General features: G+C 41.6%; 2 protein-coding genes across 17 annotated transcripts; both read left to right on the top strand.

Moving 5' to 3' along the window:
- Nucleotides 1-19,731: 19,731 nt before the first annotated feature.
- Nucleotides 19,732-33,656, top strand: c9orf72 (C9orf72-SMCR8 complex subunit). The gene is made up of 10 exons (XM_004559332.2): nucleotides 19,732-19,931; nucleotides 20,685-21,165; nucleotides 21,703-21,798; nucleotides 22,327-22,391; nucleotides 22,955-23,027; nucleotides 24,421-24,537; nucleotides 25,663-25,898; nucleotides 26,180-26,237; nucleotides 27,357-27,466; nucleotides 32,537-33,656. The coding sequence occupies exons 2-10, from the start codon at nucleotides 20,719-20,721 to the stop codon at nucleotides 32,721-32,723; spliced, it is 1,389 nt and encodes a 462-aa protein (XP_004559389.1). The 5' UTR covers nucleotides 19,732-19,931; nucleotides 20,685-20,718; the 3' UTR covers nucleotides 32,724-33,656.
- A 4,453-nt stretch (nucleotides 33,657-38,109) lies between these two features.
- On the top strand, nucleotides 38,110-118,499 carry kiaa1109 (KIAA1109 ortholog). 16 transcript variants are annotated; one of them, XM_076877288.1, is made up of 92 exons: nucleotides 38,110-38,251; nucleotides 42,168-42,303; nucleotides 42,966-43,082; nucleotides 44,479-44,557; nucleotides 44,653-44,717; nucleotides 44,916-45,090; nucleotides 45,629-45,710; nucleotides 45,796-45,989; nucleotides 46,518-46,597; nucleotides 46,810-46,960; nucleotides 47,853-48,009; nucleotides 48,435-48,513; nucleotides 51,088-51,179; nucleotides 51,363-51,480; nucleotides 51,603-51,758; nucleotides 52,395-52,492; nucleotides 52,700-52,884; nucleotides 54,962-55,068; nucleotides 55,169-55,377; nucleotides 55,545-55,763; nucleotides 56,092-56,229; nucleotides 59,314-59,490; nucleotides 59,697-59,825; nucleotides 60,429-60,548; nucleotides 60,665-60,993; nucleotides 61,621-61,871; nucleotides 62,107-62,350; nucleotides 62,517-63,008; nucleotides 64,097-64,370; nucleotides 64,456-64,593; nucleotides 64,756-64,826; nucleotides 65,108-65,281; nucleotides 65,766-65,886; nucleotides 66,043-66,192; nucleotides 66,657-66,784; nucleotides 67,166-67,368; nucleotides 67,554-67,760; nucleotides 67,885-68,096; nucleotides 69,189-69,340; nucleotides 69,705-69,855; nucleotides 70,022-70,174; nucleotides 70,341-70,581; nucleotides 70,816-70,958; nucleotides 71,600-71,831; nucleotides 72,306-72,455; nucleotides 72,613-72,684; nucleotides 74,514-74,698; nucleotides 75,129-75,304; nucleotides 75,440-76,025; nucleotides 76,790-76,988; nucleotides 77,401-77,664; nucleotides 77,852-77,945; nucleotides 79,011-79,061; nucleotides 79,786-79,992; nucleotides 81,063-81,298; nucleotides 81,431-81,681; nucleotides 81,814-81,919; nucleotides 82,460-82,557; nucleotides 82,689-82,877; nucleotides 83,131-83,299; nucleotides 84,358-84,569; nucleotides 85,533-85,616; nucleotides 86,864-87,062; nucleotides 87,245-87,304; nucleotides 87,470-87,696; nucleotides 88,651-88,818; nucleotides 89,294-89,424; nucleotides 89,510-89,633; nucleotides 89,779-89,891; nucleotides 90,370-90,463; nucleotides 90,761-90,814; nucleotides 92,812-93,074; nucleotides 93,220-93,435; nucleotides 93,642-93,822; nucleotides 93,907-94,096; nucleotides 94,454-94,615; nucleotides 94,711-94,850; nucleotides 95,060-95,255; nucleotides 95,689-95,889; nucleotides 96,039-96,215; nucleotides 98,567-98,704; nucleotides 99,176-99,421; nucleotides 99,544-99,697; nucleotides 107,053-107,210; nucleotides 109,171-109,360; nucleotides 109,883-110,100; nucleotides 110,474-110,725; nucleotides 110,862-111,065; nucleotides 113,431-113,625; nucleotides 114,669-114,803; nucleotides 115,432-115,597; nucleotides 117,583-118,499. In XM_076877288.1, exons 2-92 carry the CDS (start codon nucleotides 42,198-42,200, stop codon nucleotides 117,797-117,799), a joined length of 15,597 nt encoding a protein of 5,198 aa, XP_076733403.1. In that variant the 5' UTR covers nucleotides 38,110-38,251; nucleotides 42,168-42,197; the 3' UTR covers nucleotides 117,800-118,499. The 16 variants fall into 16 exon arrangements, with proteins under 16 accessions (XP_076733403.1, XP_076733408.1, XP_076733402.1 ...); XM_076877293.1 differs by having other exon boundaries at nucleotides 70,810-70,958; nucleotides 93,907-94,003; XM_076877287.1 differs by having other exon boundaries at nucleotides 70,810-70,958.
- Nucleotides 118,500-120,072: the final 1,573 nt, after the last annotated feature.

Raw genomic sequence — 120,072 nt, 5'->3', positions numbered from 1 at the left:
ATCTAGCAAAACCAAGACGTGATGAAAATGTTAACTATGAAAATCTGTATGCTAACAGTCACATGATGATGCTAATATTTATTTGAGGTGATAAGTATGTCCCAATTCATAGGCCGCATCCTTCGGAGGACGATTATGTCACAGCCAAGCGTCCCAATTCGAAGGCTGCTCCAAATTGATTACCGTGGATTTGAAGGATAGATCAGGTGTATCCTTCGTGGCCCAACCTATCCCAGAATTCATAGCTTTTAGCTGAGGCTCTGTACCATACCTGACCATACCGTACCCTCAGTAAACATTACAGCATGATGTCAAACTAAGAAATATAAATACAGCCCATTTACATTAAGTGCATTACTTATCTAATTAATCTCTTTAACCTGGAGATCCCTGTCAAAGGGTGAGGATGTATCTTCAAATCACACTTTAAGAAGTTCTCACACTTTAATTCACAGCTTGAGTTTTTTGGGCTGCTGCCATTGGGGATATCATTTGTGCTCCTTTTAAAAAAAATAAAATAAAATAAACTGTTAACACTTACATGTAAATAATATATATTTATGCCCATATCTATGAATGTTCACAGGTTGTTAAACTCAAATTTCTGACTTTTAGATCAGTTCAGATAGAAAATATTTAGTGTCCTGTTACAAGTAGAACATGCTCTGATAGGTATTTGGTGTTTTATATCCCATGCAGTTTTTGTTGCATCTGTCCCTGCTGTTTTCTGCATGGTGAGATCCAGCTAGCCTTTCTGCTTTACCAGCTGGAAGCCTTGTATTTACCTTCAACACTAGTTGATGCTGGCTTGTTTGTTATAAATTTCTCTACTAAAAATGTCGTCTCAGTGATTTTAAAAGAGAGATTTTACTGAATTAAGAGGAGGTCTGAAGTCCTGCTTTAGGGCAATTTACTGTAGCAATCTTTCTCAGATTGCTGGTTATTGACTAAATGCAAATCACTAGTCCTTATCATCAATCACCAGCTAGCTACAGTGCTAACAAAGTAATATTTCTGTGACCCCAAAATATTTTAAACAAATATACTAAATAAAAGGCTTCCAAAAAAAGAAAAGAAAATTCAACTCTGCTATTAAATTTCTTTCTCACATAGTTCACCTTGGACGTGTTCTGCTGCAGAGTGAATCTGAAGAAACCCCTACACATGACCATGTTTTCATATTCAAGCTGATCTGGTTGTGCAGCACACCTCTGTGTGGTCCAGACTGGAGCTGGAAAACTGCGACTCCATGCAGTTATTTTGCTGCTTACACTGATCAGAAAACATTAAAACTGGGCCACATGAAAGAAAAACATCAGAACTGGGACACTTTGAGCTGTAGCGTGTATGTATCCTAAAAAAGCCTGTAAATTCTGGGAACACGCCACATTACATGACCTGACTCTAAGGTAAGGCGATAACATACATAAGGTCATATCGCTGCTTTGTTGATAACAACAGCTGACATGTACACATCCTCACACTGACAAATGGGCAAAATGTACAAAGTAATGCCAGTTATGCTGCTCCAATAGAAAGCTCTGTGTGTGAAAGCTCACACAGAATATTCAGGCTGCGCTGAGTCCTTATGAAGGCAGGATCAAAGTCGCTCCAACAGGCTTTCATTGTTTCCATTGGAGTTTTCCTTTCACTGAACGATTGCTGTAAACAATGCCACGAAAATGCAATAAATCTGTTACTCCTTCCCTCTTTTCTTCTGCTCAGTAGAGGATTTCCAAATCAGTTCTTTAATGATCTGAGCTCATTACGAGCTGTTAACGGTGTAATTTATATTGTAAAAGATTCTCTTGCTTAGTGATCAGTCAAAGAAACACAGTGTTATTAGCTCAGTTTTACACCTCTGATTAAAACCAGGGCAATCATTTTCTGCAGTAAATGTACGATGCCAGCATTTTAAGTGGATTAAAACACTTACAGAGTGTTTGGTGCCACTCAAGTAGAGGTTTTCACACGCAGAGCCATGCACTCTTAAATGAATTACTTCGCACATCATAATGGCTCTTTATAAAGAGTGTGTCACCACCTGCAGCTGTACCAAAATAATGAATGAAATAGAGGTTTTCAAGAGTGGATGATCCAAATTATTGTACAATCTCTGACCTGTTAGCCAGTACTTGAAATAAAACTATTTGTCCCTCACTCATAGCTTTTTTTTGTTTTGTATTTTAGTTGAGAAGCAGATATGGAAGCAGATTGTCAGGCACTTGAAAAATGTTTAATTTAAACTTTCCAAACTTTATCTTTGTTGCTTATGTAGCTGTGAAGGGCTTGGGCTGACTTAATGAGCCATAACTCTGGGGAGAATTGCTTCCACACTCTGAAAAAGTATATTTTGCTTTCATTCAGTTTTAACTTGTAACCAAACTTGACAGGATACAGATTTTCTTTTTCTTTTTTTACTTATTTATTTTTTAAATTGTCCCTGCCTCGGTTGTGTAACCAATCATTATCCCTGCTACCTTTCACTGTCTGGTTCCTCCAGTCAGTTCCTCCTGTGCCGTTTTGATGCATGCTTCACAGTAACACAGATCAATAAGAAATCTGGAGTTTGGTGCACCAGCTCTCCCCAGTGCCTCGAAGCTCGCTGATGATGTACAGACGATAATGAAAGGTCAGTCGCTAATCGAGTCGGTCCGCAGAGATGGCAAGTTCGTGCCACGTCGGACCCCAGAAGACCCTCTGAGACAAAATGTAAAAGTATAACGTTATAGTTTTGATGGGACTAGCGTTGAACTCGTGTAATAGAAGCTGAGCCCTGTAGCTGAAAGAATCCAACTAACACAGCAAAGAAAAAAGAGTTGGAAACAGTTGGAAAACTGATACTTTTCAGGATGTTCAGACCAGAAGAAATTGTTCACTTAACTGAGTAAAACTTAGCTACGTAAAAGATGGAGCCCTAGATTTATAATTGTGTTTACAAGCTCCTAAAGCTGTAGCTTGGCATCTTTGAATGAGTTTAATTTGAGGTGTCCATGTATCTCTGAGGAGGAGGATAGCAGAAGGAAGTGAATATTATCTGATAAGAGGATGAAAACATTCACATGCTGTTTCTGTGACCTTTTAAAGAACAAATAACACATTCATATTCTAACAAACTAATCTTAATTTCATAAGATTTGCTTACCTTAATACGCTTCAGAGTTTACTACTGCAGCTGCTTGATTGTGTATGACCTGTAATTCACCATAATTTTAGTTTATCTTAATGAATTTCTGTTTTGCAGATACTATTTTGTCAAAGGTTGTAGTCCTAGACCACATTACACACAAAGACTGTATATAAAAATGGATGTGGCTGCCATGGCAACACGCACTGGTACATGAAGTCATGTTTTAAAGCTCTGTCTTGATGATTTTGACAAATACCATGCTGGTATTTTGAAATCTGACTTTACAAGTGAGTGGTGGATCTGATTAAGAAATCTGGTTTACTGCACACTCTCACGGTTGCAACTTGTTGGTTACAAAATAGCTAAAACCTAAAGACTACTTCAAGCTTGCAATGGGCGTATATAACATCATCCTTACCCTAGTGAGACTAGGCATTCGAGAGGGGTTCAGAGTAGAGTCACTGCTCCTCACAATCAAAAGCAGGCTTTTGAGGTGGTTCAGGCATCTGAGTATGATACCTCCTGGATCCTCCGGTGTGAGGCAGGAATTTTCTACCAGGAGGAGGCAGGTAGAACTCGGAAAGACCCAGGATCTGCTGGAGCACATATATCTCTCCGCTGAGGTCTCAGTGTGGTGTTGTTCCTATATCATTGTAATTGGATCATGTTGGGCCTGGATCAACATCGCAACTGGCCAGTTGCTAGCTATTAAAAACTATCCCAGTAAATCCCCATAATACAGATGTTTTTACACGTCTATTGCTTGGAGTTTCTCAGTTGCTAACATGATGTCAGAGCACAAACTAATTTGCCGTTTTACACTGCTTATCAAAAAAAGTCATGAAAAGTAAATGTCATTTAAATTATTTCTGTTCATGGAGATAAACATGTTAAAATATTCTAGAGGAAATGACGTCAAGTTAAATCGTGAAGAACAGAATACGCGATGGACGTGGTTTTTACGTTGTTTCCTGTCATTTGTGACGAGAACATGCACATTGTGATTTATTTAACGAGTCTGTTTCCAGCGCACTTTCTCACATTTCCTTAAAATGATCAATCTTTTTAACCTCAGCCACAATAATTATTGCATTCTTTTTTTATTCCATGATTAGATTTTTTTCAAAACTCAAATTAAAAACAAGAATGTGATACAAGTGCCACCGTTTTTTGTGAAAATGTAATTATGCTTCATGCTTGAGATAAGGGCATTTTCGCTCAAACTGCAGTGATGGTGAAATCACGCTTAGCACCGGCCTACTCTCGTTTAACCCCGCTCTGGTCAGAGTCGAGCACCACTCATTTCATCTCGGTGGAATTGCCCCATTAAAACACAGCTTGTGGCAAGTGTCAGCGAGAGGTGCACTGTGAAAGATGAGAGCAATAACAGAAGAGAAGCACATCACATTGCGTCAGTAGTCAACCCTCCAGGGAGTGGACTAAATTGATACGTCGCCCAAAGCTCTGGGGGGTAGGAAATGTTCAGTGTGACGTCATTTAAAAGACGTTCTCACCTGAGTTGTTTAAAAGTAGGCAGGGGCGCTTATGAATGGGACACCTGCCCTGCAGGATATTACATGTGTATATAAAAATCACCACTGGGTGCCTGTAGGCATACAGTGAGATTTGCGCTGAGGCCATGGAGGATTACAGTCACATTAGAGATATCCTCTGGGCTTCACTTGTAACCTGTGTGAACACTACAGGTTACAGCTACTGTGAGTGCTCGAGCTGGCTTATACTGCAGTATTGCAGTAAAGCCTAAGCCATAACTTTATTTTAAAAGATAAAGGATGGTCCAAAAACATGACATTTACAAATCTTGTCAGCGCATGTTCACTATTTTTTTTTAACTGCAGTTTGCCAGAAAGTGAAACGAATGATTATAAATGATTAATTTGTGAGTTATGACTCTGTGCCCTGCTTCTTCCCGCTGACACTAAATCACAGAGGAAGAAAAGCAAAGCTAGGTGCTGATTAATTCAAACATTAATTCTCCTTTACAACAAGCCTTCCAGTCAGCTTTAAATAGGCCCATTGTTCAACTGAAATCACTAGACACAATTGTCTTTCCATAGCAGCGTGCTTGTCAATGAGTCACCAATTAATTGGGTGCATTCTGGAGGGCTGGCCAGTGGCAGCTAGTTTTACATCACTCACTTGTATTGCAGATCTGTTTAAGCACAAATATCTGGACTACATGCAGGTTACTGGACTTTTCCTGGTATACTAACAATAGATCTGATAAGTCATTAATTTTCCTGAGATATATCTCTTTAAACTGCAACAAACATCGGGGGCACGTATTTGCCCAGGAAGGATCCACACTGGTCGGCGCTGGTTGTCAGCCAGCAGTCAAAATGATGAGGCAGAAGTCAGCCTCTTCAGGATGAAGAGGTCACAGCCATGCTTAGAGGTTCAGGAGAGCTAATTAGACTGAATGAATGACAGGGGACCTGAGGGGGTAAATGCAATTATCAGTAGATTGGACGACAGAGATTTCTGCTTATAAATGCTAACATGTTATAAACCCTCACCCACCTGAAGTTAAACTCAAATATATGTACTTCTTTGTCCGCAGAGTTGAGAAAGCAGGAAGCTTGCAGCACAAACAGCTCTTGGCTCATTACCACACTGCACACGCTCCAATGATAGTTAGTCCAATATGCTTCCTTTCTGTCAGGGAATTTATGGTCAATATGACAGCTGCAGTAACTATTTGAAAATTGCCCGCTTGCTAAATGAAATGATAAGCCAAAAAGCTGCAGTGCATCGGGGTAACAAGGATCACCTGCTCCTAAATATATACAACTCTGCCTCAGCAGGTGCTGCAAGATGAGTCGGACTGTCACTTCAAGCATGTCTGCAGAAACAGTCTGAATAATCATTATAGTGTGTTCAGCTTTTTCCCAGAAAGGGAGCAATAACCAGAAGAGATACCGCTCCCGCATGTTTCATGTCTGATTGTTTGATCCGGGATAAAAGACGCACAGGAAACCCAGACGGCTGTCTCCGCTTGGCTTGCTTCCAAAAAAACGCAGTTGTTTGGAATCTACTGGGAGTCCCTTAATGTCTGAGCAGTGTATAGGAAGGATGTCTGGAGGAATTTAAATCTGAAGAAGAGCAGAGCTGACACTAGTGTCTGCAGGCACAATGGTGATAGAAGCAACAGGGGATGAACAAAACCCTAAAAAATTACAAAATAAAAATTAAAAACACATAACGCACGAATCGGTTTGAGAGCTAAAACACTTGTATAAACACAAGTAGGATTAAAGAGGTTGTGATTTAAATTAGTCTGAGATTTATTGCGGAATGAAATAAACTGAATAAATCTGTATAGATAGAGACAGAGATATTCTGCCGGAGGATTCTTCCTTTTAGAAGGGATTTTTTCTTCCCACTGTAGCCAAGTGCTTGCTCATATGAGGTCATGTGACCATTGGCGTTTTGGCTTTATTACTGTAGGGTTTACTTTACCTGGCAGTTTAAACTGAATTGAATTGGTTTGAGGAAAAATCTGTATTTCCTAACCAGTTGGTAGTTGTTCGGCTGCTCAGAGTCTCTTTCTTTCCTCCCCTCTGTATTGGTTTGTGTATGTGTGTGTCTTGGTGGGTGGGTGTGTTTTTATTTTTGAGAGGCGGAGCATGTTTGAGGTCTCCACCCTGCTTTTCACGCACCTGTGTGACACAGCAAGCTTGGCACAGGGTGCTGCACTAAAACCATTTCTGCGATTCCTTTCTTGCTAGTAGATTGCTGTGATTGCATGCAAACCACAGGTGCCTCTGGCTATCTGCTATCATGACCAAAACAACTGCAAGGTTTTTGGTGTTGCACACTTTTTGTGACCCATTTTTACCAAGGCTACTATTTTTCCCCCAGTTCTTGGTAGTTATTAACCACTCTCCTAGCCTTTTGTGACCAGAATCTGATGTAGGTTCTATCCTCATTCACCCCAACTTGACAGCAGAAATGCCTCAATAGCTGATTTGCTATTGCTAAGCTTCACCTTTGCTAATCCAGGCCACAGAAGAGAAGCTCTCAACTGCGTTTGTGGTGGTAAAGTATGTTTAATGCAATGATCTAACAAATAATGCGGCTTGTCATGCACTCAGATGTTCAAACAATCTGCCTTGTGTGCTACTTTACCAAGTGTCAGTGTGACCCAAGCAGTCGGGGAAGGGACTTTACTAATCATGGGGGCTGGCTTCATACTCCACCCTCATCCAAATATGGGTGGCTCCTGGCTCTAAAAAAGAAGTTGATGAATGCCTTAGATTACAGATTTAATAACAAATAAATGATGAAGTGGTGAAGGGCATTTTTGTTGCCACAGCACATTTATGATCACACACTGGTGACACATCAAGGGCACTTCTTATCTTGCACAGGGAGACTTCGTCTGGAGCACCTGGGGATCGAACCAAAAACTTTGTCTGTTCTACCTGAAAGCTAAACTTTAAAGAAAATGGCAAACAAACATATAAAAAGGAAGCAACTCTTTTTGTGTTGGGATTGGACACAAATTGAAAGTGAAGTAGGGGATGTATAATTATCCAAAAGATACGCAATTCTGTGTCTACCTAGTGCATTATACACAACAGTCGAATGCTGCTATTGTTGTCAGTTCTGTTTATGCTCTACTGCTGAGGTATTCTTTCTGAGAAAAGCAACTCCAAGTGCCACTGCCACTTAGAGGGAATTGGGAACAAGTTCAAAGCCATTGGGGAAACTTTGGTCTTGACCCCAGAAAATCTGCATGGGACAAACACCCTTGAAAACCAGCGGGGTGCAAGGAGAAGCAGTATATTCAGGAAGGGTGCAGCTAAAATAGATTTTCAAGTATAGACGTGTTGAACTGGGAAACAGTGCTTTGTTACTGAGCTCTGGGTGTCACAGGAAGCTATATTAAAAGCAACATGAAAGAGAGAAAGTTGGTTAAAGTACTGAAGAACACAAAATATTTCCCATTAAATTTTTGGTACTATAAATTTGCAATCATTCATGGCCAGTTTTAATAAGATTAGAAAGGAATATTTCAGATGGACAGCTCAGGTTTATCCGTTTGGAGACAGAGTGCTCAATGGCTGCCAACTGAAGGAAAAGAGGAAGACCACAGAGGAGGTTCATGGATGTAATCAAGGAGGACATGCAGAAGAACAGGATGAGATGGAGGCAGATGATCCACTGTGGCAAACCCTAAAGGAACTAGCCACAAGAAGAAGGTTCATTTCCAGTTTCCTATTGGCTGCTGCTGGGTTGGAGATTAACGGTCAGAGAAGAGAGCTTCAAAATCTGCTTAAAGAGGCACATACAGTGGGGCAAAAAAGTATTTAGTCAGCCACCGATTGTGCAAGTTCCCCCACCTAAAATGATGACAGAGGTCAGTAATTTGCACCAGAGGTACACTTCAACTGTGAGAGACAGAATGTGAAAAAAAAAAATCCATGAATCCACATGGTAGGATTTGTAAAGAATTTATTCGTAAATCAGGGTGGAAAATAAGTATTTGGTCAATAACAAAAATACAACTCAATACTTTGTAACATAACCTTTGTTGGCAATAACAGAGGTCAAACGTTTACTATAGGTCTTTACCAGGTTTGCACACACAGTAGCTGGTATTTTGGCCCATTCCTCCATGCAGATCTTCTCGAGAGCAGTGATGTTTTGGGGCTGTCGCCGAGCAACACAGACTTTCAACTCCCGCCACAGATTTTCTATGGGGTTGAGGTCTGGAGACTGGCTAGGCCACTCCAGGACTTTCAAATGCTTCTTACGGAGCCACTCCTTTGTTGCCCGGGCGGTGTGTTTTGGATCATTGTCATGTTGGAAGACCCAGCCTCGTTTCATCTTCAAAGTTCTCACTGATGGAAGGAGGTTTTGGCTCAAAATCTCACGATACATGGCCCCATTCATTCTGTCCTTAACACGGATCAGTCGTCCTGTCCCCTTGGCAGAAAAACAGCCCCATAGCATGATGTTTCCACCCCCATGCTTCACAGTAGGTATGGTGTTCTTGGGATGCAACTCAGTATTCTTCTTCCTCCAAACACGACGAGTTGAGTTTATACCAAAAAGTTCTACTTTGGTTTCATCTGACCACATGACATTCTCCCAATCCTCTGCTGTATCATCCATGTGCTCTCTGGCAAACTTCAGACGGGCCTGGACATGCACTGGCTTCAGCAGCGGAACACGTCTGGCACTGCGGGATTTGATTCCCTGCCGTTGTAGTGTGTTACTGATGGTGACCTTTGTTACTTTGGTCCCAGCTCTCTGCAGGTCATTCACCAGGTCCCCCCGTGTGGTTCTGGGATCTTTGCTCACCGTTCTCATGATCATTTTGACCCCACGGGATGAGATCTTGCGTGGAGCCCCAGATCGAGGGAGATTATCAGTGGTCTTGTATGTCTTCCATTTTCTGATGATTGCTCCCACAGTTGATTTTTTCACACCAAGCTGCTTGCCTATTGTAGATTCACTCTTCCCAGTCTGGTGCAGGTCTACAATACTTTTCCTGGTGTCCTTCAAAAGCTCTTTGGTCTTGGCCATGGCGGAGTTTGGAGTCTGACTGTTTGAGGCTGTGGACAGGTGTCTTTTATACAGATGATGAGTTCAAACAGGTGCCATTCATACAGGTAACGAGTGGGGGACAGAAAAGCTTCTTACAGAAGACGTTACAGGTCTGTGAGAGCCAGAGATTTTCCTTGTTTGAGGTGACCAAATACTTATTTTCCACCCTGATTTACGAATAAATTCTTTACAAATCCTACCATGTGAATTCATGGATTTTTTTTCACATTCTGTCTCTCACAGTTGAAGTGTACCTCTGGTGCAAATTACTGACCTCTGTCATCATTTTAGGTGGGGGAACTTGCACAATCAGTGGCTGACTAAACACTTTTTTGCCCCACTGTACATGCCCTTCACATCATGCATCATCCCACCACCCAGTGAGACAGAATAAGCATGTAAGCAGCAGTCGGTCAACTCCTACGCAAATGCATGTTTGTAACTGAGCCTGTCCAATCACAAATTGTGTGATCACAGCAAAATGGTAGAGCAAGGGGCAGGTGTTTAAAGGGCTCACAGCTCGCGGCATGACAAATAAAGCTTAATGAGCACATGCGAGGCATGAAATCCCAGCACAAACATGGAGAAGAGGGAGGTGCCTTTATGCCAGACAAAAGTGCAGCAAAGATAAGATTCATAAAAATCTTTCCCCCCGCAGTAAATATCTGTGAATACATTTTGAAGCAAATCAATCAAACCTGAAGTGATGCATTTAAAATCAAAGAGGTACACAAGCTGTTCAAGGCTTTTAATTTTAACCCCCTGAACTTGCCCGTGTAATTCATCTCAGAAGTTGCCATTTAGAGAAACACTTATTGATTTGGTTCTTCTAAATACTTTTCTGGTGCTGGCCTTTGTATTGATCTCATTCAATGTTTTGGAAGTTCTGGCAGAATATCACGAGTGAAATCAAGCTTATCATAGCAAGATGATGTCAGAAATGAATGCCTGTCAAACCTCTCCATAACTTTTTATATAAATTGCACTTCCAACAACTTTCAACGTTTACACTTCAGCAAACCTTTGGTGAAATTCACTTTTATTCACCTGAAGTGGAACAAATTTTCTTTAAAGGCTTTCACATTAACAGAAGCCTTGAGCTCAGATTTATTATCCAGACTTTGTCGACATTTTATCGTCTTTCATCATTTGAATTTTAGGTAAATATGCTAGTGCTTTTCATTTTTGTTTGAATTTAGCATAACATGATCACTTCAGCGTTTTTTCCGTTTTTCCAGTAATACCAATACTTGATTCATACTAACATTTACTTTATTATTAGTAGAAGCAGTGTTCTTGTTTTTTACACTTAATTTTTAACTGACAGTTCAGCTGCTTTCAATATTTGTCTGTTTAAAGATTTCAGCTGTCTCTCTATTCTCTATTTTCATACTATAATACATGAGCTTTCTGTGTTCATTGTCTGGACCATCTTAATTTGTCATTTGGTGACTTCCTGTTTTACTCTGAAAGTTAGTTTTCCAATGAGCCTTATTGAGATTTTACTTCCTGCTTTTGTTTCTTGCCTTCCCTTGTAGTGGGTGCAATACTGTAAATGTTGGTAGTGAGCCAATACCAAGTAAATACAGAGACAGTACTGCTGATGCTTTTAACCTATAAAAGTTAAAAGTAGGGGAGAGCTACTACAGATAAGGGGACGGTCTGCTTGCCTTCACCCCGGAGAGAAGGGTTACATCGGTTTGCCCCTCTGGGGACGAGGGTACTTGGACCTGGGATATAGAGTATGTTTGGGGAGCTAGTTTATTGTGATGGTGTTGTATTTATTGTTGCTCTTTTTTGTTTGTTTTCTCTTCTGTTTTGTTTTCTTATCTCCATACAGGTGATCCGGGGTTTTGTTTTGGGGTTTTTTTTTCCTCTTCCCCCCTTTCTCACCATCTCTTCTCCCCTCTATTTTTCTTTCTCTCCCTCTCTTTCTTTCATTCTTTCTTTCTCCCTGTCCTATTCCCCAGTCATGTCTGTCCCGTCTGTAACAACAGAAAAGAAAAGAAAAGAAATACATAATTATAATAAAGGTCGATAAATGGGCCAATATGGCAACTCCATGATGATCCACTTGGTAAAGTAAATCCACTAGGCATCTTTCTTAGCCTTCAGACAACAGTTCTGATGGCTAAAGATCCAAACTGGACAGGCAGAAAAAGTAGGAAAAAAAGTAGGGGAGAGCTGTGTGTCATGATGGGGGAGGCAAGAGATTAATTTAGGGTGGCATGTGCAACCCCATACCACCAGTAGATCTGCCTCTGTTTATGACTGCATTAAAAAAAAAAAAAAAGTTATGTTTGTTATTTAATCCAAATAGTAAATTTTTTAAAATGTATGTGCATTGCACATTAGTCAAATAACTCAAGCTTTTTTGTTTAATTTTGATTCTAATAACTTATAATTGATGAAAGTACAAATTAAGAGTCTCAAATTATTACCTAAGCTCGACCAAAAAAGGGATTACACAGAAATCTGTAACCTCTGAAAAGTATGTTTATTTATACAGTCGGTGCTTGGTTGAGGTTCCCTCATCATGAGTTACTGCATCAGCCATGGAGGCATCTTGCAGCAGTGCTGGGGGGTTATTGATTTGATAGTGGCCTTCATCTCATCTGTATTTTGGGGTTGGGAGGTTCTGATCTTCCTCTTGAGAATACCTAATTCCCTGCGGGGTCCAGATCAAGCGGGTTGGCTGGCCAATCAAGCCTAGTAACATTATTAGTTGTTCAAACTATTTGGTAGTAGTGTTGGCAAGCTTTCAGCAGATGGGAGCATAAAGTGCTCTAAAATCTCCTGGTAGACGCTGTGATGTACGTGATAAAACACTGATGCACCAGTAACACCAGCAGATGACACGGCATCCCGAATTACTGCAGACTGCAGAAACTTCACCCTGGACTTCAAACACCTTGGACTCTGTGCCTCTCCACACTCCAGGACCTTGAGTTCCTAATAAAATGCAAAATTTACTTTTAATCTGGAGAAGAACTTTGGACTTGCGATGTTCTCTCTGGCTCAGCAGTGCCTCAATATTAGGAATGTAACAGCTGTAGCATCTTTTGTGTAGACGTCTTTGCATGGTGGCTCTTGATGCACTGACTCTAGCCTTAGTCCACTCCCGTGAAGCTTCCCAGACTCTTGAAATGATTTTCCTTGATAATATTCCACATTTATTGCTACACCCTTTCCTCTCCAGCTACAACACATCATCGTCATTTTGTTTCTCATAAACGGCTGCGAATCTTCCCAAAGAGACACCAATGGAGCTTTTTCATATCTTCACACTATGTTAATTTCTCATAAATCAAACATCTTGTTATACCAAGAAAGAACAGAAAAGGTTTTACTTGCAAACATTGTCTAAACAAGCTCATTTTCTTTAGCTGTTAAAAATTTGATGTTCACGTGACATTTAGCAGCCTATTATTAATGCGGTTATTACTGGCAGTATTTAAAGCCCCTGTGTTTTGTTCATCATAGCATCTGATGATCAGTTTGAGACACTGTACAGTAGCTTGCAGTGCGAGTCTGCCTAGCTGTCTATTCCAGAATGCTTCTTTTTTTTCAGACTCATTATAACGATTGGCCTGTGGCAGCGAGCCACAGTGCAGCTGGGCAAGAGAAAATGAGTCTCTTTGAAGTTCCCTCTTTTGAATCGCAACACAGATTGTTGTTGTTGTCTTGTTTCAAACCTGGAGCCTGCATTGAAACCATACAAAGAGATTGCGCTTATTATAGCCCAGCAGCCTGTCCATACTTTGCTCTTTTTTAAAAAATTGAAAAGTAATATGAATTGACAGGGTCACCCTTTAATAAATATAACAGATCCTCATGGTCAAACCCGTGTGATTCATCCCTGTTATTTTTCTTCTTCTGCCCATAGTTGCAATGTCTGTTCGTGTCAGTGTTTCATGTTATCTGATCAGATATATGTCACTGTGCACAACACTGCATTCACTAAATATGTACATATTTTTTTTCCGTCTTTTTTTTAACCCAGTACATCTCAGGGAAAGATAGAAGAGCTGGGTTTCAGAATTAGGAAAGCTGGGATTCATGGAGGCCCCAGAGGCTGCTCTGAGGGCAGTTTTGGCCCATTTCTCATGGCCATATAGGTTAGCGAGGAAAGGGCTGATGTTAAACCGATCCTGATGGATGCTGGCGGTCGGCATCAGGCTGCCAGCCCGGACAGCAACAGGAGCCCATCTGTCTGTCTAATGTCAAATGAAAAGAGATGCTGTGCTGTCACTACTCTCAATCACGTCTCCCTGAGAAAAAACAGTGACACTAATGAAGTGAACCACAGATACACAGACACAACCACAGACTCCCCTAACCTCAGAGCTTTAGAACTGATCATTCCTCAGTTATGGTAAGTCCTCAATTAATGAGGTATTTATTGTGCCTAACAGTGACTTACTGAGACGCCATTAAGAGACTAGATTACCTCCATCAAGGCTAGAAAATGAACACTTTTACCTTAAGGCTCACTTGACAGTAAGTAGATGTCATTTGTTTACATTTAAAATGAGAGTGAAAATATAATGCTCTATTTAGTGTTTTCACAAGACCTTTTTAAAGGAGGCTGCAGTTAAAAAGACATCTCAGTGGTGTTCTGTTTGAGATCTGGTGATTGTGGACACCATCTGAACTTTCTGTCATGCTCAAGAAACTGGTCTGGTTTTTAATGGTTTTTTAAATATGATTCATTATCCTGCTGAAAGCGACCGTGAGAACATGGGCACACTGTGTTCATAAAGGGATGGGCGGGGATAGCCTCAACTATTGACACAAAGCAGGATGGATCAGAGCTTTTATTTTGTTTGCACAATTTCTGACCATATCATCTGAATGATGCACCAGAAATCATGACTCATAACAGCTGGCAACATTTTTACAATCTTTTGCTGTCAAATTTTAGTAAGCGTGTGTGAACTGTAGCATCGGTTTCCTGTTCTTAGCTGACAGCAGTGGCTCCCGCTGTGGTCTTCTGCTGCAGTAGCTCATCTGCTTCAAGGCTTGATGTGCTGTGTGTTCCAAGATGCTCTTTGGGAAACCTTGGTTGTAAGGTGGTTATTTGAGTGACTGTTGCACTTCTATCAGTTCAAAAAACACTGGCCATTCTCCTCAGACCTCTGCCATCAACAAGGCTTTACCCTCGAGACAACGGCTGCTCAATGGATATTTCATTCTCAGTAAACCCCAGAGGTTGCTTTGTGGGCAAATCCCAGTAGATCAACAGTTTCTCAGATACTCAGACCAGCCATAGCCTATTTTGCACCAATAAACATGCCACATTTAAAGTCACTTAAATCACCTTTTTTCACCATTTCGAACTTCAACAGGATACTTTGACCATATCTACATGCATTAAATTGCTGACACATAAATTGACTGATGTGATATTTGAACACATGTACCTTAAAAAAGTGTCTGTTTTATATTGATGCAAATGCAAAATAAAATGTAACTCCTTTAAAACGTACTAGGAGGCATTTCAAGAGGGCTACTAAGATGAGACTTGGTTCTAGAGTACTCTGGCAACTGAAGAGGTCTCTATCACACATATACTGTCTGTCTACTGTCCCTCATTTTAAATTCATACATAGTCATGTCTACAGTTGTACACAGTTACTGGGTCACCTCACAAAAGGGATCCAACCACTGCAAAAACTTGGGGGAAAAAATCTAAAACGCTAGTCTTGCTGTCAGAATGAAGTGATTTTCATCCATTACACTCTTTATGATATCAAATGACCGACTGTTGTGCATGACATCCATTTTTGGTCCCAATCCAAAGCCAGTGCCCTATGTCTTTGAGATCAGGACAATGTGCAGTCTGAACCTGGCGGGAAGCATCAGTGCAAATCACATTATCACATTTATCAGATTTCTTTCCTGATGGGAGTGATCTCGTCCAGGATGACAATGCCCCCATTCACAGCGTGCGAGGTGCCAGTGAGTAGTTCTATAGTACAAAAACAATGTGATTCACATCCTACAGCCTTTACAGTGATCACATTTTAACTGAGTTGAATTGTAGATTTTGGGCCAGCATTTTAGAGAGACTTTGCTTTCCACCACCATCGCTGAAACACAAACGGAGGGAATATGATTTGAAAAATGGTGTGTAGCTCTCAACTGGTTTTCAGTGACCTTACTTGTTTGTTTTGCCTTCATTTTTTTCACCTGCCTTTATGTTCATAATGATTAATGTAGTGGCGCTTTATCTTTAAATAAATGCCCGGTCAAATGTGGGATGCTCACACTATCATCAGCACAAGGGTCAGAGCATTTTGAACGGTTGGATAAACAACTTTGCTGCTAATAATGTGTGAAACTGTGAAATAGAGTGGTCCATGTTGTGAGTTTATTACGACACATTTAGATAATTGACTGGTGATTTTTTTTTTTTCACACTCGTTAAACTGAGGTGTGATGGAGGGGAAAGGCATCACAGACGCATTTGCCTCTTACTCATTAGGGCACATACGGATCAAATGACAGCTGAAGACGACAGCGCTACTGCCTAAAAAGTCTGCTCGCCAAGTTGAGTGATGAGCTAAGATGAAAGAGGAGGCGTGTAAAACTTCAAATAAAGCCTTTCTACTGTCAAAAGACAACACAGTCTACACTGACAAAGCGCTAGTTCTTGCAAGAGCAGAAAAACTGAGGAAGATGGTAAAATGCTGTTTTCATAGACATATAAGATTGGTTAAGCCCTTGCATGAGACCTAACAAAGTGGCTGTTCAGTAGGTATACAACTGGAAACAATAGAATGCTGTGGATACAGTATTAACTGCAGGATAATATTTATATGTCTACTGGATATGTGGAAAAGAATGAATGTAAGGCAGCACGGTATACAGCCTGCGATTTCCCAACCATTACCATGTGATTCTTCTGAATTTATACTCAAAATATTGATACAAAGTATCCTAACCTTATTTAATTGTATAGTAATAATACACTATTAGAAGTGCAGGCTATATGCTTTTTATTTTATGGATATATAAAAAAAATTTGCCAAACATCAGCTTTAGTCTCATTTTTGTTAGCATTAGCCTTCACATAAATAACTGAATGTTTTAATTTCTCTGGAAAACATCAGTCATCTGATCAGATAATAATTAAATGTGTAATTTTTACATCTCTTTCTCTTTTTACAAAGTTAACACCAAAAGTAACATGTTTTTTTAAACTATTGGGCAGGTTCGGCATATTTCAGCGATCCAATGCTATGCTAATGTCTGTTACAAGTGTAATAGATTGGTATTAAATCTTCTCAGCTAATTCTGCTCAGGAAACCAATTAATTTTCTAACTCTATTGAAGGTTTTCCTTTAAAACTCAGCTGACATATAACCAGATCAATGCTTAGACAGAAGGACAAATTTTAACATTAATGGTAATCTAGTTTCTTTACAAAATATCGTAGGCAGAGAGTTATTGTCTTACATCTGCACACTTAGTGTAATGAGGATCAAATGTGAAATCAATGCTGAATCTGAAGCAGCTGGGATGTAACACCTCCTAGAGGAGCAATGTGGGCGACAAACACGATTTTCCAAACCTTGATCCTGGTGTAAGAAAACCTGCAAGTAGCAAAGTAATATTTTTGGGTAGTTAGAGTGCCTGTTTGCATCACTGCAAGGGCTACAATCAGAAAACACATAAAAAGCTCAATCTAATATGTACCATCATCACAGAAGGTGGCTGGCAAGTGGTAATAAGAAAGGCTTTTGTGGGAGACATAAAAAGCCAAACATTTCCCCAAGAACCTTCACATAGTTTGAAGATTAAAAGAATTATAACATGAAGGTAGAAGATCCTGAGGCTCTTCTATGTAAAGCACGGTGCTGAAGTACAGTGCATTAGCATCCTTTTAATTAGGCATAATTAGGGTCAAAAATGAAGGCGGCTCTTAACCTCACAGGTTCATCATCACAACAGAAGATGTTCTGATAACACTAGTTTCATTTATGGACAAAAAAAGATTTTGTATCAATATTAAAATGAAAACTACACATGTACAGCTAATAATCATTGAGAATTTTGTCTGTGAAAAATGAAAAGAGGGGACTGTTGCTCAGACTTAGACAGGAGCTGTTGCTGCAATGCTTTTCACAGACTGAAATCTCATCAGTATAGCAGCCAGGGGGGACACAATTTGGAAAGGCTGTTGATGGTCAGTGACCTTGAAAACTTCAGCTGGAGCCAACTTTTTTCTTTTTTTTTTTAAGCTGACTGCTTGGCTGACTGTCCACACATTGTCCAAGTCCGCTGTTGCTGAGCTCCATAGAAAAAGGGACTCTCAGCGATAGGCTTACTGCACACAGAGAGAAATGCTGTGACGGGCCACAACAGAAAGAAACTGACTTCACTGAAATAATATTCAATATTATTAGGGCCAGTTTGCATATATGCTATGCAAATTTATTCAAGCTAGAGGGTAATACAGTCACGACGGTGGGTCTTAACTCTGGCAAAATCAGATAAATTGTAACAGAAACATGGCTGCAAACAATTCTGTTGACTTTCATCAGCAATAAAATAAAGTGTGTTTTTAGTTTTACCTAATGTTTAGTAAAATTCTATGTAGTGGAAAATAATAGGACACCAAAATGGCCAAAAACTGTAGCTGCTTTCTCCAAATGCTGCTGTAATAGCCTTGTTTTGTGACCACAAGGTATTCGTTTTATTCAGAAAGAACAAGGAAAATGACAGCTTGAAGACAATTGATCTGTGTAGTTCCACTGACTTCTAAGACATTTAAAAAATGAACAGTGTTAATTGAGCTTAACACTGTTCAGATGTTTAGAGAGGGGTGTTTGGACTGCAGCAAGGATTTTCATGTTTGATGTTACAACCTAAACTCTTCTTCTTTTCACTGTAACCTCACAATTATTGGACTGTAATGACTAAACTATTCCCTGTCAAGCTATTCCCTTCAGGACAGGGAACAGCTTGACTTTGAAAGGTGCAAGCCAGTGCAGAAAAGCTCGATAGACAAACTAGAGCAATTAGAGAGGCCAATGGTTATGAGGTAAAACACTTGAGATCCACTCCTCTATCGATCTGTTGTGACTTAAAATTTATCAGACTGTTTACTTTCGGGTTTTCACTGTGCATTGGGACACTACAGTATAATGTAAGGGAGGTTTATTATAGGATTAGGCTTGGATGAAGACAGCTGCTTACTATTTGTAGTTTGCCTATTACTAGTGTACCCTCTGAGATTTGCACTCCTGAATTGCAACAGAAAACAAGAGGCCACACAAGCAACTGAAAATAGTCTGACTGAGGTGGACACAGAGTATGAAAACTATTACTAGCCCAAGTAAGATAGAGGAATGCATATGGTTAGATGGTGATACGGCCATAGCATTTTAATCCTTAATTGGAATTGTAATTAGTGCTGACTGTTTTCAGGAGCAATTCAGTATCCTAGAGCCATTTAGAGCCAGCATCAGTTGTCCCATTAGAGTCGTGCAAAGACCATTTGGAATAATATTGTAAATTTGTGTGCTTACAGACAAGGATTAAGTGTGAAGGTATCTTGGTTGTACAGCATTCAAACAGATTCCTGTGATAGGGAGGGGTTAACTGGAAAACTGGTCTCTGGTTGTTTGAAGAAGAGAACCTCAGATTTTTAGCCTGCTCTGAAAGCAAACAAAGAATGAGGATGTTTAAAATAAATAATACAGCAATGTTAACATCGCCAGTTCAGCTTGTGGGGTTCTGCAGCTAGAAGATATTGTGCAGTTCACACATGTATAATGAATGGGGAAAAAGAAGGAGTCAGTAACCATTATTTATAGTCAGCATTAGCCTTGGAGGATGAAATTAAAAGGCAAACACAATGTGTGGGGCCCGCAGCTACATCCATTTGTATGACCAGGCTCCATGTAAATGAATTAAAATAACTCATTTTCTGAAGGTAGCAGCCTGGAATAAAAATGACATCATTGACTCGCTGTAAACTGCCATGTACCGGTCGCTAGAGGTCGTCGTTTACCCCTACCAATGACGTAAGCCTGACGTAGTAGGAAGTGTGCTAACGATCATAACAAAATTGCAGCCAAGCTGCAACTGGCTAATCGTAGTTAATGTAAGCTATGGCACCAACAGGCAAAAATGCAATGACTTTTCATTAACACTGAACGTCTATCTTCTGGAACCGCTGTGGTGTGGCGTTTTCAACATCCAAAACACCGAAAAAGTAAGTTGTATTGATGTCGTTGGCTCACGCTAGTTAGCGGGTTAGCTTTAGTTAGCCTATAATCGAATAAACACTACCTGCATTTCGTTTCTTACGCTCTTATTCTTAAAGTTACACATATTAACTTCCAGTCAAAATTTACGTGGAGATTACAATCTGTGCGTCTGAAGTATAAGGTTGTTTACGTTCTTTTTAAATTGCTGTAACTATTAGACGCCAAACTCTGTTTTAAAAGCTTTTAATTTAAATGTAAATTTGATTGCTGTTGAAATGTACAACTATCTGGCAAAGTAATAACCTCAAGCCTCGAATAAGCTGACATTTCTTGTAAATTCGGCGTGCCTGTAATCAATATAATTCTTTATTTGGTGGGATAAGTTGGCTATATTTCACCTGACCTGTAATCAGTGGGGGATGGAAATGATGAGAACGAATGTTTTCTCTGAAATTAAATCCAAGTGCAAGCTGTACAATCCGAACTTCACAGAAGACCAGGAAGTCTCAGAGGCTTTTTTTGAGTGAGCTTGTAACGTGTGTGTAGTCTGCCAGAAATCTGAATATGAAATGACCCCTTCTTTTTACTGTTTTCATGAATGCCTGTAGAAAACATCTTTTTACTTTCGACATTGGTCAGAGAAGCAGAAGTTGCTTTGGGGCTGGTCTGTGAAGTGCAAACAAATTAGTTTCATTTCCACTCACACTTTTTTTTTGTCCTGTACTTGTAACATAAACAAAGGGGTTTCTATGTTTCAGGTTAATTATAAGTGATCCTTGAAGACCTGTCCCAATGTCTTCCGGCTGTCCACCTCAATCACCTGCTGTGGCAAAGTCTGAAGTAGCGGTAGAGGGAGAATGCCCGCTCCTGGCTGCCACCTTTGCCTACTGGGACAATATTCTGGGACCACGGGTGCGCCACATCTGGGTACCAAAGGGTGACCAGTTGATGTTCCTCAGCGATGGAGAAGTAACATTTTTGGCTAATCACACACTCAATGGGGAGATTCTGCGTAGCGCAGAGTGCGGTGCCGTGGACGTGAAGTTCTTTGTGCTGGCAGAAAAGGGCGTCATCATCGTGTCTCTCATCTTTGATGGCGAGCTCAAGGGGGACAAGAACACATGTGCCTTGTCCATTATTCTGCCTCAAACAGAGCTGTCCTTCTACCTCCCCCTGCACACCATCTGTGTGGAGAGGCTGAAGCACGTTATCCGCAAGGGACGCATTTGGATGCAGAAGGTAGCCTTGACTTACAGGCATTTGGCCTTAGTGTGCACTGAAGAATAGGCAAATTATTATTCTTTATACTCATAAAACCTGCCTTTCAGCTTTAATTATTACATTTAAAGGAGTATTAACTTATCTGTCCCATTTGTTGTACCCATTTGGGATTTCAGTAACATTGCCAGAATAATAAAATTGTATCCTCCAAACACAGAGGGGTTGCTTAGTTAATTAGGTCTGAGGGATCCTACAGGGGAAGCTAGTGAACAAGTAATAATAGCGTTGGATAGAATGATTTAACACACCAGTAACTGGGAGAGAAAAAAAAACTGCTTTAAAATGCATCACTGGAGTAAACATTCAGTTGGTTGGACCTTTCTTTTGGCTGATGCACTTGCTGTTTTTAGAGCTTTGAGGTTTCCTGGAATACTGAATGCACTGATAAAGTGCTAAAAGCAGTCAAAATCTGGTCAGATTTTTAACCTTGTGTGTCTTTCTATGTAGGTTGGAAACTTCTTGTTCTTTTCTCTCCTTTTTTTCTGTTAATTTTAGGGTTACAATATCATCTCAGTGCTGAGCTTAGAAATTGTCCCAATCATGGAGCTGCTGACCTCTATGAAGACACATAGTGTACAAGAAGATATAGATGTAAGTAACAATTTTTCAGTCTATTAATACCAACTGCACAGTAACTAAGAGACAGTGAAAGATGTCATTCATTTTGCATTAGAAAAACTGGTTGGCATTGTTGGCATCATTAAATTACATTTAAATAACAAAATCAAGACAGAGCCAGTAGTATTTTATCCTATATCATGTTGCCAGTAACTGAAAGGAGCTTGAATTCCAGCAAGTGAAATTTATTGACAAAACATGAGGAAATTGTTTGTCTTTTTGTGGTTTTTCTTGTTCAAATGACTTCTTTTTCCAAGAGGTTTAACTAAACAAGGTTCTCTCCCTGCCTAGATTACCACCCAGTGTGATTCAACACATTTGCTCCCTTTTAATATGCAAATGTAAAAGTACAAAGAAGCTCCCCAGAATCTTTCACTGTCTTTTTTTTTTTTTAACCCTCCACTTTCATTACAATGGCTTGCAGATATGCCCGTCAGCACTTTTGTCTTTGTTGTAGGCCAATTTTTAAAATGACTCATTTGTTTCGCTCCTGCTGAGCAGATAAAAGACACGGTGCTAAATGATGATGACATCGGAGACAGCTGCCACGAGGATTTCCTACACAAGTAAGCAATCCGGTACAGGCAAATGGAGACAGATGATGAACAATGCCCATTTAACACCCATCAACCTTCAAATGATGAGTAATGGCTCTTCACTTAGCTGAAGTTATCTCCTGAGAAAGGACGAAAAGCTTAATCGCTCTTTAGTGTCGAGAGTCTACAAAGTCCATTCTAGCAATGAAGCGCCAAATTGCTCAGAGTTGAACAGGATTAGCTCAGTATCCTGTGACGACGACACGAGCATCTGGAAAGTGGAACTTATTTGCTGGGATCTGATATTTATAGCTCAGGCTTTAAGAAAGAACACACTCACTGTGTATTACTTGAAATAATCTCAGGTTTAGAAGTAATCCTTTTTTATGAGCAATCAAACAAGTCAATTCAAAAAGGCTGGAATGTGAGCCGAAGTCGATGAGTCAAAAGGTTTAAGGCCTCATATTTTTAGCAGGGAGGGATGCCGTTCCTTAGTCTCAGTTGTTATTCCTAAAAACTTTTCGTTTCTAATCAGAAGAATTCTAATGAAGCTAATTGGTGCTAATCTGCATGATGTTGTCTCTGTGTTTCAGGGCCATCAGCTCTCATCTGCAGACGTGTGGCTGTTCAATCGTGGTTGGAAGCAACCCGGAGAAAATAAACAAGGTAAATGTGCTGGATTAGTGGCTCCACACAGATGCAGCATCTACATAATTTTAAATGTTTTGAAGCTTGTTGTTATGTTTGTTTGTTAATGAGCCCCTCTTGCACTTCTTTTAGTTTCGCATCAGTATTTTGATTTTCAGTCAGGTTACTGCTTCAAGTCTGCTCTTTTCAGACTCTTTCAAGTTTTCCTCATCTTCCTGTGTTTCATACTCATCTGAAAATGAGCCTGCGTTTTATTTTTTCCCCTCGTCAGTCTCTGCAAAACACTTCAAAAACTGTTATTGCGGTGTGACGCCTAAAATCTATCAGTCGTCCTTGAGATGCTTTTACAGCTCAATTGGAGTCAAGTAGGGAGGCTCGCAGTTATCTAGAGAGGTCAAGATGATGTGTGAGAAAGCATTGTATCAACTTAGAGATTTCAGGGGGTACAAGGCTGTTTCTGCAACATTAAAAGGAACCGAGTGCGCTTTCGCTTCTATCATTCTTTTGTTATCATTGGTAGAGGTTTGTGACCATGACAGTCTTCTCAAATCTGGCCACTGAGCCAAACTCGACTATAAAGAACAGAAGGTAACCGAGAAACTAATTATCTCTGTAACTGAGATCTGGCTGTGCTTTGTTGAGAAGAGAGAGCTTTACTAAATGAAAACCATTATGAAGGTAGCGCTCAGCTACTACTTGATTCTGAGACCATAAGAAACAAAATCATCTAGTTTAATGAAATGAAGACTAAACTGTGCAGATGCTGAGCGTCACCTCATTATTATTGTCAAATGTGGTAGGAGCGTCTTATTGTGTGGATGGTTTCTCTATAAATATGGACGTTGAGAATAGTTGGGATAGAGGAAAGACACAGGCAGACAAATTCAGAGAAACCTGATCCAGAGTTCCCCTCAGGCTGTAGCAGAGGTTTACATTTCAAAACTGACCTGCAGCATAAAAGCATCTCTTGGGAGTACTGAAAATGGCTGTGCACTCATCATCCAACCTAGGTGAGCTTGAACAATTCTGGCAAGAAGAAGAGTCTTTTCTTTTTTTTTTTTTTTTAAGTGAATTGATTCAAAAGTGAAACAAAGTGTGAAAAACTTAAAGTATGAAAACTTTCTCCATACAGTGTGTTTGAAAAACCACTTTAAATCTCCAGGTATCTGATTTAAAGAAAGATTAGTGGTGCACAAATATAGCAGCTCCAGTTTTTCCCAGTGAATATCAAAAGCACGCAATGCATTAATTTGTAGGTTTCTTGTCTCGAGGCCCAAACTGAACACCAATTAATTAAAGATAAAGCTTTTGTTGCATAAATTCTTCAGTAAATAATCAGACCCGGTTATCTTCAGGCCTCATTAGTTAGAAAGTCAGACTGTGGGTTGATAAATCTGACCGTCTTTTACAGATTGTGCGGACTCTCTGCCTCTTTCTCACTCCGGCTGAGAGGAAGTGCTCTCGCCTCTGCAGGGCCGACGACTCCTTCAAGTATGACACTGGCCTGTTTGTTCAGGGTCTGCTCAAGGTAGCCACCAGCTCTTTCTCATTATACAGTACACTGTGGTTAGAATTAGGATCTGGCTATTGTTTTGTTTTGTCTGCTGATTTGATGTCGCCCTTGTTTGTTGCTCTGACCTAATTTCTTTTTCATATCAGGGACGTAATTCAATAAGACTTTCCCTTTACACTGCATGAGATTCATCTGCTTTGAAACATACAACCAGTGTGACCATGCAAAGGAAAACATGGAGAAGCTACATATTTGGTCATAATTGTGACAGACACAATTTTAGGTTATGAAAGAACATATTCAAAAAGAAGCCTTTACTTAAATATTTCATTTATAATTGAAATGGTTCAGCTTCTCTGTAAGCTATAAAATTAAAGTTTTAGACTCTAAACATTCTTTTTTTTTTTTTACTTTTTCTCTGCTCTTGGATCTATACGTCAGTGACAATTCCAAATATGGTAATCTCAGGTATATCAGGTGTACCACCTACCTGCTGTTTCAATTTGTTGTTTTGTGTCAATCAGAAAAAGCTGGCTTTAAAAGAAGGAAGACGATTAAAGAAGCGCTACGATGGTTTGTTTCTGACAGAGGATGAACTGAGGGACTGCAGAAAGTCTTGGCATAAGATTAATGAGGATTATTTTGAAATGTGAATTGTGCAGAGCTATTCAAGTCCAAAAATAAAAATAAGGACTTGGAAATGAGTATAATAGATCTGCTTTTATGATAGTCCATGGAAAAGATTAAAGTTAAAGGCGCCAGACACATTTTAAAGCCGTTTTGTGCTCATTTTTTAATGTACAGAAAGTTTAAAAAAATACAAAAACCATCATAGTCATAAAGTCATGGAGGGTTGCTAATGTATATTGTAGAGCAAATGCAAAATCTGCATCTTATACATTACTGAAACTGACCGAGAGAAAAACGACTAAAGCTTCTGTGTTTCTAAAAGTTAAATTATGTATTAAAGCTGATCTGCATGTTGTATCTATGGATATGATTGTTCTTTACCAATGTTTTGCATTTTACTTTTATGTGCATCAGAATTTCTAATATAAAATTTTTTGCAAGCACCGAGTTTAGCTTTTGTGCTCACAGGTGCAAACAGGAGCAACTCTTTCACCTTTTTTCCGCTCTTAGGACTCGACCGGCAGCTTTGTTCTGCCCTTCCGCCAGGTACTCTACTCGCCCTACCCGACCACACACATCGACGTGGACATCAACACAGTGAAACAGATGCCGCCGTGCCATGAACACACATACAACCAGCGGCGCTACATGCGTTCTGAGCTAAGCGCGCTCTGGAAGACGGATAGCGAGGATGACATTCCTCCAGATACAGTCATTCATACTGACGAAACCTTTACACCTGACCTGTAAGTGATACTCATATATGTTGTGTTTTTACAGACGTACTCAGTTAGGCATCATATAAGCCTGAACCTGCCAGCTCTGTAATATAAAGACAGTTTAATTCCCACTACCATTGCGTCACAGATTTGCATTCTTACATGCTCCTTTTGGTGACAACTATAAATGTTCAGGGCTTGTGTGAAAACAAGCATGTAACATTTAAGTTGAAGCTTCCTTACACTATACTTAAAAACCTCTAAAATGAAAAGCACTAATGCGATAACCTCTGTGCTCTTTTTCTTAGGAATATATTTCAAGACGTCATGCATAAAGACGCTTTGGTCAAGTCATTTATAATTGAGGTAAGAATCTAACAAAAAAAATCATCTCTCATTATATATAAACTGCTTTAAGATGAAGATATTAAAGATGTCTGTCTTCGTGACATATTGATATAGTAGCCCCATTAGTAATGTCATAATTAAATGCAGAAAAGCAGTCCTCTCTTTGCTGTCATTTAAAATAAAATAGAAATAATGATCAAATAAGAAAAGGCTCCTGTGGTATGAAATGATTTTCGGTGACCGTATACATTGCTCCGTGCTTTATCTTTCCTAAGATGAACTCATTTGTGACTGATTGTTATATGAGCCAGTCTGCAAAATCTTTCCTGTAATTGCTTAAATAAATCACATGTTTTTGCAGGTATGTGTCATCTGATTTTGACTCACAGTCAGCTCTGACTCACAGAGATGAAAATTCAGCTTTCACTCTCCAGCTGTTATGTAGGAGATTTGTACATGGCATCTACTTAAAATATCGGTGAATTTAACATTACACACAGTTTTTTTTTTTGTTTTTTTGTTTTTAAATAAACAATTAACACAGAAAAAATTTGGTTCAGTTTTAATTAGATTTGAGTCATAGAAATGTTCAAGCATTTCAGTTCATGAGCATGAAAACAGAGCAGTCATTGACTCAAACTTATAATTAGCAAAAGCGATGCTGAAGCAGATTTACGGTGTATGCTATTAATTAATACTTGTTTTCTAATCACTGAGTTGCTGGTTTTTAGAGGGTTGTTGTGTAATCACCAATTAGAAGATATTTTTGCAATTATGCCACAGCTTCACTCACAGATGGCTGCATGCAACCACCAGAGCATAGTTGTAATTTTACTGCTGTGTGTATTATTGTGAAGTTAAAAGTGGTCGAGTCACTGTCATAGCTGGTGAGAAACTCCAGATCAGATGTGTGCCCGGCTTTACGGCAAATATTTGAAAGCCGAGTGGTCACACCCCATCATTTGTTCACCTGAGAGCCATCTTAGAGCTGCTGTTAGGAATCTCCCCCCAAGACGGTAGCAACAGCATGATTGTTTCTCAAGGTTAGCACAAAGGAAGGGAGGAGTGTATTATTCTGCTCTTCTTCCAGCAGAGCCGCGGATCCGACTACTAATTGACATCCTGTCTCGTACCCAGGTGTTCATGCTGAAGCCAGGCCTGTCCCTGCGGAGCACCTATCTGGCCCAGTTTCTGCTGCTGCTCCACAGGAAGGCCCTCACTCTGCTCAAGTACATCGAGGACGAAACGTAAGAGCTGTCACTAATAAGTCTTTAATCCAAATAAGAAAAGAGATTACCGTGTGGCACTCAGAGACACTGCACCACAGGAAGATTCAAGAAAATCCCCAAAAGGAGAGCTGATGATTTCCTTGTTTTTAGCCATTGTTTTTGATTCGACTTTGCATTCTAGCTGCTCACCTTGCTTTGACCCACCATCACCGCTGGGCATCCATAAAGCACACAGCAAGAGGTACCCTAAAGCCCTGTTATCAAAATAGTAGTTTCAGTTATTGTTGTCTCCAGGGTTTGGCTGTGCAGTAGTGAGGGTGCAGCAAGCTTGGAGGGACAAATTACCAGAAAGTGGATAATTAGGATCTACGACACATTTGATGAGTTTTAGTGAGGACCCAAATGAAACCAGTCTCAGGGCATGATCGGGTAGATGGACAGTTGGAGAGGAGAGACGGTACCACGATGAGCCCACACCCTCAGAGTACTAAACCAAAACTATACAGAAGGAGAAGTGTCCCTTTATCGGTGATGTTAGATTGAAAAACACAGGAATATAGGCAGCTCAGATTCAGCTGACTGCAGGTGTAAGCCTACACTTAAATCAAGATGAAGAGGAGTGTGTCAAGAAACGCGCAGAGTGGAACATAAGGTCAGGGGAACATGGGGGTTGGCTCTTTGCAGGAGAAGTAGTGCAAAGAATACAGACACTGTTCTGCTGAGCAGGAGGCAAAAAAACTCCTGTGATCAGATGAGTCATCCTTCACACTGGTCTCAACAAGCAGGCTATGATGCATTTCCCAAGGAATCTATAGGTCTGAGTGCTTGTTTTCCCCAAAGTGCTGCTTTTGGAGGGATTTTTTTTCTACTATACATTACGTTCACCCTTTTGCCCATGAGCAGAAAGCGCAAACATTGCTGCTGTTGGCTTAAGCGATTACATCTAGAACTCATCTGCATATTGTTATTCTACAACAGGCAGCAATATATATCCCCAGCTTTCAGGGGATACCAGATGCTAGTCAAAATAATGTATTTTGCAACCTTCTACCTAAGAGTGCTTATCTTCCTAATGTGTATTCGCAACATCTAACACATAAAACTGTACTAGTGACATCAGAAAACCTTCCTTAACAGCTGCTATCCTTTCCCCAGGACTGATAGAACATGGAGATTATGTTTTAATAACATAGTCACTAGTAATCTGTTTTCATAATCTGCCATTCTGTTTTGTTCATAGAGTCTGTATAAAGGATGGCTGTAGCAGCAGTGACATATCATCCAATAGTTTGTGAATTGCATGTAATGAAGATGAAGCTTGTCTGCGGACTGGAAACTTATGAGTTGTGTCATATCGTCAACCAAGGCACAAGCTTTACTTTGCAGGCAAATGTTTTCCGTTTCCAGTTTGCGTGGCACTTTCTCCAAGTTTAACTGCGGCTAAGTGATGCAAGTATATGATTAGTGTTTGCAGACAAGTCAGCGTCTTGCCTGTAAACTACTGGCGACTATGGCGACCTGCTAGCAACCGAAGCCAGGGGATCACTGACTGGTCTCTATGCCTAGCAATTCGTTTTGTTGCAACCACTCGCCAACCACTCAAGGAGTAATGATTGTTGCCTCTCGACCAGTAGTTGCTAGATGGTTGCTGACCGGTCTGTTGGCCCATGCGTCTTGGGCGTGAGCATCCATAAACCGTATGTGTGCACAGCAATGGCACAGACACCTGTTAATTGAAATTTTGCTCAACAAACACAGAGCACAGACGTTTTGGACTAGAAAATAGGCAACATTATCTGTCTGATAGTTGGTTAAAAATGCTCCAAAAGATGCCACGAATACAACTGTGGGCAGCCTCCCTGCTCCGCAAAGCTTTCAGGCCTCCTAGTACTGTAATCTTTAAGCCTTTTAATTTCAAGCTAACCCCTGTATAGTTTACTGTTGTCATATAAAGGCCGTTATTGTTACTTTTATTTATGTATTTTTGTACCATGCTATAAACCCACCTATTTCTGCCTCATAAAGTTTGGCATTTAAATATTGAAAGATGGCCGTATCCACTGCGATGTGACTCTTCAAGCTGAGCATTTTCACTGTCGCCATCTTGTTTGTGAGACGAGTTTTTAAAACTAAGGATGCATCTGCATGTGAAAATGCGCTCTTATTGGCTAATGACTTGTGACAAGTTGCTACTCTGGATAACCCTACATTGCTAATAAGAAGAAATGTGATAAGAACTTTACTCATCCTGAGGACAATTTTTGTGCCTTTTTAAATAAAAGCTGTAAAATATAAATAGAAAGGACGATTAAAAACAAGAGGCAGATTAAAGAAAAAGTGGAAATGTAAAAATGTGCTGTATCATAAATGCTTGGCTAGTGGTGTAAATGGGCAGAAAGTGACAGACTTTTCATAATATTGATGCTGTTAGCAGCAGATGGAGGTAAGAGATGGCAAAAAGCAGAAAAATGAGATAATTGTGTAATCCACCTATCCAGTAAAGAACAGATGAAACTGTCTAAACAGTGTAAAGTACTGTTGAGCACATGATGAGTTTCAAACTGTTTATAAATGTCCCCCCTACAGGATGGGGAGGAGTTAAGTAGTCTTAATAGCCACAGGCTGAAGAGATCTCCTGTAGCACTCGGGGCAATGAGCCTTTTACTGCTTCTGCTTCTGACACTTCTAATGACTGTAATTTACTAAATGAACTTCATGTTTTATTCAGTCTGACCTGAAATAACTGAGTGCATAAAGTCATCAGGAAAATATTTAAAGAGGAAAAGAGCTCAAGAATGTTTTCTGATTTTTATACAATTTGAAGTTTTATTTTCGGGGCTGTTTTTGGAAACCAGAGGAGTCACCCTCTATTGGCCTGAAAAAATGCAGGTTTAAGGCAGTTTTCAAACCCAGAACTTGGTACTACATCGTTTGTACTGTCTATGGTAGAAGTGTGTGAGGACTGGGCGCCAGTTTAGCTCACAGCATGAGCCGGCGACCATAGGCCACAAAGACCAAATGCAGTGGCTTGACCTTGATTTCAACCCTCGACCCTTTGCTACATGTCTTCCCCCGCTCTCTTTCCCCACCTTTCCAGTCAGCTCTCCACTGTGTTATCTGTTGGAGGCACTTTTGGGCCCATCTTTAAAACAACAGCCACTTATTGCTTTACATAAAACATTATTATCAGTGTTGAATTAGACATTTCTCATCTTTTCCAGTTATTTTCCAGAAAAGTTGGAAAGTTGTTCTGTATAACTGGTACCTTCACATTTACTTCACTCCATTTATATTTAAACAGTGGCCCAACTTTTTGAAAATTAGGTTATTTGGAAGCTGCTGAACACTGATGAGTTTGAATAACTTCCCATCTTCCATTTTTACCCCATATCTTCAAATAGTGTGCCTGTATGCGGTGGAGAGCACAACATGTTTGTCCTGTAGTTAAGCAGCAGTAAAATGTGTTTACATTGTGATAGCTCAGCTGAAGGAAAAAAAAAAGATTGATTCACTTTTGAGGCAATTTGTGCCCTTCCTTGAATATAGTGCATCAGAGCTTTAATGCAGATCCAACAAACTGTGACAAAGAGGGCTGAAACATGAATAGAATACATCTTATGCATTTAGAAACCAAAGATTCCTGCGGTGTACTACTCTTTACACCCTTGAAGACACAAATTTTAAGTGCTGCCACACAAGAGTGCGAAAAATGGTGAATGAAGAAATTTTATGACATCTGCACATATGTATCTGCTGGGGGCGGTTAGTAGAGATATGATCTTTTTTCTTCTGCTGAAGAAGTAATTTATCAGAAAGAATACTGAATGCTTGCTTGTGCCAGCCTTTCCAATATTAGCATTGGCTTTTCTCTGCAGAATGTGTTTTAAAAGAACATGATTTATTAATAAAGAGAGGAAAATAATTTCAGCTATAATATGTGTAAGGAGGAAACTGGGGAGAGGCCGACTTTGTAGCCACACAGCGTGATAAATCTTCAGCATCCTCCCAGAAGGACAGCTTCCCCATCTATGTAGTGCATGAATAATGTTTTTGAGAGGAAATGGTGCACAGACATTGCGTTACCTTCACAGGTTACCACAGCTAAACCTCTGAAAGGGCTCTGGAAATTGCATTTTCCTCCCATCATCATAATCAAAACACTAAATGATGTTTTTATGATCGCCATTTGATCCCTGAAAATAATTTCTCGTATCTCTTTTACCTCCCGGCCACAGAAATGTGACACTAGTCCAGGTTGCAAGGTGACCTGGTGGCTTATGGTGGCCTCGTTCCATACTAAAGCTTTAATTAAGGCAGCGCGTGTTTGAAACCAGTACTGAAGCTTTATGCTCACTATATGCTTTAATTACCTCCCCCTTTTGCTTGGTCAAGAAAATAAATAAATAAAAGGGGACATAATTGTATGTCCAGTCACACTCTGATCCCATCAGGCTTATTTCACCCATCTCTGGTTCGTGTCCAGAAGCGCCTTCTTAAGCCCTTCAATTCATCTGAGACTCTAAAGTCCACCATATTCCTCAGGCTCGCTGAATTGTTTCATGCCTCCCACCCGGTGGTGACCTGGTCATCGCTCCATCTGGGCTTGACTCATCTCCTTCTGTGCTCCACAACAGTTGACTGACCTTCCCCAACTCCCGTTGCTTCTACAAATAGTTACTTTGATTTTTGCTCCCCTCCTGTCCAAAATGCTTAAACTGAGTCCAAATGAATTATTTTGAAGCCTACTCCTTCCAATGCATAAAAACCGCCCAAATATATCTCACTCCAGAGACGACACTAACTACACAAGCAAAACCATAATTTGTGGGCTCGTGTGAAAGCATAAAACCAGTCTTGTTTATGGTGCCGTCGACAGCCTGAGGTCTAAGGGCATACTATTTTACAGGTGCCTTGACAAGGCTGTTTATGCTCAGGTAGCGTGCTTTAGCAGCATACATAATTCATCATGGCATGGCATTCCTGTGCACAGCTGCAGCCCGACTAAAGGCTAATGCAAGTCCCCCAACCCTGAGTTTTATAGGTTAACAGTTGCATTATACTTCAACGTGTCCACGTCTCTCTCCGCAGGCAAAAAGGGAAGAAGCCATTTCGGTCTTTGCGCAACTTAAAGACAGACCTGGATCTGATGGTGGAGGGAGACCTGAACATCGTGATGGCCTTCGCTGAGAAGCTGAGGGCCGGACTTCACTCGTTTGTGTTCGGGAAACCGTTCTACACGAGCATGCAGGAGCGAGATGTACTCACGAGCTTTTAACTTTCACTCGCACTTTGTATCGTTTTAGGTTGGTGACTTTGTTACATGAAAGCATGCGCGTTGATGCAAGGCTACCATATGTGCTGTGTCTGTTTCTGCTTTACTGAAAGAAGTAGTCTTCGCCTTCCTTTTACGCCTTTATCAGACTGATTGTTGCTGCTGTTATGAGCCATCACTATTAAACTTGTGTTATATTATCTTGATCAAGAATACTGTCAGTATGTTTTCAGTAGGCTGTTTCTCTGTAGGATGGAGTATTAGTGTTTTCTCATCCTTCTGTTAATAGAAGATCTCCATTAAGTTATTGTTAGAATTGGCTTAGGTGTCCACCGGGATGTTTACAATTTAATTTAAAATGATATTTATTCAAACATGAGTTATTCGTTTCTTCCCTGCCTGCATCGTGCAACAGCCTCCGCTGACCTTTGAACCTCTGACACTTGCCTTTTTTCTTTTTTTAATTATCTTTGTTCAATTAATGTGAGCGGTGTCGATTGCCTGACTTTACAGAAAGGTTATGTAATCAAGGCGCCCATATTTCAGTATGGACAAAGACAAAATGAAATCTCCTCGTAATCCCTCCTGACAGACTCAATGTGTGTGTTTAGTTGCCATTACTGAATGCATTTCCCAGTTGTATGTAAAATAGATTTTTTTTTTTTTATTTCCTTCCACAGTAACTGCCTAGTTATTGGATTGTTGGAAATGCCCAGCTTTACTGCAACCCTAAATTTGCTTTTGTCTTAAAATCTTGTTTGCGTGGCTCTGTAATAAGCTTACTCGATGTTGCGCCATATTACATTTTTATTATATTTTTAATCTTAAACTTTCTTTGTACTTGCATATTGGAATTCTTTTTTTATTTGTCTAATTGTACATTAACTTGTGTACATTAGTTCATGAATAATAAAAACAGTAATAACAAACAAAGAAGTATCTGGTTGTAAATCTTTGCCCTTCCAAGTTCCTCAAAAATTAAGGTCTGAAAGCTGAAGGTCCCTGATAGGTTTAAAAGCTGAGATGTTTCGTTTTTCATGCTCCTTAACAAAAACAGCGTTAATAAGTTTCAGCAGTTTTTATTTCAATACTTTTGGTTAATTTTGCAAATGTGTATTTATGTCCAAATGTATTTTACAATGATTAGCTTATCGATATATTTTCATTTTCTATTTCATATTAACCTTTAAAGAGACAAAGAAATTAAACTCTTCTGCAACTGACTGGGTAAAAATCTGAAGCTGAAGCTTTTTAAGGTGTCTGTTCTTGCAGAGGACTTTATCAGCTTCTCATCATAAACTCGATGCTTCTCTTAGCTATGCTGTGCCGTGCCGGGCAACTACTAATATCTGCCAGACATATATATCCCATAAGCTTTAGTGTGGAATTTCACAAAATAGTGTGCAAACACCTGGTGTTCCCAGGAGATGAAGCTGGTGCATGTGCAGAGCCGGTTCTGTTTTGGCAGGATAGTGTGCAGCAGCAGACGTGATAATAAAAAAATAACAATCTGCAGGGTCCAATTATTACCTTTCTTAACCATGTATCAATTTCAGGGACATAAGGTGTGGGGGCCTTCAGTCTATCACAGCTTTGGGCACGAGGCAGGGTACACGCTGAAGAATTTGCTGAAGTCCATCACAGGGCCAATGCAGAACGACCAAAAGCATTAATGATCATGTTCACACCTACAGCCAATTTAGATTCACCAGTTAACGAGACATGTATTTGGACTGTGGGAGGAAGCTCGAATACGCAGAAAGAAGCCACACAGACATAAAACGAACATGCAAACTCAACATAGAAAGCCCCCAGCTGACCTGCAGATTCAAACTCAGGACAGTGCACTGCAGGAGGTATCATTCCTGCAGGAGCCTCTTACACTTTGGGCCCTTTTTGTCATACTTTTCATTTATTGACTTTGCCTCAGTTTCTGCTGGAAAGTAGAACATTTGCAGTTCTTGGCATTATTGGATGGATAGTAATGAAATGTCTTGCAAAGTATTACGGCCCCCGATATGCTGGCACCATTAAAATATTGGATTATGACCAATGAGCTTGCAGCTGTACTTGTTTTTAGATCGTTTCCAAATGTGTGCATCATTGTTTTGTTTAAAGCAAAGCTGAATATAGCTGAGAGTGCAATCCCATCTATTGGGAATGTATATGCACCATTGATAGCTGGGGCCTCTCTCATCAGCAAGTTTTACAACTGTGCTTTTGGAAGTGCTCCCAAACATCACTATGATTTTTACTGGCAAGCTCAGTTTGACTGATTGATGAACACGAGAGTCCTCGATGTAACTGAGTGTGCCAAGTGTACTTTAGCCAGTCAGTAATTGATTTCCTGAGATGAAGTGGTTAATAAATCCAAGTTATAATATCAGGCAAAGTGTTCACAATGAAATCTGATACTCTGATGAGACCGAGTGGAGGTCTTCAGTATGCAAAGAGAGCCGCACCTTACCTAAGACCCTGAGAATACACATGGCTGATCAATCAAGCGGATACAGTAAACACCAGTGGGTCTGTGTGTTTCAAGATGTTCTTGCTGAATAACATTAATGACATTTGAATAATGCAAAACTGCTCAATGGTGTCAGAGAATGAGGCCTGAAGTGGAGGCCTTCGTAAGCTAAGTGCAGCTTCTTTTAGATTGGACCATCTTTAAAAATAAAAAAATCTGCTTTTTGTAAACCATTAGAGGAAAAAAAAGACAATTTTGAAGTTCATAGCCTTTCTGTAATTGCCTCATGCAAGAAAAGTCTAATTACGTGTCCTCTAGAGAGCCTTGAACTGCTGCATGTTTAAAAACAAGAGGGTAATGAAGCAAAAGTGAAGGAGCTGTTAATTACTAATATAGTATTTGTAGCTGCGATACCACGGACATCCTTCAGGAATTCAGGTGAAATAACACTCACAAGACAGGAAAAAGGATTTGTGTGAGATGCGGGTTTCCGTTAAAGCTACGGCAAAAAATAGGCTGGTCTTGTGGGAAGGGCTTGATTGGCAGGGAAGAGCTTTGAACCTGATGTTTGCAAGCTTTGCGGTAAAGCGACTCCCACGTGTTCTTTGGGGAGGCTTTGTTGTTGTGACTGGAGGAAGGCTTGACAACATCCTCTTACATTAAACAATACCCAAGAGTTCAGGCAATTCCTGGAGATAACAAAGAGTTGTGGCCTGTACTGTTTTCTGGTGTTTTTGAATTTTTATTTTATTTTTTAATATAACAGGAATCAAATTGCTTCTTGTTTTTCTCTTTTAGTATTATTATTTTTATTATTGTTGTTGTTATGGCTCCCAGGCTAGAAGCATTTTCATCAACTTAAGGTTCAAATATTATTAACAATTTCATAATATTGGTTAAAATGGAGGAAGCAATTCTCCAAGAAGAAGTGAAGACCAGCACGGTTTAGTTATGGGAACGGAATCTGTCATTATTTCAAAACACTTTGCTACAAAATGATTTAATTTTGCCATGAAATTTTGAATAATATTCATGATCCCTACAGAAGCAAATGTATTTGAATAAAGTGATTACATTTTTGAATTGTTCTAATTTATTATATTTATTGTAACTACTTTATAAACAATCTGCTAAACACATAGATTGACTGACACATAATGAACATCGGTATAAAAGTCTAACATGGGAACATGGCAGATTTCTTCGGACCTTCTAATTCACATTCAGAGTCCCTGGACAGGGTACATAAAGCTATACAATACAAGAAAGGTTAAATACATAAAAACATAAAAACAAAAATTCATCACACTAAATTGAATTCTCCCTTTTCAAAATTCAGAGATACAGAGATCAGAATACTCTTCTAGTGCCTACAATTTAGCTTTCAATCTCTGGACTGCAGATACAAAGAAGGGGAAACAGTATAATCATTTAAACTAGCTCTTCATCATGTGAACTACCTGCTGCTTGCTTTTGCAATATTTTTCTTACAACATCCCCAAACTGCTCAAATGTCAGTCATTTTCTACTGTGCAGATATTGCCATAGTCTATAAGAGCAAAAATATCCAAAGTTAATATAACAACTTGGCAGAAAATTACATATATTCCTAGAGAATGTCTTACTTTAAACATTCTTTGTAAGTTTGTAACAGAAAAATGTTATAAAACCATTTTGGGACCATTTACAAATCTAACGAAGAGAATTGTTGAAAGGTCTGGAAGAATAAATATGAAGTTGTTATAATTCTTTTGACTAAAATATTTCACCATCCCCAAGACACAGAATTAGCATAGAGGAGCTGTGCTGCTCAACACACTGTAATATAATTTAGAAAGAATTTCTTCAACCAAAAAATCTAATTAAGATTGTGGGACAGGCTGAATGTATAGTGTTGAAGTCTTGGCGTGATCAGCCTACACATTACACGTTCTGTTTTGATGAGATGCCAGGAAATAAAGTATTAGTATACTTCTCCGGAATAGCCTGCACTCAGCTGGCAGTGCAATATACCTGTTTATAACCATCTAACAATGTTCAAATGTTGACTAAAAACACAAGCAATGCTGTTAAAGGTAAATTCAAGTTGATTGTAGTCATATCAGCAACACAGCTGATAGGAAATTGTCTGCCAATTGTTGCCAACAACACACAACAAAGGGTGTAACACATCACTCCCTAGAAGCAGTGCAGTGTATCAGTGTACCTAACTTTAAAGTGCTTTTAGTGCAAGAAGGTAGAGCCCAGATTACAGAAGGAAACAACATAGTGCAAGAAGTGTAGTTAATATTGCAAATACATGATACCTGAGTATATGTTTCATGGCATTCTGAAGCAATCTGTGCAGCTAAACTGAATTAGCAGGAGGTTCAGTGCATATTTAAATGCACTGAACAGCTTGAAGGTAGGTACCATCCGTGAAGAGTGATGTTCAAGTTATAGTTCACAAAAACAGAGGACTAGGCAACTGGAAAAATAAAAATACATTAAATTCAATATTGTATTATTATTATTATTATTATTATTATTTTTTTTTTTTTGTTGTTGTTGTTGTAGTGATTAAAAAATGAAGAACAAATTCAAGATAATGAAAACTAATCAGAAACCGACAAAAATAAAGTCATCATTTATGAAAAATATAAGCATCTCTGATCAGTATGTGCTCTTTGTTTAATACTCTAGCAACTCACAGAGTAATGTGTGTATTATTTTAATGCATGAAGTAATTTTTATGTTACGGTATATCGATTTTATGTAACCAATACGACGTCAAACACCATTGTCACAAATACAATCACGCTGGGAGGCAGGAAGAATGTCTGTCAGCTGTGTGTCACGCTCTCATCTAATTGGTCAGAAGCTGCCTTGGCTCTTTTTTCCTATTGGTAGTTTTTGTGGCCGGTCTCGTCACAACAGGAAGAGATGCTAACTGGTCGTCTGCCTGGCAGGTAAATAGTACACACCGGGGATGCTAGCTGTGGTCATTTCCGACACTACTAAAGGACAGAAACTCCGGGCTAACTGGAGCAAAGATGAAAGCCCATTCTTTACTGAGGATATTAAGGTATGTAAGGAACACCAGCTGTTTTGTTTTGACAGTTCAGAAAAGGAGAAGTTGGAGGGCGCGGCCTGCTGTCATTAGCATGCTAGCTAACCTCAGTGCTAACGTTATGATATTGAGCGGCTCTTAAATTAATGGCTTAATACGTCATTAGCAAAGAAGGAGGCTGACTGCAGAGGACAAATCAGTAACTCAGACTTTTGCTACGAATGTTTAAAAAGAAGATAGGAAGATAAGCTAAATTCAACAACAGTTTTTGTTTGTTGTAGGTAATGCTCAGGAAATTGCTCAAGACTTGGGATTAGCTAGGTGTGTGGTTAGTTTCAGGTGTCTCTGGATTCCAGATTACACTGAGCTGGAGTGAGTAATCGTTTCACACCTGGCCTTCTATAAAATGATGCAGCGATGTCCTTTTATGTATGTCATTACCTCTGTCAACAAAGGCAAACTGACAGACAACTTCCCCATTATTTTTTATTTTTTTTGCCACGTTCGGTTCATCTTGCAGTCCGACATTTATTTGGGTTAAACGTCTTAATTGCTCTTTGGTTACCTGTGTGCGCTAATATAATGCTGATAATCAAATTAATGCACATATTTTGGGGCTTTTAATCTGCCAGTCATCTTAGCTATGGATTCTCTGTATAGCCTTTTTCAACTACGGCAATGGGACAGTGCGCCTCGATTGTTTGTGTACCTTTGTTTTTTTTGTTGTCAGAATCCCAACCACAAGCTAGCATTTATAATCCCTCCTAAATAAAAATAATGATGTTAGGAACAGGTGCATCTGTGGCTGATAATTCATGCCCGCATGCTTATGAGTTACTTTTATATCAGTAAGTGAGTATTTTTTTCAGTCTATTTAGAAGGTTTGAATTGGACATAAAAAAGTACTGTGTAGTTATAACAGGGTTTTGTACTTTTATTTATCCACTAGGATATGAAATTGTAATGAACGCTCAGTCACAGTAGACTCACTAAGTATAGAAAGAGACTTAAATTGCACTTTTTTCTTAAGACATCCCAGTGTGTTGTACATTTGCTCATTGTGTAAAAATGTGTATATGTTTATAATGCACCTCTTTAATGAAGAATAGAAGGGTGTCGTCGTCGTCCCCCCCCCACCCCCACCCATGTACTGAATTATGCAGTAGTTCTGCTCAGTGTGCCCATTGAATGGTCGTTGGCATGAAAAAGTTAGTTAACATAATTGTTGTTTACAAACTAAAGACTGATGGGTGTTGTTTACTTCAGATGATGACTTCTTGCTGTAATCTAGTCACCATTATGAACCTAAAGTGAAAACACTGAGCTTGCAGAAAACAATTATGAGTCAGTGATTGCCAACGCTGATCTTTCCTGAAAGCCAGCATCTCATATCATGTGCTAGATTGTAAAACCTGAACTTGCCTTACAGGAATGGATACGTAGTCTGGGTATTTCCAGATTACAGTTTTGTTTTTGTTTTTTTGTTTTTTTTAAAAACATATGATTTAAACATCATGATGGCTGATGATCATTCAGACTTCTGTGTTAAATTAATGCTTCAGACAACCATGCAAAATGTGATTTACTCTTAACAGTGTAGAGTCTATGTTTTAGCTTTGCAAGTGGTTATATGTTCTGTGGTTTATCAAGTCAAGTTGATCCCTTTTTTTTTCATTTGATTTTAAAAATAGCAGCGAAAGTCGTAGTTGTACTAGCTGGAAATGCATGTCAGAATATGGTGTGAATTAAAGTATTTTAGAGAGGTTTGGCGTTTTAATGTATTAACACTTTGCTTTAACATGAGAGTGTAAATCTCACACCAGGAGTGATATGAAAAGATGAGAGGGGAGAAGAAGTGCTCAGTGCATCATCATAATGTAATGCTATGATGACTTTAATGTGATGGGAACACGATCATTGAGGAAATTGTATGTTAGAAGGAAATTTTTTTTTAATATCACTTCTCGATTTAAAAGGGAGCCACTGAAGAGAAGCTAATATGAGAGAAATATAATCTCTCTTTCTGTTCGCTGTTAGTACTCTTTCTGTGTGTTTTGGATATACAGAAGAGTGAGGTAAGCTTTATGATAAGGAATCATGGTAGGCTAGCCAGGAAGTAAGATTCTGGAATGTGGGCAGGTTTGAACACAATGACCTAAAGGATCTTTTGCCCATTTCCTTATAATTTGCTTCAGAAGAGAAACCGACAGCCACAGCAGGATTAGCATCTAGCAGGTCCATGTGAGATCAGAAACGTCCGTTAATTTAAAGTCTGTCAAATGTGACAAGCAAACACATGTAGTTACATGTAGTATCTGTCAGAAAGAAACTTTTAGAAACTGTGTTTTCTGTTGGAAATTGTGCTGGGATTGTTTTCATCTCACTGGTTTTACAGCCAACAATGTTTGGGGTGGATTAGATGAGGATTTGTGTTTGTGTGTACAGTATTGAAGCCTTTAAGCATGGGGTGACTGAGATCACAGCATACACGGGCACACATGAGCCTTTCACCAGCCTCCTGTCACTAATAATCATTGAAGCAAATACAAATAACTGAACGAGCCACAACATGCAAAGTAGTTACGCATTTTCCTAATTATGATTGTGCGTCATGTTATGCATACTGTACTGTACTGTAATGTACTGGAAATATGCATTATGTGACTGGTTTGAAATCTTAAAAAAAAAAACTTCACAGTAAGTTAACTATATACTAATAACTAATGCTAATTTTATTATTTTCATGCTTTGGGCTTGCCTGTCTGTACATGAGTCCCAATGGACTCAGACAGTTATGTTCTAATGTGTGAAAATGTCTGCTGCATCTTTGCTTCATGTCTACAGGGATGTGAACTATAACTTGGAGGGATATGACCACAGGATATAAGATGAAACAAGCAATGATCCTTTTGCCCGCCAATCTTGTTTATTATTTCTCTTTTACAGAATCATATTTGCAAATTAATCTGCCAGATTTTGTGATGCAAATTTTATGCCAAATATGATGCAGCCCTGCCAGTGTAGACATAGTGTAGTTCTAACATGTAACTTGCTGTGTCGATGCAGCAGTTTTGATAACGCACATTTATCATTATGTACGACACAGTTTGCAAAATAGTTAAGACACTATAAAATGGAAATAAAAGCAGAAAAGCAAAAAATTTTGACTTATTTAAACTCTATATTAAAGAATTTTAAAGGAAAACATATTAGAGCCAGAAACTTAATTATTATTGTTATTATTATCATCGGGTTTTTTTTTTGTTTTTTTTTTAATAATCATTTTGAGTGTGGTGCAGTTGTGACAGACATATTTAGTGTTTTGCATTATTGCTGATTTTAGCAAGACTGTAAACAGGATCTTAGTTGCTCTTCAGGACTTCCTTTGTTGTTTTTTCACAATGAGTCTAAACTTTTCAGCTCTTAATAAGTCTAGGCATGCAGTTCAGACTCATAACATCTAGAATATAGTTTGAACAAGTTTCAAGCCATTGCCTACAAAAGACATCTGGATGCCAGTATTTCTTTAAAACTTCCAAAGCTTGTTCAGAATTTATTCTTCACGGATGTGCAAAATGTTCATGTAGTGACCACTAATACCATCCCGTGCTTCCACAGATGCTGGCTTTCAAATTGTGCACTGAGAAAGTGGAAGGCCCCTCTGGAAATCTGGAACTCTATGTACCAAAACAGTTCCTGTGATTTCCAAGAATAATTTTAAGTTGTTGACTCACCCCCCGAGGAGGCAGCTGTGCGGATGCAGAGACGTTTCTAAAGGGGAAAAAAAAAGTTTAATCTTGTATTAATCTGCATGATGGTTATAACAAGTCACTATTGATAGTATTTGTCTTTCTCTGCAGTGATGTAGTTCATTGCATACTTAAACATGTTCATGTGCCAGTGAAACTAATTTGACATTTGATCATTTCAGTTTTAGACACCTGACTGCGAGCCTGTAGCCATGGATGGACATGCTGCCAAAACCAATGAAAGCACCTTCCCCAGCTTTGTGGATCTGGATAATTTCCTTACCAAGCATGATTCCAACTTCATCTGGCTTCTTGTTGGTCAGTAGTTAAAATTTTTATGGAGACACTTAATTTGTATGTGTTCCAAATATTGGCTTTGCAGCAGTAAAATTATTTCAGTCAATGCATCTTTATGAGAGTGCAATTTAATTCACTTCACTGCACACGAAGGGCATTTTTTTGGCCTTTATACTCGGTGTTGAATGCATAGCAATGATTCAGCTCAGTTTACAGTACGTTTATGTGTTCTCTTGACATGTTGGACATTTTGCTGTACTGAGCTCTAGGACTGAGTATAGTCCTAGATAAATGTTTTAAAAGCAGGTGTCCTTTGAATTTAAGCTTAATCCATATCTGGATTCAGTCATTAAGGAATATATACCCCATCTTTTTATAGAGAAGAGCAGGTTCACCTGAATTTGCACTAAAGCAGGTGAAATGGAGTGTATATGAATTCCATCTGCATTACCAATTATAGTGCCTAAGGAAACAGAGTACTTTCAGGTGGGGTTCCTAATGTGTTACTAGTACTCATGCTGTGCTGTTGCAGAATTTGACCCAACAGAGATTAATCAAGCATTGTGATTATATTTGAAAGTGTTGGCCTACTAAATTGTTATGTTTACAAGCAGACAGAAGCTTCTGTAACTCTTAAAATTAATTTTACTGACTGAAATCATGTTCTTTCTTTCCCCTTTCAGCCACCATTCTGTCCTGTGGATGGATTATCTATTTAACTTATTACAACTCACGCAACATTGGCCTCATTCTCACCCTCATCATCAACAGACTCTACAAGGATGGCTACATTCACATCGGTGTGTTCATCAGGAGCTCTGTCGCACAGTGATGAATAGGGAGGAGGAAGCGTTCAGTTGAAGGCGTTAACTCAATCTGCTGAATATTTCATGATGAGCCAGGTTCTCTCAGTGATTATATCCACAGCATCTGAGCAAACAATACCAGACTTTCTAAACATGGGTGACACAATCCACAATCCAATGAAACCTTACTTAGTTTTTAGGATGTGAGCTTCTCTTTCAAAAACGCATATCAATTAAACACAAACTTGAACCTGACTGACAGCATGAATGAGAAATGCAAAATGACAACAAAGGCAGCATGAAAGTTTAATGAGAAGAGCAAGGCGTAGTTGACATCTCTTTGCCAACATATGCTGGTACAAACTGAGCAGTCACCCTTTTGTTTGCGATTGACTTTTCTATCCAGATAAAGAGAATGTATACTTTTTACTGACATATTTGTGTCAGGTGTTAAGCAGGTTCAAACATGCCTCAGGTGTGTTTCGCTATCATTTAGCTTCAACTCAATCCTGCATGAATTTACAGGAAGGCATTAGCCTTTGTGGTTCTGTGTGGATTTTTGGAGCGAGTTAGACATTGTCTCGTCAGTCAGTGGAAAGGAATTTCACCAGTGTGAGGAAGCTTTACATTGGATGATAATGCATGAAGCACTCAGGTGCTGTCGCTCTGTTTGCATGAAGTAATTGAAACTGAGAAAGACATGCTATGAGCCAAAAGAGATTATTAACAGGAAATCAAATTCATCCTTCTCACTCAGTGACAGACTCAGACCCACTTGCTGATTTAGATCGTAATTAAGATTGTTTTTGGGGTGTTTTTTCTCTCTCTCTTTGATAAGAGTGAAAGTGCGATTAAATATCCCAGCAACACCCATGCTGCTGTTATTGTACCAGAGCTTTTATAATTCTGTAATTGCAGTTTTGTAAGGCAAGGCAAGGCAAATTTATTTGTATAGCACAATTCAACAACAAGGTGATTCAAAGTGCTTTACAGAGACATTAGAAACAAAAACAAATAAAAAGCATGATTTAAAATTGATTAAAACAAACTAACTAACTAAACACACACATTTCACACCTGTTCGCGCGATCTGAACCCTTATCGTAAGGGGAGCTACCAGTCCTTCTGTGGACGAGCTACTTTCTATTTTAAATTCCCTGAATTTAAAATACTCTCTAGACCCAGTCTAGACCCAGTTGGGGAGCTACCCAGAGCTCTAATCCCACACCTGTAATGATTCATTTAACTGGTTAAGCTTGAATTGAAGACATTGCAATCAAATCCAAAGAAATTTGCAGGATGTTACTAGTACGGTTTAATAGTAAAACCAACACTTTATGTTGCCATTTTAAAACATGCTTACACTGTTCAACTTTGCCTTTGTGCACAGGCTCCTTCTCCTTCTCTGTTCTGTCAGGGAAGGTCATGTTCAGAGATGTCTACTACATCAACCAAGACATGTCTATCAGGTAATCTGACCGATGTTTCTGTTGTTGCTTCTCCTCCATCCGTCCCACTCTTATCTTATAATTTGCATGCTGATTGTTGTTTGTGTGTGTTACAGGATACAGGATGGCTTTCTCATATTTCGTTGGTGGAAAATGTATAATCCAAAACAGAAACAACATGGTGAGTAGAGAAGTATTTGATGACTGCTTAGATTAAACTTTTAAATGCATATGTTAGTCCACCACAGAAAAAATATATGTATATATTGGAAATCTTGGGTTATCTATGTTTGACTATCAAGATGCAACTTTTCTAACTGAGTTAGTTTCATGTGGCAACATCACCTTGAGTTCTGAGTTGTCTCTGTTTTTGCATCAGATCCCAAGGCAGAGACGAGGCTTTACGTGACTGTCAACGGCTTTGAGTTCCATGTCTATAACCGGACTGACCTCTACGCACGACTGCAGGAGACCTTTGGACTGGAACCCACGCTTCAAAGGCCCAAAAAAGATGAAGAGAGGGGGCGAGAGGACAGAAACAAGACACTGGAAAGGTATAACTACGGCATCATCGGGCAACTTTGCTTTTTATCCAGTGTTAAAATTCTTTGTAAGACATGAGTCTTATTTGAAGTTTCTAAGTTGTTAATTGCTCTAGTTGTGTTACCTTAAAATCAAATAAAAATGTCTTTGGATGATTTGTCAGTTTTTAGCTATATCTGAAACAAAAAGAACACATGCAACAGTCTAAATGCTTGTTTACCTTTTTAAAAAAAAGTGTATATTTTGTTTTTTAATTGTGATAACATTTTTGGGAGTACAGCTTTTTATATTTTCTCAGCATGTCTGTATGGTTTCAGTTCAGCAGAACAGAAATGAGTGAAAGAGCACATTCAGTGGTTGTGAATGATAAACAGCTGCTGAAAAAGTTGCATAATGTCACACCCTTTTCTATCTGTTGTTACCAAGTGGATTAGAAGTGCAGACAGAACAGAGCTACTGTCGTTTCCTGCTGACAGTCAAATTAGTTGAACTGACTAGAATCACACCTCTACTTAAAGATTGTGAAACTGTCTTCTGTTTCTTGTGTAGTGTCAACATTAAAGCTGAAAGTCAGGATCCCTCATCATCTTGGCGGTCCCTCATTCCCGTCATCAAAGTTAACATCAGCACTGTAAGTACCTAAGAACATCTCAAAACCTTTTAGAGGCATGTAATACAATTTAATAAAAAAATAATGTGTGTTTGCTGTCTTGTAGGGCCGCTTAGCATTTGGGAACCACTACCTTCCACAGACTCTGTGCATGAACTTTGAGGATGCCTGCCTGACGTATGCCACCAAACCTCCCTCCAGCCACTTGGACCAGTACATGCACATTGTCAAAGGCTCACTGGAGAATGTGCGGGTCATGCTGGTTCCCAGTCCTCGCTACCTGGGCATGCAGAATGACGAGTGAGTTCAAGTCATCTAACAAAGATAAGCACATAAACAGTATTTCTCTGTTTACAGTGTTGTTGATAATAAAACTTTTTACCTCAAAGCATTTTTAGAGGAGTTGTAGCCCAAAAAATAACTCGGCTTGAAGAATATCCTATTTCTTTATTTCCACGTATTTCTTTAAGCATATTATAATGACTAGTGCTAGTTCTCCGTAGTGCTTCTCATCTATCCTGCCGCATGCATATCTATGGTGTGAATCTTAAGAACAGACAGGATGAGACTGGGTTTGTATTTTTCATCTAGTTTGTACAAAACACAAGTAGAAGATTTTTGTTACCTTGGAATAATTTTATTTTAATGACTGCTGTTTTTTACTCAATTACGCTGCCAAGTGAATGTCGCTCCTTCAAGTACACTGAGACTGAATTGCATTGCATTAAAGATCATGGGTTTACAGTATAGAAGAATAGGCCACAGAGTTCCAAGTCTCTGTTTAACATATTTGCCCCCGAATTGTCATTTTGTGAATTTCTCATCTAGACCCCCCAGACTGATGGGAGAGGGCTTTGTTGTGATGCAGTCCAATGATGTTGACATCTACTATTACCAAGATGAACCAGGTAAGCTCATGCATGCACACATCCGCTGAGATTTCTGTGCTAAGACATTAACATGAATAACTGATAGCTGCTGACACTAAATGTAAAATTTGCCAGCCAGTATGCTGTCTCTATTAAAGTATATTCTTGATTGTTTTTAGTGCAGTTGTGTATTTTTGTTCAGCCTTCTGCTGATACCCAGGTTTTGACGTTTTCACTGTGTATGTGTCCAGGTCTGGTTCCTGTCGAGCAGGAGAGTGGCGAGGAAGCAGAGACGAGCAGTGAGGATGATAAGCTGCAGGACCTGCCTCCTTGCTGGGGTCTGGACATCGTCTGTGGGAAAGGAACTGACTTCAACTATGGGCCCTGGGCAGACCGGCAGAGGTGAGCACAGATGGACAAAACAAAATCAGCATGAAACCTGAACTAATAGGTTTTTAGAGTACAAGCTGACAGTTGGAGGTATTAGTTTTAAAGACATCTCTGTTTTTAATTGTAGTTCATACAGGTCCTGCTCAGGATTTTGTCACTGTAATACCACAAACTTATTATTGCACACACAGAATTTCCTTGGGTGAGCTGCCCAGACATATTAATCCTGGCTCAGTTATACTTTCAAGCATATTTACAGTGATGTGGTATGAACTGGAGAACTGGAGCGTAACTCCTTTTCATGTGTTGTTGAGCTCACCAAGGCTACCGAGTAAAAGCGTCATCAGCTGCACACCAAGAAGTTGGAGATTGTCTGTGGAGGCCATCACAAAGTACTAGGCATTAAAAATGTCTGCAAGCAGTAGGCTGCGCACTGATGTTGTGTCCATCTCTTTATTGCCTTAAATCTCTGAACATTATGTGAAATCCTTACTGTTCCTGTGTACACATAAAAAGCTCTTTGTTGCTTGGTTGCTGAAGTTGTTTTCAGGGTCGTTATGCACTTCCATATTTTAGATTTCATTCCAACTAAAACATGAATGAATGTGTTTGAGATGATGACCTATTGCTCACGAACCAGGAAAGAAATTAAATCCAGCTTCAGTATTTGTAGAGGGCTGGCTTCTGGAAGGCAGCCAATCAAAACTGATTGGGTTTGGTTTTGATTGATGACAGAAAGAAAACTCCTGATTTACTGGACAGTTTAGTTTAGAGATGTGCCAGTAGAAACTGGCTGAAGGGGGGGGTGTCATCAAGTCTTTTATTCTAACACCCCGATGGTATGATTAGTTCACACTTGTAAGTATTTAGACTTGGCTCTATAATATGATTTTACCTTCTTCAGGGACTGTCTGTGGAAGTTCTTCCTGCCTGCAGACTACCAGGCCATGAAGGCAACTGAGGTGGCACAGCCGGGAAAACCCAGGCAGATCCAGGCCTTCGAGCTTCGCATGAACATCATTGCTGACGCCACCATCGATCTGCTTTTCACCAAAAACAGGGTGACTCTTGCTCTCTCTCCTGTCTGCTTTTTTTCCCCCTGCCAAACTCTTTGATCTGTCTTCGTCTCCCTGCTGTTCTCCTGGTCTTTGTCTTTATATCTCACCATGTTTGAGCTATTGATATTGGTTCATGTTTTATGCTTTTTCATATTTTCTTCCTGGAGCAGTGCAGGGATCTTCACAAAGCATGTGAAGTGCATACTAAATAACACCATTAATACACGTTGAATAAAAGCCTAAAATTGCTTGAGTCAGGAAAGATTGTCATTTTATTACATCTTTTGAACACATTTCTCTTCAGATTAGGTGATGTTTTTCTTTCTTGTATTTTTATTCTCTGAAGCGCCCACTCATAATTTGACAGCATGTATGATATTGCTGCTTGCTTTCTCTCTCTTCTGATACGTCTTCATCCCTGTTACTAGGAAACCAATGCCATTCATGTGAATGTAGGTGCAGGCTCTTACCTGGAAGTCAACATCCCCATGACTGTGGGAGAGAATGGTAAGTGTGTGTTTCACTGAAATAACAGCAGTAGACCAAAGTATGAGTGTTCACATCAGCAAATATCCCCCTGGCTCAAGGTCAGCCCTGGTTAATGTAGACGCACGCAGCAGTTTTCTCATCATGTAGTAATCATCTTTTACACTTAATAATGGCTGAACTGCTACTGTGATAAGCAGCTTTATCAGATCTCACTAGAAGTTCATTTAAGTGTACAGCGATGGATTCTTCAAGCTGCTTATAGTATGGCTAATGATGAAGATGAGGGTATCTCTGTTTTTATTATTATTTCAGATATTTATTACCATTGATATTCATCAAATTCATTTCTCAATAGGGCTGCCAGAAACGATTATTTTGATAGTCGACTGCGATTAGTTGACTAATCAGATCATGCATCTATTGGACATAAAACGTACAGCTTATTGCACCAGCATGCATCTGCTCTTATATAACTATCATTAGCTTACAGCTTTAAGTGTTTAAGGAATGTGCTAACTAAAAATAAAGACAAAATGATAGTTTATTAAATGTTAATTACATTTGCAGATTGTTTCGGTGGAGTTTAATAAACTGAGCCGTCTGCTCCTTGCGATCTAAAATATAACAGCACAGTATATTCTCGAGCATCTCACACTTCTGATAATCAGCTGTCTGCTTGACGTTTATTCAGCTGTGTAAAAACTATAACTTTAATCTCAGCCAAACCGATTTACTCAGGAACAAATAAAATACTGAAAAAAGCCAAACAATAACATTTGTAAGTTATCTAAGTGACATATATGTTTCACCTGAGTAGCGAAAGACGGCAGTGGGTTTGAAAACGATTTGCCGGGAGTCCGGTGTTTTCACTGGCTCTAGTGAGCCTTGAACCCCGGCTAGCTATCGAGCTGGTGGGTAACAGACATCTCCGAAAACGTCGGAGCGCTTTTGCAAATACGTGGTGTCTTGATAAACTGAGCAGATATTTGAGGTTTACACAGCTACATTCTCGCCTGAAAATATGTTAAACTTTACTTTGTGACCCAAAAAGAATAATAAGAGTAATATTAAAACTAACTAGCTGTCGCCATTGTTGACAACTGTTCTGGGCCGCGCTATGAATTATGGGACACAGCTTCTTCTTCGGGGTTTAACGGCAGCTGGCATCCTTGTACACGCAGTGCTGCCATCTTCTGTTTCAGTCAGTTATTACACTCTTAAATCCTACTACTCATTCCTGCATCTTTTGTGATCTTACAAAGCTTCAAACAACGCGTCGACTATTAAATTAGTCGTAGACGATTTTAATAGTCGACGTAATCGTGACTAGTCGACTAATCGTGGCAGCCCTATTTCTCAATAATGTTTAAGTGTGCTAAATTTAATTTAGCAGTTTCTGCTGGCAGTTATTTAATAAATCATAATTTACTTTTTTCCTAAACATGATTTTTTTCTTAAAGTGAACCAATGTAGTAAATTGTGCAACATCCTCCATATAATTTAAATTCAATTTAGGGGCTGTAATGATTTAAACTATTAAAATCTTTGGTACGTTAGTGTGTAGAGTGTAGGTTTACTATTATGGAAATCATTCTTATAAATTGCACTGTAAAAATTCTAAAATTACATTACGTGCACTTTTGTTTTGTGATATTACTCAGCTTACTAAGACCTAGAGATTGTTTTCTTTTCCTTTTTTCTGTAACTAAACTTTTAAATACAAAGTTTAGTTACATAATGCATCTTATTACAACACTAATCTTATGAATGATTTCACAAATATAAAAATAGTTTGAAAAACAAAATGAAGACATTTAAACGAGAGTAAATAACAGTTGTTTTAACTCAACTCCTGCTTCCTTATTTAGTAAATGACTAATCGCTTATTAAAGATTGCTGAATGATTGCCTAAAGTGATCACTTATTGGTGTATGTGAGGTTAACCATGCAATGCTAAGCTGCAACTACTCAGCTCCTCTCTTCTGTGCGTTGCACACAGACTGAGGCTTGCCAACATTTGTTAAGTCATGGCCTGTAAGGAACATTGTTAACAACTATTTGCTTTAGGACTTGTGTAACTGTAAAGTTAAGGTTTTATCATTCAGAATCATTGTTTTGTACTGAGTAAAAAGGACAATCAGACCTGGCCACGTTGAAATCATAGAGTTGACCATGAACTCCTCTGTATACCAAAGTATTCTAGAGTCAAATGTGAGGCCATCAAACAGCTGGGTCATGCAACAGGACAGTCATTCCCACCACAGTTGTAAAACTACAAGTTAAAAAAGAAAAGAATCAAGGTTGCAACGGCCCAGTCAAAGTTCAGACCTCAGCACGACTGAAAAACTGCATAAACGAATGACAATGAACTAAAGCAACATTATAAAACTCCTCCACAGCCAAACCTTTGTCTCACCTTGAAAGCACCCATAGTTTTTGAGATGTAACGATTTGTCACACAGAGCAGATGAAATTATGTCAGTGCTCACCTCTGTTCCCGGAAGTTAACATAAGCAGCTTTGGTAAATAACAGTGTTTCCAAGAACTTAACCGTAGGTCTAGCTTTTGAAAGATGATTGCTTTTGCCTTCAGGATACTCTCCCACCATCAAAGGTCAGCTGCTTCATGTGGACACCACCAGCAGCATGCAGTACAGGACCCTTCTGGAGGCTGAGATGTTGGCTGTAAGTAGCAGGCAATCAGCAACGAAGCTTTTCATTTGACGTTTTGGAGAGATTCTCGAAAGTTATTACATTTCCTTCAGCATTCAAGGAGAGCGGAGCCAAAGCAGACACCAGTGTTGCATACACACAAGGCGCCTCAAAGGTTAAAATTTGTTTTGTCTTTCCCATTTTTTTATTTTTTAGTTCCACGTGATAGCCAGCTACCCCCGGGTATGGAACATGCCCCAGTCGTGGCAGTGTGAGATTGAGGTGTACAAGGCCACGTACCATTTCATCTACGCCCAGAAAAGCTTCTTCACTGGTGAGCAAGATTTCAGATTCTTTTATTTGGCCATGTGCGTATTGACACATCAGGAAATCCCAAACAATCTTGAAAGAAATGTGTCTACGAGAATCACTTTTTCTTTTCCCTTTCTTTTTTAGATTTGATCCAGGATTGGGCGAGTGACAGCGCCCCCGATATCTACTCTTTTGTGCCGTATTCCTGGAAGTTCAAGATCCTTTTCCACCAGTTTGAGATGATCTGGGCAGCAAACCAACACAACTGGATTGACTGTTCCACCAAACAACAGGAGAATGGTAAGACAGATCCACCGAACAGCTGATGTTCATTTTAAATGAAATGTTTTCAAGAAATCACTTTTAATTTGTTTAAAAAACATCTTGAGCAGTTGTGCTTTCTGGAGGTGCTGCAGCCATTGAGTAACTGTCACTTTACGGGTCGAGCATTCATTCTCGGCAAGTTAAAGTAGTTAAAATGAAATGAAGGGTACTGTACGGTTATAAAAAGATAAGATTGATAGGGCGTTTTAGATGCTTAATTAGATAAGCCTAGAAGTTTAAAAACCTCATACTGAATATTTAGTGCAAATGTGTTTAACGATGTCCTGTACCTTTCTGCGTGTGTCATTTTAAAGGAAGTTATGTGTATTTGAAATAACACAGAGCCTTTGTAATAACAGTGATACAGTTCTACAGTGTGTCAAATAAACCTGCTGTTTATGCTTGTCGTGTCTACGCTGTGAGATAAGTATAAGAAAAACATCCAGGTAGAGCACGAAGGCAATCGACGCTTTAGTACCTCTTTAACGTTGGCAGCTAATGTCCAAGGCATTTTAACTCTATTAAGTCATGATACATCTTACAGTATATGTATACTCTACTTAATCCTAGGAGGACAGCAAACTAATCAATTGCATTATTGATCTTCTATAGTGTACCTAGCAGCCTGCGGCGAGACGCTCAATATAGACTTCACTTTGCCTTTCAATGAGTTTGTTCCAACCACCTGCCATACCCGCTTCAGCTTAAAGGTGAGTGAATCGGTTTATAGTTTATTCCAAAAATAAATATCCAATAGAGAACTATTTTTTTTTTTATGTAGTTGTAAAGGATTTTCTTGTTTAAAAAACATTTCAAAGCAGTATTTTATAGATACAGATTTATTTGCTCTTTACTCACAAATGTGACTCCAGAAGATGTGTAGGTGCATTAATGTTCGCGTACTTTGTCCTCCTCAGGCGGAAGATACAGACATGCGACTTTCCCTGCCAGAGTGCCATCCGAGCCGCTGCCCCCTGCTCACCCTGGCCAAAGACTACCAGAACATGAAGCTGCCCCCAGACATGTTCATGCCGGGGGAGAATCAAGGAGCTCCTCCTCCCAAAGCCGCCAAGTCGAGGTGGAGGAACATCACCCGCGCAGAGTGAGTTAAGGCCAGGAATCATTTCTCTCTAGTTGTGGGGGAACAAAGTGAGTGCGTTAGCAAAGAGTATGATGACTCACCACCGTAACATCTCTTACTTCTGAGGTAAAAAGATAGTAGGTGGTAATTTCAAGTAAGAGTAGCACTAACCTGCACTTTTCATGCTGTGGTCTGATCAGTTGTTGCTGCCATGTTGGTTTGAAGTGACATGAAGTAGACTTTGTTTTAATGGAGCTCGTTTCTACTCAGAAAAGGGACCTTTTGAGAAGCATGAATACATCTTATGCAAGATGAAGCTGCAGTTGTGTGCCATTTAAGTCAAAAGTAGTAAATACAGACATTAAAAATTAAAAATAAGCCTTGCACTGTTGCAGTCATATCTTGTTATTTCATGAACAGTAATTGTAAAAGCGTGGATAGTTTACAGATATCACATCTCGCAAACCCTCCGTTTTTTTTTTTGTTTTTTTTTTGTTTTTTTTTTGTTTTAACCCCCGAGGGTGTTTCTATTCTCGATTTAGGAAATATCACCACTCTTACTTGCATATCTCGTGTTCTGAGATATTTTAGGGTGTCTTGCATGCACATGTTTAAGGGCTGCCCATCAAATTTTTAGTGATGTTCAAAGCAGAGTAATGCGCGGGCTGTTCCAAAAGCTTCAGTTTGTATTTCTTGAAGTAGGTGATGGGGGATTCTGAGGTCTCCTTTTTTTTCTTTACGCCATTTCTTTTTATTTATTTATTTTAGTTTATTCACTGCATGAATTAAGATTTGAATCCAGAAATGGCGTGATACATGTTTTCCTTTTTGTTTTGTTTGCTGTGGAACAACCTCAAAGATTTTATACCCACATTTTTAAAAAGGCAGCAAACTGTTCTTGTCATCAACTGTTATCCTTTTCTCTCCCCACGGAGCTTTGTTTTAATACAGTGCCTCAATTCTTACCTGCATCTGGTCACAGCACTTGTTTCCAAAATGATTCTACCTTCTGTGCAGATGTTGTTTTCTTCTGATGACATAAAGAAGTGGGGTGCTGCTGCTGTACTATCTAAATGTTCTTATATGTGTAAGCCTTACCCAAGCATTGTACTGGTCTGAGGTGGAGAGGAGAGAGCGGAGCGGGAAAAGAGAAACTGCGATTAATGGTCAATCTATTGTTCCATGTACGGCCACAAGCTGTGGGTAGTGACCGAAAGAAAGAAATTGCTGAAATGAGCTTTCACCAAAGGGTATCTGTGGCTCTCGGTTAGCAGTAAGGTGAAGAACTCGGTCATTCGAGAGGAGCTCAGAGTAGAGCAGCTGCTCCTCCACATCAAAAGGAGGCAGCTGAGGTGCTTCAGGTGTCTGAGTACTATGCCCCCCAGATGAGGTATTTCAGTCGTGGCAAACCTGCCCAGGATACACTGGAGATATTGTCTCTTGGCTGTCATGGGAAAGTCTCTGTCCAGTTAGAGGGGTTGGTGCAGGTGACTGAGGAGACGAAGGTCTGGTTAGACTCCTAGCCCCACAAAGATGTATGTATGGATGTGTAGCAAGGTTTAAAAGCTAACTTACCTATTTATCAAGCTTCAAATTTATCTTGTATTGTGATATTTTGTACAGTAAATGCTTTACTTGTCAAAACTCATCAGGTTATGTGTTTTGCTCACATTAGAGCTGTGTGAGATTAGTGTTGACAAACTAGGAATTGAGCCTGGGCTTGTTATGCAAATGTGTAAACCACTCGGTCAGTGGGAGTTTAAAGAGATTGTAAAGATCCTTTGCTATTTAGGCAGCACATGCACATGCCTTGTGCACTGGGTACATGATAACCAACATCCAGATCATTTATTATACATGACCCACAGGCGCAGCACTGTCAGACACCCAATAATCCCCTGGGAGGTTACGATCGAATACTTTCTGAGCCGGCACGCTGTGTGCTACCGAGAAATCAGGCGTGACCTATTTGCTGCGTCTGCTGTGTCCTCGGATGAACGGGTCATGAAGCAAACGATAAAGTGTAAAATCCATCTGAAATGGTGATAAAGCATTATGACTGTGCTCTGAGTGTCCGTGTTTCTCGTCCTTACATCAGATCTGGTTGGGTAGATTGCTGGAGTGTGCCCAACTTTTTGCTTATCATTGACTACACCTGGCACCCCATTTATCCCCAGAAGGCTGATGAGCAACTCAAACAGTCATGTAAGCTAACTGCTCAGTATGAGTTCTTTAAAATCTGTCATCATTGTTTACATTCGTGTGTAGATACTGTTGTTTTACCTCGCTCTGATTATTTTCCCAGTTTCTGAGATGGAGGAATCCATGCTATCGGCTTTGCGGCCCCCAGAACACACCTCAGTGGCTCACACATCTGCTTCAGCGCCCCACAGTCGGGCAACCACTGACCCCTCAGAGCTGCCCCCTGACAGACTTCATGTGGAAATGGAAATGTCACCAGATTCTCAAATAATTCTCTATGGGCCTTTGCTCCGAGCTCTGATTTCCATCAAGGTACCGAAATTCTTACTATGACTTACTATGCAGTCACTGAACCAATTTATTAATAGACACTTCATAACATAAGCACCAAGTAAGCATAAGAGGAATGAAATCATGAAAAAGTTGCCCTTTTTTTTTTTAAACAATTTTCTAATCCCCCTCATATTTTGTTCTCACAGGAAAATTATTTTGGCGAGGATGACATGTACACAGACTTCGAGGAAGCCGTGTCGAGCCCTGTGTTGTCCACTTCTACTTCCTCGGGCCTTGGCTGGTCTCCACTGGGAATGGAAGACAGCGAACATAAAGAAACCTCAGACATCCATCCCCTTGACCTGCGGCCCTGGGACATCACCGTGCTCATTAACCTCTACAAAGTTCACGGCCGGCTGCCAGTGGTAAGACTGATGACACAAGTAGTTGAGAACGAGGGGTGGGGAGCAGAGTTAGTGCACAGAATATGGTTATGAAGCATTTGCTCACTGCAGTGGGAAACAGTCAAGTGTAAGACGAACAAAATAAGCCATTTTTAAAGTATAGTAATCAGTTACTAAATATTGTGTTTTAATTGGTAAAAGAAAAATGGAAGAATGTAAATTTGCATCAGGTAGACAGATTGTATACCTTCGATAATATACATTAATTATCTTTGATCAGTAGGTTTCCATCAGTGTGTGTCTGTGCTGATGACTCAGTATGTTTGCTTACTGTATCTGGGCTCTACAGCACTGCAGCAGCGAGGGTCCCGAAGCTCCATCCGGCTTCTTGGAGCGGCTGTGTTTTGAGATGAAAAAGGGCTACAAGGAGACAAAGCTTCAGCTGCTCCTGTCCCCTGTTCACATCTTTGTCAGTGACAACTACCAGGTATTAGACTCACCTACCTGCTGACGCTGGGCTCCTGTGATTTATGGAGTTTCCTAAATATATAAGTATTAGACTAGATCTGATTGGTCTTAGACACTTCTAGTCCCATCTTTGTGTATTTCCAGCAAACAATTCTTCTATTTCACTCCCTCTACGCCTTTCAGTGACGCAAGGCACCTGCATCTTAGTGCTACACTATTTTTGGACTCCCAGACCACATTCCTATTTAGAGGGCTGTCCTGCAGGAGAGCACAGAGTTACACTTTATCATGTTAATGCAGCTATAGTGAGTAAACATAAATGAATAACTGAAGTTAAAACAGCATTAGAGCACATCTGCTCAACTTCTCAGTATTTCAGCTGAACCTTCAGATTGTTTTTATACAAGCTAAGATTAAGTATCGTCACAACAGGCTAATTCGATACATTAAGTAGATCTTAATCACTGGTTGGTGAATACTATGCAACTCATGTCTACCTTTGTGGTTTTTAAAATATTTTAAAATATTTACAGAAAATTTATATCGTTATCGGGATGATAGATGTCTTATATTGGGATATGAGATTTTGGTCATATCGCACAGCCCTAGTGTCCACACACATATATGTTTGTTTGTTTGTTTGTTTGTTTTTTCTTCTTCTTCTTCTTCTACTTCTACTTCTACTTCTTCTTCTACTTCTTCTACTTCTACTTCTACTTCTTCAATATAGATATACAGCTTTAGTTTAAGAATCTCTGTCCTCATGAAAATCCAAACACCTTTGTCAAGTTCTGTCAAGGAAACAACAGGTGATGATATAACCCCTAAGAAATGTTGGCCTGTTGGCAGCCTGATGGAGCAGTAACACAGTGCAAAGTCTGATGTCAGATAAGGAGAGGTGTAAGTCTTTGTTTGTCATGTCCACATGTAAATGCAGAAACTGAGTTTGTGAAAATCTCCACACTGGAAGGTGTTTTTCAAAAGCTGTTTACCCAAATGTGGACAATAAACTGAGACGTCCAGGGTGCTGGTGTAATCACATTTGGCCAAAGTTCTTTAACTTAAGCAAATTCTGCCATTTCTTCACTCTTTCCTTTAAACTGACAGCAGTTGTGTTTTGTAGTATTTTCAGTGCAATTTTGCTATTAACTTGAATTTATTCAGATATTACTTGAAACCACTTAAGTCAAGCAACTATATGGCTTTGCATTTTAATTGAGTCAGCAATAAAAAAAACAAACTGACTTTTTTTAAAAATTTAGGCTGAAAGGGCAATTCAGTCCTTCAAAAACCATAAAAGCTGCTGTAGATGTTGCATAATGTGAATCGCGCTTGCTATTAGGGCTGAACGATTATGGAAAATAATCTAATTGCGATTTTTTTGCCCCAATATTGCGATTGCGATGCGATTATTTTTTTAAGGTCTTTGTCTTCTGTATTATTAAACAAAGACAAGCAATACATCATATAGTATGGCCAATACTATATTACATTAATTTTAAACTGTTCTTTCCTGGAAGACAGACCTCTGTTATGATGACATGAGGTGATGCATGAATTGATGACTGACATTTTTATTTAACTTCTTCAATCACAACAGTATATTTGAACATACACAATAGTTTATTTTTAGCTTACAAACATCTGAGCATAAAGTGCTGACAAGGAACCCTGGTGTAAACATTAAAATGAAAGTCAGTACAATGTGCAGATTGCAGAAATATACATAAAAAAAATCAGTGGCTTTACCACACTCAGTTTTTCGACATCTGTGAACTACTAGACAGTCATTCAATTAAAAAATAATATTAAATAAATAAAACTAATAAATAAAAAATACACACATCTTACTGATCTTTGCAGTCAGTAACATTACACATAAAGTGCAAACATAATAGCAATTGTATAAACACACACACAAACACGCCTTTAAAATTTAAAGGCGTGAAATTGGACGGTCTAGTTCTGATTAGCGTCACCGCTGTCTCGGTGGAGTTTAATAAACTCGGCCGTCTGCTTCTTGCTATCTAAAATATAACCAGACACTGGTGTAAATTCTCGACTGTCTCATACTTCTGTTTAATAAGTTTTCTGTTTGACGTTTAGTCAGCTGTGTGAAAACCAAGGAGGAACCCACCCGGGGGATTAATAAAGTTTTATTTTATCTAATCTAATAACTTTAATCTCAGCCAAACCGATTTACTCACGAACAAACAAAACACTGAAAAAAGCCCAACAATAACATTTTTAGGTTGTCTAAGTGACTTATATATTACGTTTAACCCGAGCAGCGAAACTCCGCGGTGATCTGAAAATGATGTGCCGGGAGTTGTGCCGTTCTCGGCCGCATCAGTAACCCTCGAGCTCCCGGCTAGCTGTCGAGCTGGTGGGTAGCAGACGCCTCTGAAAACGTCGAAGCACTTTTGCAAATATGGGATATCTTGATAAACCGAGCAGATATTTGATGTTTACACAACTACTTTCTCGCCTGAAAATATGTTAAAAGTTTATTTTGTGACCCAGAAAGATTAGTATGAGTAATTTTAAAACTTAGTAGCGGCCGCCATTGCTGGAAACTGGAGTTTGGCTGGGCCGCGCTATGAATTCTGGGATATGGTAGTAATTTGGACAGCCTTCGGCACGTCGCTGTGACGTAATCGGTCTACAAATGCGGCCTCAGGAGGATGCAGCCCATGAATTTGGACATGTCCAGAGTATAATCGCAGCCTTTGCGGTTAGAAAATTGCACTTGATCATGTCGCGATATTATCGCAAATGCGATATATCGTTCAGCCCTACTTGCTATAGCCGCATATTTACATAAGCAGCTGCATATTGTGCAACTGCACAGAATTTGTAATCTTTAGCTGTGTTAGATCCTATTTGCTGCTGAGTTAATAACTTTCACTAATCCTCAACAGAGAATGTGTTTTCATCTCCCTCCCTTGGCTAGATAATATGCACTCTTTAAATCTGGAATACGGAAAATCTGGAGGCTTATTAAAGAACGTTGTCACAGGTTACACGTTAGGGGGGAAAAAAAGCATCGTGTCATATCAATTTATGATGGTTTTGTAAGTGCAAATCCTTTCTTTTGTGACAGCGTCCCACAGCTGATGGGGTGTTGAGAGACGGCCACCTGAGTCTGTCTGGCCTACAGATGAGGGCCCATGCCATGTTCTCCGCTCAGGGCCTTCCTCTGGGCAGTGACACACTGGAGTATGCATGGCTTATTGATATGCAGGCTGGGGGGCTCACTGGGAGGGTCACTGTTCCACAGGTGTGTGAGTCTGTTTTATTAACTGGAATTAAACACCAGTACAGTAGAAATCAAACCCGCGTTTGCAAATTTTAAAGAAATGTGCAAATTTTTACTTAAAAGCTTGTCAGAGTGTGCTGTGCTGTAATGTTTTTCATGCTTCAAACCCCCGTAATCACTGTATCTATTTTATTTTCTTGTTACTGTTTTTCGTGGTGATTATTTAGGTGGCCAGCATGATTGAGTGGGCTAAGACTTTCCTTTTCCACGTGTTCTCCCGGGAGTTCCAGCTAGAACAACCCAAGCCCTCTGTCATCTGCCAGCACGGTGTTGATCGTCGCATCTGCGATGCCAAGGTGCAGCCAGACAGCATACAATGAAATACTGCGTGATATTTGAGACTCATTTCTAAACACATTTTCACTTTCTCTGCTGTCAGGCTCCGGTTTGAACTAGTTAGCAGTCGTGTGTCTGAATTGCTTACTGGAAGCTGCTAAATTAGATCATTATGGATGATGGCTGCTTTTTGTGAGATTTGAATGCTGGTCCGAGCTGTCCTTTGTGAAATGAAATGTTCAAATGAGACCAGAAAATAAACTGAGACCACTTTGAGCCTTTCTTTAATGATGCATGACTCAGAAAGTGCACTTTTTCTCACAGAAAAACAAAGTCTGAGAAAAAAGTCTAACCCGTATCTATTTATCTGCTTGGAACAGCTGTACATACACAGCACCATGATGTATAAAATGATGGAACATGTCTCACAAAGTGTCTTGTCTGTATACGAATACTAACAAGGATATTTTTGAAAATGCTGCCTAAAAGCCCTCATTAGTGTCTAAGCCACTGTGTCTACAGGCTGTGCAGCAGTATTTAAAGCATAGTCTAACACTAAACAGCAGCTTGGCTTTTAGTAAAGGTTCAAAAGTTTCTGCTACTAAATGATGGTTGTCTTTCAGTTGAGCTGCCTCCCCGGTCACTGTCGCACATCCGAGGAGCTGAAGTACACCATGACCCGCCTGGCCATGGATGGAGTTGACCTCTTCATTGTCGAGCATGGCTGTGCTGCCAGTATCAAGGTAATGAGCGTAAAAAAACCAAAACTCTGAAGCTATAACTGTTTAACTTCAGAATGTTTCTTTTTCTATACTTTTTGAGGATCTTCTCTGTTTTCTCTCTTCTTCCCCACCTCCAGACGGGCATTATTCGTGTAGCCAACTGTAACCTGCACAACCAGGCAGTGGGCGAGGGCATCAGCGCTGTGGTGCAGGATGTAAACATCCGGCAGTACATTGAACAACAACACGCTGAAGTGACCAGGCTGCAGCCGGCTGGACAGGGTCAAGGTCCGGGTCAGCCGTTGGGTCTCGGTCAGCCGCCTTTGCTGCGACGTTCTGTCTGGCTGGAGGCGGGTGCAGTCAACCTGAACCTCATCACGGCAGATATTGCCCTGGCTGCTGACCACCCAGCCAAATGTGAAGTGCAGAGGCAATTTCTGGAACTGCACGATGCTCAAACCAAAAGGTAGAAGAAAACAAATCTAAGCATTTTGTTTTCCAAGCCACTATTTAAAAAAAGAAAAAAGTTAAATTTGTTTTTTTTTTATCTCAGCTTTCCAGCAGTGCGGTCACTAGCACCCATGAGATAAATGGGAGACCAGTAATAATTGCAGGTTTTGGAGAATGTAAAAGCTGACATTTCTTTTCAGAGGGGGACTGACTCACACTTTGAATCACACTCCTCTAGAATGTGTCACTGAGACAGTTGTGAAGCTATTCAACTCATTTACATGTTGTTCATTGTATTTCGTCATTTACAGTATCCTGACTCATTAAACATGATATCAGACTAGAGTTTTGGTCACTTGCTGTGATTCTGAATGGAATAATTAAGAATCTGTTAAGGAACCAGTGCTAGTGAAGTGCTTTGTTTTCAGTCTTATATTCCAGCATGTGTATTATTACTGTAGGTAAATGTTACAGGTACATTTTATTGTCAAGGTCCCAGTATGAATGACTGGATAAAATCAGGCGTACAGCAGGGAAAGAAACCCCCCCTTTTTTTTTTTTCTTCAGCTAAGAAAGAGAGCCCCAAAACTATTTTTCTTATTTACTCAATTTCTCTTATTTTATTCACTCCTCTTTTCCTCAGACTCTGGTTCCTGTGGCCAGAGGATGCCAGCATTCGGAACAAGCGAAACAGGAACCGCTGTGGCTGCCTCGGTGGCTGCAGGTTCTTTGGAGGTACCAACATGGGGCTGGACTTCTTCAAGCTAGAAGATCTGATGCCCTCCTCCTCATCTGCATTCTCTTCATCCAGCACCGAGTCAGACATGTGTTACGGCCAATCTTTGCTACAGCCTGGGGAGTGTATCATTACAAAGGAAACGCCCAAAGTGGATGGTAAGATTTATTCTTTATTTTCTACTATCAACAAGAGTGACTCTCCTTTTAAGGAAAAAAACAAAGAATAATTGCAATCTTTTTAATTCCTAAGCAAACGAAATGGAACCTCTCTGACTAAACAAGACCCTGCAGGAAGAATGCGTTTCCTTTTCTGTCCAAGGTTCGATGACTGAGGGTGTTTTAGATAAGCAATATGTTGATGTACATACATTTTTTAATCCCTCTCATTTAGGAGGGAAGGCGGTTGGACTGAAAACAGACACACACTCTCCTTGTCTGCCTCCTGAGCTGCCTGAGAGACATGGTCAGCAACACCTGAGTCTCCAGGTGCCCCAACGATCCCACAGCTCGGCCTCTTCCTCTGAAGAAAACAGCTCCTCCAGTGCTGCCTTACCCTTACTGGCAGGAGAGAGAGATTCCCCCTCGCCAAGCACAGAGGAACGCGTGTTCCCCATGAATGGCAAAAGCCCTGCTGAGTGAGTAGCACATTCATGCAATTTACTGTGGTCCAAAAATTCTGAACCCCAAATATTGAACTCTTCTAGTTATGTTCATGTATTAGATATAAAGTGTTGAAGTTTTCCCTCTATATATTTCCTGTCATGCCTCCTGAATGCTGCATTTTCCCTGGTTTCTTTGCAGCACCCTAGGGGAAGTCCCAGAAGTATCACCGGTCTCACCCAACAGCTCCCAGGACCGCTCCTCAGTGCGCTCACCCCTCTGCTCTCCTCTCAAGCGTCAGTCCTCTGTGCACTCTGGTCGGCTGGGCAGCACCAAGAGCCTGTCGGCGGCCGTTTTCACAGATAAGCCGCCACCGGTGTTGTCTGGAGGCGTGCAGTTCAGCAGCGAGGTTTCCCGCAGCGATGAGAACGTCTTGGATTCCCCCCATCAGCGTAGAAGCTACGGCTCCTTTCCCTTCACGCCATCAGCGGACTCGAACACCTTCCATCAGTACCGCTCTGCCGACTCCAGCATGTCAGTGGCCGACAGCGAGGCCTACTTCTCCGCTGCTGAGGACTTTGAGCCAATCAGCAGCGCTGACGAGGGACCGGGGACTTACCCAGGACGCAAAAAGAAGAGGAGGCAGCAGATGCAGCAGCCTCAGCAGCCACCGTATCACATGGAGAACTACAGGTCAGATGAGATGATGACATACTTTAGAAAATGGAGCATGCAATATTCTCCAAATGTCGCTAAGCCCCAGGGAAGCTTGCAAAAGTTCTCAAAGTTAAAGAGTTTGAAAATTTGAGAGCAAGAGCATGGTCAGATCATGTACAAGGTTAAGCATGGGGATTAAGGAGATGGTAGACTGAAGACAGCTCACAGTAACATCAAAGAGTCTCTCATTTCTCCTCTCTAAGAGCAGATGAATTAATGACCTGTTTAGAAAAGTTCTGACCTTGCTGCATTTCTTTCAAAGTGCTGCCCCTTTTAAATAATAATAATGAGCAGTTGTAAAGAATTTTTTTAATATATATTGTACATGTTAAGATTCAAACTCTGTTGAAATACACCAAGAGAATGAGTGGTTTCACTTGAAGTTTGAAGGTAGCTGGAGTTGGAAGCAAATTCAGAGACCTTTTAAAAACAAGTAACTAGAAGACCTTCAATCTTTACAATGATTGTAAAATGGCTCGATTCAACTATGAGTTAGAATACTTGAACCGTGTTATGCAATTTTTATCTTTAATACCAAACTAGTTGCAAATATCAATGTGTAAAGCAACTTGGCCTGAAGCTGAATACGGTGCAGCTTTATTTTATTACTGCGATTCAATCATGCATGCACGGCTGAACGTCATGGAGGGGATTTGAACAAATGAGATGTTTGATCCACGGCAGCCACTCACTGCAGGTATGTTTCGCAAATTGGATTTCGCTCTCGTTCTGAAACTACCTCCTCATTTCTCTGCTGCCTTAAATTGCCCTCGCATTGATTTCAGCACGCTTTTTTTGATTGATACAGCGTCCACGAAAACATAAATAATCAATTCGCTCTCGTGAAAAGTTTCACTCGTGGAAACTATGAAAGCATAAAGCTGAATTCAAGAGCATAAAACTGCACACGGACGTTCTCAACATTTTGGTTCACAACTAAGCTTTCAAAGGATTTTTGCTTTTAGATGAAATGAAAGACCGTTTTGCACCAAAACACTGACATCTTTTTAATCACTTGACAAATTAATTTAAGTCCTTTTTATTCATATTTTGTCCTGCCACAGCCGAAGCTCCATCTACCACAGTGTTGAGGGTCCCCTCACGTACGTTCTCAATGGGGAGCTGATCACTGAACCACGTCCTCTGCCGATGCCTCCTACACTCCCTCCACTGCCGCCTCAGCCCCTGCCCAGCCACACATCTCAGGCCTCCTTTGTCTCAGCCCTGGCAATGGAGGAGGAAAGCTCAGTGGAGGCAGAAAAGATGGCGGAACCGGGCCCGGTAACTCGACAGCCTCACGTCATGGCGTGTTACCAGAACTACCTAGCCCACTACCAGGTAAATTCTGATGGAAAATTCGTTCATCTATAGCCTGACATTATGATTTGATTATTATCCCTATATTTAACTTTACCTCTGCTAGGTCTCAAATTGGTCTGTCAAACAACCCACCAATAAAAGAACCTCAAAGTCTTCGCTGCATCGCCCCCTTGATCTGGACACGCCTACCAGCGAGGAGAGCTCTGGCTCTTTTGACCAGCTCTCCATCCCAAGCTTTAAGGTCTTTATCTTAATAGTATTAGTCTTCATGTAGTGAGATTACTGACTCAGTCCACATGTGTTATTTCCTCTGTAATGCTGTTAATGCTGGCATTGTGCCTCTATGTCCATTATTCACTCAGACCATCAGTTTAAGAATGGGCCTGTTTCTTATACATTACAGGTAATAAAGCACGGCCTCTCAGCCAGCTTGCTGTTAGACAGAGGTGTTCAGCTGATGGGTGAGAACAACAGGTATTTGACCTTCATCATTATCAGTTGAAAAATTCTCATAGGAACGTGTGGGCTGTTTTTTTTTTTTTTGTTTTTTTTGCTTTAAAATCATAGATTTTTCCAATAACTTTTAATTATGAAGTTACTGTATTGCCGCTCAGCTTCATGGCATTGTTTTCTTTTTATCAGCCAGTAATGTGTCAGCCACCATTACTAATTATACTCTACAACACACAAGTTGCAGTCCTTTGAGGTTGCAGCTTCTTCTATGTTTGCTTTAAGCTTTCTTCATATCTCTACAGTACCCCGTATACACCCCTGGATAAGAGGGCCATGGAGAACACAGATGAGGACACAACCACAGATGACTGGTCTCTGGAGCAGCCCCTAGCTCAGACCAGAACCACTGCCATTGTGGAGGTGAAAGGAGCCATCAACGTGGTGCTCACACCTCTTGTGGCTGAATCCCTGGACAGGTAGTTACGACGCTTATCAGACAGAGTTAGCTGGCCTGGAACATTTCTGTTGTCAGGCTGCCTCATTAGCCACATCTCCTTTAGAAATGGGTTTTTAATACTGGTCTGAAAAACCAGATTATAAAGATAATCTCATGACTGCCAAAAAACTCTTTCTCACACTGCACTTTCTTAGTTTCCGGTTATTTTTAGCCTGAGGCTAAGATTTGACCTTAAGCCAGTTTAATCCCTCTGCACAATGAAACTTGGATCTAAAATTCTGCTGACAGAGCTTCAGAGTCTGGTTCTTTTCTTGATTGTTTAGCAGTGGGAATCTTTAGTTTGCCAGAGGCCAGCAGCACTGGGTTGGAAATGTTCTAAAAGACATTAATCACTTGTTCAGTTTGGAGCCTTTACAGTTTTTTGCAGATAGATAAAACTTGTATCAACTCTTTCTATAAAACTAGAAGTTTTCTAATAGCTCTGTGTACTTGGTTTGTTTCAGGTACATCGAGTCCATGGCCCACTTTGCAAGCATCCGACACCCAGCAGCTATTCTGGATGACCTGCACGGGAAAGTCCTCAATGAAGCCTATCAGATCAGCAAATCTACCGTCACTGAGTCTGTAAGTACAGCAAGTCACAGCGCAGAGCAACAACAGCTTAACATTTAAAATGTTGAGAGATTTAATAAAATCTCTGCCTTAGCTTAAAAGTGAGTAGAAGCGGGGTTTATTGCCTGTTGACTCTTGTCCCTCTATTTTGGGTCTGGATCCGCACAGAGCCAAACAGGCAAGCAGGAGCATAAGCTGTCCAAGACGGAGGGCACGACCCCTGGTTCCCTAAACATCTCCCATGGCCAGACAGACCTGTCCGTCAAACCAGATAATGTGAAAATCAAGGGCCTCCAAGCCAACGTGTCCATCCCCAAGGTGAGACCTGTGACCCAGAATAATGAGAGGCCAGTGGCTGTCCTAAAAAATATGCTCTAGCCACAAGGGGTCGGGAGCAAGCACAGAATCATGAGCACTACTGCAGATCCCTTTATACTGAAACAATGAATATGCAGTAGTTTCTGATTTTAATGTGGAGTATTTTAATAACAGCTTAGTGTTATTTAGCTGCTTGTTTATTATTTTCATTTTACTGTGGAGCTATAGATTTGGAAACATGGCCCTTTCCGAAGTTTCAGACGCCATTAGATTATACAAGCATTTTACAATTCCTCTGAATGGAATGTGTATGACTACTTAAATGACTACTATCATACTTTGTCTTGTTATTCTGGACACAAGTATTTCTGAATGTTTGATTTTGAAGAGCAATGTTTTTCCCACACAGCATTTAACTTCAAGTTGGATTTGTGTTTCTTTCTCTTGTTGTCTTTTATGTGCAGGTGAACCTTTGCCTCCTGCAGGCCTCTGTAGAGGAAGGGTCACCATCTTGCTCCAGTAAGAGTGTCACACATGTGTCTCTAGTGGCACTATGCTTTGACAGGATTGCCACCCAGTTCAGGATGAACAGGTAATGCCTCCAGCTCTTGTCATGACATTGTATGTGTTTGTGTGCTTACAGTCTTACAGTGACTAAGCTTTTTGGAGTGTGTATGCCCGGGGCAAATATCCTCGTTTGACACGCTCGGTTTGACACACTCCATCACGTTTGGTTGTTGGATTGCTTTTATATAAATAAATAAATAAATAAATAAATAAATATATATATATATATATATATTTTTTTTTTTTTATTTATTTTTTAGGAGTGCTAGGTCAGTAAGATTTAAGAATTCAACCTAATTCAGATTTTTTTTGTTTGATTAAAAACAGGAGATGTGCAGAGTATGAAATCAACTAAATTTACATTATAAAGATTTTTAACATGCACATTTTCCGCTGGTGCTTTCAGGGGAATTGTAGAAGAGACTCCCAACACCACAGAGCATGGCCGACCCTCTGTCATGTTTGAGAAGTACGCTTCAGCCACTAAGATGCAGCCTCAGTCTTCGGGCTCTTTGCGCTCCAACGCTGGCATCGAGAAAGGCAAAGAGATTGCTGCAAGACTTAATATCCACCGAATCCACAGCCAGCTCCGAGGCCTGGACTCCACAGGTTGGCTTTGCAGAACAGAAGTCTTATTTGAACATCACTCCAACCTCTTTGTTACAACGCTATGTAACGATGTGGAAAGATTTGCTCTTATTTGACCTTCGCTATCAAGATTCGCTGGATTTTAGCACATGTTGTTTTTATAAGGTTTGTAGCATTTTCTAATAGTTGTGTTACTTCTTCTTCAGCTGTAGATATTGGCACATGTGCTATCACAGCAATTCCTTTTGAGAAGTCCAAAGTTCTCTTTGGCCTGGAGGAAATGGAGGAGTTTTCACTGGTGGATGAAACTGATGCCCAGGCAACAGCAGGCGATCTGGGCCGTTCTGCCGCATCTCTGGAGAAATGGGGCTGGATCATGTTTGAATGTGGCATTGAGAATCTCACAGTCAAAGGTAAGTCAATGCAGGCTCCTTAAACATATATCCTGACTAAGTTTGCTCCTGGAAATCTGAATATTCTGATTTAGATGACGGCTTTTCTGTAGCCATTTATAAATGTGTTACACTTGTTTTGCAGGGGGCCGTCAGTCAGGAGCTATTCTTTACAATGCGTTCGGTGTGATGGGGCGCTCAGACGCAGGAGGGAAGACAGGAATGTCAAAGTCCAACGGTTCAACCGGCTCTCAGACAGGAAGCGGTTATAGTACTGATATGTCTGATGACAACCTCCCACATGATGCTGTCAGTCCAGCCTCTGATGTTAATGAGCACTCAGACTCAGACGACCAGGTGAGAAACCAGAAAGTCTTCTAACCTGTGAAGTGGCTAAAAAAATGAGCATAACTCTGATGGCTTTTTGGTTAGGGTGAAACGACTAATTGCCATGACAGTAAGATATAGGCCACTGCACAATAAAGAGTGATACCAAAGTGGTTCTGGTAATAAACAGCATAACAGGAAGTTTAACCAAAATCATAAACTGTAACAATAATGCATTTGTAAGGGGGTTGAAGGGCAGCTGCATTGAAAAGATGAGGTTACTGAAGAAGTGAGATATTCATCTAAAAGGCAGAAGTGTGAGAAACAGCAAGACACAACATGTTCATCTTGCTTGAGCAGGCAGGCAGAATTTTCACAGCCGACAGGTGTTTCCAGATGTGATGCTTAAATTTTTCTGCAGAAGCATGAAACAGCCCGAGGACCGAAAAGCGAGTGAAGCTGGCAAAAAACGCATCAGTCTGACTTTGCTTCAGAATCAAACACTGTTTTGCAGTGCCATCAGCTCCGATCTGGCAAAAAAATAAACCAAAAAAAGCAAACAGTAGGATCCTGTTGCACCGTTTCTTATGGAAGACTCGCAGGAACAAACAAATGCTGTGAAAAACATGTATCTACAGTTTGTCCCCCACGCTCTTGATGAAGAGGGAGTGGAGCACTGTGCAGGTTCCTCACAGGGGCTTTATTTCTGAAAATAGATTTCAGTCAGAATCATTTTAATGCTCCGAATCAAAGTCAGATAAGTGTTCATTTCCATATTCCTCGCAGGATATGTATCATCACTATAGAATTTATCCTGAACAACTAGGCAACAAGCTAACAGTGTCATAAAAAAGTGCAAAAGCTCTGCTGTCTTTAATGGACAACAGTCTGATTCAGATTTGTTTTGCTCACATGAAAGTTAAAACAATAAAATTAATGTTCAGATATGTGCAAAAAAAAAAGTCAAACTTATTTCTCACCCACGAGAAAAAAAGATACAACAACCTTGCATACATTTTATTGAATCTGAAAAATGATCTGTGATAGGAAATGGAGCTCTACATGGAGGAGAGCCATAAATCCATTACCTCCTGTTAAATCCTCTTCACTTCTGCTCTGCAGGACGAAGGGGTCGAATCAGACGACCTGAAGAAAGACCTTCCTCTCATGCCCCCACCGCCTGACTCCAGCAGCATGAAACTGACCATTAGAGAGATCTGGTTCAGTTTTGCTGCTCCCACCAATGTGCGGTCCGCCTCACAGGCCATCTCCAGGTAGGGCTCTGTGATGCCTGTATGACTATACACTGTACAGAAAAGCTGTATTAAAATCACACCAGCTCTTTTCTTTACGTCAGCCACTTTTCATCATCGTCTGTCTGAAGCACGATAAACTGATTAGTCATTCTCTTTTAGTTTTAAGTTGAGTTGTGAATTTCCTCATTATTTAGCCTACTGTGCTTGGCATCTGCACTAGAAAATAAAGAAACAAAGCAATTCTTAACCACTTGCAGTTGCAGGCATATTAATTTAAATGCAGTGCCTTTTAACCTATAAACTTTGCAGAAGTCTGATTATATTTTTGGTTGTAATGAGCAGTGGTTATTAAGGTGACTGTTGTGTCTGTGTGTGTTTATAGGCAGTTGAATCTTCTCAGCACAGCCACACCTGCCATTGGCGCCTGGTTGGTTCCCATTGACCAGCTCAAATCGTCACTTCGGAAACTGGACATGGAGGGCACGCTACGTGTTTGTGCAGTCATGGGCTGCATCATGACCGAGGCTCTGGAGGTTAGGAGCACATATGTGTATACATCAGGAGTGTAGGGTCTCCTGGTTGAATTGCTATTTCAAAACATTTTCTTAAGTGACCTTAATATAATGGAAAAAACATTTAAAACAGTTATAATTCCCAGCAACAGATGCTTTTATTTATTTATTTCTCAATCCCCAACAGAAAAAGAGCATCCACATCCCGATCAGGAGCAAGTACAACCGCGTGACCAAACGAGCCCGCTACCTCCACGAGAACCCCTCCTGCATGCTTTGTAACATCCTGCACCGCTACCTGCAACAAGCTGACTACTCCGTCATAGAGGAAGCTACTATGGTTAGTACGAGCCCTTCTCTTCTGTTGCACTGCTGCAGGATCATAACATGATCATGTGTAGTGTAGCCTCAAACGTCTCTTTTCTCTTGTCTTCTCTGCATTATTTAAATGAATCTGTTGTGAGTGTGAAACAGTGGCGCTGATCTCTCCTCTCCTTTTACCCCAGAATGATGGGGTTCCAGCCCTGGTCACTCTAAAGAAAGGTTTGGTAGCATTGGCCAGGCAGTGGATGAAATTCATCGTGGTAACTCAGGGTTTCAAGGCTATTGGTCTGATGAGGCCCAACCAGCTTACCAAACCCAAGGAGCCTCAGCAGAACCAGGGTGACACAATTTTGGGACTGGACAATGGAGCTGCTCTGCAGAGTGACACCAGCGCGGATGGAGCTGAATTTGAATTCGATGCAGGTGGGAAACTACAGCTTTCACAGTGCTAATAATATTGTGAGGCACCCATCTGTTGCCACAGATGGGCTGTGAAACTCTTGACCTTTACTTTGTCAGTGTTTGCAAAGATGTGTTATAGACTGATACCACTAGTTTGCTGAAAGGAGCTCTGGGGTTGAGTGACAGACTGTTCAACCTCTTTAAAGGATTTTTTTTTTCAGAGTTTTATTTTGTGTTGTTATTTTTAAGCCACAGTGAGTGAACACACGATGTTGCTGGAGGTAGCATGCAGCCGCCCCCCACCGAAGGAAGCCAACTCTGGTCCTGTGAGCGGAGTGGAGATCATGAGGAAACTTTCCAAGTCGCATACACACAACGAGTCTGTGCTCAGAATAAAGGTATGAGTTTCGGTTTTATGTCATGCATTCGTATACAAAGCAGGCTGTAAAGATGGACGATGCACAACTGATGGACGTACTTTCTTGTAATGAAAAAAATCTTCAGAGATTGTGGATTTCACACGTTTGGATTGTCGGTTGGATGAAATGAGGAATTTTAGGTTGTCGTGAGAGATTCAATGACTCTCTGAAGAGAGTCATTGTTTTTTGGTTTTATTTTTTCTGACATTTCAAAACCCAAGGTTGCATAATGATAGTCTGGTTTACATAAACACTTTGCAAAGGTAGTAGCTCTCCACTGCAGACTGATTGTGCTGTCTTGACTGTGGTATGAAGGTGATTCTGCTTTTGGAAAGCCAGGAGGGATTAGAGCTTAACACTGAGTGACGAGGTGACATTTTCCTCTCTCCTAAATTAAAGTGTGATGTGTTTATACAGTATTTTTTTTCTTTTTTAGACAACTCGGCTCTTTTGTCTAAAAAGTATTACCTCAGCTTTAGGTTCAGCCATGTTCATAATGTTGCCAGACGAAGTTTATCCCACCTGTCGCTGAACTAGAACGGGCTCTGGCAGCTTGAGGAAAAAATTATATAGTGTGAACACAAACTCCTCTCAGCAATCTGTACATTTGTCATACCCAGGGTTCGCATCCCTACCAGTCGCTGAGCTACACCAGCGGTGACACAGCAGCTGACTCACCCGCCCATGTGAGCCGCGCAGGCCTGCCAGCCAAGGACAGCCCCAGGAAGGAGAGCCTTCTGAGCAACCTGACGGGCAGCTTTCGGAGTCTGCACAATCTGCTGGAGGGCACGCCCCAGAGGAACGAGCCGTCTGCCGCCACCGCAACCAAGAGCAGCTCGCTCACTCGCACAGGTGCTCGCACTCGACTGCTATTTTGTTGTACCGCTGCTAACTGCAGTATGGGGAAGGTTCTGGTAAAAGTCGATCATTAGCTTGAACTTGATTTTCATCACAGCTTCAAACAATCTAGTTGCATTTCTGTTCCAACAGTGACCTCTGCTGTTCAGCAATGTCAGTAATGAATAAACTGCGGCGTGCTCTTAAATCCGCCACCAGCTCACTGTGAACAAATATGTAGAGAGAGAGAGATTTTCACTTAAACCCAAGAACGACAAAGATGAGAAATAAAAGCTGTAAAAAATAGATTAGAATATGTTTTTAAGGTGTGAAAGTGGGAACATTGTGGAAACACCTCCTTATACGCATTATCCACGTGCTGACTGTAAAAGATGAATTATGCATGAACAGCAGTCAATCCAAGTGTAATGTCGAGGTTTTTGTAGTCTGTTCCATGATGCAATATACTCTCAATCTCTCCTTGTTTAGGGACAGACATGCTGACTGAGCACCCGCTGCTGTCGGAGCCCTCCTCTGTCAGCTTTTACAACTGGATGTCCAACGCTGTGAGCAACAAGACGGGGGCTGGAGTCCAGGAGTCTCCGGTCAACCGCTCCCAGCACAACAGTCTACAGACAGGTGAGACACAATGAGCTTAATAGAGGATGATTTTGTTTTGCTATATAATGCTCTATTTTATGCATTTTTGTTATGATGATATTGGAATAGATAAAACAATTATTAACATATTCACTCTTGCGGTAACAGTTCAAAGTTTTCTGTAATGTTGTTTCAGTAGCCTCACTGGGTTCTTCTGTCAACCCCTGCTACCAGTACCAACCGCTGCCAGATAACAGTCCAGAAGGAGGTCAGGGCTAAGTAGTCACTGAGTGCTGTGCTGATGGTGTTGTTGAACTAATTAGCTGACTAGCAGCTAGTTTGTGATTTCCCCCCATTAGTTTGTTAGCCATCCAGACCACCTTCATATATACTAGAGAGATATTTTTGATTTATTGCAATGAAAGAAAATTGGAAATTGCATCCCCTTTTTGGTTTGCACGATTTGCAAAATTAGCACAAAAGTCTGCAAAATTCGTTAAAAAAAAAAAGACAGAAACCAGTTTGTTTTACAAAAGTATGGCATGCTATTGGAGACTAAAATGAAATGAGAAAAGGCTCTACACAGTTTCTGAAGCCTCAGCTCTGAATTTCTGGCTGTTTGTTTTTTTGTTTGTTTTGTTTTGTCTTTTAGTTTTTTTAAGCCAGATGTGACCTATATTTGGATGAGGGTGGAAGACATGGCCTCCATGATCTTATATGTACGAGTCGTTGTTCTCTTAAAAACTCCATCAGGCTTTACTGTCTCTTGCCTCTCCAAAGTTGTGAATTCCCACCAATTAGAGTGATTAATTTAAATTCATCATGCTAGTCTCTTCTTGTGTTTAGTCTTGTTCTTATAAGCCTCTCAAACGGTTCTCACACCTGAATTCTGGATCGTATCAGAAAAACAAGGCGGGGCCCAGGCCCCTGTTGCCATTTCTTACATGTAGTACACAACAGATATCCAAGTCAAGTGTTCTCACTACTGGAAATGCTCTGTGTGGTTTAGATTAAAATGCTGCCTGGGCATGCAACATCCACTTGGTCAGTGTGAATTCATCATTGTCTCAAAGTGCAGAACACATGTAGGACTGAAATGTCAGTGATGCGACTAAAAAGCGTCCTCTGATGGATGTAGTAGGAGCCGGAGTAAAGATTTTTACTGAGAAAGGATGTAACGATGCCTCTGTTCGGGTAGATAAGGGGCTGTAATCCAGGTGTGCCAAGATGAACCCGTATAACAGTTATATATAAGATACAGACAGACGCTTTGCCCCCAGTGTGTCTTGTCTTTTTACCTGTACCACTGGTGCTATTTCAGGTATTTTCAAAACCTTCACATTGCAAAGACCAAATTTCTCCTTGTGGGACAATTAAAGGATTATTATTACTATTCTATTTTTATGTGGTACTAGGACTCCTTTTTGTTTTGTGAGTCTTGAAGTCTATACACCTCAAGTCATGTGGTAGCCTGTTAGCCTCTCTCAGCGTGAAGCTGTGTAAGAAAAGCTCATGTTGTTTCCTCACTGGTACTTTCCTGCAAAACACACTCTCAGTTTAGTGACCTGAAATTTCTCTTATTCCTCACAACACCGCTCTATCCCTCGCTCTGTTACCCTCTACTCCCACTCATCTTCTAAGCTACAAACTGCAGCACTCTGCATTTTGTTTCACTCTCTCTTAATAGCAGTTTATTACTTGGAATCAGCCATGCAAATGACTGAAAAACATTTGTTACCTTCGCAATTGTGGATACATTTGTAAGTGTGTAATGATCGGATTTGTGCCAAAGATGATTAAGTTCGTCGTTATGTAGTCACCCAAGTGTGAGCCAATGACAGCACAGCAAATTAGCTGCAGCAGTTTCTCACAAACAAATTAAGTAAGTGTGATGTGGCTGTTTACAGTTGCAAATTGTGCATTAAATGGCTGTAAAGTTCCACTTAACGTTCTCTCTTGCTGTCTGTGTAATTCTTTCCAACATGTTTTTTATGAGGAGCTGGAGTGGTAAAGTGCTCTGCTCTCTCACTGCTGCTTGTACGTGTGCCGGCTTTTCTTAATCCACGTGGATCCTAAACCTGCGCTAAACACCCTCAGGTGGGACGTGTAACCTGCCCACCATCCCTTCGGCCTCAGATTTCAACACAGTGCTGTCCAGTGACCAGAACACCCTCGATGGGACCCACTCCCAGCATTCCCAGCACAGCACGAGCCAGGACGACATGGCCGACATTGAAGAGGGGAACCAGTGTCCAGCTGCTGTTCAGCTGGCTGATGCTCAGGTTTGTCTCTAAATCTGTTTTTACACTTTATAATTAGACATGAATTAGTCAGGTAGTTTGTGTGATATCTGCTGCTCACTGATAAGTTTTAGAACTGGTTCAGAAATTGGTTTTTAAATTAGGCTTTTTTATGTTGATGCCGTTAAAGCAGATAAAAGCTAATTCACACTGATTTGCAATTAGTCCGATTTGTTTATCGAGTTAGAAAAAGCTGAATATCGAGCGGGTCTGTTGATAAGGAATCATTCTGTGTTAATATAAATGTCACCTGTCTCATACCGTTCGGCATTCATTGGGCTTTCCATTTCCTTATTTCACCGTTTTATTTTAATTTCATACGCAGATGTCAGACGGATAGAAAGCTTTTAGTTAAGTGTCTACAAAAATATCTTCTTTTCTGTGCGTTGATCGTCTGTTTTCATCCCCTCAGGTTGTTTTTAAGCCTTTACTGAGCTACACAGGCATCCAGGCCCAAGATACCACTCCGCTTAGCTATAAGATGTATTTTGGAGAGCACCTGTCTTTTTCCGGCAACCTCGAGTGCCTCAGAGCAGACATTGCCGACTCTGATACCACCAAGGAGCGCAAAAACAAGCGATCCAGGAGGTAAAACTGTCCTAAAACACGACAGGCACATGTTGCATTACCCATCCCTGCTTTTTGGCTTTTTGAAGCCTTTTTCCTTGGTTTCTTCTCTTAATGAAATTATCTGCTAACCCTTTGTGCTTCTTCTATATTAAGGCAAGGCATGGTGAACCTGCCTCCCCTTGAGTTCAAGCCAGCGTTGCTGATTGAGACTTTCAGTGTGAATGCCGTGGTGATGGAGAAGTCAACCAGCGCTCCTCAGGGCCCCACCGCAGCCCCGCTCTCCTTCCACGACCTCAACCGCCGCCACTACAATACATTCCACTGTGACTTCACTACAGCCTGCCAGGCCATCAGCCAGCGCGTCGACATGGCCCTGGTGCGCCTCATCCACCAGTTCAGCACCATGATCGATGATATCAAGGCCACGCAGACCGACATCAAGCTGAGCCGCTACACCGCCGGCTCGGCCTCCCCGACACCCACCTTCAAGGCCCGGCCGTATCGCCACTTCAGGTCGTCGGACTTCAGCCGCAGCTCCCGTGGAAGCCTGAATGGGGCGGGCCGCAGCGGAACCCAGACTCTGAAGAGCAAGAGAGGAGTGGGTGGAGGATCAGGAGGGGGAGCCGCAAATGCTGGTGGTTTACCTCCAAACGGACCTCCATCGGGCATGGACACGCTGGGAAGAAGGGAACCGAGAGGACGCAGCTCCCTCGGACGCTCAGAAAGACGCACCTCCAAGGTAACGATGATCATGACAGGACAAGATGGGATGGGATGGGACACAATGGATAGAAAGTAATGTGTATATTTTGAGGAGCCAAACATAATGAAGACTTTGCGCAGTAACTGTAAATGGTTGTGATGAAATTAAATGAAAACCTCTTGTGCCTTTTCAACGGCTCTGTGAGGCGCACCTGTCCAGACCAGTAGAATCACTAAATTCACTCAGCAGCTGACATTTCCTCCACACAAACCCTAGAGGGAGCCAGAAGATTATAGGATTTTCTCAGAACAGACAGTAGTATCTTAAACACATCTGTGATGTTTCAGTAAGAAATATTTTTTTGTTTTCAAAAAAACAAAAAAGTTTTTAACTTTAGAAATCTTCTTGCAAACATGTTTGACTTGGTGAAAGTTCTTTTGTTTCAGAAGTTGGAATATGAGCTTTGAAGTTTGAGGCACTAAGCACTTTTTAAATGAGATTTTTATTAAAGTAAATGATGTATGAGATACATTTGAAGTATTTTCCCCTCTTGGGGAACTCTCCTGAAATAACTGAGTCACCTCCCTGACACTTATTTCACAAGTGTCTGTTTTTAGCTTTCATTAAGTGGCTGTCGTGACAGCTTACTGCATCATAACTATACTGTCAGAGTAAACAACGGGGTAATAAAATAAGGAATGAGTCAGCAGGCCTGTTTATTTACCCTTCAGCCCCACGATGCATATTGTGGCACGTCTACTTTCTGTTTCATAATCTGGAATATTGCGTAATGCCCTCAGGTGTCACGGAAAGGGTCCCGTGACGTGGCCGACCACATGGCGATCCAGATGGATGACTCGGACTCCATCACAGTGTCAGAGCAGAGCGAGCCATCAGCAGAATGTTGGCAGAACATGTACAAGCTGCTCAACTTCTACTCCCTCATCTCCGATCCCACTGGCATCCTGGAGAAAAGCTCCCCGGAGAACTGCCTTTCAGGTGGAAAAAAGCTTCCAGCACACATCCAATTCCACATTTCAGTTGTTTAGCTTAACTGTGTCTTTTTCATTATGCTTTACTCTTCGCTTTATTTTTAGAGGTTGTTACTGTCTTATAATCTGCACACTATGCTCTGCAAATCTGACTGACTTCCTTCATGATCACTGTTTTATAAACACCTTTTCATTCATTTCTCCTGTTTGTGACACGCCTATTTCAGTTTATCCTACTAGAATATTTTACTGCTGTAACAGAGGAGGCTATGAAGTAGTGACCATTCCTTCGGAGTGGGAGGATAAACTTTCCCAATTTAATAAAAAAAAAAAAAAAAGTGGTGCATCTGTCATCACCGATTTTATAAGTGAAAGTACAGAAGCAGTTTTTAATGTAACGTGTAAATCTAAATTCACAGAGACGGGACGTCACACCTCAGAGCCGTTCTGTAAAGTGATATTTGAGAATGAGCAGCAGGACCCCAACACGCCCAGCAAGCCTCCCGGTGCGGGTGGAAGGCGACGCAGCCTTGTGAGCTCCGAGCCTCAGCACGTCACGCTCATCGTGTTCGGCATCGGCATGGTGAACCGCACACACCTGGAGGCGGACATCGGCGGGCTGACCATGGAAGCAGAACTGAAGAAGATACATGGAAGTTTCACCCTGAAGGAGAAGATGAAAGGTTAGGCAGGGATTTTGACAGAGATAATGATTTTTCCATCTTTTTTTATGGTAGGAAAGATCCAATATGAAACTTTAGAAAGTCCCAAAGTAGATCGATGCAGGTGTGCAAAAAAAGGGAAGTTCCTGGTCAGTAGAAGTTTGGTTTGTTTGATCTGATCTCTTTTTTGGTGTTGTTGTGCCTGCAGATATTCTGCACCAGAAAATGACAGAGACGTGCGCATCGGCTCACATAGGAGGGGTAAACATCGTTCTGCTGGAGGGGATAACTCCTGACATTCAGTACGTGCAAACTCTCCTTCTGTTCAGCCTGTCGATTAAATATTTTAGCAGCTATTTAAAAAGAAACCAAGCGTTTTAATCGAAGTGCTTTGTTCCTGTCTGATCTTAACTGTATTGATCCTCACTCTCTCTCATTGTAATGTTTTTTTTTCTTTTTTAATAATTCAGCAGGTGGTAGTGTTTTTCTTTTCTATTAGTTTGAATGTTTTCTTTAAAAATGTGTCGTTTTTTTAATTCTTAATCACAATTTTGTAAAGTGAACAACTTTTGCAAAATGTACTCCTATCAAAACAGTTGATTGAGTGTTTAAGTATAAACTCCATAAACACCTTTAAAAGCCCTCTAAAACATGGTTGTGTTAGTGCTCAGTGAGAACTATTTACAGGCTCCTGTCCAGCCAGTTAATTTTATTATGTTTTCTTTTTACTGCAAGCAATTTCCTCAAAAGGTAGCCAACCTAATCAGGTTGCAAGCCTTGTATTTATGCTTTTAGACAGGCCAGTGTGTCTCCACACTGTTTTGATTCAGTTTATTACATAAATAGATGGCTTACTTAAGAAATCCTCCCACTGTGAAAATAAAACTGAGACCTAATACTGTTTCCATAATGTACCTGCACACTCTGCCTGTTTTTAAATTTATGTGGCCAAGACAGTAGCATTCTCGAGTTGTTACTGTGATTGCTTATTTTGGCTCTTGTCCTTTTGACTCAAGCAAAAACAGTGTGCGAAGACAGCAGGTCCCAGTGCAGAAGTAAAACAAAACAATGGTGTCTGACATATCAGTGGCTTGTCAGAAGTTGTTGTTTTAGTGTTGCCTCCTAGATGCAGTTTAATTACGAGTATGTTCAGCTGTGGTTCTCTGAGCTGCCTGTGCTCATCTTTGTGTTTTAACTGCTTTGTTAATCCAGAGCCTTATCATAAATAACGTCTGAACTTCTAAAACATTTTAACAGTACATTTAATGTGAAAAATTGCTCTGACCTTCAAGTTTCTCAAATTATTTTACACTTTCTTCTTCTTCTTCTTCTTTTTAATTTGCTTTCTCTTCCAACTACTTGCCTAGACTGGAGGATTTCCCAACATCTCCCACCAGCACTGCTAAACAAGAGTTTCTGTATGTTTATGCTGCATTTTAGGGGACTCATTAAACCAAAAGCATAACTTCCTTAAATGTACATCCATCATTTGTTTCAGTCATCTGTTTACCACATCTGTTTTCAGTGAGCATTTACAATGATCTGTCCCCATTAAGTTTGTGTAAATGAAGCAACTGCCACCTGTGGATTATTGTTGCTGACTTTTTTTCTTCTTCCCCAAAACATAAAATCATCTGATTTCTTTCTCATCTCACTTTTTTTCTTATAAAATGTCAGAAAAATAAAAGCGAGTCAGTGCAGTATCTCTTTGTACCAGTGAGAAGCAGAAAAACTAAATATTTGAGACGCTGAAGCCAAAAAATGGTGTCTCATTATCTATTCAACTTTCTTGTATTTGTTTACAGCATCCATGTTCTCTTCTAATGTCATCAATCTGATAAAAATCTGCAGTCTATTAATATTTAGTCGACACGATATCATTTTCCTTTAGCTGAGCCAGCCAGGCTTGCAGACCGTACATTCTTTGTTATTCATTCATAGCGTCACTACCATAACCGCTCATTACGTCCCTAAAAAAAAACAAAAAACAAAAATGCACACACAAATAATTGCAGTCCTGAATTTGCATGGTGTTTCACTGTTTGGTGTCTAACCCCACCTTCATTCATAAGTCTACGTCTTCTCTATGATTGAGTTTTTTTTTTGCTCCGCTGCTTATTCCGGCTTCCTCTGTGTTTACAGAACGGTGGTCAAATGCAACATCGCCAAGTCTCAGGCCTTGTACAGCGCCCAGCGGGGTCTGAAGACCAACAACGCTGCTGTCTTCAAAGTGGGGGCCATCATGATCAACATTCCCCAACACCCGGCTACGCTGCACAGTATGATGGTCCGCAGCTCCCATCAGCTCTCCAAGCAAATCTCCGACCTCATCCGCCAGCCTTCTAATGCGTACGTCTGCTTCACCTATTCAGCTTTTCTCACAGCTTTTTTTTTTTCTCCCCACTTCAAAGTAATCAATTTCAAAATGTGCTCAACTTGAAACCATAAATGAATCCACCATCCAACACGTGCTGTCTCTGAAGTGTAATGTTTACTCCTTCAGTTCGTAATGTCTACTAAACAGACACGTTACTACAGCAGGTCCACACTGTCGCCCGCCTTTAAAACCTGTGTGTGGTCTGTTTCCATGGTAATATGCTGAATTATGTTAATATATTTATAGAGTTGTAGGTGTGCTTTGGGTATTAAAGAACTTGTCTATAATTTGATTTTCGCTGGAATGGAAGTCAGTATCTGCAGAGTTGTGAAAAATAACACACACATAACTGAATCAAAGCATTAGCAGTGACTTTTCCATGTGCAGCTTCCTTCAACGCAGTTTACCTCATAAGGCTGGGTGGATAAATCGGAGGCGCTGCTTCCCAAATCCAGTCCAGACATTAACATATTACATCATCGCTTGAACATGTAACTATGTAGCACTTTTCTAGTCTCACTGACCAATCAGTGATTTCCACACACATTTATAAAACACTTTACTTTCTACTTAAGCACTGTATCTACCCACACACTGGCGGCCAATTTAGAATCATCAGTTTAATTAACATGGACATTTCTGACTGTGGGAGGAAACCCACACAGCCAGCCACCCTCCTGACAACACAGCACACATAATAATAAACATAAACTCTATCAGTATTCCACTTTTGAACAAAGTCTCATCCTATGGAAGTAATTAAATCATCTGAAAGAAAAACAGAAATATTAACAAGAGGAGATTATAAAAAGAATCAAACACGGTATTGGGGAACAAGGCGGCATTTATAAACACATAGCAAACATTCATTAACGGCTCGCAGTAAAAGAACGTTTAAGAAGGGATTTAAAAGGCGGTAAAGAAGTTGATGGATGTAAGTGGGATTAAGGCTATGTAATACTTTAAAAGCCAAAGTTGCGGCTAAAGTAGAAAGTCATGCAATCCTGACCTCATGAGTAATTGTTTTTATGTTTTTTAACAGCCAACCTCCTAATAGGGAGGACACCCCCACCCCGCAACCCTCTGACAAAGCATCCAGCATCAACCAGACCCCTGTCGAGGCCAACGAGTTCCCTCAGCTTCCCGAAGGCCTGGAGAAGAAGCCCATTGTCCTCAAGTTCAGCGCCATGATGGATGGCATCACCATTGGCGCAGCCCTGCTCCCATCACTGAAAGCAGAGTACAAGATGGGCCGCATGAAGAGCCACGGCATGACGGGTGTGTGAAAATATATCTGATACAAACTTCTGCAATATTTATTTAAAATAATCGTTTTCCTCCCAGCCTTTTGTACCAATTTGCTGAGGTTAATGAGTCATGATATTCCTTCTCTCACCAACTTGTCTTTAGGAGCACAAACCAGTTTCACGTTTGAGTTGCCGAACCACAAACTTTGCTTCCAATCAAAAGTGTCCCCGGTGGACATGTCCCAGCACACTATGTCGCCATCAGCCAGCCTCACGCTGCCGCCGGTTACAATGTCGGGAGAGTACATCATGGAGGATCACGATAGTCACTCAGACCAGGGCTGGGCACCAGATGACTTCCCAGCAAAACAAGGAAACTACCTGCAGGGCAACTACCTGCGATGTGTAGCTGAGGTAAAAAAGTTATAGCAGCAGGTGCTTTAAGTAAAGGCCTGTTGATTTACAATCTGCATTTTAAATCTTTAAAGTTTTGTTATTTGTAACATCTAACTGATCTTTGTGTTCACTGTCCTCTCTCGTGCACAGATTGGCTCTTTTGAGCACAACCTGACCACAGACCTGCTCAACCACCTGGTCTTTCTGCAGAAGGTTTTCATGAAGGAAGTGAACGAGGTCATTCAGAAAGTGTCAGGTAATGTAACGTAAACCTTCTGGTTTTTCATTATTATTCTAATTATTATCTTTTACATTTTTAGAGACTTACCAGAATCACAAACACGTTACAGTACTGTATCCTCTATGTGCTGCTGCAGCAGCCGAGCTTTCCTCTTGGATCAATAAAGTTAATCTAATCTCAGACATCTGGCTTTTCCCCACAGCATTCTGTATCCTACAGCTGCTGCTTAAGTTGCTAAAAAATCGTTTTTCCTCAAATATCAATGCCCGATGCACTGCTACAAATCCACCCTTGTTTATTTCCACATTATTGATAGTATTTTGTTAAGCTCACCAAGCTTGATAGTAGTAGTGGTAGTTTGTTTTTTTTGTTTTTTTGCCATTTTAGAGAAAAGAATAACGATGGAGGCGCACATTAAAGAGGAAAAGCTGCAATTGAAGACTACAGCAGATTAATACTTGCACATCTGCCTCCGGTCCACATTGCCACAATTCAGCTATGTTTTATCCAGCTTGTGTGTGACCTGTAAGGTGTGTGTGTGTTCTGTTCTGCCAGGAGGAGAACAACCCATCCCACTCTGGAATGAGCACGACACCTCAACAGATGCAGACAAACCCAAAATCCTGCTTTATTCTCTCAGCCTCAGGTTCAAGGTATCTGATGTTCAGTTTGTTTCAGAAATGCAAAATTATTCTCTTTGGGAGAAGCTTTGTGTTGTTTTGAAGGGATGAAACCAGTTCAAGTTTTCTCTGTGGAGATTTTATTGTTGTCTTCGTGTTCACAGGGAATCCAGATGACAGCAACCACTCCCTCCATGCGAGCCGTGCGCTTTGAGACGGGCCTGATTGAGCTCGAGCTGTCCAACAGAATCCAGTGCAAGGCTCAGGCTGGAGGCAGCAGCAGTTACCTGAAACTCTTTGGAAAATGTCAAGTTGACCTCAACCTAGCCCTTGGACAGATTGTCAAGCACCAGGTACAAATGAAATCCTGCACGTATTCTCAAGCAGTTCGTCTTAATCAGCATACAGACACAGAATCCTCACTTCTTAACAGGTCCCGTTCATCCCGTGCTTTATCGTATCAGATGAAGTCAATTCAATTCAATTCAATTTTATTTATATAGCACTAAATCACAACAACAGTCGCCTCAAGACGCTTTATATTGTACAGTAGATCCTACGATAATAGATGACTATTTGATTCCTTTTCTCACTTTCACTTTAAAGGTGTATGAAGAAGCTGGCTCGGATTTCCACCAAGTGGCATACTTCCAAACTCGGATTGGTCTGCGGAATGCTCTGCAGGAGGAAATCAGTGGATCCACTGACAAAGAGGCTGTTCTCATCACCCTCAACAGGCCAGTGGTTTTCGCTCAGCCCGTGGCATTCGACAGAGGTTAGGATTCCTTTTTTTTTCTATCTTTGGTGTATAGGTCTTTTAAAACATGGGCTGCATGATATTTAATCTGTGTTTAAAGGTGATGATTTTTCTGACGTTCAAAGTTTCTCACAGCTTTCTTGACTGAAGCAGGATCAGAAGCCTCATTATGTACAATGCAGTACAGCGGGTGATACGTTATCCTTGAAGTCAGACTTTTCTTAACGTGGCAGCTTTATTGTTAAAGTTACTTTGGTAATTAGAGTGGGCATGTCCTTTATGAAAGTGTGTGTGTGTGTGTGTGTGTGTGTGTGTGTGTGTGTGTGTGTGTGTGTGTACACGTGTAATAAAGTTTGGTAAATGGATGTGACAGCTTAAAAGCTGTGACTATGTGAGGAAAGAACACAATGTAATGTGTTGTTGGATCCTTATCAAACCTGTCTGGGATAATTTGTTCCAAGTGATTACGTTTTTGCTTCTTTTCCATGTGTTTAAAAGTTGCTGCTACTAACTGATGTTGCAGTTAATGTAATAAACTCAAAACATCTACAGCTGGAAGCACCTGCTGAACTTCAGCTTCTGTTAACATTTTGTCAAACTCCCATTATACATTATTCATTGTTAGTGTGTCTGAATAATCTGACCCATCAAACACTTTGTAGAAATTTTAGAAACATGTCTGTCTGTTAAGATGACTCCGTCAGTCTTACTTAGTCTGGTTTAATAAGACTCAGACATGTAGCTGACATATTTAGGTGACATTACTGGAGAAAGACTTTCTGTTCCTATTAATGTTGTTGGGTAACACTGAACAATCAACAGTATAAAGTATAGGTTTTAATGTTTTTATACTGTGTAACATTATTTCACACTTTGATGCCAATTCCAACACTGGTGGGTAAAGTGGGATGGGTGTGTGATTTTATTTAAGCTCTGGGAAAAACAGATTTTCCTTATTTAGATCCATATTTGGAGTTTTTGGTTCTTTAGCATCTCAAAATGTGATATAAATTACTTAAATGACATGTTAGATCTTATTTAATGTTTATTCATCCCACCACTGTGCTCTTCTGCAGCTGTGCTCTTCTGGCTAAACTACAAAGCTGCATATGACAACTGGAATGAGCAGCGTATGGCCCTCAACAAGGACATTCACGTGGCCACAAAAGAAGTGGTGGATAAGCTGCCAGGCATTCAACAGACCTCCGCCCAGGCATTCAGCACCCTCTTTCTGCAACTGACAGTCAATGACCTGGGTATTTGCCTGCCAATTACCAACACATCTCAGGTAATATGCTATGACTGAGTCTCCCAAGTGTCATTGGTCAGTCCCTTTGAGCGTTAGATTGTTTTCTTATAAATAATCTTATATATTTTTAAGTTCGGTTTAGGATATAAAGTGCACAACTTATTTTGTTTTGTAAAAGTTTTAATATATGCTGACTTGAAATACACACTTTGAAAAGTTATAAAAAACAAAAATCCCCAACAAGGTGCTCTGCTTGTGGCTCTATGGCTTGCTTCCATCACTGCTGCTTTTTTCAGATCATCCAAATTTGAATGTACTGATGAATCTACTAGTATATTGATCGCTAGTAGATGCCACAATCTGCAGTAGTTTTCAACTACTACAAGTTTTGGAAGACATTGATTTCCTATGTCTGCAAATACTCACTCACCTAGTGTAGCAGTAGGTAAACTGGAAATGCAGACTGCTTGCCTTCAAAGTAAAACTAGTTTATGTTGAAACATGTTGGTTACAGTCATAAGACACTGTCTTTACTTTGAAGGCTGCTGATTCCACCAAGCAGCAGCCAGCAACTTGCAGCAAAAACACTTGCTAACTGGTTAGACAATCCACATTTTTCCCTGGCTTCGGGAGATTTCCAGCTCAACACCAACCAGTCTGCAGGCATGTGAGACTGATGCCAAACTAACAGCCTTAAGAACTGTTCAGTGATGTTGAGCTACTCTTATCAGATCTTATGTCAGTGCCTCCTCAACAATTGCTGTAAATCTGTATACAGTCCCAACAGACAGGCTTCCTCACAGTTACTTTAAGTCAACATGTGCATGTGCATATTGGGTGTCCTATTTTTTTTTTTTTTTTTTTCTTTCTCTTTTTTTTGGAAGTGTGTCCTATATTTTACTGTACTCATTCATCATAGTTTGAATTATCCTTATTCTACTTTGCATGCTAGGATTGGAAAGATTTCAGATGCAGACAGTTATGTTACACTTATTTCCATAGAGAGGACAAGAACCAGTTACGGAGGGCACAAACTCTGAAGCTGGGGCCAGCTCTTCAGCAGGCCAGCAAAGAAATGCACGAAAAGTAACCAAAAGTTTATTACATCTCTTGGGATGGCTTGGTGTGAGGTGTTGACTGATACTGAGTGACGCTCTTCTATAAAACCTGTCACACTGCAGTATACTGCATCATAGGTGCTTTGTGGTTTTAAAAAAAAAAAAGCTTCTCTAACGGCGGCATAACAAGTAGTGAAGCTCGGGCTGGTGTTTGAGGTGTGTTTTCATAATAAAAGTTATGCCTGTTGGTATCCAGAGTATTGATTATGTGAGTGCTTTTAAGTTATGTACGTTTCTATATGCGAGACTAGATTAAGAATATAGTTAGGTGCAGTGTTGCACATGGTGGGCTCTCTCTACGCTTGTATGCATGTGGTATTTTGCATTGGCTTATATCTGGGATCTTGTAATAGCTGCCCCAAAATTGTGGTCTGATTATTTTCATCCAGCTGATTGAAATGGGCTAGTAAATAGTTCAGATACAGATATATGTATTTTCCTAATGATAATGATCAGACTGCTATTCTGGGACTAATGTCAGGTTAATCAAATTCATGTAATTTGGATGTGTGGGTTTCTGTTTGTTTGTTTTTTCTTCTTTAATCACTGATTTTCTGCATTTGAACTTGAAATGTACTGAAGAGCTTGGTAACACTTCACTCAGAGATAGATTTATGTCAGTAGCACTTAAACTTGTTCCCTCGAAGGTTTTAAAGTGGACCTGTCTTGTTAAGCTTTTGACTTATTTTCAGGTGGACTTGAATATTAAACATGCTAAAATAACAAACAAAAAAGTTTCAGACCTTTTGGATCTTTATGATGCCCAGTCTTTACGATACACAGTTCTGGCTCCACTCTTTCACCTGCCATTCAAACCTTCCGTTGGTGAGTTTTAGGCCATAAGAATAAAGATGCATTAAAGAGACGGTGCAAAGGGTGTTAAACCAGCTTGTGTGTGGAGACAGACTATACAGAGGCCAGAAAGATGTAAAAAGGATTATTTGTTTTGTACCGTGAATCATGTATAATCTAGAGTCCAAGCTAAAATGTTTAGAGCTGGAAATAAGCATAGCAAATCCCCTTTAATGTGCAATAATTTGCCATTGTGCTATTGTTCTTAATATTTGGTTAAGTTGATGACAGCTGTACAGAATGAAGTGTTGCCAACGCTTCCTTTTCCAAACAAATGGAGGTGGTTTGCCTTTCCTTGTACTCTCCCCCCTTCTCCTCTCTCCCTTGAGGCCAGAGTAACCTTTCTCCCTGCCATTCCACCAGGCCAATCACAGCATAGATTTTGACACGGGCTCTGCGCTGGTCCTGACCATCGAGAGCACACTGATCACCGCCTGCTCCTCAGAGTCCCTGGTGAGTAAAGGACACTTCAAAAATTTCTGCATCCGCTTTGCCGAGGGCTTCGAGACCTCCTGGGACGACTGGAAGCCTGAAGTCCGGGGAGACATCGTCATGAATGCTTGTGAGTGACACAGTTTATGCAAATGTTTTTATCTAAGTGTTGCAGAAAGCCATTTCAAATACAAATTCTGTACTGTGTGAGCCCGTTCACATTTGATTTGTGAGCTAGTGGGCAGAAGAAGACTGTCAGTGTGTCTCTATAGAGATCATGAAAGATATTTGTTTGTATGTACTTGTGTGCAGGTGTAGTCCCTGACGGTACATATGAAGTGTGTTCCAGGACTACAGGGCAGCCCTCTGCAGGCAAGTTCTTTTAACTGTGCTCTGGTCTATTAAATATAGATCACACCCTAGAGCTGCACAATGATATTGAGACTGTGTGGAAAATTTTATTATTTATTGCATTAATTTTCCCAACATCATCCACTGTTTTCCCTCTCACTCCTGGCTTCCTTTTCACCAAAACAGAAAGCAGCAGCGCTGGTACCTGGACTCTCAATGTGCTTTGGAAGATGTGTGGAATCGCCGTTCACATGGACCCCAATATCGGCAAGCGCCTCAACGCTCTGGGCAACACGCTGACGTCCCTGACGGGCGAGGAGGACATAGACGACATCGCCGATCTGAACTCTGTGAACATGGCAGACCTTTCAGATGAGGACGAAACCGACTCCATGTCACCCACCACGCACATGGTCAGACACCGCTCAGTTCGTTTTTTATTACAGTTTAGTTTGAATTCGGAAGATTGCTAAAGAGTAATTGTGTATTTCCGCCACAGCTGGATTCAGTCGTTCTTTCACAGCCTGACTTTAACGAGACCCGAGCAGCTGTTGCATCAGTCAGATCAGATGGTCTCCTTTAGAAGTTAGAAAGTTCTCAAGAAATATCTAAAAATATATATTTCCAGTGTTGAAAGTTGTGAAAAGAAAAACTCTAAACTGAAGTGGGAATATTCAGCTGTTGAGTTTACTGCCAGTCAGTATCGCAGGTTCAGAAGAAGAAGTTCAACATTTAGGGAAATGCATCTATTCTCTTATTTTGCAGCTGGTAATATGAGAAGATAAGTACCACTGTGGTGTATGTAAATTAGATAACAGACTGCAGCAGCAGCTGTTACCTTAGTTTGATGCAAAGACTGAAAACAGGGAATGTGTTGATAACTAAAGCTGCCTCTAAAACAAATTGGTTTGGGTTGTCTGGGGGGCTGTTATGAGTTTCTGCTGGTTTCCAGCAGCCTCACAAGATTGAGGTCACAGCTCCCAGCTAAGAAACACTCAGGCACGTAACCCCTCAATAAAACAGCAAATTGCTGTTTTTTCTCCTCTTTGGTTTTTGCACAGATTAAACAAACTGATAAAATGTGTTAGTTTGGGTTCTTTAGGACTGCCTATATTCTCCTTCACTAAGCTAACCAGCTGCTGTTCATTGTGGTGTCGCAGGTAAGCTCTACGATATCTTCTCATCGTGCTGTCGACAGGATAGTGTTTGTGGATTTCTAAAATGTTGAACTATTCCTTTAATAATGCATCAGTCCGTTTGAACAAATCCTACCTGGCTTGCATTTAAAAAAAAAAAAGCTTCAGAAGGCAAAGTCTGACCCAGGCTGTTCCACCTTTCCATTCACCTGTCCCTGCTGTTATTTACAGACTCCAGAGTTCAGCCCTCGGCTGACCTTAAGGAAGCGTCTGGTAAACCACATCCTGGGCCTCAGCCCCAGGCCTCAGAGCATATCTGTCCCCATCGACTACTTAAACTGTGCATCTCCTTGCCTACCAGGCAGTGGCAGAACCCAAAGACCCCTCTCCTGGGCTTGTGTATGTAGCCGCCCGCAGTGTTAAACTTTTCTCCAGGCTGGTTGAATCACTTACAAGGTCACATTTCAGGCACTTGCACTTAAGTGATGAAGGCTGTGGATTCCAAAATTCTGAGCTGTGTTATTTGCTTCCACTGCCCTCCTCATTAAGCTTCAATGATGGGTGAAAAGAAGTAGATTAGTGGCCCATAATTCCCTTTGGCAATAAAGCTTTGTTTCCTTCTTTCACTAGGAGTTGTGGTGGTGGTGGTGGTGTCTCTTATTTGTGACATGGCTCCTGGTGTGTGGATAATTCTACAGATAAACTTCTAATGATTGAATCACAAAAATGCACCTTTTAATCAGAAACTGGGACATCGGGACGATGGATTCTTATTGCACAATCTGTTGATCAGAAAGTTTGTCACAGTTGTCAGTCAGTTTAACCACATCTGTGTGTTTCCATGTGTGTTTGGTTTCCTGCTTTGGTGCAACAGGAGGCGGTTGACCCCAGAAGGCCCATGGTGTCAGGAAACCAGATAATTGATGCTCGTGGGAGGAAGTTCACAAAAAGGGTCATTGACATCCGAGAACTGAATGAGCAAGCCAAAGTCATCGATGACCTCAAGTAAGACTCCAGCTTTTTGTAACTGTTCTGTTTAAAGAGTTGCAACAACTAAGTGACTAGCCGTGTCCTCTTCTTACGAACGCAGGAAACTGGGGGCCAGCGAAGGAACCATCAATCAGGAGATTCAGCGCTATCAACAGCTGGAGTCTGTGGCCGTCAAAGACATCAGGAGAGATGTCAGAAAGAAGCTGCGTCGCTCCAGCATGAGGGTGAATCCCCCGTCTCTTTACCTTCCCCGAGTAGAAGTGCATTCGCCACAGCACCTTAACTTAAAATAGCATGAAATCATGCTAGGGTGTTAGTCATGTTTATCCTTTTATGGACCCGTTTGTAGCTGTGTTTGTTCTTTCCCAGGCGGCCTCTCTAAAGGATAAGTGGGGTCTTGGCTACAAACCAAGCTACAACCGCTCCAAAAGCATCTCAGCGGCAGCAGGCCGGCCACCTCTAAAAAGGATGGACAGACAAAGGTAACAAAGAAGGGCAGCAGGAGGCACCTTCCCTGGTATCAGATTATCATAGAAATGACACCATTAAGGGAGCTTCACTGTAAACAAACAGGACCATGTGACCTCTGTCTCACTTCTCTGCTGCTGCTGCTGCTGCTGCTGCCATTATGTTTTTCAAACATTTTCCCATTATCTTGCTGACAAAGAGGGACAGAGTGACTCACAAATTAGAATGTAGTGAAGAGGAAGTGCTCATTGCATTTTGTTTATAGTAATTATGCAGATTATCTCAGGATTAATGTAGTATTGATATTCAGGCAGTTCAGACCTTTCACAGGAGAAAAATATTTACTCTGGAGGGGTCAACAAATGCTCAACAATGACTTGAAATGAATCGTACTAATAACAGGCCGGGCTTTGACAAGTGTTGGCTGATTAAATGCCATATGTTCTGAAACAAAATCAAATAAAAATGAGATCCTCACAATGTTGGCTTCAGTTCCAGAATCGGAGATGTGGATGCAGATTTCCCAGATATCCGTGTGGACGTGTCCTCTCCGGCACCACGGGTCACCTTCAACATCCAGGACACGGTAAGCCTGCCTTCTTCATGTGTCAGATATCCATTGCTGTAGCACATTAATAGATTGCATTGTACCTCTTAATTGATTTATTTATAAATTAAAGCATTTCCAAACAAATCAATATTCTGTTTTTTGTTTTTTTAGTTTTGTGCAATTTTATATGCGATCATCTGCATCTCATCCATCATTTACATGTTTGTTTGTTACCATAACTGATCTCTGTTACAGCTGATTTGTACAGTATGTTGCAGTAGAAACAGAGGGATGAACTCTTGTTTTAAAAATAACTCTTCTGTCCAATTAAAGATTAATAATCAGGCTTTGGAGTCTGCACCTGTCAGTCCAGGAGATATATTCAAGGTATATGGTCCAAGAATAAAATTTAAAAAATGAAAATACATAACCAACGCTGATCAAAATCTTCTGTTTCCTTCTCTCCTCTGTGATTACCTTGACAGTGCTGACAGGATTTTGAATATGCAAAATCAAAACAGGATGATAAGACGGGAACTTTCGGCTATATGCAGTAGACATTCATTTGCATAATAAGTTAGATTTTGATTTATTACTGGTGCATGAGGATCATCCGGATTTATAATAAAACCTACTATTCCCTTAGCTGCTGAGTGTGAGAGTCAGCAATTCATCCCTGCTTTTATTTAGAATGACCTCAACCCAAGAAAGTTCTCAGAAAATCAATTGTTTGCAGAATAAAAACACTTTACAGTTGAATTGCTGCTTAATGAATTATAGTTTCACACCCCACACACACTCATCCTGTCTTGAAACTGCATAAAATAATCCAGCAGCTTTTTTCTTTTTTTTAACCTTAGTATATTGAGTGATTTCTAACAACTATGCATGGGTGGCCACTGAGTCACAGTCTGTCGGCTTTTGTTTGTCACAACAGCAGGTCCTTAATCGCCCCCAACAATACCAAAAACTTCACGAGGATAAAATAAATAATACGTTTAATATAAAGTCACCAGTTTACCTTTTAAAATGCCACAATCACAAATAATAACTCAGACATTCTGGGGAAAAGAATCCATTCTCTTTAACCCCACATCCCTGAAGCGGCATTTGTGGCTCATACTGTGAAGACGGCAGTCATGTGTGTTGAGGAGAATAATAACTATATAAGAAAACTTGCTTATTATTTGCGGGCGTGACTGCAAACATAAACTGCAAACAACTTTCATAACTGTGGCTCCCAAACCTTTTTCAGACAATCCTCTCTCTTCAGAAGCCACAAGAAAGTTCCCTCCCCCCTACCCGACTGTTTTAATTACTTATTAACAATTTTTTTTAAAAAGTCCAAGTGAAATTTTAGGGTTAAACAGGTGGTCACAGGCATGTGTGAACGTCACATAATCCATCATAAAAGATGATTTTATTTAAAAAAAAAATCATTTATTTTTACTTAATTTTAACAAAACCAAGAGATTGAAGTCTTATAATGAAATGGTGACCTTATTATGTAGTTGCCAAGCAACCTGTAGCCACTTAAAATATTCGTCAATAGCGTAATCAAAATTCCTTTGATGACATGAGTTATTTAATCTCCCAAAGGAGCTTTCGTTGGGTTTATTTGCTCAGCACTGTAACTGAATGGTGATGAATCTGTTGTGCAGTTGTGTTATTTTCTTGGTGAGTGTAAATCTTTCTCTTTTTTTTTTTCAATAAAATCATTAACGGTGAAATTGATAACAATAATCCTGATATTAATTAAAAAATTATAGTAATCTCTAACTCTTTGATGAAAGAACAAGACTTGCTCAATAAATCAATACCACATTCATATAAAACTCTATGTTGTCCTATAAGGAGTATTTGTGTCGCAGATGGATTATTTCTAATTTAACTGATGCTCACCTCTGTCAGTGTGTTTGGGATCTGTTGACCCTACACAAATGGGCTTTGTCCCTGGCTGTCATAAGGATACTTCTACACTTTCTTGGGCATTTTTCTGTTGTCACCATCTTGAGACGGGGTATGTCATCTACTCATCCTCATCTTCTTCCTTTGTTTCAAGCTGTCATTCCTCTTCACAGAAAGTGCATGACCTCTGAGCTCCTCGGTGAACCGTTGCAGGCAGTAGTGTTCTGCCTCTGGACCTGCAGAAGTAAAAGATTAAATTTGATTTGAGGAGTAAACACAAATTTCAGAACTGATCAGTTAAACTAATTAATAAGGTCCAGTCTACAGAACACTACTTCCTTTTTTGGGTGGATTTCTGCTGAAGACATCAGCTCCAGCTCTCAGATTCCCTGGATCGATGTCTCCACGTAGGAACAAATTTAGACAGACATTAAACCATTTCCTGTGTGAGTTTGACCTTTTGTCCTTTTCTAAAGTTCCCTGAGGAGTCAGAGGGGGACCTGTCGACAGTCTCCATTGACGATTCATCCCATCCTCATCACCTCCATCTCCATCCCCTATCTGTTGTCGATGGTCATCACTCAGTTTTCAGTGCCCCCGCCACCCCTGCTGTCTTCTCACCCACACTTCCCTTCCAGCATGACGACATAAGGCGCGATGACCTGTCCTCTTCCTCCTCGGAAGACTCGGACAAGGACGACTTCGAGCATGACAGACAGCAGAGCTATCGAAGGCCTGTGTGAGTTTATTGCGTTTGTCAGTGCAGGCGTACTTGTTATGACAGTTGGGAAAAGAAAGCGCCATTAATTTCTTTTTTGTCTAAAAAAGAAAAGCTTTTCAATTTTCAGCATTCACTAAACGGTGCTGTCCTCCCTGATTCTCAGCCAAACGTCTCAGAGAAAGTCCTCGGGCTTTTCTGCTGTGAGTCAGTTGTTCAGTGAGCGCTGGCCAGGCACTCCTGCCAACCGCAGCTTCAGTGGCCCAACGACGGAAAGAAACATCGACTTTGAGCTGGATGTCCGTGTGGAAATCGACAGCGGGAAGTGCGTCCTTCACCCTACTACTCAACAGCCCGAGCACGAGGATGTTTCTTTGAGGAGGTGCAGTAAAAAGTTCATTTCTCAATCTGGGAAATGCAAACTCCTATTTAAAGTTGGTCTCACATTTCCTCCCAAATGTAGTATTAAGTGTAGATTAAATCAGACTCTATATTAGCAGAAGTACCTGAACAGCTGTGATGATTTATCCTCACTGGACAGAAGAAATGAGACATTCTATATTCAGATCAGTAATTTGGGTTTTATAGGAGCTGTGAGCGCAGCCTCCGAAACCTGGACCAAGAATCTCCTCCCAAGAAGAAGAAGCTCCAGCCCAACTACCCCTCTTCCAGCCATCTCCTAGCTGGAAAGAAGTGTCCCTCCACTCTGCCGACCAAATCCAATGACTTGGAGACTACAGTTTTCTACATTCCAGGAGTGGACGTGAAGGTCAGATTCTCCTACATCATCCAAACTGCCAAGGGTTTCTTTTGTGCTTTAAATAATTATTTTTTCCTTTATTTTTCCCTGCAGTTGCACTACAACTCAAAGACCCTGAAGACGGAGTCACCCAACGCCTCGCGTGGATCCTCTCTCCCTCGCACTCTCTCCAAAGAGTCAAAGCTGTATGGTATGAAAGATAGCGGCCCTCCAAATCCTCCCAATGCTGTCCAAAGCAAGACTAACTCGCTCCTACCTCCCCCGCCCCCACCTATTCCATCAGGTACTGAGCATTCCCTCATTTAATTGCATGCCCTTCTACCATCCATAATCGCCGACACTAGAGTGCCACGCCTCTTCGATCTGATGATTTAAATCTACACGTGGACCGTCCAAATCAAATGCATGCGATTCCATCCCTTTTTATTTTTTTATTTTTTTAAAGGCATGGATCTAGAGGGCACCCTTTGATCAAACGGGTTCATGCATATTGATGCGCCCCACAGAGGGAGAGACTCAAAAAGACAGTTTAAAAGAACCTCTGTTAATATGATTCCAGTTTATTTGAAGTTCAAGAAACAAACTTCTGAAAGTGCTGTTAGAGTGTGGAGATGACTTTAACTTTCATGTGTCTTTGCAGCTAAAGGTAAGAGCAGTGGAGGGGTAAAGACGGCCAAGCTGTATGCCTGGGTGGCCCTCCAGACCCTGCCAGAGGAGATGGTGATCAGCCCCTGTCTGCTGGACTTTCTGGAAAAAGCACTTGAGACAATTCCTATCACTCCAGTGGACAGGAACTACACAGGTGTGTTTTTAAAACCAGTCCTTTGGGACAGTGTTCTTGGAGGAATTGTGTGTCTTGATATTCATAGTAAACTTCTTCTGATGCCTTTCCATCAGCTGTGGCATCCCAGGAGGAAGACATGGGTCAGTTTGATACAGTGGAACAGCTCGAGGAATCGACCACCTCCCTGGTTTCCTCTTCAACGTCGGCATACTCCTCCTTCCCCGTGGATGTGGTTGTCTACGTCAGAGTCCAGGTACTGATGAGCTGTCATTCGTGCAATTTCTTCAGAGCTGCTTTGGAATTTAAGTCAACTGTTTATATAAATAATAATTAATGTGTTACATGTAAGAAAAAACTAAAAGCACAAGGAAAGTATTATGACAAATAACAATTACAAGTCATAAATTTACACTAAAATGAGAATTTTAGTGTATGAAAACATCTACTGTCTTCTGTTTCCAGCCCTCTCAGATCCGCTTCAGCTGCCTGCCAATGTCCAGGGTGGAGTGTATGCTCAAACTGCCCTCGTTAGACCTGGTCTTCTCCTCTAACCGTGGAGAACTGGAGACCCCGACAGGAGCCCATGTGACAGACGGGTCACACCAGCCCTCCTCAACTCCACCCGGGCAGCATATCCCCAAACCACCTCCCAGCAAAGGTATCTAGAGCATGACTTCCCCGTTTATTTTGGCAGAATAATGGCGCTCTAATGTGTGCAGAGATACGTGAACGAAACAGTCTTTTAAAGTCTTTCGCACACCGTGAGAATATCTATTAGCTGCCACTCCATGGCATGTCTGAGCCCTGTGTGAGTTAATGTTGCTCGCAGCATGTTCTCCTGCATTCATTACTCTTCTCTCCAGTCTGTCTTTATGCCAGATGATGCATGTTAAGATGCATCTCAGGTCTTGGAAATCTGTGAGTCACTAAATGCACAGGTTTGATAGATGGTAGCTCACTCCTTTCCATCCTGAAATTGTGTTAGTGCTAATGCATTAGAGGATGTTAGACTTATATATATCACAAGTGTATAGTGCTGTTAATGAGTGTGTGACTGGATGATTTCTTTTGTCTCTCCTGCCCCCTTCCAGCATCTCCGTTGTTGGGGAGCCCTCTGGGCAGAAGCCGTCACAGCAGCAGCCAGTCCGACCTCACCGGGCCCCCGAGTAACTCCTCGGGCCTCAGCTTTACAGCCTGCATGTCTGACTTCTCCCTCTACGTCTTCCACCCCTACGGCGCCGGAAAGCAGAAATCTGCAGTCACGGGGTTGCCTCCGGGCCAAGGGCCGTTAGGTATGCTAAACATTTGTGTTATTCTTATCTGTTAAAGATACAGGACTGCATTTTATCCACTAATAAATGCACCTCTTGTAGATAGGATTGATGTAAAACAATTACATGCCAGCTGATCCCATCACCCATATCTCCTCCCCCTCCCGAAGGTACCGTGGATGAGGAGTCGACTTCAGTGACAGGAAGGAAAGACTCTCTGAGCATCAACCTGGAGTTTGTGAAGGTCAGCTTATCGAGGATGAGGCGAACAGGAGGCCCCACTTTCATTGAGAGCTTTATTCCTCCTAAAGGGGGTAAAATGGACACCACCCTCATCAACATCTCAGGTACACGGTCGTCTCCAGAGAAAAACACCTGTCCATTAGACAGATAATAACAATATTGGGAAGTTGACACAATTCCTGCAAAAGTTGAGGTATATTTATCAAATATATGCTTTCTGTTATGCAGCACAAAGTTATACAAAGTAAAAAGTTGTCAGTTTATTTTTGGGTTTATAGAAGAGTTTGCAACAGCAAAGGAAGGTGTTTGTCAAAGTGCAATGTTCAGGGGGGGACTTGTTAAAAATGGATTTTAGGGCAGAATTATCAAAAGCTGATTTGACTTGTGATTATTTTCAGCATTTTTATGTTCTCATGACTGCCCACATAAATACACTGAGCCATTTTAAGATGGCTGCTGAGTCGTGAGGCCTGCTTCTTGAAGGACTTTGCTCCAGCATGGTGCTGTGTTGATTCTGCTTTGATACTGAACCACGCAGAGCTTTGAAGATCCATATCTTCATGTTGTATCTGTCGTCTGCTAACGTGGGGGGACTGTCAAATATACTGTATGTTGAACTACTGGAACTGAACACTGCTAAAGCTGAGGTTTGTGCTGTTGTCAGTCCTTTAGCTTAGTTATGGTGTATATATAGAACTGGTTTTGCTGTGTGTTTAAAAATGATTCACTCTTTGCACTCTGCTTTTCATCAGTGCTTCTTTTTTTTTTTTTGTTACTTTTTAAGCCCCGATTTTCAGCCCATCACCTTTTCTTCTACGTCACAGTGTTGGCTTGTTAGAGGATGACGCACAAGCGAGTCAGTGTTGCTAATCCGCTGGTTAAAATTCCCACAATCCTTCTCTGTGCACAGGGAGAGTGGTAGGGAAATGAACACTGACGCGGACCATAAATCAGCTTTTAAGTGCATCACTTAAATTGCTTTTAAGGTAAAACATCAATCATGCAGATGGGGGTGACATTTGGTAAGCAGCTGCAGTTTTTTAGAAGGGTTAACTAAACCTAAATTAAATTCTGAAAATAGGCGTAAGGCAAAGAATTTTAGTTAACTGGAATAAATCCGGTTGCATGTGTCAGCACGCACAGCCTGAGGAGTCCTGGGCAGATGTGCTTAACAAGACTGGGACTCAGTGTTTTTGTTGGCCATCCTTTCTGTGAACTGTCTCAAAGTTGTCCCAGCTCAGCAGGAACTTTCACAACGTTGTGTTTTTTTGGAACTCCTGCATAGTGCTAAATATTTCATGTTCACTAAAAGTGGGAATCGAGAAGCTTGCCCCTTTCTTTCTCTCTGTAAAGCAGTCAGAAATACAGCCAGAGTATATGAAGTGGAAGTGACGTACAACAGATGCGAACCCTTTCAGAGAATCATCTTTAAGGGATATGAAACTCTGTGTTGAGTACTCAATCATATCAGCAGCACCGTGGGAATGTACTCCAGCACAGAAGCAGGCTGTTGTGACCCCAGCTCATCGGAGGGTAACTGCAGTAACACAAACAACCAGATGGAAACAGCTGAAGGCAAAAATGTTATCTTTTTATGAAAGTGATGAATACAAACAGTGAAGCCAAGCAAAGCACAAAGTAACAAAAGAAGTGGTGAAAGAGCCATGGGCAAATGGTGCTCGTCAGAACAAAGAAATAAAGGGCTCCGAACTTGAATTCCATTTAAAATTTACCAACTGATTAAAAAGAAAATTGGAAAAATAGCGAAAGAGCTTTACGCCATTAAACAGCCAGATTAAACCCAAACAGTTAGAACAAGCAACCTTTACAATAAAGTTATTCAACAAACCCTGTCCGGTCTCCAGTGCACAACCTTTGCAACATGCAGCTGCAGGTATGCACGATAAGGTGTCTGCAAACTAGTAAAGAGAAAATGAGCATCTGGAAGCACAAACTGCTGACAAGCAAGTTAATAAAAAGAGAGACAATGACGAGCTGCTCATACCAAATCAGCCTCCCTGACTGACAGATCACAGCCACTTTTCAGAGCAGGTGTTGGAAGGGCTGGTGCACAGGCCTGGGCACCAGTCCAGTCATTCAGAGGCGGGCCAGAAGCAGCAGAAAGGCAGGATGTATGGTGAGTGTAGGCACCGATCCTGGAGAGCCTGCGTGTTCAAAAAGAAACACTCCAAAACGGTTAGCCACACTGTAAAAAGAGAGTGGGAACATCAAGAGCTCTAACGCAGGGTTTGAAATAGGCATCTCACAGTGAGTGCTTGAGCTGCTGAATGGGACATTTTACAAGCACATAAATGAGACTGAAGAATACGTCTTTCCAATCTGTGAGAGTAAGTGCATACTTTTCCCCCTGTAGCTTTTAGAACTGTGGCCTTATCCTGTGCAGTCTTATAAAGAAGTCTTTCACATGCTCACTAATGTGATATTCTTCCGTCAGCTGTGTGTGACATCGGCTCGGCTTCCTTCAAGTACGACATGAGAAGACTGAGCGAGATCCTGGCCTTCCCGAGAGCCTGGTATCGTCGAAGTATCGCCAGACGCCTCTTCCTGGGGGACCAAACCATCAACCTCCCACGTGAGTGCTCAGCGGTTGCACTCGGGTGTTGTGATGGCCGTGTGTTGTTTACGTTGCCGGCTTTTAAGTTGTTGTAGAATTTCAGCTTTTATGTGGCATCTGACACAGGGAACAGTGAGCTTTTCCAGGCTTCTGTCAGTGCTGATCTTTATTTGAAATGATCAACAAAGTGATGTGCTTTTACTAAAGCGAGATATTGTTGGCTTCTATATAAATCTCTGCACTGCCTCTCAGATGGGTTTCTAAAAACAAAATCTTTAACTCGGTGCAGAAATGAGTGAACATTTCTCCCCAAAAATTCTGATATGAGCACCAACATCCACCTGCTAACCTCTGTGCATTTAGCCTTTTTTCATTTTTAATATCCTGTCTCACTGGCAGTCCTTTAGCAAACATTTCCTGCAGTCACTTTACGTTGACATTTACAAAGGTGTCCTTTACTTACCTCTTCGAACCTTTACTTCGCTCCAGCTTCCGGCCCCGCCACTCCTGACTCAGCTGAAAACGTCACCCATCACCTGTCCCCCGAGTCCAGCCGGAAAGCTTACTGGAGAACGTGGGACGGCAGCACCGGGACGCAGCACGTGCCCCAGTCCCCCAACGTCTTTTCGGAGCACTCCACCGGAAGCAACATGTCCCCAGGCAGCCTGGGGCACCTCAAGTCCCCTGCACCTGGTCGCACCAGGAGCGTCTCTGACTCCTCCGCTCCAAGGAGAGGTAACGGGGAACATTAAATGCCTTTTCTTACCGGAGTACGAATCTTCACACCCAAAAATCCAGATAAGGAAGAAAAAATAACTGCAATTAATTTTTTCCTATTTTTTTTCATTGTTTTTTAGATTCAGTCACAAAAACATCGACTCCTTCATTTGGTAAAAATGGGAAGGCAGCAGGTCAGCAGGGGTCGCCGTGGGAGACGCTGGTGGTGTTTGCCATCAACCTAAAGCTGCTCACCGTCCAAATGAACATGAGCAACGTGATGGGAAACAATACGTAAGTGCATCCAACGCTGTGCAAACACGTGCTAATAATTAGGATTTAATGGTTACTCTGGTAACTCAAACACAGAAGCGATTTAAAATTATTGACTATATTTTCATTTATAGAATATCTTGGCCACACTTGTCCAGTTTCACAAATCATGAAAAAGAAACATTAAAATCAAAAGAACATAAAAGAAACTTTAGGAAAACAAACACAAAATATCATTAAAAATGAATTAGCAGGGGGATTATGCACTAAAGGAAGAAAAACACTAATTAAATGGATGAGAGATAAAAATCTTTCATCTGAAAGTATCTCATGATTTTCAATCAAAGTATATTTTTTGGCTGCCCCACTTTAACGCTTGTCGATGGCTACAACAGACTCTCATCTCATCTCAACAAGAATCAATTGCCAACAACATATAAGTGCCTCAGAAAAGCCAGGCATTTTCACAGCCACACATCAGACAAAATCAGGCCTATTTACAACTACAAGGGTCTGTATTTTCTTTAGTATCCTAACAGGTGATGCAATCATTGAAACCAGCCTTACACTTAAAGTTGCTTTCAATATAATCCTTAGTTATCTTATACCCGGCCCTGTTGCAGTCCCTCAGTTCATATGTGGTTTGAAACCAGCTGATTTAGTTCCCTCCTGAGAGCCTGAGATGTCCACATTATATTATCCTTTCCTATTATGGTATCATTAAGATCCAAGAGGAGAAAAGCTATTGGAAGCTCTCTTATAGATTGGTCTGAATCCTTAAGTTTTTTGCTCGCATGCTGATCTAATTGTAGCAATTTTTGCTAGTGTAAGATAATGACTTAAGTGAAAGATTCCACGCTTGAACAGTAAATTACTGACTGGAAAACACTCTTCATCATGCATTGTAGCTCTAAAAGCAAAACTAAAGTTATAAATTTAACTTAAGAATGTTACTGTCTAAATAAAACATAGCCAACATTGTTTATTTACCTTTTTACTGCAGTAAACAGCTGTTAAACTGGTGTACAGATGCCTCTGGGGTGCTTCTCCTGCACTTCTTATCACCCTTTATCGTCCACTCTTATGGGTTCAGTTTAACTCTACTGCACTGCTGGATTTTACCGTTCACCACAATATGGTGTCAGTACACCCCTGATCTCTACGGTTGAGGCTGAAGTGCAGAAAATGATGCTGAAGCAGTGGCAAACACAGCACCCTCATAACTAAGGCTGTACTGTTTTATGAGCTCTGGGTCTCCATAAAGTTAAAAAAATAACCCTCTTCCACAGTGGAAGTGTGTGGGCTCCACAAACAACACACACCTTCTGCTTCTTTCTCACCAAGGCAAGACAGTACACTTCTCCAGCTCTAATTAAATCATTTATGAGCTCAGGATATTCTTCCTTCATAAAAACTTTTATGCAAGGGTGCAGCCTGGATTTAAAGCGAGAATTGTATTGTCAAAATAGCTGCACTTGGATATAAGCAAAAAGGCAATAACACATCAAACTGATGAAGGTGAAACGCACAACGACACGTTAGAAAACACAGTTGACATGTTGACTTGTGAAAATGGGTTTAGCGCTCAGAACTGGCTGTTCGTTCCCTTTCAGTCGATTCACTCGGTACAACACATAAGTATGGGATATCACGCCCTCGCGTGTCCTGGCTGAAGAAACCTTTATTCACGCCTTTACGGCAGATGACGTGTGATGACACGCGCAAGGCCCCGCCCGCACATATAGCCGCTGCCATCACCGTCATCCCTCAGTTCTTACGCTCTTCACCTCGCTGAGAACACCTCTGCTGAGTTGGGCTAGCTAGCTACTGCTAGTTAGCTCCGTTGTCTGCCAACTTGAACCTAGCTTAACTGCCCCTGTTGGTGTTAGCCTCCACCGCCCAGCTGGTGCGTAGGCTGCCCGCGGAGCGCTATTTTCAAGTTTTTCTTGTGCAGCGTTTCGCTTTGCGTTTTGGGAATGGACTCCAAACCGAAGCGAGCAAAGCAGAAATCTTCTGTTCGCCCCTGTCCTCAGGGATGTGGTTTCTCTTTGCACGACAGCGACCAGCACGATGCCTGCCCTGTCTGCCTGGGGATCGTCCACGCTAGGAGAGCGTTGACGGAGCCCGAAGCTTGTGCGTTTTGTCGCCAGCTCCGACGCTCGACCCTGGAAAGACGGGTGACGTTTGTGGAAAGAGTGCTGGGACGCTCGGCTGTCGCACGGCATGACCCTCTTCTTTCCGAGTCTGGAGCCCCGGCTTCGTCCGAGTCCGAAGACGAAAATTTTCAGGTCGATGTCCCCGCGATTAGCTGGGCTGACCACATGGAATAAGTTGACGGGTTAGCCGATGACGGACCGGAACCATGCAGGAGCGCTGACGGGCTTCAGCCTGGGTTGAAGCCCGCCAGCGCTCCCCAGGAAGACGATGACGTGCTGGACATCGGCCTGGACATCCATGGTTTGTCGGAGGATGAGCAGGAGAGCTCATTGTCGACCCAATATGCCGCCGCTGCTGCGCCGGTCGGCCACGATGACACCTCTCTTTTCTCCCTGTTTCGCCGTGCCGCTGAGAAGCTGCAGGTGGACTGGCCCTCTCCTCCACCAGCTCGGAAGCCGTCGCGGTTTGCGGGTTTTTTCCTTCCACCGGAGCCCGCAACGGCCAAAAACTGCCTCCCCATGTTCCCAGACTTTCTCTGCGAGCTAACAGCGTCATGGGACAAACCTCTGTCTACCCGCGTCACTGTGCCCGGCTATGGACAGTACATGGAATTGGACGGCGCCGAGGGAGCTGGTTTAGCTAACCCACCCCCTATGGAGCCGTCTCTGGCTGCTTATCTGGCCCCGTCCCATAACCATGGTGTCGGTGGCCCCGCAACTCTGCCGTCCAAGCACTGCAGATTCTCGGCCTCGCAGCTGGAGAAGATTTATCGGGCTCAGGCCGGCACCGCTCGAGCCATGAGCTCCGTCACCATGCTCCAGACGTACCAAGCAATGTGCCTGGCGGAGCTTGGATCGCTGGTTCCGGAGGACAGCCCGCTGTCACCTCTTCTTAACGAGGTTAGAGTCACCACGGATTACATCCTCCGTGCGTCTCGCTGTGCAGCGCTCTCCCTGGGCAGAGGGATGGCTTCGACAGTGGTGGCGCAGAGGCACCTGTGGCTGACCCTCTCCGACGTCCCTGATAGACAGAGCTGTGTATCTGGACGCACCAGTGTCTGCGGCTGGGTTATTCGGACATTCACTTGAAGCCATTCAGGCTAGATTTGATCTGAGGAAGAAGCAGACGGAAGCTCTGCGCGACATCATCCCCAGACGCCAGCCCCAGCCCAAGCCCACTGCTAGCTCTCACAGGCCCGCCGCTCCTCTGACAGCTGGCAAGAGACCGGCGCCCACTGCTGGAGTGGGAGGGCCGCCGGCGAGAGCACGTACTCCGGCCCGAGCTCCACGCCAGTCGGCCTGGGGCAAAGGCCCTCCCCCGGGCCCCCGACGGGACCCGACGCCCAGGAGGAAGAAGCCTCAGCCCTCCTAGCTGTGATTGCGAGTGGGGAAGGGATCCGGCAGCAGGGAGACGCTGCTCTTACCCCTCTGTTGCCGCACAAGAGGTGCCGCTTAAGTTCTGTTCAGGTTGTCAGCCCCAGAAGGCGCTGCACTTCCCTATCGCGGTCTCCCAAGCACATAACCCCTGCACACGGTTCAGATGTGTTGAATGTTCAAGCGACCACATCGAGTGTTCCCGCTGTTTTTCATTGTTATGCCCCGGAAAAGGTGCACCCAACAAAATGTATAAATGTACATGTTCCCATGTTGCAATCAATAAAGAGTGTGGTTTACTCTCAAACAATCTCAAATGCTCAACCTGCAGGCGAAATGAGCCAGGTCAGGCAGGGGATGCAGTCCCCTGCAGACACACTGGGGGGCGACGGCGCCCCGCCGTCAGTGCTGCAGGCCAGCCGGCTGGCTGCTCACTTCCCTCAGTGGCGCGCTTGCGCCCCCTCTCCGTGGGTGCTGCAAACCGTTGCCATGGGTTACCGGTTGCAGTTCCGGGTCAAGCCGCCTCGTTTCCAAAGAGTCGTGAACACGATTGTCAACCCCGAGGCAGCCTTGGTACTCAGAGAGGAAATACAGGCGCTATTACAGAAGAGAGCAATACGGGTGGTCCCCGCTTCGGAGACGGACAAAGGTTGGTACAGCCGTTATTTTGTCATTCCGAAGAAAGGGGGAGGGCTTCGTCCCATCCTCGACCTGCGAGTCTTGAACACGTACCTGCGAACGTACAGGTTCAAGATGCTAACACTCAGACAGCTCCTGAGTGCAGTCGGCCCGGGAGATTGGTTTGCGACAATCGATCTAACAGATGCTTATTTTCATGTAGCTATACACCCGAAACACAGGCAGTTTCTGAGGTTTGCATTCGAGGGCGTAGCCTACAAATACCTAGTGCTGCCGTTCGGGCTGTCGCTCGCTCCCCGCACCTTTACGAAATGTGCCGAGGCAGCGCTAGCGCCCCTCAGGAAGAGGGGCATCCGCATCTTGGCCTACCTGGACGACTGGGCTCTCGTGGCTTGCTCCAGAGAACAGGCGGAGACGCAGCTGTCGCGGGTTCTGTCACACATTCAGACACTGGGGTTCTCTGTGAACTTTCAGAAGAGCTCGCTAATCCCAGGTCAACAGATCGCTTTTCTCGGTCTGGAAATATGCTCTCTTTCCAGCCGCGCACGGTTGTCAGAGCACAGAGTGGCCGCGTTTCATCGCTGCCTCGCTCAATTTCAGCTGGGACGCAGACTGCGTTTCCAGACGATATTGCGCTTGTTGGGCATGATGGCATCTATGATCGCCGTAGTGCCGCTTGGGCTGTTGAAAATGAGAGCGTTTCAACGCTGGACTCTCTCTCACCGTTTGTGTGCTTCGCGTCACCTCCGGAGGAGGCTGCCGGTAACTGCGTCTTGCATGCTAGCTCTCCGTCCTTGGAGGGAGCCCGGGCTACTGCACCAGGGCTCTCGGATTGGGAGGGTGTTGTTTCGCAAGGTGGTGTCCACAGATGCTTCCCTAAGTGGGTGGGGAGCGCTGTGCGAGGGTGCGTCAGTGAGAGGGATCTGGTCCGCGGCTCAGCGCCAGCTGCACATCAACCACTTAGAGCTGTTAGCAGTGTTCTTAGCTCTAAAGCGTTTCCGTCCAGTCCTGCAGGGCCAGCATGTCTTAGTCAGGACGGACAATTCAACAGTGGTGTCTTATATAAACAGGCAGGGAGGAACACGCTCTCTTCCCCTGTTGCAGCTGTCTCGCTCTCTGCTGTTATGGTGCAGTGTTCATTTTCTGACTCTAAGAGCCACCCATGTCCCGGGCCACCTGAACCTGGGGCCGGACCTTCTCTCCAGGGGGGGTCCTCTGGTGAGAGAATGGAGGTTACACCCTTCAATAGTGGCTCAGATTTGGGATCTATTTGGCGAGGCGCAAATAGATCTTTTTGCTTCCAGGGTGAATGCTCACTGCCCCCTGTACTTCTCCATAATCGACCACGATGCACCCTTGGGCTTGGACGCGCTAGCGCACCAATGGCCGGACGTGCTCCTGTATGCATTTCCCCCAGTGGAAATGATATCTCCAATTCTGGAGAGGGTGCGTCGGCATTCCCTCTCTCTGATCCTGGTGGCCCCTTGGTGGCCCGCGAAGTCGTGGTATGCAGAAATAATCAGCCTGCTTGCAGCAAGTCCTTGGCAGCTTCCTCTCCGCAGGGATCTCCTCTCTCAGGCGGGGGGGGAAGTGTTTCATCCGCGCCCGGATCTGTGGCACCTTCATGCTTACCTGCTGAGAGGTTAAACTTGGTTGCTAAGGGTCTGCCACCTAGTGTGGTAGCGACGATTCAGAGCGCCAGGGCCTCGTCTACTAGAGGCTTGTACGCTTACAAATGGCGAGCCTTCGAGCGATGGTGCCAGGGCCGCCACACTCTCCCATTTCAGTGCTCTATTGTGGATGTTTTGACATTCCTGCAGGAGCTGTTGGATAAAGGCCTTTCGTTTTCGACGATCAAGGTTTATTTAGCGGCTATATCTGCTTGTCATATCGGTTTTGACGGGGTGACACCAGGTGCGCATCCCCTCGCCGTGCGTTTTCTGAAAGGGGTTCGCCGGCTGAGGCCCGTGCTTAAGTCCAGTGTCCCTGCTTGGGACTTGTCTTTGGTGCTGGAGGCCCTTTGTGGCCCTCCGTTTGAACCCGTTGAGTCGGTAGATATGAAACTTCTTTCGTATAAGACCGCATTACTTCTCGCTTTGGCCTCGGCGAAGCGAGTGGGGGACCTTCATGCGCTGTCTGTGCATCCTGCCTGCACACAGTTTTCTCCTGATGGCCGCAAGGTCGTATTGCGTCCGAATGCCGCCTATCTTCCCAAGGTCATGCCTGCATCTTATAGTTCGATGGAGTTTGAGTTGCTGAGCTTTTGCTCCCCTCCTTTTGAATCTGAGGAGCAGAGGAGGGTGCATTCTCTTTGTCCGGTGCGTGCGCTACGCACCTACATTGAGCGCACTCGGGATGTGCGTTTGTGTGACCAGTTGTTTGTCTGCTTCGCTAATCCGAATAGAGGTAGAGCTCTGTCCAGACAGAGGCTGTCCCACTGGATTGTAGAAGCTATCTCGCTGGCATACAGCACCGGAGGTTTTGCGTTGCCCCACGGGGTGGGAGCTCATTCCACCAGGGGGATGGCGACCTCATGGGCTCTTTTTAGAGGGGTGCCTGTGGCTGATATTTGTGCAGCGGCTAATTGGGCGTCGCCGCACACTTTTGTGCGGTTTTATCGGTTGGACGTTACAGCCCCTTCGGTGGCTCATGCTGTCCTTTCTGCTGGGTCTACCACTCACTGAGGATGTGGTGGTCCCGTTCCGGTTCGGTGGCTGCTCTGCGGGGCGTGTATATAGGTCCCATACTTATGTGTTGTACCGAGTGAATCGACTGAAAGGGAACGAATAGTTATGTCTATAACTTCTGTTCCCTGAAGGAGAGGAACGAGGTACAACACAGGGTGGCCCCACTGAGCAGTTGGCTCGGTGAAGAGCGGCTATCGAACTGAGGGATGACGGTGATGGCAGCGGCTATATGTGCGGGCGGGGCCTTGCGCGTGTCATCACACGTCATCTGCCGTAAAGGCGTGAATAAAGGTTTCTTCAGCCAGGACACGCGAGGGCGTGATATCCCATACTTATGTGTTGTACCTCGTTCCTCTCCTTCAGGGAACAGAAGTTATAGACATAACTATTCGTTTCTTCCTCTGTTACCTGTGTTTATTCCTTGGAAACTTCTTGTGATGAGTCATTTATGTTTCATACAGAAGCCTTCTACATTATTCAGCAGCATTTCAGGAGCGCTCACAGTTGTTTGTCCCTGCAGCTGGACGACCAGCGGGCTGAAAAGTCAGGGCCGACTTTCTGTCGGAAGCAACCGAGACCGAGAGATCAGCATGTCTGTCGGCCTCGGCCGATCCAAGCTCGACTCCAAGGGCGGGGTGGTGGGTGGCAATATAGACGTGAACACCCTGGAGATGGTCTGTAAGTAAACAAGGCATCAGCTTTTCAAACATCTGGTGTTTTTCTCCAACTCGTTAGCAGCTTTTATTCTAACAGAGTGTAAAGTGTGGATGTGGAGCTGAGCCAAAGTTCAGTGCTAGAGTTCTTAAAACACTGGGAGCACTAATGTAATATTATGCACATACAAAAATGTTTACTCTGCTAAATAGGCATAAAATGCATTTTATTTTATATATTACATTTAATGTTTAAATAGGCTAATATATAGATACAGCAGCCACTTGGAAGCTGGAAGCAACTCAGTGCATTTAGGCATGCAGACATAGTTAAGGCAACCTGCTGAAGTTGAACCTGAGCATCACAATGAGGATAAAAAGGGGATTTAAGTGACTTTGATGGTGGCTGGAGCATGGCTGTTGGTGTCAGACGGCCTGGTGTGAGTATTTCAGAAAAGGCTGATCTGCTGGGAGTTTCCTAAACAACTGTGTTTTAGAAGTTTAGAAAGGCTGGTCTGAAAAAAGGAGAAAATATTGAATGATGAACATTTCTTTCAACAGGTCAAAGGAGAATAGTCAGACTGTTTCAAACTGACAGGAAGGCAACAGTATCTCAAATAAGCTTTGTTAAAAAATCAAAATGTGCAGATGAGCATATATTCTTAAAGCGCATGGAGTACAGCAGCAGAAGACCACACTGGGTGCGACTTCTTTCCGTTAAGAACGATAAACTGAGACTAAAATTCACTTTTGCACAATAGACGATTGGGAAAATGTTGCCTGGTGTGACCAGTCTCGATTTTGGGATAAAATCATAAAACGACCACTTTAAAAACAACAGTTGCGGCTGCTGGTGTAATGATGTGCAGGATATTTTGTTGGCACGCCATGGACCCCTTAATACAGCCTAAGCATCATTTCAGTGACACAGCCTGCCTGAGTGGCCACACTGTGCCCATATTCTGATGGCTATATCCAGCAGAATATTACAAAATGTTATAAAATGCAGCTCTAGCTTGTTCTTAAACTTGACAATAAATTTGTTGAACTCTAAACTGGAACACCTTTGGGATGTAGAGACTGAAATCATGGATGTAAAGATGACAAATCTGAAGCAGCTGTATGAGCCCATCATGTCAGTATGGACCAAAATCTCTGAGGGTCCAACATAGTCCTAGCAAAGTGGTAACTAATGAAGTGATCAGTGATTGCATATTAGATCTTTGTTCATTGAGTTTAATATCTAAGCACTGATCACTGATGCTTCTGCTTGAGATGCAGTCAGCTAAAGAAATTACTTGTTGCCTGAAATCGTCCCTACTCGGTGTCCTCTCTAGATGAACTAAATCTGCCACAGTGTGTGAAGCACACGTCACCTTCTCGCCTGTTCACCTTCAATAGTTTATAAATAGACACAAAAGCAAATATTTACAGCAAAATGAATCATTTTAACTTTGGTATTTTAGACTAAAAACATAAGAACAAGGTGCTGAGCCATTTTTATCTGAGAGGAGGCTTCACAGTCAATCTCAGCATGTATTTAAAGACACTGAAGCCATGAAGCTGTGGCTGGATGTGTGTGACTTTATAAAACTATTATTAGACCAAACATATTGACATGTACCAGTTGTGGTTTGTACCTACCAGAAGCCTAAAGCGTTTTCATGAATGCCAGTTGAATATCTTAACACAGGTTAGCACCATTTTTAGATGATATGCCTTGTTGGTTGTGGAGCTGTGAATTTAAGCTTTCAGGGCTGTGGAGGAGGGCAATCATGCTCAGACACCATACAAAGCAGCCATGTGTAGTGTGAGTTCTGCTATGTATGGTTGCCCCGTTGCTGTTGTGGTCCAGCAGCAATAAACAGGTAAACCAGAAGAAGAAGAAGTCAGTCCTTACTTACTAGAATCCACTGATTTTGATGTTGAGAGGTATGGGATTGCTTGTGCGCTCTCATTGGTAACTACTATCGTGTGGTTTGCAGCCCACATCTCAGAGCATCCAAACCAGCAGCCCAGCCACAAGATCCAGATTACCATGGGCTCCACAGAGGCGCGAGTGGACTACATGGGCTCCAGCATCCTAATGGGAGTGTTTAGTAATGCTGACCTGCAGCTGCAGGATGAATGGAAGGTCAACCTGTGTACAGTGGACACCAGCCTATCAGAGAAAAGGTGTGGTATGATGTCAGCGTGACTGCACTGTTCGGCACAACACGATCAATACAGCACTTTTAGATGAGTCATGTTTAGTGCCATTTATTCATTTCATTCTTGTGGCCATCAGAGATTAGCCTGTTTCACGTCTCCATGTCTCTGTACTTTGAAATGCAGATGTTTTCTCTACAAAGAGGTTTGTATTCAGTTTCTGAAGTGTTGAAACACAAAGCACACTAACTAGAGAGCACAATTTCAAAGCATCGCGGGTTATGAAGAAAAACAGACAATTTGCTGACATTTATTGCCCACGTTTCCGAATGCTCGGCAAGCCGAACAAAATTATGTCTGGACTCGAGGGTTTGTGTTTGTATCTAGTTTGAACACAAGAATACACAAATTACACGACATTATGTCGAGAATATATGCCATTTTCTTTCATCTGTGAGCCATTTATGCCTGCTCTCCTTTCCTTTGTTTCTTGCAACAACCTTTTTCACTCATCTGCTCCGTTTCCCTCCCCATCTTTTCTCCTTCCAGTGAGATCTTCATCCACGGAGACCTGCAGTGGGACATTTTCCAGGTGATCATTTCACGGTCCACCACACCAGACCTCATCAAGATCGGCATGAAGCTGCAGGAGTTTTTCACTCAGCAATTCGACACCAGCAAGCGGGCCCTCTCCACCTGGGGCCCTGGCCCCTACCTGCCCCCCAAAACCCCCGTCGTCAACACTGACAAAGGAGCTGCAGAGCTTTGTAAGCATGCCTCGTTCCATACTGCTGGGTGAATGTTGAGCACAGTCTGTAGCATAATAAGGCGCGCACAGCAAGCTGTGCTGCTTGCAGGAAGTGAAATGATTTGTAATTCTAATAAGCTTAATTTGTAAACAACTTTTTCAAATAGTTGAAAAGGTTGTTTAGCAACTGAATGTAATCAGCCTCGCTCATGAGATAATCAGTAACGAAACAGGCAGCATACATTTTAAAGATTGAGGGCTTTATAAGGACAAAAACAACATGACACACTAAATCTGATCCTGTTAGCGCCAGCAACAAGCCTCGTGTTCCAGTCAGAATTCATTTGTCCGCCTGCTTCTCATTTTCCCTCCTAACTGTCTTTGTCACGCAGACATGGATGCGGCCCATCACCGCCACTGGCCCGGGGTGCTGAAGGTAATCGCCGGCTGCCACATCTCCCTCTTCCAGACGCCCTTGCCTGAGGATGCCGTGCAGCTTGGCGGGTCGATGAGCCTCCATGGCAATCACATGACTCTGGCCTGCTTCCACGGGCCAAACTTCCGCTCCAAGTCGTGGGCCTTGTTCCACCTGGAAGAGCCCAACATCGCCTTCTGGACAGAGGCACAGAAAATCTGGGAGGATGGTGAGACTAAATGTTCTTTTTAGGGACTCGTGAATATTAATATTATTCAGTCGAGATGATGCTCAGTCCTGATGAACAGATCAAAACTAAATATATAAAGGTGCATCTCTTTATGAATTGTTTCTGTTACACACAGGCTCAAAAGACGACTCTACCTACATCGTGCAGACACTGGATTTCCATCTCGGCCACAACACGATGGTCACGAAGCCGTGTGGTGCTCTCGAAAGCCCAATGGCCACCATAACCAAAATCACACGACGGCGACATGAAAACCCTCCACATGGTGTTGCTACTGTCAAAGAATGGTTTAGCTACGTCACTGCAATGAGAAACGAAGGTAAACATTTCAGCAAAATTGTGTCATTCATGTGTGCCCATTTGTTTAGTGGAAAGCCTCGTCAGTGGGCCGTTGATGCTCGCTTATTTGGGATCGAAAGGCTTGAACGCGTATTTAAAAAGAAAATATTTGGGATTGGAAAATACAGGGAAACAGTTGAATCTGATTACTGTGGTTTGGTTTTGGAGCTGTCCAATCAGAGTCAGCGTGGGCTGATGGGGGACCTTAAATAGCCTGAGGCTGAACTTAAAGTATCGGATAGAGCTGGGCGATAGAACGATAACGATATGTGTTGCGAAATAACTTTTCCTCGATAGAAAAGTTAAACTATTGCGATAGACCTAGTCTCTCTTGTCCTCTTTTAAAAAAAACAAAACAACAACAAACAAACAAAAAAAACCCAACAACAGCCAATCCAAATTAAGTAGCGCAGAGCCGAACCAATCACAGCCGCAGTGTCACGTCACGTGACTTGTTACGTACAGCACAAGTGCCAAGCCGCACATGTGTATTTGTTTGGGACGCAGCCAGCCGCCGTGCCGCCCGGTAATGGAGGAAATGAGTGCGCCGACTACAGAAAAATCAACCGAGAGCGTGACCGAAGGTTACCGAAGAGAAAACAGATGATGGTTCCAATGCATTCCCAGAGATTGTCGAACGGAAGAGCCAAAGAAGTTCCGTAGTGTGAAGGTATTTCGGCTATTTCAAGTCTGACAAAAAACAGAGTAGCGCGCACTGTAAATGTGCCGAAAGCAAGTCTGGAAATACAATAAAGCGGTGCATGCTCAGTCTCTGACTGGAAGCGCTAATTCGTCATTCGGCTTTTGTCAGACTAAAGTAACTGTTAAAACTGTTTGAAAAGCTCAGCTATACAACAAGGAGAGATTGAGAATTTCCTTTTAGTTCTCAGTTTATTTGATATTGACAAAAGTTAGTCAGTTTTGTCTGTTCTTCTGTAAAACAAACTAAGATTTATTTTTAGAATTAATATTTTGTTTCTAAGTGGAATTGACAATTTAGTAGTCTGTTTCGTTTGTTCTATTTTGAAACTTAAACGCTTTAGCGGCTGCCTTTTGTGTAGTTTGCAATATTTGCCTTTATCTGAAAAAGTCTCATGTTCCTTAAGTACATCTACCCTGTTGAACTTATTATGGGAAATAAATATTTTAATCAAAACAAGCTGCTGATTATTTCACATTTTACTTGTGAGCAACGGCACATTTAAATCTTACAAATATAGTTATTTGGCTTATATCGTGATAGATATCGTTATCGTCTGAAATGAAAAAAACATCAAGCATAACATCTTATATCGCCCAGCTCTAGTATCGGATCAATTTGGATCTGTAAATCATGCAGATTAATGCCAGTAAACCCCCAGATTTAAAATAACGACCTGGAAATGTGCAGGATATGTCCGCTTCAACTCTGTCATCAACTTGGCTCACGCTGTCCTTGGAATCTGATTATTCCATGAATATGGGAGCAGTTTTCAGTTGGATATAATTGTGCCTTCTGTCTGTAGTAGCCAAGAAGAGATCCCTCCAAACTCAGTCACGACAATAGAAGAAAAGAGGAACAGAATCCAGAGTCATTGTTCTGTGCAAAAATGCATTCAGGTGTCTCTAAAACGAAGCTTTCACACTCTGAGTGAACCAAATCAAACGGGAATCTTCCAGGATCGCACCCTTTTTCTCACAGAATTGATGTGTTTGTGTTTATCTGTTTTAGTTCTGCAGGGAAACACAGTCTAGGTAAACAAAGCGAGAATCTCACTTCATACTTGGACTATAAGTTTAGAATATACTCACTCGATTAGTCTCACATCAAGTTCGGCTGCACAGAATTCATTTTTAGCCATTGGTCACATTAGGATTCTTGAGACCGAGTGAGAACAAAAAGATCAATTAATGGGACCAAATGCTGCTTTAATGTCATACGAGCATGCTGGGAGGGGGGGAAGAGCAACCACTTCAAATGTTGATGAAAGCCAGTTTGGGACTGTTGCAAATCAAACATCCTGTATTCTTTAATCAGTGACGTAAACCTAGTAGAAGATAAACCGAAAGGAAGGAAAAAATGAATTTCGTAGCCTTAAGTAGCTTCAGAACTGATTTACTAGGCTAGAAGTGTTAACTGGGGGTATCTGGGGAAGAAAAGATTGCTTCAGACTTTAACCTTTTCTTCACTCGAGACAGCTCAGACTAAAAGGAGAAATTTTCTCTTCTCTCCACCGCGCAGCAGCCGCGTCTTATCTTAAATGTAAAATAGGTGGAGATAGCATTTAACAAAGCGGAAAAGCAGAGCGTGAGCGTGACCTTAAACTCAGGAAAAGAGTTCCCACGTGTTTTATCTCCTGTCGCAGAGCTGAACTTGCTCAGGAACGTCGAGGCCAACAACCAAGAGAGCGGATCGGCTGCCAAGAGCTCCAGTCTGCTGAGCAGCTTCCGCAGCACATCCAGCTACAACCACGAAACAGAGACCATCTTTGCACTACCCAGAATGCAGCTGGACTTTAAGTCAATTCACGTACAAGATCCGGATGAACCTTCTCTAACGGGTAGGTGACAGTAACACCATAAAAACAATCTGCTAATGAATGAGCTTTTTGTGATGTTTTAGTTCACACAAGTCTGTAAATGAACTGTTGGGATCACACTCGGAGTATGGGAGTGTTTATAAAATTACCTGCACTTCCTTAAATAAATTAATAAATCAACGAATAATCAGCTCCTCTTGTTTGGAGCATCTGCATCCCAGCTCCGCCTTGCACTGCAGGAAGTGACGGCAGCCCTTCGCTTTGCTCCGCGAGCCTCAGATTCCTGTGACCGTGAACCAGTTCTCGCCCTGCTGCAGGTTCTTGTTAGTGCCCGTCTAGCTTGCAAAGCAATTTCAGAGCAAAACCAGCGCAGTCTTGTGGCAGTGTTTTCTTTGTTTTTGTTTTTTTTAATAGTCGCAGCCCGAATCTGTTTATTCGTATTTCTGAACAAGAACTTAATTATTTCATCGTGTCTCTGGACATAATTTGTACTATTATTTGTATTTCATTTTTGTCCTTATCCACATTTGGAGGTTGGAGGGATTCATACCCGACTCAGTTATTAATTCTAAATGAATTACTTGGTTCAATTTAGACATTAAAACTTGGTTAAGATTAAGGATTAAAACCTCCCAGGTTAGTTTTAGGGGAAAACAACCAAGGTTTAGGTTCCTGCTGCTTCTTACACATCTGGTTTTTGTAGTTGCTATGGTGACATATCTCCCACTTTGCCTGGACAACACAAATTATACTCCCTACTGAAAAACATTACTTACAAATTCATGCTGACACAAAAAAAAAAATCATAATTTTCTTTGTCAAAGAACAAAGAGTCAATCTGAGTAACACCGAGGACTCACACAGTCAGCAGCAATGGAAACTTCAAAATAAGAGCGAGGAGATTATCCCATTGAGTTGCATAATATTCTCAAGTATGTAGGAAACCAAAGGTCGTACTAACTCTACATCGATGTGTTTGCTGAAATTGATTTTCTTGGGTTTTTTTGTTTGTTTTTTTAAATATGACCTTACAAATCCAATCTCTGTGTTTTCATTTGTTCCAGACTCCAGCAGCAAACCCAAAGTGGAGTGCAGCGTGGTGACAGAGTTCACCGACCACATCTGCGTCACCATGGATGCCGAGCTCATCATGTTCCTGCACGACATGGTGTCGGCCTATCTAAAGGAGAAAGAGAAAGGTTTTGTTTTTTCCATGTTACTCATCGATGTTAGTCTTTCAGTGAATAGAAAAAAAACCCCAACAACAATGTTTATTCATTTCAACTGCCCACAAATTTATGACTCAACTAGTCACGAAAAAAACACCCTCCAGAGTTCCAAGCATTGTACAGTCTGTCAAGAATATGAGTCATCAAGCCATCGGAGGAGAAGACCACAAGATTAAGCACATCTGTCTGTCTCTGTACTTGTGAAGCTGTCCGCGTGCTGTGGGACAAATTTTTGGGAGCAGCGTGACACGCTGTTACTTTCACACACAGCAGCCAGGTCAGGGAGCCCGACGCGCGCAGCATCCTAATGGGTTTCAAGTCGTCACAAAGGAACAAATTAGCACTCTTTATGCCGGCGACCTCGCTTTCATCACCACAATTAAAACAGCCGTGACTTTGTTCTGTTGATTCTGCAGCAAAGTAGAAAGAGAAGCACTGCGAGCGCTTCAGATTTTCACACGTTTGATTCATTCTGAATAATTGAAGTAGGACGCATCTATGTTGTGCTCTGATGTTGTTGTTCACGAATGTGCTAAAAGAGAAAACTGGAGCGTTTCAAAGCAGAGACCTGATTGCCTCTCTCCCTCGGTGTTCTCAGCTCTTTTTGCCCCGCGGATGTTCGCACCTCGGCCCGGCCAGAAGAGCCCCACCGCCCTGCACGATGAAAGCTCCGCGGATAAAGACAAGGACGACAGCATCAACTACACCACGGTGGACTGGAGGGAGTTCATGTGCAACACCTGGCACCTGGAGCCGACTCTCAGGTCAGCTCAGCATCTGTTTGTTATTATAAGACGCACACTTTCACATGATGAGCAGGAGTCCTAAAGCTCACTCAAAAATGTTAGAGGAGAAAATAAAAAGCATCTTTTTCTACGAGTTTGTTCTCAAAGCAAACATGATTGCACAAACCAACAAAAACAAACAATGCAGCAAAGGTTTAAAAAATTGCTTTCATTTTCTGTTTAGTTAGTGTTTGTGCTGGAAACCATCAAGAAATGATTGTGCCGTTTCACCAAGATGTGGAACAGCTGAGCCCCAATTATGGCCTACTTTTGTTCTGTTTGTTGGATTTTTGTGGGTTTTATCATCTTGTAAAGACTCTTTGAATATTTTCGATTCCACAGAGATGCCGATGAGCTATTTAATGAGCCGGGTTGTAAAAAGTAAAAGTGCAATTAGCCCATTAAAAATGCAAGTTTTGAAATGAACAGAAAGATGCGCTGTCAGTGCTTGGTTATCTAAATGTTATATATCGATTTTTACTAATATTAGTAACTCTTCTATATGTGAGAAGCAATGTGTGATGCTAGTTTAGGTGGAGCCAGTTAAAAATTAGATTCACATCAATGAATTTATAGCTGTATGATTAATAGCCCCAGTAATACAGTAGGAAAAAGACAGTATCATAGAGAGAACCCGACTCACGAACAGACGACCTCTGAGAAGGCACTTGCAGGTGATTGCAGGAAGGAAGAACTCCTTTATCACAGGAAGAAATGTCCTGCAGAGGCAGGCTCAGGCAAGAAGAGGAAAAAATAAGGACTGTTGAAATCTCCCAATTCTTTGAATCTTTGGGCTGAAGGAGGGACAATACTCGGTGTATCAATGCTCAATCAACAATCATTTATTTCCATACAATTCAACTGTCAGAGCATTACAACGTCCGGACGGGAGAGATGCTACCAGAGGGTCAGGCACATGTCTCCAAATGGTGACGGGTTGCTCAGCTTTTTATAGTCTCTAGTGGCCCCCAGCTAGTCGTAAAAGCCAAAACATCACATTTTTTCTCTGTTACAGCGCCTAAGTTATGACCTCGGCAGTTGTTTCTCTGCTTTCTGTAAGGTGGGGGTGTGGAATGTGGTCTGTCTATCTCCCCTGTCTTTAGACACAGAGTCTCCTGCTTACAACCTTCTCTTCATGATTCAACAATTAAGCATGTCAAGAAAACAGTGTAACACATTCCCAGCAGATCAAGGATACAGAGTGATGCACATTTATCTAATGAACTAATATGTGAATATGTTCTGTTAACTCAAAAGTATAATGAGAACTAAACTACATACAGCTCACACACTCTATATTAAAGGGTATAATGTGATCTACAGCAGTATTCTAATTCAACTACTTTGATTACATATATAAGGTAACATATAATAACAGAATAATCTAATAGGACCAAACTCAAACTTCAGGAGAGAGAAGACCAAAGTTAATGACATGCAGAAGTAGAGAAGAAATGCTCAGTGGGAAGTCTCCCAGCAGCCTGAGCCTGTAGCAGCGTAACTAAGGGATGGTTAAGGGTCACCCGATCAGCCCTAACGATAAGCTTTATCAAAAAATAATGAACAGAGGTATAATTTCACAAATGGCCTGTACAGGATGAGCAATAACTTTGCAGTGCAGTATCTCTTATTAACCCCCTTAGCCTTTTTCAGATGCTAGTTCATAATTACTAATCGTTAGTCTTTTGTGAATTTGTACAAATGCAGCACAAACACTAAATAAATGAAGCATCTTAGTCCCTTCACAAAGACTTTGCTTCATTAATCCAGGAAAGAACAAAGATTTTAATTTAAAAAAAAAGAATATTTTTGAATCTTTATATGAAATATCTTTGTACAAAGCAACAGCTTCCCCTCTGAGATTCAAAAGGAAGAAGCAAATCCTTTAATGGAAAGAGACGTGCAGCAACAGGGAGTCTTTTCATGCACCTTTAGCAATGCTTAAACTTCACCTCTACCTTCAGGCTCATCTCCTGGACGGGTCGGAAGATCGACCCAGTTGGCGTGGACTACATCTTACAGAAACTGGGCTTCCACCATGCCAGGACTACAATTCCCAAATGGCTGCAGAGGGGTGTGATGGACCCACTGGACAAGGTGCTGTCAGTACTCATCAAGAAGCTAGGCACCGCTCTGCAAGACGAAAAGGAAAAGAGAGGCCGAGACAAAGAAGAACACTGAGGAACTCAGTCATGCCACTGGAATCAGAGCTGTGCAAAATGTTTCAACACTAGTTTTCTGTATTTAAAAGGCCACTACTTTACGATGTCCAGCATCCTGCATAGTTGTTTACTGTGGTGCTTGCCTCTAGGGGTTGCGACTGAAGCGTTTTGCACTGCTGTTTTTCGTTTTCTGTACATTTTGAACAAATTAGCAAATGCTAGCATTATTTGATTGCTTTATGGGTAAAACCCTGCCTCTCTTACCTGTTGTAAATGACCTTACTGAAACCGCTTCAAAGTTTATTTTAAGGCTTACCAGTCGTTCATGAGAAATGATTTCTTAAACCATTGCCTTTTTCTCTGTTTCCCATGGAACACATGGTGGGTATGCTTGATGTAATTTATAGCGCAGCTTCGCGATATTTAAGAGGAATTCAGTGACGTGTTCTTCATTCTTGACACGAACAAATAAATCCTGGGAGATTTTTCTTAAAATCATCCCCTCCCTCATGAGGATGATATAAGCTTGTAATTATAATTTGATCATTATTTATGACTATGTGAAATTCAGCGTCTGTATGATGTATTAGCTTGATGTGTCAAGCTTCTTTGTCTTTTTTTTAATCCACACATTAGAACCAATGTATATAGTTAAATTTCTTAAATGTGTTGATTTCGTAACTTAATAAAACTATTGCCATGAAGTTTTAAAAAATAAAGCTCGAGTCTGTTCATTTTACACAGCTTAAAGGTAGGCTACCTGTTCCATGAGCTTTAGGAGTTTTGTTGTAAATCACAACCACCAGTCCTGAGAGAAAAAGTGAGTTTTCCCCAACTGGTTATGAGTGGTAGCTGGGAAACTGATTGCTAATGTCCCAGTAATCCAGGCCTACAGATCGCTCAGTGATTCCCTGTTAAACAGCTTTCATTGTATCCTCCATCCAATGTCCACATAATGTCACATGAGGCAGCTTAATAGAAGTCCATGGGAAAATATCCCTCAGCTCTAAAATCTTTAAACAGTTTCCAGATGACTTTATGGGTTCAGTCGCCGATATTTCATATCTTGTTTCAAGACCCCAAGATGCCAGCAGGACTTGATGGAGGGATGTCATTTCTGCTGTCTTTGGTGTCTAGACCTGCCTCTAGACGGACTGGTTCACAATTGGATCCAGTTTAAGAAACAAAGCCCTTTTTTTTACCCTTTAAATCATAGATTACATTTGGCCCGCGAAGCCATACCAAATTACTATCAGAGCTGGCCTACTGGTATTATACAGCTAATATATATATTGTTTAGTATTAAGCTTTGCTTGTTCCATATTCAGTTTTTCAGCAAAACGTGTTTGAGTCCATAAGAAAAGATTCATTCTTATATCTGGAGGAATAAATATATTTCAATAAATATTGTCAGCCCACGACTTTGTTCCAGTTTTGAATTTTGGCCCACTGTGTATTTGAGTTTGACACCCCTGCTTTAAATGAAAGGGCAGCACTGCTTTTTTTTTTTTTTTCGTGTCTAAAAGCCACTGACTCACGAGCACTTCATTCTCAGATCTATGAAATGCATCTTTTGTGTTGATACTTTTCCAGGAAATGTCAGTCAGGTGTTACAGGAGCAGTGTCTGATGCTTTTAAGTGCTTCACATGGTTTAAATCAGAGCTGTAATGGTATCTGCATTAATACATTTCCTTTCTTGAGGCAGTAATTTGCTTCACCTCTGGATTTTTGGAGGAGGTAATGAGTGCTCCTGTAAGACTCTTTGTAATTGAACTCCTACTAGTTTCCACTGATGTCTGTGAGGGGGGAAAAAAAACCTCCCCACATGTCACCGGCTTTGCTCACCGCGGGGTTTTGTTAATACATTACTCTGACTGTAAGACCCCCTTCCCCACCTCTCCAGTGCTAATCTCTTCCTCCGTGCCTTTCCCCCCTCACCACGAGCCATGTTCCACTTTTGGTTCCATGCCATGCTTGTTGAATTTTTGATGGTGCGTTGGCGGGTGGAGCAGGGCACGCGGCAGCACAGCAAAGGGGGAAGAGAACTGCTGCGTTTCCTCTGTGATGTCTGCTGTGAGAATGCAGAAGTGTCACCTGAGGAAAGGCAGACTGCTCAGTATGAGAGCACACTCAAGTCTTTGGTCTCGCTCGCCAGGACCGGACATTATTTTTGATTTTTTATTCTGCCTACTCCACGCGCTCTCCTTTGAAGTGACTTCCGATTTGCATATCGTTACTGCATATTTCTTTTATTTCCTTCACTTCCTGGAGATACAGTATATACATATAAA

The sequence above is a fragment of the Maylandia zebra genome, linkage group LG19 (genome assembly GCF_041146795.1).
Source record: "Maylandia zebra isolate NMK-2024a linkage group LG19, Mzebra_GT3a, whole genome shotgun sequence".
Taxonomy (NCBI): domain Eukaryota; kingdom Metazoa; phylum Chordata; class Actinopteri; order Cichliformes; family Cichlidae; genus Maylandia; species Maylandia zebra.
The sequence above is the reverse complement of the archived record's forward strand: the minus strand, read 5'-3'. Positions and strand labels throughout refer to the sequence as shown.

Coding starts and splice junctions, on each gene's coding strand:
- c9orf72 (XM_004559332.2), top strand. CDS start 20,719: ATGTCTTCCGGCTGTCCACCTCAATCACCTGCTGTGGCAAAGTCTGAA. Junction 25,899..26,179: donor GAAACCTTTACACCTGACCT/GTAAGTGATACT, acceptor TCTTTTTCTTAG/GAATATATTTCAAGACGTCA. Junction 27,467..32,536: donor AAGTACATCGAGGACGAAAC/GTAAGAGCTGTC, acceptor CTCTCTCCGCAG/GCAAAAAGGGAAGAAGCCAT.
- kiaa1109 (XM_076877287.1), top strand. CDS start 42,198: ATGGATGGACATGCTGCCAAAACCAATGAAAGCACCTTCCCCAGCTTT. Junction 60,994..61,620: donor CACGATGCTCAAACCAAAAG/GTAGAAGAAAAC, acceptor TCTTTTCCTCAG/ACTCTGGTTCCTGTGGCCAG. Junction 65,887..66,042: donor AATCTACCGTCACTGAGTCT/GTAAGTACAGCA, acceptor GGATCCGCACAG/AGCCAAACAGGCAAGCAGGA.